General features: G+C 35.4%; 1 protein-coding gene and 1 pseudogene across 1 annotated transcript; both read right to left on the bottom strand.

The window, feature by feature from the left end:
* Positions 1–18,759: 18,759 nt before the first annotated feature.
* Positions 18,760–35,744, bottom strand: LOC114082891 (killer cell lectin-like receptor subfamily I member 1). The gene is made up of 8 exons (XM_027924003.2): positions 35,545–35,744; positions 34,199–34,264; positions 32,813–33,094; positions 29,227–29,319; positions 28,987–29,046; positions 21,130–21,281; positions 20,682–20,785; positions 18,760–18,926 (listed from the first exon to the last, which is right to left on the bottom strand). The coding sequence occupies exons 3-8, from the start codon at positions 33,021–33,023 to the stop codon at positions 18,797–18,799; spliced, it is 750 nt and encodes a 249-aa protein (XP_027779804.2). The 5' UTR covers positions 33,024–33,094; positions 34,199–34,264; positions 35,545–35,744; the 3' UTR covers positions 18,760–18,796.
* A 14,082-nt stretch (positions 35,745–49,826) lies between these two features.
* Positions 49,827–121,658, bottom strand: LOC114082901 (DNA endonuclease RBBP8-like; annotated as a pseudogene).
* Positions 121,659–128,638: the final 6,980 nt, after the last annotated feature.

Raw genomic sequence — 128,638 nt, 5'->3', positions numbered from 1 at the left:
CCCGGGTTCGATCCTCAGCAACACATAAAAATAAAGGCATTGTGTTGTGTCCATCCATACCTAAAAAATAATTTTTTTTAAATGAAGTGATTCTTTAAAAATGATAAATTTGGTCAAACAAAAAAATATAGTTAATGTGATATATAGTCACATATTGAAAGCTCATATAGATTAATAAAAAAAAATAACAACCTTCACAAATGGGTAAAAAGTGTTAACAGACATGTAATAAACTTGAGTGGGAAATAAGGAAAGGAGAAGGGATTTGGCTAACCACAAAGAAATAGTAATATTTAAAAACCCATATGAATTTAATGTGTCTCTTTATTTCAATGAATGAAACAAGAAACAATTGAAAAAATTGACAAAACAAAAAGTTGGTTCTTTGACAAACACTTAGCCATGCTAATGAAGAGAAGGAGAAAACTCAAATTATTAACATACGTGATGAAAAAGGAAATATCAGAAGAGACACTATAGAAATGCAGAAGATTATTCATAATTATTTTTGAAAATTTGTACTCCAAGAAAATATGTTCAAAACACTAGAAAAACTAGGGATGACAGGACCATATATCAACATCATAAAGGTTATCTATGCTAAGCCCCAGGTCAACATCATTCTAAATGGAGAAAAATTGAAAGTATTCCCTCTAAAAACTGGAAAAAGACAGGGATGCTCTCTTTCACCACTTCTATTTAACACAGTTCTTGAAACACTGACCAGAGCAATTAGACAGACAAAAGAAATTAAAGGAATACGGATAGGAAAAGAAGAACTCAAATTGGCACTATTTGCTGAAGATGTGATTTAATACCTAGAAGTCCCAAAAAGTTCCACCAGAAAACTTCTAGAACTAGTAAGTGAATTAAGCAAAGTAGCAGGATACAAAATCAACACCCATAAATCAAAGGTATTTCTGTATATCAGTGACAAATCCTATGAAAGGGAAATGAGGAAAATACCGCATTTACAATAGCCTCAAAAAAACCCAAAAACTCGGGAATCAACTTAATGAAAGAAGTGAAAGACCTCTACAATAAAAACTGCAGAATACTAAAGAAAAAAATCAAAGAAGACCTTAGATGATGGAAAGATAGTTGTTCTTGGATAGGCAGAATTAATATATTCAAAATAACAATACTACCAAAAGCACTATTCAGATTTAATGCAATTTCAATCAAAATTCCAATGACATTCTTCATAGAAATAGAAAAAGCAGTCATGAAATTCATCTGGAAAAATAAGAGACTCAGAATAGCCAAAGCAATCCATAGCAAGAAGAGTGAAGCAGGTGGCATCACTATACCAGACCTTAAATTATATTACAGAGAAATAGTAACAAAAACAGAATGGTATTGGCACCAAAATTGACTAGTAGACCAATGTTATACAATAGAGGACACAGAGACTAATCTACACAATTACAGTTATCTTATATTAGACAAAGGCACCAAAAACATGCATTGGAGAAAGATAACCTCTTCAACAAATGGTGTTGAGAAAACTGGAAATCCATATGCAAAAAAAAAATGAAATTAAACCCCTATCTCTCACCATGCACAAAACTCAACTCAAAGTGGATCAAGGACCTAGGAATTAAACCTAGGTCACAGACACTGCATCTATTAGAAGAAAAAGGAAGCCCAAATTTTCATCATGTTGCATTAGGCTCCAGCTTCCTTAATGAGACTACTTTGGCACAAGAATTAAAATCAAGAATTAATAAATGGGATGGATTCAAACTAAAAAGCTTCTTCTCAGCAAAAGAAACAATCCGTGAGGTGAATAGAAAGCCTACAATTTGGGAACAAATTTTTATCACACGCATATCAGATAGAGCACAAATCTCTAGGATATATATAGAACTCAAAAAACTTAACACCAAAATTTGAATAACCAATGAATAACCAATAAATAAGTGGGCCAAGGACTGAACAGACACTTCTCAGATGATGATATACAATCAATTAACAAATATATGAAAAAATGTTCAACATCTCTAGCAATTAGAGAAATGCAAATCAAAACTTCTCTAAGATTTCATCTCACTGCAGTCAGAATGGCAGCTATTAAGAATGCAAACAACAATAAGTGTTGGTAAGGATGTGGGAAAAAAGGCACACTCATACATTGCTGGAGGGACTGCAATTTAGTGTGGCCATTATGAAAAGCAGTATGGAGATTCCTTGAAAAACTTGGAATGAAAACACCATTTGACCCAGCTATTCCACTCCTTGGTTTATACCCATAGGACTTAAAAACAGCATACTACAGGGACACAGCCACATCAATGTTTATAGCAGCACAATTCATAAAACTAAACTGTGGAATCAACATGTCCTTCAATAGATGAATGGATTAAAAAACTGTGATATATATACACAATGCAATATTATTTAGCAGTAAAAGAGATTAAAATCATGGCATTTGCAGGTAAATGGATAGAGCTGGAGAATATAATGCTAATTGAAGTTAGCTAATCCCAAAATAACAAATGTTGAATGTTTCCCCTGATTTAAGAATGCTGATTCATAATGTGGTTCAGGGGAGGATTATATAAATTCTAGATAGGGCAAAGAGGAGGGAGGGGAATGGAGGGGGCATGGTGGTAGGAAAGTCGGCAGAATAAGATGTACATCATTACTCCAAATACAAGTATGAAGACATGTGACTCTTCTTTGTGTACAACCAGAGATATATGAAAAATTGTGCTCTGTATGTTTATTATGAATTTTAATGCATTCTGCTCTTATATATAAAAAATGAAGTAAAATAAGTTAATAGACTAACTGTATCACAAATGTTTACAGGCACTTTTTTTCCAACAGAACCCTGCATTTTGTATTCTGCATTTTTTATCCTTCACTCTTTGGAAGACATTGCTATTTCTCACATAGGGATTTAACTTACATTTTGCACGTTAGCATATCTGTATGAGCTCTTACTTCAGGCATATGGGGAGAATTAATTGTAAAGCTATTCTTATCTTAGTGACAAGTCTCTTGAACTCTAAATGCAAAAACTGGTTGTGAAAACACTTTGAAATAATTATTCGAAAATACATGCCATAAAGGCTGCATACCTCATTTGCAGGTGACCACTTCTCTCTCTACTGTAGTGAGGAAGGCCCTGTAAAGTCACCATATTGTTTATTCATCTCAGCCACCAAAATCATTAATAAAATAAATCTCATTTCTCTAAACATAACCCAGTGTCAGGCATTTGTTATAGAAACACAAAATGAATTAATACACTTGTTTTTACAGATAAGATTGGAGGAAAGAAGAAAAATATACTAATGGAAGAACAGTTGTATCTAAACCTTGTCTTTCCTCTGAGTGATGTTCACAGAAATTTACTTGGTAACACTTAGGAACTGAAAAGGATCCATTTCTAGATCAATCTATAATCCTATATCTCTAGTTTGGCCATTAATATTTTCATGACATTATCTTGCACTGTTCTACCTGATTTTAGCAATTACTTGAATTAATAAGTCAACATAGAATTATTGACTGATGTCCAGACAGCTGGTCCAGAAAATGACCCCCCAAATTTGTTATATATATAAACCCAAGTACCATGGGGAATTTATGGTGGGCAATGAGCTAGGCAACCCAGTATTTATGGAGTTCTCATTCTGTGTCACACATGATTCTATGCACTGGAATCACAGCAATTACTAAAAAGCACAAATTTGAGGTCATTGTAGACACTGTGATTTATGCATGAATATTGTGATAAACTGTTGAAGGGGGTTTTAGCAAGGGAATTACAAGAGGTAATTTCCTATTTTAAAAGGTCACTCTGAATACTCCATTGACATTAGATTGTGTGTCAGTGGAGGTAGTTTAAATAGGGTTTCTGAGTCTGCCTAAGAGCTCTTTGAGACCGATTTAAGAGCTCTTAGGGACCTTCAGGCAAGAGATAATGGTGGCTTGATCAAGGTTGGTAGAGTTGGTGCTGGCAAAGTGTAGCCAGAATCTGGATATATTTTGAAAACATGTGAAAGAGAAGACAGAGATATTTCCAAAGTTTTGGGTCCAAACAGTTTTGCAAAAATATTGTTGTCATTGACTGATAGGGAATATCAGTTTAGTTTAGTTTCAGATATGTTTTATAAGTTTGTTAAACATTTTTATGTCTATGGGGACATCCCATCAACATTTTGATGTATGATTATGAAGTTCAGATGATGGTTCGAATCAAGTGTATTGATATTATTAAGCAATATTATGAGGTATGTGGCCATAGGAATATCTGAGTTCTCACCCTTTGAGCACCCAAATGGGTAAGGTATTGGGATGATGGCAATAAACACAAAAGGTTTCTGAGAAAAGCATTTAAGAAGATAGGAGGAAAACCATAAAAGCACAGCTTAAGATGAGATGCCTCAAAAAGACTGTAATGAATGGGTGATGGTTGGTGACTTCACCACTGCAATTTTTTGATGGTTGAAATTATTACTTCTTACTTGCTATCAGTTAAATTTATGTTCATTGGAAGGAAAATAAGAATTATGCAACATTTTCTACCACGTATTATAATTTGAGATCCATGATCTCCATTCTCATTGTTCAGATTTACAAAATGTTAACATTTTGTATCATGTGCAAAACATTAGGCTTAGAGAGAAAAAAGTAACTCATGTTGAAAATGCCAACCACCTCTTTCAATACTGGAGGTGAGACTAGTACTGAAGCCTCATGTTCTTTGCACTTTAATGAGTCACAGGAAAATGGAGATATTTTTTTATTTCTAGTTACAATGTGTCATATAATAGATTTTCTGTGTTTAGTCACTTCCTGGGAGTTCCAGAAAACTGAGAAGAAAAAGAATCTAATCTTTATCTATATACCACTTTCAGTACCCTTTCTTCCTAACTTTACTTAATTATCATCAATAATGAATTAGTTTTAGGAACAATTAATTCTTATTATTTAATAGCTTATGCATATGTCACAAATTTTTTTGTTCACTAAATGATTCCACACATATTTTTTTTTGGTTTTTAAAAAAAATTTTAATTACTTTATTTATTTTAATTAGGTATATATGACAGAATGCATTTTGATTCATTGTACACAATTGCAACAAAACTTTTCCTTTCTCTGATTGTGCATAATGTAGCACGGCACCATATGTGCAGTCATACATGTACCTAGGATAATGATGTCCATCTCATTCTACCATCTTTCCTGCCCCCATGTCCCCTCCCCACCCTTCCCTCCCCTTTGCCCAATCAAAGTTCCTCCATTCACACCCCACATATGTGTGTGTGTGTGTGGGGGGGGGTGTTTGTGTTTTAATTGGAGATTGAACCCAGAGTAGTCACCCATGCTAGACAAGTGTTGTAGCACTGAGCTACATGCCAACCCTCATTGCAGCTTTTTCTTGATTAGTGCTATTACGATAAAACTTTATCAACCTTTTTTTTTGATTTTTTATTGTTGGTTGTTCAAAACATTACATAGTTCTTGACAAATCATATTTCACACTTTGATTCAAGTGGGTTATGAACTCCCATTTTTACCCCATATACAGATTGCAGCATCACATCGGTTACACATCCACTGTTTTACATATTGCTATACTAGTGTCTGTTGTATTCGGCTGCCTTTCCTATCCTATACTATCCCCCATCCCCTCCCCTCCCATCTTCTCTCTCTACCCCCTCTACTGTAATTCATTTCTCCCCCTTGTTTTTTTCCCCCTTTCCCCTCACTTCCTCTTGTATGTAATTTTGTATAACCATGAGGGTCTCCTTCCATTTCCATGCAATTTCCCTTCTCTTTCCTTTTCCCTCCCACCTCTCATCCCTGTTTAATGTTAATCTTCTTCTCATGATCTTCCTCCCAACTCTGTTCTTAGTTACTCTCCTTATATCAAAGAAAACATTTGGCATTTGTATTTTAGGGATTGGCTAGCTTCACTTAGCATAATCTGTTCTAATGCCATCCATTTCCCTGCAAATTCTATGATTTTGTCATTTTTTAATGCAGAGTAATATTCCATTGTGTATAACTACCACATTTTTTTTATCCATTCGTCTATTGAAGGGCATCTAGGTTGGTTCCACAGTCTTGCTATTGTGAATTGTGCTGCTATGAACATCGATGTAGCAGTGTCCCTGTAGCATGCTCTTTTTAGGTCTTTAGGGAATAGACCGAGAAGGGGAATAGCTTGGTCAAATGGTGGTTCCATTCCCAGCTTTCCAAAAAATCTCCATACTGCTTTCCAAATTGGCTGCACCAATTTGCAGTCCCACCAGCAGTGTACAAGTGTACCCTTTTCCCCACATCCTCGCCAGCACTTGTTGTTGTTTGACTTCATAATGGCTGCCAATCTTACTGGAGTGAGATGGTATCTTAGGGTGGTTTTGATTTGCATTTCTCTGACTGCTAGAGATGGTGAGCATATTTTCATGTACTTATTGATTGATTGTATGTCCTCCTCTGAGAAGTGTCTGTTCAGGTCCTTGGCCCATTTGTTGATTGGGTTGTTTGTTCTCTTATTGTCTAATTTTTTGAGTTCTTTGTATACTCTGGATATTAGGGCTCTATCTGAAGTGTGAGGAGTAAAGATTTGTTCCCAGGATGTAGGCTCCCTATTTACCTCTCTTATTGTTTCTTTTGCTGAGAAAAAACCTTTTAGTTTGAGTAAGTCCCATTTGTTGATTTTAGTTATTAACTCTTGTGCTATGGGTGTCCTATTGAGGAATTTGGAGCCCGACCCCACAGTATGTAGAACGTAGCCAACTTTTTCTTCTATCAGACACCGTGTCTCTGATTTGATATCAAGCTCCTTGATCCATTTTGAGTTAATTTTTGTGCATGACGAGAGAAGGGGATTCAGTTTCATTTTGTTGCATATGGATTTCCAGTTTTTCCAGCACCATTTGTTGAAGATGCTATCCTTCCTCTATTGCATGCTTTTAGCCCCTTTATCAAATATAAGATAGTTGTAGTTTTGTGGATTGGTTTCTGTGTCCTCTATTCTGTACCATTGGTCCACCCGCCTGTTTTGGTACCAGTACCATGCTGTTTTTGTTACTATTGCTCTGTAGTATAATTTCAGGTCTGGTATCGCTATACCGCCTGATTCACACTTCCTGCTTAGAGTTATTTTTGCTATTCTGGGTCTTTTATTTTTCCATATGAATTTCATAATTGCTTTATCTATTTCTACAAGAAATGCCATTGGGATTTTGATTGGCATTGCATTAAACCTATAGAGAACTTTTGGTAATATCGCCATTTTGATGATGTTAGTTCTGCCTATCCATGAACAGGGTATATTTTTCCATCTTCTAAGATCTTCTTCTATTTCTCTCTTTAGGGTTCTGTAGTTTTCATTGTATAAGTCTTTCACCTCTTTTGTTAGGTTGATTCCCAAGTATTTTATTTTTTTTTTAAGATATTGTGAATGGAGTGGTTGTCCTCATTTCCATTTCAGAGGATTTGTCGCTGATATACAGGAATGCCTTTGATTTATGCGTGTTGATTTTATATCCTGCCACTTTGCTGAATTCATTTATTAGCTCTAATAGTTTCTTTGTAGACCCTTTTGGGTCTGCTAGGTATAGAATCATGTCATCAGCAAATACTGATAATTTAAGTTCTTCTTTTCCTATATTTATGCCTTTAATTTCTTTCGTCTGTCTAATTGCTCTGGCCAGTGTTTCGAGAACTATGTTGAACAGAAGTGGTGAGAGAGGGCATCCCTGTCTTGTTCCAGATTTTAGAGGGAATGCCTTCAATTTTTCTCCATTCAGAATAATGCTAGCCTGAGGCTTAGCATAGATTGCTTTTACAATATTGAGGTATGTTCCTGTTATCCCTAGTTTTTCTAGAGTTTTGAACATAAAGGGATGCTGTACTTTGTCGAATGCTTTTTCCGCATCTATCGAGATGATCATATGGTTCTTATTTTTAAGTCTATTGATGTGGTGAATAACATTTATTGATTTCCGTATATTGAACCAGCCTTGCATCCCAGGGATGAATCCTACTTGATCATGGTGTACAATTTTTTTGATATGTTTTTGTATCCGATTTGCCAGAATTTTATTGAGGATTTTTGCATCTAGGTTCATTAGAGATATCGGTCTGTAGTTTTCTTTCTTTGAAGTGTCTTTGTCTGGTTTAGGTATCAGGGTGATGTTGGCCTCGTAGAATGAATTTGGAAGTTCTCCCTCTTTTTCTATTTCCTGAAGTAGCTTGAAAAGTATTGGTATTAGTTCCTCTTTAAAGGTTTTGTAAAACTCTGCTGTATACCCATCCGGTCCTGGGCTTTTCTTAGTTGGTAGTCTTTTGATGGTTTCTTCTATTTCCTCAATTGATATTGGTCTGTTTAGGTTGTCTATATCTTCCTGACTCAATCTGGGCAGATCATATGACTTAAGAAATTTATCTATGCCTTCACTATCTTCTAATTTATTGGAGTATAAGGATTCAAAATAATTTTTTATTATCTTCTGTATTTCTGAAGTGTCTGTTGTGATATTGCCTTTTTCATCCCGTATGCTAGTAATTTGAGTTCTCTCTCTTCTTCTCTTCGCTAGCACGGCTGAGGGTCTGTCGATTTTGTTTATTTTTTCAAAGAACCAACTTTTAGTTTTGTCAATTTTTTCAATTGTTTCTTTTGTTTCGATTTCCTTAATTTCAGCTCTGATTTTCATTATTTCTTGCCTTCTACTTCTTTTGCTGTTGTTTTGCTCTTCTTTTTCTAGGATTTTGAGATGAAGTATGAGATCATTTATTTGTTGGTTTTTTCTTTTTTTAAGGAATGAACTCCACGCAATGAATTTTCCTCTTAGAACTGCTTTCAATGTGTCCCATAGATTCCGATATGTTGTGTCTGTGTTTTCATTTATCTCTAAGAATTTTTAAATTTCCTCCTTGATGTCTTCTATAACCCATTGATCATTCAGTAACCTATTGTTCATTCTCCAAGTGATGTATGCTTTTTCCTTCCTTCTTTTATCATTGATTTTCAGTTTCATTCCATTATGATCAGATAAGATGCATGGTATTATCTCTACTCCTTTATATTGTCTAAGAGTTGCCCTGTGACATAATATGTGATCTATTTTTGAGAAGGATCCATGTGCTGCTGAGAAAAAAGTGTAACTGCTTGATGTTGGGTAGTATATTCTATATATGTCAATTAAATCTAGGTTATTAATTGTGTTATTGAGTTCTATAGTTTCCTTATTCAACTTTTGTTTGGAAGATCTGTCCATTGGTGAGAGAGGTGTGTTGAAGTCTCCCATGATTATTGTATGGTGGTCTATTAGACTCTTGAACTTGAGAAGAGTTTGTTTGATGAACATAGCTGCACCATTGTTAGGGGCATATATATTTATGATTGTTATGTCTTGTTGGTGTATGGTTCCCTTGAGCAGTATGTAGTGTCCCTCTTTATCCCTTTTGATTAACTTGGGCTTGAAATCTATTTTATTTGATATGAGTATGGACACACCTGCTTGTTTCCGAAGTCCATATGAGTGATATGATTTTTCCCAACCTTTCACCTTCAGCCTGTGTATGTCTTTTCCTATCAAATGCGTCTCCTGTAGGCAGCATATTGTTGGGTCTTGTTTTGTGATCCATTCTACTAGCCTGTGTCTCTTAATTGGTGAGTTTAAGCCATTAACATTTAGGGTTATTATTGAGATATGTGTTGTTCTTCCAGCCATATTTGTTTATTTCTGTTACTAAACATGGTTTGTTTTCCTCTTTGATTATTTTCCCCCCTTTACTGTCCTACCTCCCACTGTTGGTTTTCATTGTTATTTTCCATTTCCTCTTCCTGTAATGTTTTGCCGAGGATGTTTTGAAGAGATGGTTTTCTAGCTGCAAATTCTTTTAACTTTTGTTTATTGTGGAAGGTTTTAATTTCATCTTCCATCCTGAAGCTTAATTTCACTGGATACACAATTCTTGGTTGGAACCCATTTTCTTTCAGTGTTTGAAATATGCTATTCCAGGATCTTCTAGCTTTCAGAGTCTGTGTTGAAAGATCAGCTGTTATCCTGATTGGCTTACCCCTAAATGTAATCTGCTTCCTTTCTCTTGTAGCTTTTAAAATTCTCTCCTTATTCTGTATGTTGGGCATCTTCATTATAATGTGTCTAGGTGTGGATCTCTTATGATTTTGCACATTCGGCATCCTGTAGGCTTCTAGGATTTGGGATTCTGTCTCACTCTTCAAGTCTGGGAAGTTTTCTCATATTATTTCATTGAATAGATTGCTCATTCCTTTGGTTTGAAACTCTGTCCCTTCCTGTATCCCAATGACTCTTAAATTTGGTCTCTTGATGTTATCCCATATTTCTTGGATGTTCTGCTCATGGTTTCTTAACAGTCTTGCTGAGCTGTCTATGTTCTTTTCAAGTTGAAATACTTTATCTTCATTGTCTGATGTTCTATCTTCTCAGTGTTTTACTCTGCTGGTAGTATTCTCAATTGAGTTTTCAAGTTGGTTTTTTGCTTCCTGAATTTCTAGGATTTCTGTTTGTTTGTTTTTTATAACCTCTATCTCCCTGTATAGTTGATCTTTTGCTTCTTGGATTTGTTTATGTAATTCATTGTTGAAGTGATCTTTCATTGTCTGATTTTGCTGTCTGATGTCTTCCTTGAGACTCCAGATCATCTGAAGCATGTATATCCTGAATTCTTTATCTGACATTCCATCTGCTGCAGCTATTACCTCTTCTAACGTTGAGTTGACCTGCAATGCTTGTGGTCCTTTCTTTCCTTGTCTCTTCATACTGTTCGCGTTTCTTTCTGCTTGGTGAAACTTTGTGCTATTGAATGGTCCCCCTATATATTTATATTGGTCTTGTATAGTTGCAAAGTCTCCCTCGCAGGCGCGGGCGGCGGCTCTGCCCCTCCTCCAATTGGGGCAATGTGCCTACCACGCCGGCAGGCCGCTGGGCCTGTTCTGCCGGTCGGTAGCAGATCCGCCTACCTTGCAGGCGCAGGCGGCAGATCTGTCCCTCTGCGGGCCGCTAGGCTTGTTCTGTCTGTGGTCGCAGTTCTGCCTACTTTGCAGGCGCAGGCAGCGGCACTGCCCCTCTGCAGGCCTCTGGGGCTGTTCTGCCGGTGGGTCGCAGGTCCGCCTACCTTGCAGGCACGGGGGGGGGGGGCGGCTCTACCCTTCCGCAGGCCACTGGGCCTGTTCTGTTTGTCGGTTGCAGGTCTGGCCTGTTCTGTTGGTGGTCACAGTTCCGCCTACCTTGCAGGCACGGGGGGGGGGGGGCGGCTCTGCCTCTCAGCCAGCCGCTGGGCCTGTTCTGTGGGTGGTCACAGTTCCGTCTACCTTGCCGGCGCGGGGGGAGGGGGCGGCTCTGCCTCTCAGCAGGCCGCTGCGCCTGTTCTGCCGGTGGGTCGCAGGCCCGCCTACCTTGCAGGAGTGGTTGGCAGCTCTGCCCCTCCGCGGGCCACTGGGCCTTTTCTGACGGTGGTCACAGTTCTGCCTACCTGGCAGGCGCAGGGGTGGGGTAGGGGGCGGCTCTGCCCCTCAGCCAGCCGCTGGGCCTGTTCTGTGGGTGGTCACAGTTCCGTCTACCTTGCCGGCGCGGGGGGAGGGGGGGGCTCTGCCTCTCAGCAGGCCGCTGCGCCTGTTCTGCCGGTGGGTCGCAGGCCCGCCTACCTTGCAGGAGTGGTTGGCAGCTCTGCCCCTCCGTGGGCCACTGGGCCTTTTCCATTGGTGGTCACAGTTCCGCCTACCTGGAAGGCGCGGGGGGTGGGGGGCGGCTCTGCCCCTCAGCAGGCCGCTGGGCCTGTTCTCCTATTTCTCTCTTTAGGGTTCTGTAGTTTTCATTGTATAAGTCTTTCACCTCTTTTGTTAGGTTGATTCCCAAGTATTTTATTTTTTTTTGAGGATATTGTGAATGGAGTGGTTGTCCTCATTTCCATTTCAGAGGATTTGTCGCTGATATACAGGAATGCCTTTGATTTATGCACCACACATATTTTTTAATTATGCTAATAAATATTTGCTTAAGGAATGACATTATGCAATAAATATATTAAATGATAAAATGATTTTCAATGAACAACTACAACTGATATGAAAAGTGGATGTCTCAAGCCAACATATTTTAATAATGCTATATATTTCCATTACATTTGGAAAGAGATTTACCTGTCTTACTAACTCATACAATTGTTAAAATCAAAGTCTTAAGTTTTCATTCTTTAATTACTATTAGAAAAGTAACAACTTAGGGTGTTCACTCATCTCAATCAACCATGAATGATTTACAAAAGATTATTGTCTCTCAAAACATGCCTAAGCAAGGATAAAACAAGAAGTTTTCTATAAGTAAAGTCAAGTAAATCCAAAAATTAATTTATTTTTTGAAATGTCAAGAATCAACAAATGAGAGTATAAACAAATTCATCCTGATTGGGTGAAAGAGTTTACATTTATTTTTTCTTAATTATTCAATTAAATTTATTTGAATAGGTAAATAATACATTCACATTATTTACAATGTAAATAGAAATAAAATTATAAAATGTAAAACAATTCTTCATTCCCATTTCATGTCCTATTCATTTAATCACCTCTCTCAAAAGTGAAAAAAAAATAACTAGGTTCTAAAATTATTATTTCAAAGATAATCTTGGAAAGTGCAAACATGCATGCTACCTGTTAAACCAAATGCTACATGACTACACAATAGGACTGTCTGCTTATTTTTTTATTTGAAAATATATCTTGTAGATAATTCCCTATTAGTACTTAACAAGCCACTTTTTGTAAGCAATTGCAAATGTTACACTACATGGTTGTAACAAAATTTGATTAACCAGTTTTATTTCAAGAAACTTTTTTTTTTGTTTATTCTGGACTTTTGCAATTATAACAAAATACTGCCATGAATAGCACATTATATAATAGCATTTGGAGTAATAATATCTATCTTTGGTTCAGTGGTTAAGTGCCTGGGGTTTAATCCCCCTAACCCAAACAAACAAACAAACAAAAACACCACGAAAAAAATTCTTTAATATTCAAGTGTGACATTTTCCTGCATATTTAATAGTTCTTATTTTTATGCTCACCATTAGGATTTCTCTTATGGTTTTATGAGGCCTCCTTTTTTGTTTTTTGAGGTTTTGTTTTGTTTTGTTTTGTGTACCAGGGATTAAACCCAGGGGTGCTTAACCACTGAGCCACATCCTCAGTCCTTTTATTTTTTATTTTGAGGCAGGGTCTTGCTAAGTTCTTAGGGTCTCATTAAATTGCTGAGGCTGGCTTTGAACTTGTGATCCTCCTGCCTCAACATCCCAGGTTTCTGGGATTACAGGTGTGTGCCACCTTGCCCAGCTTCTTTTTTTGTTTGTTTGTTTTTAAAGTTAGTTTCTATGAGAATTGTCTTGCAAGGGCCATAGTATTAGTGGTGGAGTCATCTCAACCTGCTAGTTCATGGTTTTCACTTTAAGGTCCTTAAGAACCTCGCTTATTTGAAACCAACTCTGTACATTAGTCTCTAGCTAGGAAGTTTTGCTCTTTGGCTGCTCTTAAGTTCTTATCAGAAATTGATGAAATAAAAGTTTCAGAGCTCTGAAGATGGTCTGGGTTTACACCAAATAGAGGTATGAAATATTCTCCTACACCACACAATCCAGCTTGTGTAAGATTTGCAACAAACACAAAGGTAAGTTTGTCTGCCTGACACAAGGAAGAGAAGGATAGTTAAACTCCCACCTAAGAGCAGGCAAATGAATTATGCACAACACCTGAAGCTTGACTCAGAGTGGGACACCACCCAGTCCTTTCCTAACCTACTAAGCACCTAGTGACAGTGATCAGCATTCTATTGTGGTGGGTAAGATCACCAGCACCAAGAGAGCAGCCTCCTGGGAGGGTGGCATGGCTGGTAGACCACAGACACCATCTCCTAGGGGGATTTCTTCTGTGGTAGGCTGAAGGAGAATAAAAACAACTTCAATGCAACTGGAGAACTGTGTTTCTAAATAGCTTTAATTATAATGAATTTAAATTCAAACTTAAATGCTACAGGTGCTCCTAAATCCATTTACCATGTTGCATTTTATTACTATTTAAATATGAGGCAAACTTTAAGCATGTATACAAATTTAAAAGTTGACAATCTGTTTAATTTTACAAATTATTCTCTTTTTTCCAAAGTTAGCCTAGCTAAAGGCTTATTAGTCATTTCATTTATCTTTTTAAAAAGTTGGAGTTATGCTCTTTCTTTCTTTACCTGCTTCTTTCTTTATCATGCTAGGTATTCTCAGAGCTTCCTAGATCTGTGGACTGATACATATATTTAATTTGGAAAACAGTCACTATTACCTCAGAAAACAGTTACTATTACCTCTTTGGTTCCTTTCCCTTCTCTTTCAGGAGTCCCCATTATGCACATATCTTTTGTAATTATGTCACAATTTTCAGATGTTCTCTTTCAACTTTTTCATTCTTCTTTTCTTTCAACATTTTCTTTTCAGAAGTTTCTATTTACCCTTATTGCATCTCACATATTCTTTTCTCAGCCATTTTCAGTCTATTGGACTATTATAGTCATTCTTCTTTTTGGTACAATATTTTTTTTTAAAGAGAGAGAGAGAGAGAGAGAGAATTTTTGATATTTATTTTTTAGTTATCGGCAGACACAACATCTTTGTTTGTATGTGGTGCTCAGGATCGAACCCGTGCCGCACGCATGCCAGGCTAGCGTGCTACCGCTTGAGCCACATCCCCAGCCCCTGGTACAATATTTTTTATTTCCAGAATTTTTTTCTGATTCTTATGGTTTACATCCTCTGTTTACTTTGCCCAATAATTCTTGTATGTTGCCTCTTCTTCTTCTATTTACATAGGATCAGAATTCCTAATCTCAAAATTCCAACATTTCTGCTATTTCTGGTTCCTGAAAGACCAGAGCAGGCTGAATTTTGATCTTACTCCTTCCCCAGGTTGGTTATGTGCTGTTAAAAACACACCATTAGGTTTTGTAAAATAGTTTCTGTTGACAGCAGGACTTGTTACAAAAAAACAGAATGCTCTGAATGCTTCTCAAAATAGTGAATTTTCCCTCTGTGCCAGATGTACCACAAGGTTTATTCGCCAACCTTCACCATAAGAACAAGGATCCTGGAGGTAAAATAATCAAAATGTGGGCAGCCATTGAGACTGAGTCCCCCTGAGTTTTCAGTCTAATGCTTGTCCACATTGAGTGTGTAGCATTACACCAATAACTGTTTTCCTAACCCAGGGACAAAATGCCATAAACCAGGTAGTTTCTCAACAAGCAAAATGTCTTTCTCACAGTTGTGAATGCTCTAAGTCTGAGATTATGATGCCATTTTCTGGCTGGCTACTTGCTAATAAGGGGCCTCCTCTGGGCTGCAGAGGCCAACTTCTTATATCCTGACATACTGGAAAAAGGGTCAGAGAGTTTTCTGGGATCTCTCTTACAAAGGGCATTAATTTCATTAATAAGGTTCCACCCTCATGACCTAATTAATTATCACACTGGGGATTAGGATTTCAACCTGTGAATTTGAGGGGAACATAAACATTCAATCCTACCACTCAGTGATATTCTTCTAGACTTCTACTCCAATAAGATGTGATTTGCAATGTCCATGTCTCTGTCTCTCTAATTGTGGTTAGCTCTGTGAGATCAGTTTTCTGGAGAAACTAAGGAAAGTTGTTGATTGACACTCCATTCAGGATTTTCTTCTCATCAGAATGGTAATGACAAATTCTAACTACCTTACAGGTAGTGCCACAGTCTGGCTGGGCACAATTCACGAGCCACTTGTCAAGCAGGAACGAACTTTATTTTTAGCACGCACGCTGCACCACAGGAGCTCTCCAGGAATTCCCCGAGAGCTCAACCGCCACCAAGGGCACTTCCTGCGAGCACTCTCAACTAGAACCTTTAGGTCATTTTCAATTTTCCCGCTCTTGAGGCAGATTGGCTGGGTCATTGAAACATATATGGAAAATATGCATTTGGATAGAATTGATATAAGTTTGCCTTTATTATTTATTGAACTACCAACAAAAAAATATTCCTACAGGAGTATTTTGGCAAGAAGGTCCATTATTATGGATACATTTATCTTATTCTCCTAACACTGTTCTTACTAGGTATCCTGAGGCTGTAGGACAATTAATACTCAAAGGAATAAAAGCAGCAAAGGGAGTGTTTGGAATTTCTCCCAATAAAATTATTACTCCATACACTATGGATCAAATTGATGAGTTAGCTAATGAGTTAAATATTTGGGCAATAATCATGTGCAAATCTAATGTTTCATTTGATAACCACTTACCATCTAATCCTTTGTTGTCTTTTTGGTCTTCGCATCCTGTAGTTTTTCCAAAAATGACAAGAAAAACACCTATCATTAATGCTCCAAATATATTCACTGATGAGTCAAATAATGGTACAGCAGCAGTAGTTACCCCTGATCAAACTTTTACATTTTTAGTACCCAAATAATCAGCTCAAAATGTAGAGCTTAATGCAGTATTACAAGCTTTTGTGATGTTTAAAGATTCTGTATTTAATTTATTTTCTGATAGTCAGTATATAGTTAATGCTGTAATATCCCTTGAAGATGCTGGTAGGATTTCCCCTTCCTCTACTGTTTTCTCTTTGTTTTCCACTATACAAAGTCTAATCTGGGACAGAAAAGATCCATTCTTTATAGGACATATCAGGGCACATACAGGATTGCCTGGAGCCCTTAGTTTGGGCAATGATTTAGCAGATAAAACTACACATGACATACATATTTTCTCTACACTAGAAAAAGCTCAAATTTTCATAAAAGGTCCCATGTCATTGCTAATACTTTACAAAAGCGTTTTAAAATAACTAAGGAACAAGCTAGACAAATAATAAAACAATGTCAAAATTGTGTGACCTTTTTACCACAAGTTAATCTTGGAGTCAATCCTGGAGGACTGATACCTAAGCATATTTGGCAGATGGACATCACACACTTGCCAGAATTTGGAAAATTAAAATATTTGCATGTTACAGTCGATACTTCTTCCGGATTTTTGATGGGCTCCCTTCATGCTGGAGAAAAAACTAAAGATATTATAGCTCATTGCTTACAAAATTTTGCCACTGTGGGCATTCCAAAACAGTTAAAAACAGATAATGCCCCTGGTTATACTTCTACCTCTTTTAAACAATTTTGCTCCTCAAACTATTAAAATGTACTTATTAAAGCAAAAAAGAGGGAATTGGGAAGGGGTATATATCCCCCAAAGATAAACTTAAAATAACCCTTTTTACTCTAAACTTTTAAAATTTGGATTCATCAGAGCTTGGTGCTGATAACGCCAAGGTCGCAGGTTCGTTCCCAGTAAGGGCCACCAAATGCCACAGTCTGGCTGGGCACAATTCATGACCCACTTGTCAAGCAGGAACGAACTTTATTTTTAGCACACAGGCTGCACCACACAAGCTCTCCAGGAATTCCCGAGAGCTCAACTGCCACCACCGGCACTTCTGGCGAGCACTCTCAACTGGAACCTTTAGGTCATTTTCAATTTTCCCGCTATTGAGGCAGATTGGCTGGGTCGAGTGGGCGGAGCCAAAAGAGGCCCCCAATGAGCAGCTCCGTGGTCTGAAATGGCGGGGGAAATAGCCCAATGAGCATCACCACAGAGGAGCCAATCAGCTGGAAGTTTGCTGGGGCCCCTTCCACTGCAGCTCTCAACAAGGTTGGACCAGAAATCAGAAGGCTTGGTAGGTTTTTGAGACTTTGTTTTTACCTTTAGAGTGTTCTAGTGCCTATCCATCTCCACTGTTTCTGATTTTTAAAAAAGTCAATTTCCTATATCATTATTCCATTGAATATGATTTTTCTATGACAGTATTCAATATATTTTCTTCATTTTTAATTTTTATTACTTTGATGATGATGTCCCCAGTTTTGGTTTTTCATTTTTTAAGTTCCTGAGAATTGCCAAGCATCTTATGTTTCTATGTAAATTATATTCTTTAAACTACAATTTGAAAAATTTAGCCTCTATTTATTTAAATATATAGAATATTTAAAATTTTCATTTTATTTACTAATCTCTTAGTTCTAGCATTTTATTTTGGTTTCTCTCATGGTTTTATTTTCTCTGTAAGATTTACTATTTGCTTTTAAATTTTTGAAGTGATTTATAGTAGCTGCTTTTTAGCAATAGTAATAGCTTACCACTTCAGGTCGTTTGAGTATATTAACTTCTTTAACCTTAAATTGTATTTTTTATTTCTTGTTTTTCAATTATACATGTCCTCAATGCTTTCAGTAGTACCTGATTAAATCTCTTGAACAATCTCAAAAGGTATCCATCTCATGTCAAAAACCTTAAGTTTAGCTGGGCATAGTGGTATGTGCCTATAGTTGTAGCTACTAGGGAAACTGGACCAAGAGGATGGAATGACTAACATAAAAGACCCTGTCTCTTAAAATTAAAAAAAAAAAAAAAAAAAACTAAATGATACAAAAATATTTCTTCTCATCATATCCCTTGGATTTTCAAAGTTGATTAATGTATAGTTGCTATTTGATACTTAATTAATTAGTATCAACATGAATTGTGATAGGATAATTAATACCAAGATGTTTAAATTCTCCTCAACCCCAGTACAATTTAAAAAGCTAAAAATTTAACCAAAATCTTCAGAGTGCATAAAATTAGTCAGCCATAATTTATTTTAAAAATTATAAAGTCAACAAGTAACCAATGTATTTTGTAAATATTTTATTAGGATTTAATAATATTGTGTTAGTAAAGCAGATGTTGCTGTATATTAAACTCACATATGTAAAATTTCCTAGATGAACAGTTTTCAGGATAAATGTACTTTCCACTGATATAAGCACAATTCTTGTTCTTCTTTTTCATCAATTGAACTCTGTAGAAATAACAACAGCTTTTAAAAATCAAGTTGTACAACCACAAGAATGGGAAGTTATACTCCATGTTTGTATGATATGTCAAAATCCATTCTACAGTCATGTATAACTAAAAAGAACAAAGTAAAAGAAAAAGAAAAGAAAAAATATATACTTTTTTACACTGGGCATGGTGATGCAGACTTGTAATATCAGCTACTCTGAAGGCTGGGCAGGAGGATCCCAAGTTCAAGGCCAGCCTGGGAAATTTTAGTGAGATCCTGTCTCAAAATAAAAAGTAGAATAAGGACTGCGGATGTAGCTCAGTGTTGAAACACCTCTGAGTTCATTCCCCCGTTCAAAGAAAGAAAGAAAGGAGGGTCTCCTTTAAATTCAGAAGAACCAATCACACAAACAGGAAAGCCTCAACTCAGGCCAATCTGAATTGACTGGAGGCTTCAGCAGTCTTCTCTTTGTGCCTTATACCTGCTCTGCACCGAGAACTCTGAGTGGGGAAAAGGTGGAACATGCTGAGAATATGGCAGTTTCCCTTGTCCATAGGAGATATTTTGAGAAAGGCTGAGCAGACAATAAACAAATGGAACAAATGAGAGTCCAAGTTATCTGCTGCCTCCTTCAGGAACATTCCCAACTCTGGACCCAAAAGACTCTTTCTGTCCCCTGGGCTCCACTAATGTTTACATACCTGAGACCAAGGCTCTTCACAGTTAGGTCCTTTCCCTGTTTTTTTTTTTTTTTTTTTTTTTTTGGTAGCAAGGATTGATCCTAGGGGAACTTTACCACTGAGCCACATCCCCGGTCCTTTTTATGCTTTATTTTGAAACAGGGTCTTGCTAAGTTGCTTAGGGCCTCACTAAATTGCTGAAGCTGGCTTTGAACTCAGGATCCTCCTGCCTCAGGCTCCCAAGTTGCTGGGATTATAGGCATGCAGCACCATGCCAAACTAACTATTTCAGAAGAAAAAAGGTTTAAGAACATAAAAAGTATACATATTTATGAGGTACTATGTGATGTATACCTTGTACACATCAAAACATATAGGATAAATTAAATGGGTAAAAAAATCAAGGTATGGTGTATACAAATACTAATTTTATCTCAACAAACTTAGCAAAAATAATTACAAACCTAAAAGAATTTTAAAAAGCAAATAAAACAACAAATAAACTGATATAAGAAAAAATAATATTAAATTTTAATAAAATGTGCTACTGCTTTAAAAAAAAATCTATTCCAATTGTTTGAGTAAGCTACCAGAATCTCAGTACCAAAGTCTATCAGTATAACACTCAAAAATGGAAATAAATGGGTTTAATCCATGCATGCCAAAATCTTGAATACAATATTAAGCTGAATCCATATGACTAATAAAATAATAATATATCAAAAAAAGAAAAAACACCCCACTGATTAATAGTCTTCACAAGTCTTACCTAACAGTAAGCCTCATGAAAAATATTGAGCACTATCTAATCCTATCCTGTTTATGTAATTAAAATTATGAATCAAAAACAAATAAAAGAACATGAGATAGGTTTATACATTTCTAAACTTATCTAAAACTATGCGCAAATTTTCTAAATCTAGTAGGTTAACAATGTTCCAAAATGTGACATTACTTAGAAAGGGCTAGCAACTTTTTCCCAATTATCTCCCATATGTTGCAGGTCATAAGTAAACATACACACACACACACACACACACACACACAAACTACTCTCAAACAGTCCAATTTATCCAAACACTATACTTACTGACTTTCATTCATTTTGGTACAATTTTTCATTAACGGGAACCAATCAATTTCACACATTTTATGATCTATCCATCCCGACATTCCAAATGTTGATAAGAGATCCTATTGGAAAAACATTTCATAATCCATAAATGTTCATATATTACCATGTGTTCCTTCCTAACTCAGTAATTAGTGGTAAAAGTTCTCCCAAGAGCTTGCACACATTCACATAGTATTAATAGGCCCCACCTCAAGATAGTACTACTTGATTAGTTTGGTTTTCTTGCAGTGTTACATATTCTAGTGATAGAGTTTCTCTAATTTTTCCTTGAGAAAACAAATTTGAAATAAAATATAATGCATCCTTGAGAACATTCAATTTGCCAAATTATAGTGTTCATCACTAATACTTCAAAACCAAATATGGTTACAATGTGAAAGAAAAGTAAGATTGTCTTCCCTACCAGCAATTCTTGGGTCTGTATCTTCAGAAGACGAGAATTCAGTTCTACACAGGCAGTGTAACTTTTAGGCCAGCTTTTGGTTTCATTGGAAACATGATAGTAACTATTTCCAAACCCAATCCCATTGTGAGAATTAAGATCACAGGAACATTCTAGGAAATATAAGCATATTAAATGGGTAATCAAGTCTATGAGTAACTTTTTATACAACTATAAAGTTCATGTGTTTGTAATACAGATGAATATTAGACTGTGCTGGTATTTTAGTCAGCTTTTTTGCTGCTGTGACTAAAAGATCTGACCAGAACAATTTTAAAGGAGAGAAAGTTTATTTGAGGGCTCACAGTTTCAGAGGTCTCAGTCCATAAGTCTGGCTCTACCCAATGTGACTCAAAGTGAAACTGAACATCATGGCAGGAGAGTGTGGCAGAAAAATTCATCTCACATCAAGATCCGGAAGAAGAAACAGAGAAACTACCCTTGCCAGATACAAATATATACCTGAAAGCCATGCCCAATTTCCACTTCCTCCACAACCTACCACTTCAGTTACCACTCAGTTAATCTCTATCAGGGAATTAATTCACTGATTGGATTAAGACTCTCACAACCCAATCATTTCTCCCCTGAACCTTCTTCTTACATTGTCTCACATGTGAGCTTTTGGAAGACACCTCACATCCAAACCATAACAGGTAGAGATAGAACCCATGGCTTCATCATCAAGGCAAGTGCTCTACCAGGGAGCTGCATCCCCACTGTAAGCACTTTTGTACCATTTTTGAGCAATCTTTGCACAATCCCTAGCTAACCATGATAAATAAATAAGAAATTTTGCTTATTTTGAAATTTCCATATGAAAATAATATAAAATATGGATTATAAGAAAACTACATATCAAATAATATTATAAGCATATTTGACATGATTAAAATGAGGTACACATATTTAAATGGCTAAACAATATATAATGTAAGCATAAAAACCAACTACTTAATGATTCCAATTCTGGTGGAAATTTTTTTATTAATAATCATTTTGGATATACAAAAAAATGCTATAATTTTGAAACTAATGCTCCAATCATTTATAAATAAACTTTTTGCATAGCTTCTTCATTTTGTAATTCTTATAACCATCAAAATACAGTTTAATGGGTTTTTTTGTCTTTTAGAAAGTTGATTGCATTTTCTTCTCTCTCTCTCTGAGGAGAGATGTTGGTCTGTATCCATCTCATCAAGGTTATTTCAATAACAATATATATATATATATATATATATATATATATATATATATATATAGAGAGAGAGAGAGAGAGAGAGAGAGAGAGACATAAATTGTATTATTTTATATTTTTGTCAATTTATTGAGTTAATACTAACATCTTCATATATATATTGTAGATAATATATGTCAGGAAAAGTAGATCAAGTAAATCAACATTAATAAGACTAATATAATAAGGCCACTGTTAACCATTATATAATGAAAACATTCATAATTGCCTATGAACTTAGCATCAATCATATAATAATTTATATTTGTACTTTTTTCTTTTATGGTCATTTCACTCATATCTTTTACCCATATCTTCTTCTGATGAGTTATTATTTTTCCTATTTCCTTTCTCCATCCCTTGGATTACTCAAATGTGCCAGGTACCCTTGCAGGCTTTCCCAGACTTTTTAGTGTGCTGAATAAAAACACTTGCTAAGCCATTTGTTGTGACACTTTGCTGCTATTGTTAGATAATTGGCACCAATACATATTGCTTTATTACTGCTCTTTTCATGCTCTTCCTTCACTCCCCTCCTTGACTGGATATTTATCTCCCAAACATAAAGCTTACTCATGGTATTTATTGCTTTAGGTTCAATTTCTTTCTTTCTTTTTTTTTTTTTTTGGTACCAGGAACTGAACCCAGGGGTGCTTAACCACTGAGCCACAAACCCAGGCCTTTTAAATATTTTATTTAGAGACAGGATCTCACTAAGTTGCTTAGGACCTCACTAGATTGCCAAGGCTGACTTTGAACTTGTGATCCTCCTTCCTCAGCCTCCCAAACCATGGGGATTACAGACATGAGCCATCACAACTAATTGTATGCTCAATTCTTAAAACCTGAGGCAAACACTAGGTTTATGTTTGGTCCTTTCCTAAAAATAGGAAATTTCTCATTCAGTCTTTTGTGTGTCTTTAATTCCACTGTTAATATTTGAAAAATCCGTGGTTATATTCCTTGATTATTACATTAGCTAAATGTATTAGCACTTAATTATTTTGTTTGTTATTTCAGCTCTTGTTTAGCAGCCTGGAATACTACTAAAGCCAGGGTGACAAAAGGCAGTCAGTTTATATAATAAATAATTGGGTCTGATAGGGGATATGGGAACTAGTTCAAAAGGAAAAGAAATCAAAGGCTGATATCTCCAAAGCCCTTCCCCCTCCTCCTTCACCTGTTGCCCAGGTAACTGCCCCCAGAGAATTGTTCCTCCCTATAAGGAGTTGTTGATTAATACCTCCTGGACTGTTCCCTTCCTGCCCAGAATCACTCCATCTTTGGCCCACCTTTTGGTCACGTAAGCAAGATAAAGGGAGAAAGATGGCATGAGAACAAAGGAGATCTAAAAAGTATAAAAGGGGTGAGACATCCCCACATCCTTGAATATCCAGATCTGGGACCCCCATTTCTGTGGAGAAGTCTGTTTCCGTTCTAATCTATAAATAAAAATTGCTTTACATTTGCCTCAGTGTTTCTCAGATATTCAAAATTAACATCTGGAGAAATGAAACTTGACTGTGATTGAATCTCATCATCAGTGGTATCACTACCAATCCAGAATCAGATAGGCAATGTGACTGTAAATTCTAAGACTGCCTAACTGAGAAATGACAGAGAAGTCTTTATTTTCAACTAGAGCCAATACAGAAAAAAAGTTCTTGATATTTCCAAGTATTACACAATAATCTAATTTTCAACTCTCTTGCTGAAATTAAAGCCTCATCCTTTGTCTTGCAGCTGTTTAATGTTGGCAACACCATTGTTAAGATTAAAAATACTTCCAGCTAGTGATAGCTTTGATGTCAGTACACCTCACTGATTTCAAGATATAGCTATTTTGGACCTTGATGACCTTTTTTAAAAACTAGAAATCTAGATAAAAAGCCAAAAAGATATTGGATTTTTAAGAAACTTTGTCTATCTAGACCTTTGAAGCTAGGCAGGAGATAAAGGGAAGCTGGGTTTCATTAAATGTAAATATGGATGCCTGAGCTGGTGAACTGCAGCCCTTAGGAAGAGATTGGAACAGGAGCCCTGGCTCCTAACTCCTCAAAGCAACCTTCACTCTCCTAGGCTCTTAGAGCTTGACTTGTTCTACTATCAAGGTTAGAAGTACAACGAGAGCAGTAAAGGAATAAGAAATGAAAAGAAACATAAAGGTGAGGAAGAAAAAATGAAAGGACAGAATGACTGGAAAGAACATGAGCAGAGAGAAAAGACAAGAAAATGTTTAAATAAATTTCTATAAGAAATAAAATAACTAAGAGAGCATTAATTCATGAGAGAGATGAAAATACAAAGGGTCAGCTATTAAGAAACAAGATTTCTCCAGGTGTAGTAGCACATGCCTGTAATTCTAGCTGCTCAGAGGCTGAGGCAGGAGGATCACAAGTTAGGGAAACCCTGTCTCAAAAAAATATAAAGGGCCAGGTGCGGTGGCTCACGCCTGTAATCTCAGTGATTTAGGAGACTGAAACAGGAGAATCGCAAGTTCAAAGCCAGCCTCAGCAAAAGCGAGGTGCTAAACAACTCAGTGAGACCCTGTCTTTAAATAAAATACAAAATAGGGCTGGGGATGTGACTCAGTGGTTGAATGCCCCTGAGTTCAAACCCCATTAACACCCCCCAAATATATATATAACCTAACCCTACCTCAAAACTTTTCTCTAAAACAACAGCAGATAGAGTTAATAATCTGTAGAGGGAAAAGTAAACTAAAACTCCCCTCTGGGTATTACAATTTTTGGAAAGTAACATGGAGTTCCAGAGTAACCTGAGTTCCCTATTCCTCAAATAGAATGTCACTCAGCTTTTTAATGCTTTCTGTTTCTAAGCAGTAGGTGATAAAAAGATGTCTGATGTTAAGTCTCCAACACAGAAAAAATACATTAAATTGAAAACTGAACCACTTCAAATAAAAATATAAAGGCAAAATAAACACCCAGAACAAAACCTCTATAAATAAAATATTTTGGATCCCTTAACAAAATTAGGCTCTGTTTAAAAAAAAAAAAAAAAAAATATATATATATATATCAGATCTATAAAGATCAAAAAGTGAAAATAGGATAATTTAAATACAGGAGAATTAGAAGTTAATCCATGGAGAAAAGCAAAATAGAGCAAAAACAAACACAGAAAGTAAAACATGGAATAACTGATAACATTTCAGAAAGAGAATCTGAAAATGAAAGTGGAAAAATAAAAAATCCAAATAGCAGGGTATTTAAGAAATATCTGTAATTAACCAGTAAGGTATTTAACAATTATTCCATAAATTTTTAAAAAGTACACAAATCAAATTAATGTCTCAACTCCAAATATTGAAATAATAATTAGAAGTGATAGAATTCCAAATTATAAGAATTAATTGAGTGTCCAGTGAATTAAATACAAAACAATAAATGAACAAATGAATTCCACAAGAAGGCATATAGTTGCACAATTTCAAAAACCCTTTATGAAAAATAAAATAAAGTAATTTTAAAAAGCAATATAAAATTTGTCTCAAGGGATCTGAAATCTAATGATATAATATGGGTCAATACTTGCATTGAAGGAAAAATATGAAATAATACTTTACAAAATATTTTTTGTCTTGTTTTTGGTACTTGGGATTGAACCCAGGGGTGCTTAAACACTGAGCTACATCCTCAGTTCTTTTTATTTTTTTATTTTGTAGCAGGGCCTGGCTAAATTGCTTAGGACCTAACTACATTGCCAAGGCTGGCCTTCAACATGTGATCCTCCTGCCTCAGCCTCAGGAGTTGCTGGGACTACAGGCATGTACCACCACACCCAGCTACAAAATATAGTTTCATCAAATAATTCTCAGTATTAATTAAGTAGAAAGAAAAATAGAAATCATTTAAATTATATTCAAAGCCTGAAATATAAGTTTCATGAAACAATTTTAGGGAGTCATTATGTTTGTCCTCAAGAAGAAAAAAAAAAATAGTTCACTAATCCTTTAAGTAAAATAAATAAATAAATAAATAAATAAAAACTGGAATCTTTGCAGGGTACAAACAGAGTTATAAGGAAATAAATCCCCTATAATTGTGTGCAGTTAATCCTGATGAGACGGAGACAAAAGGAATTTAGGAGGAATGTCATCATATGATTATGATACATGTGGAGGATAAAGTAGAGAGAAGATTGGGGAACTATGTCCACTGTGTTCTTATTGAGATGGCTCCCTGGCTGCCTATCAGCACAGCCAAACCCAATAATCTCCCCAGAGAGGCTTCAGAAAAACTGCAGTGAGGTAGTGGAGAGGCAGTCCAGGCAGGCTGGAATACAGGTGGCACAGCCCCCTAGAGCCTGCCATGCCCCAGAGGGCCTGAGGGCCTGAGGGCCTGAGGGCCTGAGACTGGCAAGCCAGATCTGAGGCAAACTGGGGCACCCCATTCTGTTGCAGCAAGGCTGGCCTTGACCTGGTGCAGAAGCCCACTCCACACAGGCTGCAGACCCTGAAGCATGCACCATCTACTAACCTCAACCTCCTAGAAAGCTGGGGTTGCAGACCTGCAGTAGGAAAGCAGAAGTGGGGCAGACCCAATGGGATTGCAGGGCTAAACAATAGCCTTGGTACTTTTCTAAATTCTGATTAGCATAACTTTGAATCAATAGTACTTTTCTGAATCCTGATTAGCATAAATTTGTACCAATAACTTTGTTACCATATATAAACCTCTAAACTAGCACACTCAGCTATCCCATCCCTTCTCACCCTGTAAGGTTTCATCTCTTCTCTTCACACATGAATAAATTCTTCTCTTACACCCACTCATCCTCATCTATGGATTTCTGGATTTAATTTTTCAACTAGTGAGACAAGAACTCAGAAAGAAGAAACTGGCAGTGAGCTGGGGTTTGCTACAACCCTGGAAGGCATAACCCGTCATTAAGAGGTACAACACTATTCTGCCACAGAGGCCTCAGTTTATGCAGACCCCAGGAGAAGCTGAAAAAGTTCGGTTTCATTATGATCATAATAAGAAAACAATGCTTACCATCTAAAACGCATAACTCAATATGTAGTAGTAAGAGCACATTATTTTGAAATGTGAAAGTAGTAAGGAAAAGCTTGAAGAGTTAATGGCATTTGCCTATTGGGAGCAAGACTAAAGATTAAGAAAGAAGGAAAAATTGGACAGAAAATCATTGTTATTAATTATTTCCTTCTGTGCAGTTTTAAAATTAATATTATAGAGGTATAATTTACATAAAATAAAATGCAGTGATTTAAAGTATGTAGTTTGAAGAGTTTTGACAAATGAATAAGATTTAATAATTTTGAACTATTTAGACCAATTTATTTCACTCAATGTTTTTTCAGATTTTCCATGTTGTATGTAGAAATATTTCATTCTATTTTATTTCTAGGTATTCATCCATTGAAATTGGTTAAGGCCTAGACAGACCCAAACATAACTCATTTAATTAAAAAAGTTCAGTTATTTTATAATTATGTCAAGTGGATTCTACTGTCTTATATAACTGAAAAGAACCAAAATATAAAATAAAACTAAAAAGAAGTTCTTAAATTATCTACAATGAAAAACCACCAACCTTTCCCTTAATGACTCTTAAGAGTTTGAAACTGGCTTTTTAAAAATGGACATCAACAACAACAGCAAACAAACAAACAAAAAAAAAAAAAACCCTAATCTTTCAGTCAGAAATGTCACAAGCTCAAAATCCCTTGTGTAGAACATGAATTCCTCCCCCAAAAAGAAACTTTTGAGCTGTGAAGAGACATGACCTCCAATCAACAAGCAACTTGTCGTCTCTTCCTCCGTGTGAATTCCCCTGACAACCAACTCACCTGAGAGGCCAATCTGAACTTAAGAGCTTCTGGCCTCTTTGCTGGTTGGTTGCACAATAAAATTTTTCTTTTTGCAGAAATCTAGTGCCATAATATTGTTTGCTATGTGCTTTGGGCAGTGGGTCCCTATTTGATAATATCATCATATGATTAAAAACAATTTGTCTATAATGGATATTTTGAATGTTTAGTTTGGAGTTGTTTTGAATAAAATACCTACAAACATTTGTGTACAAGTCTCTTATGTACATAGTTTTCATTTTCTTTATTCAAATGTCTAAGAGTAGAATGCTGGGCATGTGAGCTAGAACTTCATCCTGCATCCTATTTGGTATTGCCAATCTTTTCTGTAGTGATTATAAATTGGGGTTTAATTTATGTTTCCCTATGATTCATTTCTGTTCAATTGATTTCTTTTTATTTTCAAACTAAGTGAATAAAAACAAAAACACAAGTAATATGAATGGTTCATACTTGTTATTCAACATGTACTTAAATTAACCTTTTCTCCTAATAATAAAATCACAGATAATACAACTCATTTTTTATTTATAATACTTTGAGCCTTTCCACATTCTTCTATGTCATTTTCCTTATTTTACCTAGTATTTTGCAAATACAGATGATCATATGATAAATCCAAATTTGTCTATCATGATTCACTGAAGTTAAGTTTTAAGAAGATATAAACTTTGCCCCAATAAAGAAAAATATTGGAAGTGGCCTGGCCAGAGTTAATACTCACCATTGTCTTTAGAAGATGTGGTAGAAACTTTTCTGTTTTGCTCTTCTCTTCTAGAAAGTACTGTGACAAAAAATTATGATAGTAATTAATACTATTTAGAATATAATTATTAAGATAATGTAAAATTAATTCTTAATGGTGAATATATTTATATATGTATATAGATACACACACATATACATACATCATATTGCTGATATTTTAGTTGCAACGAGAACAAATATTTACTTAATTACTTACAGTTTGAAAGCAACACACCCACTGTTGTCAGCAAAACCATACACAAGACCACTAGGATGCCAGCTATCACCAGCCACGCTGTAGATTCAGGGTCTAAAAATAAAAGAAAGGAAAACAATGATTGAGTCTTCTCTTTTCCAAGAGCAGCAAATACAAAAACCAAAGATCATTACTTCTCACTCTTGGAGGGCAGCTTCACATTTTCTAACGCTTCAATGTGGTCATCATGAAATCAACAATTTTTCAACTGCACTAAGAACCCCACCTCCTGGCTCTCCAAATTCCCTCCCTGCTACTGGCTTCTTCTAAAATTCACTTTTCCCTCGTCCAGCCTGAAGTCCAGGGTATTTCACCAATGCCATCCTCACCAGCATCTTTTTTTTTATTGATTTAAAAAAAAATGACAGCAGAATGCATTACAATTCTTATTACATGTATACAGCACAATTTTTCATATCTCTATTTGTATATAAAGTTAGGTTGACAACAATTCATGTCTTCATCCATGTACTTTGGATAATGATGTCCATCACATTCCACATTCCTTGCTAATCACCTATCCCCTCCCTTTCCCTCCCACCCCTCTGCCCTATCTAGAATCCATCTAATCCTCCCAAGTTCCCCATCCCTACCCCACTATGAGTCAGCTTCTTTATATCAGAGAAAACATTCAGCATCTGTTTTTTGGGGATTGGCTAACTTCACTTAGCATCATCTTCTGTAATGTCATCCATTTACCTGCAAATGTCATGATTTTATTCTCTTTTATTGCTGAGTAAAATTCCATTGTGTATATATGCCACATTTTTTAATCCATTTATCCACTGAAGGGCATCTAGGTTGGCTCCACAGTTTAGCTAATGTGAATTGTGCTGCTATAAACATTAATGTTGCTGTGTCCCTGTAGTATGCTGTTTTTAAGTCTTTGGAGTATAAAACAAAGAGAGGTATAGCTGGGTCAAATGGTGGTTCCATTCCCAGTTTTCCAAGGAATCTCCATACCACTTTCCATATTGGCTGTACCACTTTGCAGTCCCACCAGCAACATATGAGTGTAACTTATCCCCCACATCCTCGCCAATAATTATTGCTGTTTGTCTTCATAATAGTAGCCATTCTGACTGTAGTGAGATGATATCTTAGAGTAGTTTTGATTTGCATTTCTCTAATTGCTAGAGATAATGAACATGTTTTCATATATTTGTTGATTGATTGTACATCATCTTCTGAGAAGAGTCTGTTCAGGTCCTTGGCCCATTTGTTGATTGGGTTATTTGTTTTTTTGGTGCTTAGCTTTTTGAGTTCTTTATATACTCTAGAGATTAGTGCTCTATCTGATGAGTGAGGGGTAAAAATTTGCTCCAAGGATGTAGGCTCTCTGTTCATCTCACAGATTATTTCTTTTGCTGAGAAAAAAACTTATATAGAATAGTTCAATCTGCTACAAGGAGATACACTTTCTTCTCAACAGTACATGGATCCTTCTCTAAAATAGACCATATAATATGCCACAAAGCAACTTTTAGCAAATATAAAAAAAGTAGAGATACTATAGCAGCCATTCTGACTGGAGTGAGATGATACCATGCATTTTATCAGATCATAATCGAATGAAATTGGAAATCAATGACAAAATAAAAAATAAAAATTTCTCCATCACCTGGAGACTAAACAATATGCTACTAAATGAACAATGGGTGACAGAAGACATTAAGGAGGAGATTAAAAAATTCTTAGAGGTAAATGAGAACATAGACACAACATATCGAAATCTCTGGGAAACTATGAAAGCAGTACTAAGAGGAAAATTCATTGCATGGAGTTCATTCCTTAAAAGAAGAAAAAGTCAACAAATAAATGACCTCACACTATATCTCAAAGCCCTAGAAAAAGAAGAACAAACCAGCATCTTAAAGCCTCCTTTACCCCTGATGTTCTACAAATTATTAACTCTGGACAATTCCAAAACATGTTTTCTGTGCTAATAAACTCGAAGACAAAGTGCACTTAGAGAAAATACAACTGTCATGCAAATAAAAACGAGCCATGAAAATAAAATGATTTCTAAATCTCATGTGATCTTCAATATTCAACCATTCAACCAATATCTCAGTCAAGGGGAAAGTAATTTAAAAATTACATCTTTTTTGGGAGTGGGGACAACAAATAAATATGGCAAATATGGAAATGTTCATACTAGTTTCACCTAAAAGCAGGAGACCTAGAAATATTATCTGCTGGGGCTGGGGATGTGGCTCAAGCGGTAGCACGCTCGCCTGGCGTGTGTGCGGCCCAGGTTCGATCCTCAGCACCACATACAAACAAAGATGTTGTGTCCGTCGAAAACTAAAAAATAAATATTAAAATTCACTCTCTCAAAAAAAATATATATATATTAAAAAAAAGAAATATTCTCTGATAAAGTGACATTGCATTGCATTTTGGGGAAACATTTTGCAGCATGAGAGTGTTGGGGAATTTCTACCTAGAGAGGCAGTATCTAATGCTCTTGGGCTTTGAGTTTTCATGAAATAAATTACAGTCATTCTGGAATTCAGGAAGCAAAGAGGGCAGTAGAGGAGGAGAACAGGCTAAATTCAAGGAGATAATTTTTCACTTGTGGTTTAATTGATCATTTTTTTTATTTTCGAACACTTTTTTTGTACTTCCCTCTGGTCATGTATTCACATATTTGTCTTGAATTTTCCTATGCTCAAGTCTTACCTATGACATATAAACATCTCTCTGACAGATGTTTCCTTCTTATATTTTTCATCTGCAATCTAACATACTTACATCCCACTCTTCCACACCTGTCCCAGCCTCTGTCTAGAGATCTAGCCTTTACATCCAATTTCTTTTTACACATTTTTCTCTGAAATACCAAGAGAAATTAGAATGTCATATATTATCTGACTTTAACTAGATTAGTCACTAGTGATAGCCTGTTTTTCTAATGATACAGAAAATTACTACCAATCACTTAAACTAAGAACCCTGTTAAAATATTTTGAAACAACTTTTAATTTCTCCCCTTTAACTCCATTATCTCATTAATTATGAAGTCTTTTAAATTTTATTTTCAAAATATTGTTAACATTCACTTTATATAATCTGTCATTCCTGTGACAATAACATGTCATTTTTTTAAATTCTTGTAGTTATTGCTCCTATATCTTTTTAGGTTGCATGTCCAGCCAAGAGCAGGCCAATAGTAAAAGTTCAACAAATATTTATGGTACTGAATTTAGGCTGAATTGAATTAAAAAATAGCATCAATGATAATTTTAATATAGTATAGGAAGAAACAGAATTTCAAAGCTTCCATTCTATTAAGCATATACTTCTTAAAAATAGTACAATTATGTTGGAATCTGGGTCAATGTTTTACAGAAATGAACATATACTATTTAAGAGATAATCTATTCTACAAAGTATTCTGAAAAAGCTCAGGAAGTTGCTTTTTAGATAGATAATTATTGTACAGAAAATGTGAAAATTTGATAATGGTTTTGAGAGGGGGTAATCTTCCAAACCCAAGAATCAAGATATATCTTTTAAACAAAATACTTATATAGCACTTTACCTTTTTTTTCTCTAACAAACAATTTTTTGTGTTTGAGTTGAGAAGTTCTGTTGATTTTCAGTGGCACATAGTTTACAGTCTCTTCATTTGATATTACAGAATCCTGCTTTTCCTTGGGTCTTCTCTTCTGTTGAGATTTGAAAAAATTTATTTCTGTGTAATTTATCTCTTCTTTGTTTAGTATACATTCATTTTGTTTATTCTGAGGCATTTTTTAAAATCTGAAAATGCCTGGATAACTTCAGTTAATCTTGATAACTTGCTTCATTCGTTCTTTAAGATCTATGAAACAAAAATGTAAATAAGAGTAAAGTGCATCATTAAGTCAATGAATAATGTATTCACTCTGATATTAAAGCATTTAGGTCCGATATTATAGGGTAATACAAGAGGAAAGGCAAATCTAAATTTCTCTGTGAACTTCCCATCTTCATTATTCAGAGGAATAATTCTACCTTCATTTAACAAGATCGGGAAAATTAAAAATTTAAATTTGTCACTCTATTTTAAATTTTATATATATATATATATATATATATATATATATATATATATCCTATTATTTAAACATGTATTATTTAATGGATTCTATATTTATTAGGAAAAACGGATTTATCTCAGAAGCTTGAGAAATTAACATTTAAATATAACTGTGTAATTCTGGAGTTGCTTGCCTAATATAGTTTTTTAGCTAAATATATCTGTTATTTAACACACACAGAGGGAAACACAAACCATCTAAATTAATGAGAAAACCTCAATGAATATCAAAAATGAGGGAATTAGGCAGGTACTCACAAAATACAACATAAGCATAAGATTTTCACTGAGAAATATATGCAAATTAAAATAATGGAACAATATTCACCTTTGATAACACTAAATATTTTAATTGACAATTTTTAATTATCAAGTGATTGCAAGTAGAAAATTGTCAATATTTATTAAAAGTAACAGTGATGACTTTTAAATTTGAATTATTCATCCTACAGATATGTCAAATATAGGTTTGAAGATACACAACCCATGGGTTTTTCAATTATTTATTTCTTCTGATAAATATTTCAGAAAAAAAAACAAAGTACAATGATATTTCAACAAAAGTGATCATGATTAAGTGTTGTTGAATAAATTATGGTACATCTATCTACTGAAGCAACATCAATAGCTTAGATAAAAGAATAATCTAGCAGGAGAGGGAGAGGGAAAGTGCTGGGGAGTGCTACTGACCAAATTATATTGCCATATGGTGTGCATATATGAATATATAGCAACAAATCTCATCATTATGTACAACCATAATGTAACAATTTTTAAAAAGTGTGGAAAAAATTAATAATTAAAATTTAAGGGCTGGGGATGTGGCTCAAGCGGTAGTACGCTCACCTGGCATGCGTGTGGCCTGGGTTCGATCCTCAGCACCACATACAAAGATGTTGTGTCCGCCGAAAACTAAAAAATAAAAAAAAATTTTAAAAGAATATTTTTGAGGCACAAAGCAAGACAATAGAGTTGTAATATACTGTGTTTATTGGGTTATGTGTAGGTAGAGTTTTGAAAGGTTTGCATTACTTTGTACCTCATTGAAAACTAAAGTACAAGTTAAAATCTTGTTAAATGTGAAATCTAAAATATTTTAAAATATCAAATAACCACCTTGTACATAACACTTTTTACATCCATGACTATTTCTTAGGACTATTTTTCCTAAAATAAATATATAAATAAAAAAAATTAAGTGTTTTGTTTTGTTTGTTTTGTTTTTTACATTATGTCAAATTGCTTTCCTAAAAGTATTTGTTCAGTTCATATACCCACCAGCAGATATAACAGTTAATTTAATAACAGGATGAGAATGTTGCAATTCAACAATTTGTAATAATTATGTAACTTTTGTACGAGAAGGAATGAATCATTGGTTTGAGAACAGATAATAAGATGGGCATGGGGATAGAATCAGATGGAAAACTGGTTCCAAATGGGAGCATTACATATGTACATTACTAATTTCATATCATATACTTGAACTTAAAAACCAAAATGTTAAAGGTAAGCCAAGACTAAGAGAATAAAAAGAAAAGTACAGATAAATAATTATAAATTTAGTCACACACAGAGAAAGAAGAATTTGAATATAAATACATTCTTTTTATAATACAATTTCATCATAGGTAAGCATCTGAAAAGATATATTTCACTGCTAACCAAAGAAATGAAAATAAAAATATTAATGATGTATCATTTTCAGCTATAATATCAAATATTTACAAACAAAATACAATTTCAAAAGTTGAACAATATGCAGAATAGGAAAGCAGGCATCATTCACATCAGCCTCTAGAAAATGTATATATTGTCAACACCTTTCTGCACAGAAATTTATCAGTAACTAAAAAAGCCAAATAATGTATTCATATGTTGAACAAGCACTTCAAAATAGTGAGAAAATGATGACTTATGCAGTTAACTAATTTGATAAAGAGGCTACGCAGTTGGCAAAATAAAATAAAAAGGAGCTTCCTACATAAAAGAAACACAAAGGAGATCCAGATTCACACCCCACATTATTTTTTTTTATGAAATGAAGACATGCCATAGTTTTACAGAAATTATTTTCTCCCAAAGCTATCATTTAACACATTCTCTGTTGAGACCTGAATTAATTAATACCCAAGAATGACAGATATTAGTAACATGAAAGAAGCAAACAAGTAAAAAACAATGATACTTACCCACTGGCAGACTCAAATTTACTGTTTTATAAAAGACTTTTAGGAATACTTAGTGTAAAATACCTGCAGTGGATTAGTAAAAGTATACAACTGATAATCTGGTGTGAAATGTGTAAACAAAAATTTAAATCAAAAGAAACTTAAAATGGCATATGATATTTGTGAATCAGAGTCTGTAAAAAAAAACAAAGAAGTTCTTGTAGCTCTTGATCTGTAGCTCACCACCGCGACAAAATGAGGGAGAGAAAATGTTGCTAAATCAGAATGTCCTTATCAAGTCTGAGACCTCAAAGGAAAAGAAAAATCAACCAAATTACAAGTTGCATTAGAGAGTACGCGGAACAAGTGACCCACAAAACACGTAGCATGTAAATCTGTCAGTTATTTTTCTAGCTTTTCAGTTAACTTATAATTAATAATTCTCAGTGGAAGCTGATGTCAGAATCCATTCTTAAGTGTTTACATTTTCTTTATTATAGCAAAATATGACACTGCACAATCTGTATGGGATAATTAATAATTATATCAATTAAAATTAAATAATTTGAACAAAGATTTAAAACTTTCAAAATTAAAAGATAGCTACATGCGTATCTGACATTGTTTATCCAACAAAGTCATGTCAGACTTTTATAGAAGCTACTTTCTCCACAAGATACAATTTAATACATTCATTGGTCTCAAGTTTGTGAGTATAAAAGAAATTACAAAATACATTTCTGAGTTTGGCTGTCTTTGGCTGTGTCATCAGACTGATAAACATGATACTCACACCACTCTCCTGAAACCTTTCTATTTCCCTTTTCGTGTTGCCTGTGTCTCACAACTCAATCTTAATTCCTCACTGCCTGTATGCATGATCCTCCTCCACCTTATCCCTTAGTCTCTTCACCTTCTCAACTCCAAATATTTGCTCCTCCATGCAGCCTCAGCCAACTACTTTCATGGGAGTGGTCTTTAACGTAACTTTCAAATCTTTCATCTCAAAAATGGCTTATTAAAGTCTGGATGGGGGCTGGGCATGTAGCTTAAAGGTAGAGTGCTTGTGTGGCATGCACGAGGCCCTGGGTTAGATCACCAGCACCACTAAAAAAAAAAAAAAAATCTTCATTGTGTTTAATTTTTATGCATAGTGTGGTATAACATATTTTGGTATAATACCCTGGTGATATAACCTTTAAATAGCACATTTCAAAAATGGCCTACTAGTGTCTCCCATTTGTACATACAACATCACTTCTTTAACTTGCTGGTTTCCAGTTCTTTCCAACATAAAAAAGCTGTGATTTTATTAGCTCCTCCAGTTTCATCGCCAACTTTATCAATCTGCCCTTCATAACATTTTCCAGAAACAAAGATGTGATGGACAAATGTCTTATAATGAGTTGAAACCCCACACTAACCTGGGGAACAGCAACTTTCTTATCAGCACAGACAAGGGCACACGGGACCAGTATTGAGAAAACGATCAACTAGCACACAGTCTGACCAAGACTGCTTGACTCTGAATATTTATTGTCCTCTTTGTTTATATAATTTGGAAGCACCTATCAGTATCTCCAAAGACAGGGCTGGAAATGATGGTTTGTTTTGTCTTCCCAATATCACCATATTGATGAAAATTCCTTTCATGCTTTTCACCATTACTTTTTCTATTTGTTTTTAAGGTAAGTGGCCAGACTCAGCGTGTTGGGATTCCCAGATTTAGCCCTCTGGCCTAGGAATTCAATAGCAACGTAAATTCATTGTCACCAATATGAACATCTTTGGAAACCATTAGAAATCCTATCACTTTTTTTCTGGTCACCACTTTTCATCTCTGAAATTAATTTTATTACACATTCTCCACCTTAATGAATTTCTGACTGTTCCACATCCTCCCTGATTCTGATGACCTATGCTTACCGAGAAATAATATCAGATTATCAGACTAAAAATCTCTCAGTCACCTATTTCTATTTGATGCTTCCTATCATATGTCTGCCTTCTTAGAAAGTTGTGCTCTTTTTACTCTTTTTAATCCACTTATCTATGTTTGGATCCATTCACTACTTCCACCCACACACTATTTTTACTCGTCTTTCTTTTCATTGTTCAATGTTTCCTTAGTAGTATCCATCTCAATCATCTTAAAATTATCTTCAACTGTGTAGCTCGGTGGTAGCATGTAGCACTTCCATGTAGCATGTAGCATGTAGGTAGTAGCACTTCACAAGCATCTGTGAGGCTATGGACTCAATTGTCAGCACTACAAGGGGAAAAAAAGCAATTTTTAACTTCTTCTGATGTTAAAAATTAAACCTGATCAACTTCAGAACAGTTATTGGAAGATAGATGGCACAAAACTATGTGCTTCTTCTGCAAGTAGCAATTTTCTTTTTTTTTTCTTTTTTTCTTTCTTTTTTTTTTGTAGTTGTAGATGGACAGAATGCTTTTATTTGTTTATTTATATGTGTTGCTTCCACCATCTTGTGATGTAGCAAGAGAAGCCCTTGCAGATATTCTGCCATTTGAACTGTTCATCTACCTTAATCATGAATAAAACAACCTTCATTTCTTTAAACTTACGTAGTGTAAGGTCTTTTGTTATAGTCACACAAAATGGACTAAGACCCTGGTGTTAACAAGTGAAGTTGAAGGAAAGAAGAAAAATATAATGATGAAAGAACAACTATATCTAAACTGAGTCACTCTTAATAAGTAAGGATTATAGGTGTTTACATATGACATAATTTAAGAACTGTTAGTCAACTTTACACTTCACTGTAACAAAAATACATGACAAGAACAATTTAGAAGAGGAAAAGTGTATTTTGGCTCATAGTTTCAGAGGCTTCAGTCTGCTGATTCCATTGTTCTGAGCCCTAGGTGAGGCAGAACATCATGATGGAAGGAAATGGTTAAAGAAAGCTGCTCTGTTGTGGTAGCCAGGAAGCAGAGAAAGAGCACAAGGATCCAGGAACATAATATATAATCCACAATATATGTCCTGAGTGACCCACTTTCTCCAGCTATGGCCCACCTGCCTCTAGTTACTACCCAATAATCCATTCAAATTATTAATCCATTAATCAGATTAACAGACTCACTGGGTTACACTTTCTTTGTTAACACAGGAGATTTTGGGGGAAATCTCATATCCAGACCATCATAAGAACTAAGCAGATAAACTGGCTTGGATTAGCAAAATGACTAAATACAGGCACCTAGCACTCATCTGCCTTTCCAGAAAGAAAAACAAAGCAAGAGGTGTATAACTGCATATTGAGGTGAGTGGTCATGGGTAGAACACTGGAATTCAACAGGGGAAAAACTGATACCTTGTAAAATTCAACGACCTAGGACAGTAGTTTAGGAAGACAAAATAACTCAGTGCCTGCTGCCCTGGCTTTGTAGCCAGGGTGCTGTGCCGTCCACATAGGTACAAGTGAGAGAGAGTACCAGCAAACTGTCAGTACAGATTCTTGCAATCCTAGCTATTAGAAAACTTCTCAATTCTTACAGGCTCACCTCCTACATGGATGAGAAACCTGAATTCTACACAGTAGCCTAGACTTTGGAAAGGAATTCACTTCATCCCCCAGTGAAGACCCACAGTGCTGTAGCTAGGAGCCATCCTGAGAAATACCTGATGCCTGCTTTTGAACTGCTCCAGAGGTTAGAAACCCCAGCACTTACCCCACAGACACTCCACTGCACTGGTTAAGCAGCAGCCATCTCATGAATCAAACATGTGTTAGTAGAGTGAATCTGTCACAAACTCCCTGAGAGCACTACACTGAAGGGTTTTGTTATATGACACAGGAAGGAATAGAGAGCACCTCACTCAAAAATTGGGGAATTGGGGAGCCTTCCCTCTGAGACCAGGGTACAAGCTCTCATGTGTGATTTCACACAGGTGCCAGGACTAAGGGTAGTTATTTACATGCTTCTTGTCACCATTCTTTCAACACTCTTCATAGATACCAGTTACTAATGAGGCAGGGAAAGAACACTGATTGCACTGCTCCCCCACCCAAAGAGACGTGCTGGGGTTGTCTGGAGCAATGCTGCGGCAGTTCCAGCTGTTGCCCAGGCCCCAGGAGTTCAGAGAAGGATGCAGGGAGACTTTGGGCCAGCTGTGTTCCTCTTTAGCTAACTCCTCAAACACCTAAGCTGAGAGGAATTATTCTTGGCTCCAGCTTCAACTCACTCCTCCTGCTCAATCCCTTAGGGAACTACAACTGAAAGAATTGAGAGATTGGGTGGAGGGGAACCCAGCTACTTTTCCATTCCCAGTCATGCACACCTCGGGGGTTTTGAGGTCCTGCTACCAGGCACAGTGACAACAGAAGCAGCAGAGAGGAACAATAGTTTCTGCTGCTACCATACCTAGGTGGATCCCCACCATCCATTGCACCTGCACCTTGTCTGATCACTCACTACTAATGAGACTGGCTTTTGAGTGCCACAGAGATAGTGCCATGATTACTTCCCCCACCCTGCCCCACCCATGATACACCACAACCCACAATAGAATCTAATCAGGAGACAAAGCTTCAGGTCTTTCACCATGACTAGAACAGCAAATACTACAACCTCTCTCAAGTAAAGAGTCAATATCAAAAGTGCCTCCATCATCCAATAAGGACCACCACTCCCATTGCAAAAGTAGCTACACAGGGTGCATATCATACACTCTCTGTATACAGCCCACCTGCCTGAACTGCCAAAATTCAGAATGTCCACACTGTTTTTTTTTTTTTTTATTGTTGTTGTTTTGTTTTTTGATACTGGAGATTTAACCCAGTGGCACTCAACCACTTAGCCACATCCCTAAGCCCTTTTTAATTTTTTTTTTTTTTTTTTTTGGTTTCTGTTATGTTCTGTTTGAGATAGGATCTTGCTAAGTTGCTTAGGGTCTTGCTAAGTTGCTGAGGCTGGCTTTGAACTTGTGATCCTCCTGCCTCAGCCTCCTGAGCTATTGAGATTATAGGCGTGTTCCACTGTGTTCAACAGACTGTCCACACTTTTGAGTGATTTACAGACAGTGGATCTCTCTGACTCTGATATGATAAGCACTGTGCCCAATTCACTAATCATAACTGAAAAAACTGCAGGGAAGTTACACTATGGTTCCTAACTGGAAATAAACTCAATATTGTGCCGCAGTCTGGCTCAGCAATATTGCATAACAAGCTAATATCCCAAGACACATCTTGAGAAAAAAAATCACCTAAAAAGAAAGTCATCCTATAAAAGTGGTAAAGATATCCATTCTGTCAAGTGCACAAATCTCAACATAGGAACATAAGAAACATAAAGAAACAGAGTAATATAACACATCCTAAAGATCATAACTCTAGTAATGATTTGAAACATACCAACATGAATGAAATAATTGATAAAGAATGCAAAGAATGTTTTTTTAAAAAAATGTTGTCAGTACAGTATAACTATACAAAATAGTGGGATTCATTGTTACATATTTGTACATGCTCATAAAATAGTTTGATCAATTTCATTCCCCAGTACCTCTTCCTTCCCTCAACTCCTCCCTTCTATGGCTCATCTACCTCTACTCTGCTGGTCTCCCTTCTATATTCAATAGATTTCCTCCTCTCCCTTGTTCTTTTCTTCTTCCCCATCCCTTAGCTTCTTCAGCTTTCATATAAGAGAAAAAGCATACAACCCTTGACTTTTTCAAATTTTGCTTCACATAATGCTCTCAAGTTTTATCCATTTGCAGGCAAATAATATAATTTTATTATCCTTTGTGACTGAAAAAAAAAAAAAAATATATATATATATATATATATATATATATATATATATATATCTATCTCACACCTAGACTGGCTCCAAAATTTGACTATTGTGAATTTTGTGGCTATGAACATGGGTATGCATATATAGCTATAGTATGCTAACTTTGATTTTCTAGGATAAATGCCAATGAGTAGTATGGCTGAGTCATATGGTTGTTCCATTCCTAGTCTTTTGAGGAATCTCTACACTAATTTACAGTCCTACCAAAAGTGTTCCTTTTCCCACATCATCACCAGCATTTGTTATTACTTTTATTCTGATGACTGCCGTTCTAGCTGGAGTGAGATGAAATCTCAGTGTAGTTTTGATTTGCATTTTCCTGGTTGCTAGAGATGTTGAACTTTTTAAAAAATATATTTATTGGCTATTTGCTTTTATTCTGTTGAGAAATGTCTGTTTGATTCCTTTGCCAAATTATTATTTTTTTTCTTTTTAATGGGAAGTCTTTTGAGCCCTTTACATATCCTGGAAATTAATCTTCTATCAGAAGAGTAGCTGACAAAAATTTTCTCCCATTCGTGTGTTCTCTCTTCATTCTTTTGTTTCATTTGCAGTGAGAAAGCTTTTTAATTTGATGTCATCTTATTTATTAATTCTTGGTATTGTTTCCTGAACCTTTGGAGTCCTACTGAGGAAGTCATTGCCTGTGTGTATATGTTGGAATGACAACCGTACATTTTCTTCTAGAAGTTGCAAGTTTTCTGGTCTAATTCCTAGGTCTTTGATCCACTTTGATTTGATTTTTTTTTCATTCTTCTGCATATAGATATACAGTTGTTCCAGCACCAGCTCTTAAAATTGCTGTCTTTTCTCCAATGTATGTTTTTGATATGTTTGTCAAGAATCAGATGACTGTATCTGTGTGGATTTGTGTCTATGTCTTCTATTCTGTTCCATTAGTCTATGTGTTTGTTTTTTGCTGAGAGCCACAGCCGAGTCTGTATGGCCCCTGGCATTTTGCCAACAGTATTGATTGACAGGCGAGGCATTACTATCCGCCTCTGCCGCAATTTTTGAGTTCTTGCACTATTTTGGAGTTCTCGTGGGGATTTCCGGGGATTCCCCGAGAGTTCCCATTGGTTGGGGAAGTGCAGGAGGAGGGATTTCCGGGAGAGATATTTCCGGCTGGGGGTTCCTGCACGAGCCACGTGGAGTTGGGGAGGATTCCCCGGGAGCTGTGTGAAGTGTTTTCCTGCAGTTCAAAAATAAAGTTTGTTCCTGCTTCAGTGGCTCGTGATTTGTGCCCAGCCAGACTGCGGCAGTTTTTATGCCAATACCATGCAGTTTTTGTTACTATAATTCTGTAGTACAATTTGATGTTCGATATTATGATTTCTCCAGCATTGCTTTATTTCCTTACAATTGATGTGACTATTTGGGGTAATTTATTCTTCCATGTGAATTTCAGTACTATTTTTTCTAGTTCTGTAAAGAATGCCATTGGTATTTTAATAGGGATTGCATTGAATATCTTGATCAATTTTGGTAATATAGCCATTTTAACAATATTAATTCTACCTATGCATATGGCTATCTTTATGGGAAGTTTTTTACATCTTCTAGTTTCTTCTTCAATTTCTTTCTTCATTATTCTATAATTTTCATTGTACAGGTCATTTACCTCCTTTATTTGGTTTATTACCAGCTTTTTAAAAAGACAATTATTAATGGGATTTTTTTCCTGAAAATTTTCCAGTGTATTAATTCATGGTGCATAGGAAAGCTATTGGTCTTTGTATATTGATTTTGTATCCTGCTACTTTGTTGAATTCTTCTTCTTAATACTAGAAGTCTTTTGGTGGAGCTTTTTAAATCTTCTAGGTCTAAGATCACATCATCTGAAAACAAGATGTGAGAATCTGACGTTTTCTTTCCTATTTGTATCACATTTATTTTGTTCTCTTGTCTAGTTATTCTGGCTAAAATTTTAAGTACTATGTTGAATAGGAGTGGTGAAAGTGGATATTTCTGTCTTGTTCCTAATTTTAGAGGAAATACTTTTCCCCATGAAGTATGATATTGGCTTTGGGTTTGTTTTATATAGCCTTGGTTCCTTCTAATTTCTTGAGTTAGTAGACTAGATAAAGCAAAAGAAAGAGTGTCAGAACTTTAAGACAGGTATTTTGAACAAAAAGAATAAATATGCTGACAGTGATGATTTCTTTTTTCTAAGAAAAATTTTTTTTAATCTTGTGTCTATTATTGCCCCTTGAATTAAAAGCATAAAACTTCTATATTCCATCATGAATGTCATATCAACACAAGGTTTTCAAATGGTAATGTATTCATTTATGTTAAGAGCCACAGCCAGGATGGCGGCTAGCATTTTGCCAGAAGGAGTGGTTGAGAGGTGACACCAGAAAGCCATTAAGATGATGATAATTGGTAAAGGAACGAGACCCTCATTGTTATACAAAATTAAATATAAGAGGAAGTGAGGGGAAAGGGGAAAAAACAAGAGAGAGAAATGAATTACAGTAGATGGGATAGAGAGAGAAGATGGGAGGGGAGGGGAGGGGAGGGGAGGGGGGATAGTAGAGGATAGGAAAGGCAGCAGAATACAACATACACTAGTATGGCAGTATGTAAAAAAGTGGATGTGTAACCGATGTGATTCTGCAATCTGTATATGGGGTAACAATGGGAGTTCATAATCTGCTTGAATCAAATGTATGAAATATGATATGTCAAGAGCTTTGTAACATTTTGAACAACTAATAATAATAATAATAAAGATGATGATAATTAAGCTGTGTATAATTGCTGTGACTGGATGACGCTGGATTGAAACAGGCTGTGTATTCAGTTGTAAATAGACCCCTGCTGTCCAGCAATAGGGCGGCCGCTGCTGCCTTGGCCCGCTACTTTTGAGTTCTCGTGGAGTTCCCGTTGAGTTCCCATTGAGTTCTTGCAGAGTTCCCCTTGGAGTTCTCACGGAGCCCCGTTGAGGGCGGAGAGAGTTCCCAGGGAGTGCGCGTGGAGTGCTGGTGGAGATTGGACAAAAAAGGAGTTCTTGGAAGGGCCGCGTGGGTGGCATTCGCATGAGTTCAGAAATAAAGTTTGTTGTTTGACTTCATAATGGCTGCCAATCTTACTGGAGTGAGATGGTATCTTAGGGTGGTTTTGATTTGCATTTCTCTGACTGCTAGAGATGGTGAGCATTTTTTCATGTACTTGTTGATTGATTGTATGTCCTCTGAGAAGTGTCTGTTCAGGTCCTTGGCCCATTTGTTGATTGGGTTATTTGTTATCTTACAACAAGTGCTGGCGAGGATGTGGGGAAAAGGGTACACTTGTACATTGCTGGTGGGACTGCAAATTGGTGCAGCCAATTTGGAAAGCAGTATGGAGATTTCTTGGAAAGCTGGGAATGGAACCACCATTTGACCCAGCTATTCCCCTTCTTGGTCTATTCCCTAAAGACCTAAAAAGAGCATGCTACAGGGACACTGCTACATCGATGTTCATAGCAGCACAATTCACAATAACAAGACTGTGGAACCAACCTAGATGCCCTTCAATAGATGAATGGATAAAAAAAAATGTGGCATTTATACACAATGGAGTATTACTCTGCATTAAAAAATGACAAAATCATAGAATTTGCAGGGAAATGGATGGCATTAGAGCAGATTATGCTAAGTGAAGCTAGCCAATCCCTAAAAAACAAATGCCAAATGTCTTCTTTGATATAAGGAGAGTAACTAAGAACAGAGTAGGGACGAAGAGCATGAGAAGAAGATTAACATTAAACAGGGATGAGAGAGGTGGGAGGGAAGGGGAGAGAGAAGGGAAATTGCATGGAAATGGAAGGAAACCCTCAGGGTTATACAAAATTACATACAAGAGGAAGTGAGGGGAAAGGGAAAAATAATACAAGGGGGAGAAATGAATGACAGTAGAGGGGGTAGAGAGAGAAGAGGGGAGGGGAGGGGAGGGGAGGGGGGATAGTAGAGGATAGGAAAGGCAGCAGAATACAACAGACACTAGTATGGCAATATGTAAATCAATGGATGTGTAACTGATTTGATTCAGCAATCTGTATATGGGGTAAAAATGGGAGTTCATAACCCACTTGAATCAAAGTGTGAAATATGATATATCAAGAACTATGTAATGTTTTGAACAACCAACAATAAAAATTAAAAGAAAAAAATATAAAAATAAAAAAAGAACCTCAAAAATAAATAAATAAATAAATGGGGAAAAAAAAAAGAAATAAGGTTTGTTCCTGCTTGAGTGGCTCGTGATTTGTGCCCAGCCAGACTGCGGCACATTTACATTTATTTTTATAGAGAGAGAGAGAAAAAAAGAAAGAAAGAAAAATAGACCTGGATCCCATACCAGCTAACCTCAGTGTACCACTGACTAGCAATGGTAGTGGCTTCTCACTGTTGCTTCTCTCTGAGTTTCTTAACTTTTCAACCTTAATTTTTATTTGTTGCTGTTTTCTTCATTAAACTTATCCTCACTGCTCTAAGTGGTAACTTTGTTAAATCTTTGGAACAATCTCAAAAGTTATATATTTCATATCAAAATCTTAATTAAGGCTTGCCTAGAGGCACACACTTATAGACCCAGCTATACAGGAGACTGAAACAGGAGGATCTCTTGAGCCTGGGAGCTTGGGTCCTACTTGGGCAACATAGCAAGACCCTGTGTCTTAAGAGGAGGAAGAAAGAAGGGAGATGGGAGAAGGAAGAGAGGAGAAGGGAGAGGGGAGAGAAGAAGAAGGAGAAGGGAGAGGGGAGAAAAAAGAAAAATGAAAGAAAGGAAGGAAGGAAGGAAGGAAGGAAGGAAGGAAGGAAGGAAGGACTTTCAGGCTTTTCCAAACTTTTCAGTGTGCTAAACACACAGACATGAAGGGGAGGGGAGGGGAGAGGAGATTTAACTGATACAAAAACTTTTCTTACCTGTATATCCCTGGAATTCTCCAAAGCTGTTTAGTTCATAGATGGTGTTTGCTAACTCTGTTTAATGAATTAATGTTATATGAAATATAATATGGAGGATAATTACACCCAAGAAATGTATAGGTGATAAGTTTTCCTCATCCTGATACAAATAAAAATTTCAGAAATTTAACTATAATATTATGAATGTGGTAAAAATACTCAGAAATAAATTATTAAAAACATAAATCAATCAATTTTATAAAATATAAAACATAACCAAATATTTTATGAATATTTTATTGGTTAGTATATCAAACAGAAACTGCTATATATTAAAGTCATAAACTTATATTTTCCCAGATGAGCAGTTGTCATATAGTTTCCTATCATACAATCTAGCCACAACTTATTTAAAAATTATAAAATCAACAAATAACCAATGTAGTTGGTGTCTTGTTAGTTAGGGTTTAATAACAACATGTGTGGGTAAAATAGATGTTGCTATATATTAAACTCACAGATATAAATTTTCCTAGAGGAACAGTTATTAGAATAAATATACTTTTCATTCACATAAGAACAGCTTTGCCTCTTCTTTTCCTGCAGTAGTACTCTGTAGAAATAACAATAACAATGACTTTTAAAAATCAAGGTGTGGTACGTGCAAATACTAATTTTATCTCAAACTTAAAATTAGCAAAACCAAATACAAGCCTAAAAGGATAAAAAATAGAATAAAACAAGAACAAAAGAAAATACTATGTTGACTGATAGTCTTTAATTACAAAACAGTAAGCTTAATAGAAAATATTAGGCACTGTGTATTCCTATTTTATTTATGTAAATAGAATTATAAATCAAATAGCAAATACAAGAAAATAATATAGGTTTATAGATTTCTAAACTTACATAAAATTATTCACAAATACCTCCTAGGAGTCCAATAAAGTTAAAAATATAAATGTTCTAAAGGTGAAATTATTTTAAGAGAGCTGGAAATTTTTTCCCAATTATTTTGCACATATTGGTCATCATATAGCATAATTCCCTTTTTCTTAGTTGCTTTTCTGTAACTTAGGTAACACAAATACAACCCCATTACTTTCATAAAAGTATAGTTTATCCAAACACTGTACTTACAGACTTTTCTCCACAGTGGTGCCATCTTCCCATAACCAGGACCCATTGGTTTAATTGATTTTGAGACCTATCCATCCTACCATTCAAAATGTTGATAAGACATCCTGTTGAAAAAAAATTCATAAATCATAAATGTGTGTATATTATGATCTATTCCTTCCTGATTCAAGACTTGATGGTAAAAAAAAAGAGTTGATGGTAAATGATCTCCCAAGGGCTTGCACATACCCCCTTAATACTACTAGACCAAATCTCAGAATATTACTTCATATATTGCTTTGGTTTCTTGAATTATTAAATATTCTAGTGACATAGTATCTCTAATTTATTTCTGAATAAAATAAATCAAATGAGATAATATCATACATCCTTGAGAATATTCAGCTTGTCAAAGCATGGTGTTCATCACCAATGCTTCCAAAACAAATACAGTTTTGACAGAATAGGAATGTCTAACCTAGCTCTTCTTCAGTATCTATCTTCAGAAGTGAGAATTCAAATCCAAGCAGGCAGCCTGGCTTTCTGGCCAGATTTTGGTTTCGTTGAAAGAATGATAATAACTATTTCCAAACCCAATCCAGTTGTGAGCTAAGACCACAGAAACAGTCTAGAAATGTAAATATATTCAATGACTAAACAGTACTATCAGCATTACTTATGCAACTACTAGATTTCTATGTTTAAATAAGGATGAATATTTGCAGGCTATTCCAAACTTTTCAGTGTGCTAAACACACAGACATGCTAAGTGACTTGTTGTGACTTTTTGCTACCCACAGTGAAATAAAGGCCACCATGACACATTGTGTTGTTATTTCAGTTTTAGTGCTCCCCCTTCACTCCTCTCCTTGACCTGTTCATCTCCCAACTATAAAGTTTGCTCAGTGTATTGCTTACTTTAGACCTAATTACTTAAAATACTGAGACAAAGACAGCCTGTTGTGAGATGGAAAATAAAATGAGTAATGCTATAGTCCAAATTATTCTCCCTAGAAAGTTTGTCTGTAAAGTGTGGAAAATATGTAAAATTTTATTTTATTTTGAACTTGAGAGGGCACTAGCTCTTCACCTTGTCAATCACAGAGAAAAGGATTGCCTTTTTATGGACTTATGCTATGTTGAACTAGAGAATGCCCTCATCGTTATTAAGAATTCTATTGTGAAAACAAAGAAACAAAAAACAAGTGGAGAAGTTTGTTATGTAACTTCAAATTTCTTTTAATAAGAGATCTCAGTAACATATGTACAGGCAACACTTCCTACCAACACTTGCTCAGGAGGGGAACTGACCTTTTACTCTTAACCTGGTTGGGCTTTGTCATTAGCTTTTAGAGCAGCATCTGAGAATTATTTTTTCTTTCTTCAAAACCAACTCATTTCATGAAAGAGAAAACTTTATGACACTTGTAAGAAATAAAATGACATTCTTTTAGTGTTTTCGAGGTGACATATATACAAATTATAAAAAGACTTGAGAAATCATCCAATGCCAAAGCCCTGAGAATCCATAAGGAAATTTTTTTAAATATATATTTTTAGTTGTAGATGGACATAATATCTTTATTTTTATTTATTTATTTTTATGTAGTGCTGAGGATTGAACTCAGGGCCTCATGCATGCAAGGCAAGCACTCTACCGTTGAGCTACAACCCCAGCCCATAAGGAACTTTTTATGGTAGGGGAAAGTAACAGTATTTTATACTAAGGATGTGGTCTTAAACTTCAAAATGAATTCCTTCTGAGATGATTTAACTCCACAAAGAGCTTCAGTACATTGGTTAATTGTAGGTAATCTGAGCCTAAATCAAATGATTTGGTGCCTTCTAGCATGAGCCCTACAACAGAATCTTAAGACTGTGAGGAATAGGGTGGATGTTTATGGCAGATAAAGCCTATTTGTCATGCTTGTCCAGAGGGATCCATTTAGCTTGGGTCCTATGCTCCTTTTAACAGCATGGGAATAGCTCCTGGGTTTAGAAGCTATCTGAGATAAAAAGTAAAAGTTGGGGAAAGGATGGGGTGGGGAGAGAAACTAGGCTTATGATCTTTTATTCTTTTATTTTTAAACATTGTGAATACTACCTCCATTAATTCAATGAACAATATAGTTTTCTTAAACATGGTCAACCTCCTACAACCTCTTCCCCACTGCTTAGCCAAACAATGAGGGAGGTACAATAAGTTATTAGAAAAAGAAAAGAAAAAAACCTGATGATTTCCCAAGAGGCATATTATCAACATTATATTTTTAGCATTAGCTTATAAGGATTTGGTTTTTTTCCTTTGGTCATGTGTTTCAAGAGTTGACAAAGTTTCACATAATAGAAGGAAATATATTAAAATTTAAATTTTAACCTAAAGTAATTGATGTTTAATACCAATTTTAACTATAAATAACTAAAAAAGGAAAAACTTTCCTCCATCCTTTAGTTTTCACTTCAAATATATATATCTGTCTTCTGCTCCTTGTGTTTTGGAGAAAACATTGTGTTGTAAGGTTGCCGTCTTTTTGAATGGGGACAAATATCAGATCTTCCTTAATATAACCTATTTCCATACAAGTCTGTGTGGAAGGAAAATCAACTTTCCAGAAATTCTCTGGTGTGCTTGGTGGAATATAGCGAAATTGGTGTGTTGAGCATGAAGCTAACTTCTTTTTTCTTTCTTTTCCTGGCATATCTGCATAATACTACTAACAAAAATATTTCATATTCTTTACATGTGTGCTCAAACAACTTTCTTCTCTCTTCTTTTTTCTGAACTACCTCAATATGAGGAAGTTTTTGGAAATTAGTCTCTCTGACCATCTTTAAAATGTAACTCCAGAAATATTTTCTGCTTGACTTTATATTGTTGATCAACTTGTATGTTTGGTTTCTTTGTGGCAGCAAACCATTCCTCCTCTTCATCTGCCATCTGGGGGAAATTATCTGCCAAACAAGATTCATATTCTTAAAAAAAAAAAAAAAAAGATTCATATTCTTCACGTGTTGTGAAATCAAACATATCTTCCAAACTATAGTTCATTTTTTTTCTCCATTTGGATTTTTCTCTCCTTTTTGCTGTTCTTCATCTTTAGAAGCATAGTTTCACTGAACAGTATACAATTCATGTGTGCTGTCTCTCCTCCTGATCTTGACTGACTGCCATCCTTTGTATCAATTACAGTAACATCCATTTTATACCGAGAAAGGTCTGCTCCTGGATCACTGGATATTTTCAAAGAATGCATCTTGGTTGTTTTGCAGAGACTTTGTTTCAGCAATTCTATAGGGATTTAACTGAATGACTGATGCAAGTTCAAATGATTTTTGGACTGACTGGGTTTTAATTTTTATTGGCTCATGAGACCCAATGCCCTTTATGTCATCAAAAAAAGATTCTTTCTCCAAACTTTCACGTGGACATGGAGGAATTTTGAAGACAGGATTTTCTTCTTTCATTGTTGGGAGCCACGGCCAGGTTGGGATGGCGCCTGGCATTTTGCCAGAGGGAGTGGTTGAGAGGTGACCCGGCGAGCCATTGAGATGATGATAATTGAGTTAAGCTATGTATAATTATTAAGATAATGACTGATTGCTGTAACTGGATGATGTTGGATTGAAACAAGCTGTGTATTCAGTTGTGTGTGTAGACCTCTGCTGTCTGGCAATGGGGCGGCTCCTGCTGCCTCAGGTGTCCGCTACTTTTGAGTTCCTGTTGAGTTCCCAAGGAGTTCCTGTTGAGTTCCCGCGGAGTTCCTGTTGAGTTCCCGTTGGTTCTCCCGGGTTTTCCAGGGAGTTCAAGAGTGTTCCGGTGGGGTTCTGGCAATAAAGTAGTTCTTGTTTGAACCTACAAGTGCCTCGTGGTGGCTCAGTTATTTTTGTGCCCAGCCAGACTGCGGCATTACATCTGTAATGGTGTTTTGTTGTCTGGTGAGTATTTATTAAAGGACTGGAGGATGCAGACCTGTAATCAGGGGCTGCTGAGGAATCTTTGAGTAATATGCCCTCCTGTCCAAGGGCTTATGACCTGAGGAAGAGCCTTCTGGAATAGGCTTAAAAGCCTCATAGAGAGTCACTTGCTTTTTTAATTACTTACAGTTGAAAGCAAGACACTCACTGTTGTCAGCAAAACCATACACAAGACTACTAGGATGCCAGATGTCACATGCCATGCTGTGGGTCTAAACTTCACCCAGGGTCTAAAAATAAAAAAAAAAAAAAAATAGGAAAGAAATAATTGTGTTTTCTCACTTTCCAGAAATCAACAAATATAAAAACTGAGGACCATTACATCTCACAATTAAAGGGCAGCTTTCCATTTTCTAATTCTTCAATGAGATCATCATGAAATTAATAATTTTCAACTGCCTTAAGACCCCCAGTATCTTGCTCTCCAAATTTTTCCCCCTACTATTGCCTCCTTCCAAAATTGTCCAGCTTGAAATCTATGGTAGGTCACCAACATCTTAGACCATCTTTTGCCCAGAGATCTACAAATTATCAACTTTGGACAATCCTGAAACATTTCCTCACTGCTAGTAAATTTAGAGACAAAGTACACTTAGAGAAAATACAACTGTTATGCAAGTAACATGCTATGAAAATAAAATGTTGACTTCTAAAACCCACATGATCTTTAACGTTAATTTATTAACCATTCCATCAATATATATCAGTCAAGGGGAAGTAATAAAATACATTTTTCTCTTCTGAGATTAAAAAAAATGCCATTAATTTTTCCCAAGAAACATTGAATGTTCACACTGGCTTCAGCTAGACACATGAAACCTGGAAATATTTCTCTAAAAATGTGATATTGCATTGATGTTTGGGTGAAAAGTAGGAATTACTTCTTGAAGCATGAAAGTGTTGGGAAACTTCACCCAGTCAGCATTTATAAATGATTTGGAGTTCCATTAAGTTTTGTGTTTTAAAGAAACATATTATGGTGAGACTTGAATTCACAAAGTAAAGTAGGGACTTGGAAGTGTTGTGTACTAAGAAAGACAGGCACCTTTAGGGGCAAATTCCTATATTTAATCACCTTCAAAGTGTCCTTCCCTTTAGTTTCAGCCAAAACTATTTGGAGAAACTTATGAAGAACCAGCCAAGATCACTAAGGTCACAGAACCACTCCCACTTTTTTCTGTTAGGAACATAGAGTAAACTTAGCTCACTATAATATCAAATTGAGCATGCCCAAGAAGTATTTGTGTCCATGATATTTATAACCTGGAACTGGCCATACCTAGAAGCATTTTTGTCCACCATATTAACCCTTTTATTGTGCTCTACAAACTTGAGCTACATGAACTAAAGTCTATGAACTAAATACACACAAAAATGTGTCCACTATTTTTTCTTCCTGCATTAGGATCCTGTACTGAACATGCTCAGAAATGTGCTGCCCCTGAAGATGATCCTATAAGACAATGTATACTCTCCTTGGAAAAAAACTTTATGCTTCCCTTCTTTGGTGAGAACATCAATTTGGAGATAATTTCAGGGCTCTCCTTACTCACTACAGGTAATAAACCTTTCTCCATTAATTTATCTTCTGGTTGTACTCATTGGCTTTGCATTCATCCAAAAGAGAACCCAGTGCATTCAGTTACAGAGGGGAGAAATTAAGGAGATAATTTTTTCCCTTGCACATTACTTGACGATTCTTCTATTGTGGCCTTATATTATTTTCTACTTTTCTATGGTCATGTATTCACATTCATTTGTCTTGAGTCTTCCTCTGCCCAAGTCATATATATTCGCTTCTCTATGATAGATGTTTCCCTCCCATGTCTCTGCAATCTTACCTGCTTATCAGTATTTTTCACTTGTCCCAGCCTCTACCTACAGTCCAGTCTCTTAAATCACATTTCTTTATGAAAATTTTCTTATGAACAACCAAGAGATATCCAAATTCCAGATATCACTTGACTTTTATCAGATTAATAATTAGTGATAGGCTATTGTTCTAATGGTGAGGAAAATTATTAACTGCTTCTAACTACTCAATCATTTAAAGTAAGAATCTCATTCAAATATTTTGTAAAAAATATTTACTGTCTTAATTTTACCTTCACTATCTCATCAATTATGTAATTATGAAGTCTTATAAGTTTTACTTCCAAATATTCTTACAACGTTTTTTCCTATAATCTATCTTATACATATGTGGGACTCAATTAGACTGAACAGAATTGAAAACTAGCATCAATAATGATTAAAAAGCATTGAAAGAAACAGAATTTATACAACCTTCATACACTTAAGTATAATTGTTCTAATAAGTAGTGCAATTCTGTTGAAATCTGGGACAATAATAATATACAAGAAATGAACAGACTACTTTAAGAGATAGCCTATTCCATGTTAGTATCCTGAAAGAACTAAGGAAGGTGATAAAAAGAGAGTGTGTTAGAAATTATTTTAATGGTTTTGAGATGGGTAATCTTCTAAACCTAAACTCAAGGATTAAGATGTATCTTTTATCAAATAATTTATAGCACTATACCTTTTTTTTTTTCTCTAACACAGCATTTTCCTTACCGGACATCAGATGTTCTGTTAAATTTCAGTTCTCTGAGCTGTAAATGCTGTTCTCTCAATATGACAGCATTCTGGTCTGTATTGGGCATTTGCTTCTGTTGAGATTTGGAAAATTTCAGTCCTGTACTAATGCCCTCTTGTTTATTTATTATGCATTCATTTTGCTTATTTTGGGGTATCTTCTCTTTGAAAAGGCTCAAACAGCTTCAGCTCAATCTTGATAACTTGCCTCTTTTGTTTTTTAATGTCTGCAACAGAACGTTAAAAAGAGTTAAGTATTCATTGTACACTAAACCAGTGAACAATACTTAGTTTTGAGGCATAAGTGTTTAAGTATGATGTTAAAGGGATGAAATAAGGAAAAATGCTAATCTAAATCTTTCTCTGAACTTCCTCCATCTTCCTTAGTCAAAAGAATTATATTACTCTCCATTAGTAAAGCTCTAAGATTTCTTTTCCTCTTTGAATTAGTTACAAGGTATGAAGAAGCATCCAGTTTTTTTTCTTCCCTAGTAATGTATACAGAATTAATAAAGATGATACATAGGAATAGAAAAATATATTATTTTAATGAAAAATACAATTAAATAATTCACTTTATTTAAAATCAAGTAGGTAGGAAAGTTATCCTGAAATAATGTATTATTCAGAGGAGTCTACTATTAAAAGAATGACAACTCAGAAACTTGGGAAATTCTGTTTGTAATTCTGTTTGTAACAACTTTTCTGCTGAAACAGGCCATATCTATTTGTACACACTCGCACACACATACACCCCAGAGGCACACACATAGACTATTGAAATTAATAGTATCATTAATGCCATTAATTTTCCCAAGAAACATGGGAAAAATTCACCCAATAAAAAACATGGAAAAATAATACAAGTAATAGGGCCCATACCTATGAGGAAAAGAGTTAGGCCCCATACCTATGAGGTAAAGTTTAAATACATCACTTTTGTTGTTAATGGAAAGAATTGCCTCACAGATAACCAACAACAACAACAAAAAAAAAGAAAGAAAGAAAGAGGAATTCACAAAATCCAATACAAAATGGAAATGTTCCTTTAGAAATACATAAATGCAAATTAAAATAATAGAACAATATTCACCTATAAAACACTATTTTAACAATGAACAATTTTTTTGAATTAGCAAATGATTGTGTCTAGAAAATTATTTATCACTATAATTAAAACAAAATATTCTGACTTTTCACTTTCCCCTTTAAATAATTTTCTGACACAAATAGTAAACACATGTTTGAAGTTGTGTACACATGGTTTTGGTCACTATTACTTTTTTCTAACTAATACATTGGAAAACAAAAAATGTATAAAGACTATCAACAAAAATGATGATCTATAAGGGAGTCATGAAAAAGTTATGGTTCATCTATATCTTGGAAGAAAATCAATTACTTAACATACAATATGTCCTTAAAATGCAAAGCAGAACAAGATTTGTAATACACTGTGTTTATTGGGTGATATGTAGGTTGAGTTTTGAAAGTTTTGCATTACTTTTTATTTCATTAAAAGTTCAGATTCATGTTAAAAGCTGTTTAAAGGTAAAATTTTGAAAATTTTAAAATATTGAACAAGCAAACAACTTTATATAAAACACTTTTCCACACTCATGGTTATTTTTTTTTCCCTAAAATAAAAACCAAACTGAAATTTATAAAAAAAAAAAAACTAAGGATTTTTTTTACATTTTTTGTCAAATTGCTTTCTTCAAAGAGGTTTAAGGAGATTTCACCAACAAATATGGTAGCTATTTTAAGGACAGGGAAGATAAGAATGTTTCGGTTTAAGTATTTGAGATAGTTAAATAAATTTTGTGTGGGGAGAAATGAAAAAAATCCATTATTGTAAGAATAGATTAAAAAGTAAGCATAGTGATAGAATCAGATGAAAAATTTGTTCAAAACATACTTGAACAAACTTTGGAGAAAGCAAAATTTTTAAATCCAAACCAAGACACAATAAAAAGAATGGAAAGATAGTACAAGTAATAGGCCACATGCCTGTGAGGAAAAGAGTTAAGGCAAAGTATAGATACAATACATCACTTTTATTGGTAATGGGAAGAAGTATCTCACAGATAAGTATTGGAAAAGACATATTTCATAGCTAATGAAAGAAATCCAAACAAAAATATCAATGATATGACATTTATCCATAAAATCAGTAAATATTTTAAACCAAATACAATTGTGTAAGTTGTACAATGTGCAGGAAAAGAAACCAGCCATCATTTTCACCTGGGTCTGTATAATATACAAATTATATTATTCGCCATTCTGGAAAGAAACTTGTAAGTTTCAAAGTCTAATAATATGCGCATCTGTTTATCAAACACTTTAAAATAGTGAGAAAATGATGGGTTATTCAAAATTTTAATTTGAGAAAAGAGGCTAGATGCATGGTTAAAAACTAAAAAAAAAAAAAAAAATTCCAGGACAAAAGAAACAAAGAAAAGCATAGCTTGATTCAGACCTTACACTATTGCTTGCCAATGAAAAACTACTTATTTTTACAGAAACTATTTTCTCTCCAATCTATCATTTAACACATTCTGTATTGTGATCTGAATTATTATTGAATAATGACAGATATCTATAATTTAAAAGAAGCAAATAAGTGAAAGCACTTATACTCACCTATTGCAGAATCAATCTGAGTGCTTTGTAAGAGAATCTTATGTATGAAGCAATGTAAAATAGTCGCGCTGAATTTGTAAAATTCTATGACTAATAATCTGATGTAAAAATATCCAGGCAAGATCTTAGATTTTTAAAAAAAAAATAAAAATGACAGAGTAATTGTGAATCATGGTCTGTGAGAAAAAACAAAGGAAGTTCTTATAGCTTCTGATTTGTAGGTCACCTCCCCCACAATGTACATGTTAGGGAATGAAAATTTGACTGCAATAGGTTGCCAACTTTGATACTTTGCAAAATATTTCATAAATCATATATCTTCCCTATTAATAAAAATGAGTGAGAAAATGTAAAAATTCATGGCTGTTAAATAAGAAATACCCTTTTAAGTCAGAGGTCTTAGAAAGAAAATTCAACCAATCTGCATGCTGTATTATGGGTGACATAACAAGAATCCCACAGAATATGCACAGTAGTGTGTAGATTTGTCCAAGTAGAAGTGATTTTTTACCATTTCACTGAACTTATGATTAATAATTCTCAGTGAAAGCTTACCAGAATCCATTCATAAAGTTTGCATTTTCTATATTAGAGCATAATGTAGTATAGTACAATCTGGTATAGAATAATCAATAATTATATCATTTAAAATTTAAAAATTTGAAGGAAAATAATTTAAATAAAAAGTTCAAATTATCAAAATTAAAAAGCTGTAGTCACATAATTATCTCACATTGCTGTTTATCAAAAATGTATAATAGTTTTTTTATTTCTTTAATTTTTTTAATTATACATGACAGTAGGCTCCTTTTTGATGTAATTATAAAAGCATGAAATATATCTTGTTCTAACTCAGTCACCAGTTCCTCTTCTTCCCCTCCTCTCTCCCTCTCCTATTCTCTCCCCTCTATTGATCTTTCTACCATTTACACATAGCATATCATACTTTTATAGAAACTATTTTCTCCCCCAGATGTAATTTAATAAATTCAGTGGTTACAAGCTTGTGAATATGAAAAAAAAAATACCTATCGTACTCTACATTTCCAATTTGACTTTCCTTGTATCTAATGACTCAGAACCATGGTACTCATATAAATCTCCCTAAACCTCTACCCTTATTTATGAGCCCCACAAAAGTTTAATTTTTTCTTTTTCATGTTGCCTGTATCCCCCAAGAATTCTCTCATTTCATCCATGATGACTCACAATCTCTTATTCTTCAGTGCCCCTGTGCACTATCCTTCTTGACCTGGCCCTTAGTCTCTTTGCCCTCCCACCTTCAAATATCTTCTCTTCCATGCCACCCAGTCAACTAATCCTGTGGGAGGGATTTTATCTTAATCTTTGAATCTTTCATCTCTATTAAAGTCTTCATAGTATTGATATTTCAGATATTATAGTATAATGTAGTATAACATGATTATTATGCCTTAGCCCTTGTCATAACTTTTTAAATGTTAAAACCTCAAAATGACCTCTTAAAAGTGTCCCACCTGTAGACACATCACCTCTTTAGTGTATTAATTCATTTCATTCCTACAGAAAAGTGCTATGATTTTAGTAGCTTCTCCAGCTTCTCTCCAAATCTACTCTTTTAATCGACCACTCTGTACTTTTCTTCACAGACTGAAGCATGTCCAAATTGAGTCTATGGTGTTATTTCAAAACACTTCTACTGATACATGAAACTCCCCTGAACTTCTCTTGGTCCCACTTGTTCAGCAAAATTATATTCCTATATGAAGTCATCTTTTCTGTCAGTGCCTGAGGAGCCAAGTGCTTGCAGAATAAGTCAGATTTACTGGGACATAAATTCACTGTCAACAATACAAAATTGTGTTGACACTGAAAGGAATCCTATTACATTTCTCTGGTCATCACTCTTCCACATTCTCTGAAATTAATTTTATTGCATTCTTCACTCCTATCAAATCTATGAGGGTTCCACATCCCCCCCTTAGTCTCAAAAGATGATCTATAACACAAAGAATTAAGAGTCATCAGGTTATCAGACTAAAACTGTCATAGCTACTTCCTCACATGTACGTTCTTCCTAATCCCATTCTGTCCTGTTAGAAAGCTGCTTTCTTCTTACTGTTTGATAAAGTTCATTTCATCTCTGATTCATTTTTTCCTGCCACCCATGAATCATGTACTACTTGTCACATGTGTTCCCTTTGAATATTTTTTCTTAATAGTATTATCCCCATTAACTAAAAATTGCATGGGATTTCTAACCTCATCTGATCTCAAATTTCAATATACCTACTATCCTCATTTTCTAATACTCTGAAGCAGAGAAAATTTCCCAAAATGTCACCTGCATTTGAGCTTACACTCACTTTTCATTCATTCCATTGTAATCTGACTCCTCTCCCTATAACCCCTATAACTCTGAGGCATCTGTACTGTTCTTTGATCCACTTAATGGACCCTCAAACTTCTCTTTTATCTGAGCTCTCAATAGTATTCAATGTTATTCATCACTCTCATCTTAAAAATTTCCCTTATTCTATACTTGTTTAGTATCTTCCTTCATTCTCAATGCTTCCATTGGCCCATGTGAGCAGATGTTTATAAATGTATGTATGCTAAAAATATTTCTCCTTTAGTTTTCAGCTGATAAAGTTCCTTGTCACTTAACATCTCTTAATGCCACAAATATGCACTATTTAAGCTCAATAATTCTGAAATAAAATAGAGGGTTAGAGTGTAGCTTATCTGAGAGCTTGCGTAGCATATTAAGGTCCTAGGTTCAATTTCCAGGACTGGAAAAAAAAACAAGGAGGAGGAGTGAGAAAAGGAGGGAGGGAAATAGGGAGGGAAAAAAACAGAGAAAAAAATGATATTAACCTTTACGTATGTCCCCATATAGGTAAATGTCACCTCACCACTTGAAACTTGTTAATAAAGAACCCTAGAGGTGATCAGTTGGACTTAGTATGTCTCAATGTCTTCACCTAAACACAATCTCCCCCTTTTCTTTTTTTAAATGTCCAAATTCACTATTTACTAAAATATAATTTTGTCTTTTTTTAATTTGTTATATATGACAACAGAATGCATTACAATTCACATTACGCATATAAAGCACAATTTTTCATATCTCTGGTTGTACACAAAGTAGAGTCACACCATTCATATCTTCATAACATGTACTTAGGCTAATGATGACCACCACATTCCACCATCTTTTCTACCCCTATGCCCCCCTCTTCCCTTCCCTCCCCTTTTCTCCTTTGTGCTATCTAGAGTTTACTTATCCTTCCATCACCCCTACTTCCACAGCATATTTTGAATCAGCATACTTAAATCAGAGAAATCATTCGGCATTTGGTTTTTTGGGATTAGCTAATTTCACTTAGCATTATATTCTCCAGCTCTATCCATTTACCTGCAAATGCCATTATTTTATTTTCTTTTAATGCTGAATAATATTCCATTATGTATATATACCACATTTTCTTTATCCACTCATTTACTGAAGGGCATCTAGGTTGGTTCTGAAGTTTAGCTATTGTGAATTGTGCTGCTATAAACACTGATGTGGCTGTGTCCCTGTAATATGCTGTTTTTAAGTCCTTTGGGTACACACCAAGGAGTGGGATGGCTGGGTCAGATAATGGTTCCATTACCAGTTTTCCAAGGATTCTCCATACTGCTTTCCATATTGGCTGCACCAATTTGCAGTTCCACCAGAAATGTATGAGTGTGCCTTTTCCCCCACATCCTCGCCAACACTTGTTGTTTATATTCTTAGTAGCTGCCATTCTGACTAGAGTGAGATGAAATCTTAGAGTAGTTTTTGTTTGCATTTCTCTAATTGCTAGAGATGTTGAACATTATTTTATATATTTTTATTGTATATTTTATCCTGAGAAGTGTCTTTTCAGTTCCTTGGCCCATTTATTGATTGGGTTATTTGGTTTTTTTGGTGTTAAAATTTTTGAGTTCTTTATGTATTCTAGACATTAGTGCTCTATCTGACATGCGTGTGGTTAAGAATTTGTTCCAAATTAGTAGGCTCTATAGTCACCTCACAGATTGTTTCCTCTGTTAAGAAGAAGCTTTTTGGGGCTGGGGTTGTGGCTCAGCGGTAGAGCACTCACCTAGCATGTGTGAGGCCCTGGGTTTGATCCTCAGCATTCCATAAAAATAAATACAATAATTAATTAAATAAAGGTATTTAAAAAAGAAATGCCTTTTCAAAAAAAAAAAAAAGAAGCTTTTATTTTTTTATTTTATTTTTTTACCATACGATTAATTTTTTATTTTTTTTAGTCATACATGACAGCAGAATGTATTTTGACATATAATACATACATGGAATGTACATACCTCAATCATAATGTCTATTCTATTCTGCTGCCCTTCCTATCCTCCCTACTCCTCCCCTCCTCTCCCATCCTTTCTCTCTATCCAATCTAATGTGACACACTTTTTTTTCTTTTTCTCATCACAACATCATACATGTATTCTGTATAACAATGAGGTTCTCCTTCCATCTTCCGTGTAACTCCCCTTCTCCCTCTTTTTCCCTCCCACCTCTCTTCCCTATTTAGTGGTAGTCTTCTTCTCATATCCTTCCTCCTATCCCATTTTGAGTCACCCCCCTTACATCAGAGAAGACATTCGGCATTTGTTTTTTAGGGATTGGCTAACTTCACTTAGCATAATCTGCTCTAATGCCATCCATTTCCCTGCATATGCCATGATCTTGTTATTTTTTAGTGCTGAATAATATTCCATTGTGTATAAGTGCCACATTTTTTTAATCCATTTATCTATTGAAGGGCATCTAGGTTGGTTCCACATTCTAGCTATTGTGAATTGTGCTGCTATAAACATTGATGTGGCTGTGTCCCTGTAGTATGCTCTTTTTAGATCTTTTGGGTATAGTCCAAGAAGGGGAATAGCTGGGTCAAATGGTGGTTCCATTCCCAGCTTTCCAAGGAATCTCTATACTGCTTTCCAAATTGGCTACACCAATTTGCAGTCCCACCAGCAATGTATGAGTGTACCTTTCCCCCGCCCCCCGCATCCTCGCCAGCACTTATTGTTTGACTTCATAATGACTGCCATTCTTATTGGAGTGAGATGGTATCTTAGAGTAGTTTTAATTTGCATTTCTCTGATTGCTAGAGATGGTGAGCATTTTTTCATGTATTTGTTGATTAATTGTATATCCTATTCTGAGAAGTTTCTGTTCAAGTCCTTGGCCCATTTGTTGACTGGGTTATTTGCTTTTTTGTTGTTTAACTTTTTGAGTTCTTTGTATACTCTAGAGATTAGAGTTCTATCTGATGTTTGAGGGGTAAAAATTTGTTCCCAGGTTGTAGGCTCCCTATTCACCTCACATATTATTTCTCTTGCTGAGAAAAAACTTTTTAGTTTGAATTCATCCTATTTGTTTATTCTTGGTTTTAACTCTTGTGCTATAGGTGTCTTATTAAGAAATTTGGGGCCTGCCCCCAAGTGATGATTAGGGCCAACTTTATCTTCTATTAGTTGCAGAGTCTCTGGTCTGATTCCTAGCTCCCTGATCCATTTTGAGTTAACTTTTGTGCATGGTGAGAGAAAGGGATTCAATTTCATTTTGTTGCATATGGATTTCCAGTTCTCACAGTACCATTTGTTGAAGATGCTATCCTTTCTCCATTGCATGTTTTTAGCACCTTTGTCTAATATAAGGTAGTTGTAATTTTGTGTATTTGTCTCTGTGTCCTCTATTCTGTACCATTGGTCTACCAGCCTGTTTTGGTGCCAGTACCATGCTGTTTTTGTTAATATTGCTCTATAGTATAGTTTAAAATCTGGAATTGTAATATCACCAATTTCACTTTTCCTGCTTAGAATTACTTTAGGTATTCTGGGTCTCTTGTTTTTCCAGATGAATTTCATGATTGCTTTTTCTATTTCTGCAAGGAATGTCATTGGGATTTTGATGGGAATTGCATTGAATCTGTAAAGTGCTTTTGGTAATATGACCATCTTAATAATATTAATTCTACCAATCCATGAGCAAGGTAAATCTTTCCATCTTCTAAGGTCTTCTTCTATTTCTTTCTTCAGGGTTCTGTAGTTTTCATTGTATAGATCTTTCACCTCTTTTGTTAGGTTGATTCCCAGGTATTTTAATTTTTTTGAGGATATTATGAATGGAGTAGTTGTCCTCATTTCCATTCAGAGAATTTGTCACTGATATACAGGAATGCCTTTGATTTATTGATATTGATTTTATATCCTGCCACTTTGCTGAATTCATTTACTAGTTCTAGAAGTTTCTTGGTTGAACTTTTTGGGTCTGCTAGGTATAGATCATGTCATCGGCAAATAATGCTGATTTAAGTTCTTCTTTTCCTATATTTATGCCTTTAATTTTTTTCGTCTAATTGCTCTGGCTAGTGTTTCAAGAACGATGTTGAATAGAAGTGGTAAGAAGCTTTTTATTTTGAATCCATCCCATTTATTGATTCTTGATATTAATTCTTGTGCTATAGGAGTCTTATTAAGGAAGTTGGGGCCTGATCAAACACGATAGAGATTTGGGCCTATGTTTTTTATAATAGGTGCAGTGTATCTGGTTTGATTCCTAGGTCTTGATCCACTTTGAGTTTTGTGCATGGTGAGCGATAGGGGTTTAATTTCATTTTGTTGCTTATGGATTTCCAATTATCCCAGCACCATTTCTTCAAGAATCTATCTTTTCTCCAAGGTATGTTTATGGCACCTTTGTCTAATTTAAATGACTGTGATTTTGTGGGTTAGTCTCTGTGTCCTCTATTCTGTACTATTGGTCTACTATATGTATGTTTTGGTGCCAATACCAGGGTGTTTTTGTTACTATTGCTCTGTAGTATAATTTAAGATCTGGTACAGTGATGCCACCTGCTTCACTCTTCTTGCTATGGATTGCTTTGGCTATTCTGAGTTTCTCATTTTTCCAGATAAATTTCATGACTGCTTTTTTTATTTCTATGAGGAATGCCATTGGGATTTTGATTGGAATTGCATTAAATCTGAATAATGCTTTTGGTAGTATGGTCATTTTGACAATATTAATTCTGCCTCTCCAAAAGCAAGGTAGATCTTCCCATCTTCTAAAGTCTTCTTTAATTTCTTTCTTTAGTGTTCTTTAGTTTTCATTGTAGGGGTCTTTCACCTCTTTCATTAAGTTGATTCCCAAGTACTTTATATATTTTGATACTATTGTAAATAGTTTTCCTCATTTCCCTTTCAGAGGATTTGTCACTGATATACAGAAATGCCTTTGATTTATGGGTGCTGATTTTATATCCTGCTACTTTGCTTAATTCATTTACAAGTTCTAGAAGTTTTCTGGTAGAACTTTTTGGGTCTTCTAGGTATAGAATCATACTGTTGGCAAATAGTGCTAATTTAAGTTCTTTACCTATCCATGTCCCTTTAATTTCTTTTGTCTGTCTAGTTGTTCTGGCCAGTCTTTCAAGAACTATGTTAAATAGAAGTGGTGAAAGAGGGCATCCATGTCTTGTTCTAGTTTTTAGAGAGAATATTTTCAATTTTTCCCCATTTATAATGATGTTGACCTGGGGCTTAGCACAGATAGCTTTTACAATGTTGAGATATGTTCCTGTTATCCCTAGTTTTTCTAGCGTTTTGAACATGAAAGGGTGATGTATTTTGTCAAATGTTTTTTCTTCATCTATTGAGATGATCATATGGTTCTTACCTTTAAGTCTATTGATGTGATGAATTACATTTATTGATTTCCATATGTTGAATCAACCTTGCATCCCTGGGATACATCCCACTTGATCATGGTGCATAATCATGGTGCAAGAGGTGTGTTAAAGTCACTCAAAATTATTGTGTTGTGGTCTATTTGACCCTTGAACTTGAGAAGAGTTTGTTTGATTAACATAGATGCTCCATTGCTTGGAGCATCTGTATTTATAATTTTTAAGGCTTGTTGGTGTTTGGTTCCCTTGAGCAGTATGTAGTGTTCTTCTTTATCCCTTTGATTGACTTTAGTTTGAAGTCTACTTTATTTGATATGAGGATGGAAACCCCTGCTTGCTTCCACAGTCAAAGTCAGTGGTATGATTTTTCCCAACCCTTCACCTTCAGTCTATGGATTTCTTTTCCTATGAGATGAGTCTCTTAGAGGCAACATGTTGTTGGGTTTTGTTTTGTTTTGTTTTGTTTTGTTGTTGTTGTTTTTATACAATCTGCTAGTGTTTGTATTTTGATTGGTGAGTTTAGAGTTTAGGCCATTAACATTCAGGGTTATTATTGAGACATGATTTGTATTCCTAGACATTTTTGTTTATTTTTGGTATTTAACGTGACTTGGTTTCTTCTCTGATTAGTTTTTCCTTTAGTGTAATGCCTCTCTCTGCTGATTTTCATCATTGTTTTTCATTTCCTCTTCATGGAATATTTTGCTGAGGATGTTCTGTAGTGCAGGCTTTCTAATTGTAAATTCTTTTAAATTTGTTTATCATGGAAGATTTTTATTTCATCATCAAATCTAAAGCTTAATTTTGCTGGATAGAAGATTAGTGGTTGGCATCCATTTTCTTTTAGAGCTTGGTATGTGTTGTTCCATATGTTCTATTATCTCCTGGTTTTGAGGGTCTGGGTTGAAAAATCTGCTGAGATATGAATTTGTCTCCCCCTACATGTAATCTGATTCCTCTCTCTTGCAGCTTTTAAGATTCTATCCTTATTCTGTATGCTAGGCATTTTAATTATAATGTTCCTTGGTGTAGACCTGTTGTAATTTTGTACATTTGGTGTCCTGTAAGCCTCTTGTATTTGGTTTTCCAATTCATTCTTCATGCTTGGGAATTTTTCTGCTATTATCTCATTGAAGAGACTGTGCATTCCTTTGGTTTGAAACTCTGTGCCTTTCTCTATCCCTTATAAATCTTGGATTTTTGTCTTTTAATGCTGCCCATAATTCTTGGATGTTCTGCTCATGGTTTCTTACCATCTTCACTGTGTGGTCAACTCTATTTTCCAGGTTGTTTACTTTGTCTTCATTATCTGATGTTCTTTCTTCCAAGTGATCTATTCTGTTGGTTAAACTTTCTATTGAGTTTTTTTATTTGGTTTATTGTTTCCTTTATTTCAAGGATTTCTGGTTTGTTTTTTTCCATAGTCTCTGTTTTTTGAAGTAATCTTTTGCTACCTGTATTTGCTCTCTTATCTCTTTGTTGGAGTGACCAATTTTTGCCTATATTTGCTCATTTAGGTCATTCTTTAATGTACAGATCATTTTAATTATAAACCTTCTGAACTCCTCTGACATTTTATCAACTGTGCTGTCCATGGGTTCTGTTATTGTAGTATCCTTGTTTGTTTGGGACACTTTCCTCCCTTGTTTTTTCATGTTGTCTATGTGTCTTCCTTTCTTGCAGTATGGATCTGAGATATGACAGTTTCTTCCCTATATTCTTGTAGTACACATGGAGATTTTCTGTACCTCACCTTGATACTGGGCTTTCAGACCCTGCTGGTGTCCCTCAATATATGCTACTTCAACTAAAGATGGTAGCAGCAAAAGCAGAGGAAACTCGAGATAATATTGGAGGAGCCACAAGATGGATGCAACGTCTTACAGAGATGGGGCTGAAAGGGTGGGCCTTACACTGTCTTTGAAATGCCTGTTCTGAGATTCAGCTGCTTCTAGGCTCTCTCTATTATCAAAAGGAAGGGGTTTCTGCATGGGGACAGCTATGGCAATGTCTGCAGTTTTTCAAGATGAAAGTGGGTTAGGCTTGGGCTCCCAGGTGGCGGGTGGGGGTTGCAAATTCAGACCTACCCTGGGCCTGGGTCTCACTTTTGTCAGTGTGGGCAGATCTGGGGCGGACCTAAGTGATCTGCTTGTTGAAAGAGATGTTCCTGGTTGAAAGAGCCTGAGCTCCAGCGGGTGTCTGTGGGTGGCAGGATAGACCCAGGCCTACTGTGAGCCTAGGTCTCATGCAGGTTAGTGTGGGTGGATCTGCTGGGGCCTGAGCTCCCCTGGTGGTCTGCTCTTTCCCTGTTTTCTTTACCTAATAAAGGACTTCAACACTTTAACGTCTATCTCAATCTGTATTCCTTTAGGAAGACTTCAGGGAACTCTTAAACTAGGTCAATTTCCCCTATTATAATTCTCATAGCACCATATTTATAATTTTTCTTTTTCTGGAATAATCAAAATTATAATTTTAATATAAGTATATACATATTTAAGATAATTTCTGTAGTTATAATATGAGATACACTTTAATAAACTAAATTTCACTCTATTTATTAACTAGTAATTGCTTTCTCCAGCCATTCTAAGTTCCACAAAATTGACTGAAGTGAGTCAATCTGACAATAAACTGTAGAATATTCAACAAATCGTGTGTGAACAACTGGATATTCTTTGGGAAAAAAATTCCTATGTGTAAAAATTTACAGGTAAATGAAATAATGAACATGAATAATACATACAATAGAAGAAAACAGTGAGTGAATTTTAATCCTTTTGAGGGGGGATACTATTGAACTTAGGGGTGTCTAACTATTGAGTCACATCACAAGCTCTTTTTATTTTTTATTTTGAAACAGGGTCTCACTAAGTTGCTTACAGCATTGCCAAGTTGCTGAGGCTGGCTTTGAACTTGTGATCCTCTTGTCTCAGCCTCCAAGCTGCTTGGATTACAGGCATGTGCCAATGTAAATGCCTGAATTTTCAATCTTTGATAAAGACAGGAAAATACAAATGAAGACCAACATTGAAAATAATTGATTTACCCTTACAGAAGAAAAGCAATGTATTTATAATTTATGTAAAAAAAAAATACTGATGTATAGTTCTGTATATTAAGACTACAATAGATCAGTTGTAGGTGTTCTGTGTTAGGAATTGGGGTCTCTGATAAATCATGATTGTGGCATGCTTGGTGACTAGGAAGTTTCTGTGCAAAGGCACAGAATGCCTGGCTGCTAGGAATTTCTGTGCAAAGACGCAGAATGGCTTGCTGCTGGGAAAATTCTATGTAAAGACACAGGATGACTGGCCACTGTAGCAATGTCCTTCACAAGAAAGCTCTGTGTTAGAATCTTATCAGCCTCAACCTTCATCTCAGGCACACAGCTCCTGGGATCAAAGGGACTCTCATGTTAGAAAACCACAATGTTTCACTGAACTTAAATCTGTCCATGTAATAGGAACTTTATACAATGGACATTCTTGAGAGCTGCACAAAGCTCCTAACATCCTTTATTGCAACTGTAGAATGTAACTGCAAAATAAGCAACCTTACTGATACTCTAAACAAAGATGTAGTTGTGGTACTAATGACCTAACGTAACCTGTTTGTATAAATAAACATGTCGCTTAGATAAGGAGCCACTTCTTTTCCTGCCTCTGGATCTTGTCTCTGTGTCTTCTTTTATTTTCCTTACAATCAGTAAGAAGAAATGGGTAAAAAGTATGATGTTTTAATGCACATTGAAAAGTGTATCATCAAAGTGCAAAAGATGCTAATTCTCTTCTTTTATTTTTTTAAAAGTTTTCCCATATTTTTATTAGTGCATTATAGTTGTAGATAATGGTAAAATTTGTTACATATTTGTACATGAACAGAATATAACAATATAATTTGGCCTATATAATTCCAAGTATTTCCCTTTTCCTTTTCCTTGGTCTCTTTGCTGTAGTCTACTGACTACCCTTCCATCTTCCTGAGACTGACCCCCCACCCCCACCTCCCTGCCACATTCAAAGATTCTAATTCTAATTGATAATAAGTGAGGTTTAATTTAAACTAAAGATCATTCTTTTGGTCACCATATTTGCAAAAGTGGTGGAGATATATATATTTATATATATATATATATAATCTCCAGCATCTCGAAATGTTGCCTCTTGCCCTCTTATATATTATTATTCTGTGTGTGTGTGTGTGTGTTTGAGAGTGATAAGTATATGTAACATAAGATCTACACTTGGCAAATGTTTAAGTATACAAATTTGTTATATATATATATATATATATATATATATATATATATATATATATATACACACACACACATATATATCTACATACATATACACACACATATAGTCTTATCAGCTATATATAAGACTATATATATAGTCTTATACACACATACACTCACATATGCTTTATTAACTATGGATTCTATGCTTTAATGCTTTAATATAGATTTCTAGGGTTTCTTCATCTTATATAACTAAAAATATATCCATTGTCCTCCACCCCCACTTTCCACTCTACTTCTATAAATTTGGCTATTTTAGATTTATTATTAAGTATATAGAATATTCTGGAAGTGATATTAGTAAGATGGTGTCACTCAGTGCCTGAAAATCTAGGTTGGTACTTTCTGATGGAGTCTCCTTTCCCATCACATCTCCATTCTCATCCCAGCCTTTTCCAACTCAGGTTTCAGGAGGGCACACACATATTCATAGTCTAGCTCCAGACCAGCCCCACAACTGGTCCCTATTAATTTAGGTCACCCTCTACTCTACCTGTAGGCACCCTCTCATCCTACATTCCAGCTGCTCCGGTATCCAGGCCTGTCCCCAAAGACCCTAGCACTATGCCACCCTCCTTGGAATGAACTTCCAGACAGTATCTCACTAAATTGCTGAGACTGGCCTCAAACTTGCTATCCTTCTACTTCAGACTCCCAAGTCGCTGAATTTGCAGGCATGCACCACCATGCCTGGCTTCCATAAACTTTTTTGAAGAAATGTATATTGATTTGGTTTATAGTTTCCTTCATTTCTAGAATTATTCTTCAATTTTTTTATAATCTCTATCTCCTGATAAAGATGCTTATTTGCTTCTTTTATCTGTTTATGTAATTCATTTTCAATGTGTTCTTTCATTGTCTGAATTTGCTGTCTCATATCCTCTTTAAGATTCCATTCCATCTGTCTAAGGTATTCCTTGAGTTCTTTATTTGACCATTTTTCTGATGCCTCTAGGTCCTCCTGAATATTTAGGCTGTCCTGCATTGTTTGTACTCCTTTTCTTCCTTGCTTTTTCATGCTGCTCATGTTACTTCTTGTTCTGTTTGACTGCTGAGTTACTGTTTACTCCTATAAATTTATTTGATGCTTGGGAGGAAAGGTATTAGAAGGGAAGGGAAGAAGTCACTAAAGAGAATGAGAGTAAGCAGGTAGAATTCAAGGAAGGGGGAATAAGGAAATTGGAAAGAAATGAAAAGACAAAAGAAAAAAATAGAAAAGAAAAAAAATTTAAAAAATAATCAAAAAAATTAAAATAAAAAATAAAAAAAATAATAAATATTTAAAAATAAATAAATAAATTTAAAAATGAAAATGAAAAAAAAACCCAAATAAAAAAAAAATTAATAAATGCAGTCTTAGAGTTTGATTAACTTTTCTTCCAGTAGGTGGAGCTGTGCCCACTGGGCCAAGCTTCTCCTCTCAATATGCGGGAACCAATCACTGTGCAGCAGCTCCTCCTCACAGACTGGGCAGGTCTCCAATCCTGAGTGCCTAGGGCCTTCTCTTGTGTCTAGTCACTTCCCCACTTTTCCTCCAGCCAGGCCCCGCTCACCAGTGACGCTCACCACAATACTGGCTACACGCCAGGTCTGCTACTCCCGGGAGCCCTATTTTCTTGAATGACTGGGCACACTCTCCCTGTTTGCCATTCCCTCAGACCCTAAGTTTGTGGAGCTTGGGGCTGAGAACCCTCAGAAAATTTTGCTTGCCCTCCGGTAGCCACACCCCCAGTAGCTAGTGCAAGAGACCTCAGTTGTCAGCACTGGTGGGAGTGGTAGCCGGAGGTTCTGCGCCGTGGGTCCCCCGCCACTCCTGATTCCCTTGGTCTGACTATCACGCTCACGGGAGAGCTGGGAGGGGCCCTTGAGGTTTCCCCGCTGTGTGGAGAGGGAGGGCTAGGGGGTTACACACCTGTCGCCGCCGGTTTCAATGAAGTTATCTTCTCCGCTGCATTCTGGTGATGTCAGTTCTCTGCCATGGTGGTATCCCATGCAAATGGCGACAGTTCGTTCCCTTTGCTGGGTGACCAATGCAACGGGTGGGTCCTGACTGGCTCTCCCAAGCCCCGTCTCAATCCTGTGGCCACTGCCTATGAAGGCTCAGTTGGTATTAACCTCCGCAGGTTCAGAAAGGCCGACCAGTTTTTTCAGCCGGATCGTTTAGTGCTGAGTCACAGCGGTTTGTCTGCGAGTCGCAGGCGAATGGGAGCTTGAATTCAGCCGATCCGGGCTCGGTGTGTGTTCTGAGAGGCCCAGACTGTTTGCCCCAGATCACGTCAGCTCAGCATTGCCTAGTGATCCTGAGCAAACAGCATTTAGACGGTTTAAGACTCCCTATGCCCGCGCAGCTGAAGAGGTCAGAGACTTGATCTCTCTGCGCCCGCCACCATGTTGGATCCCAAGAAATGTATATTGAGTAACTTTTGCCCCTTATTGCCTTGGGTAATATAAGTTTCTTTGCTGTCTCAGGAGTTCATCATGTATTTGGATGTTAATCATTTATTCAGTATATAGTTTGCAAATATTTTCTACCATTCTGTACATTGCCCTTTCATTTTGTTGTTTCCTGCTATGCAGAAGTTTTTTATTTCAACATAATCCCACTTCTTTATTCTTTTGTTTTCTGTAATTTTACTGCCATGTACAAGAAATCCTTGCTAAGGCCAGAAGGTTTTTCTCTTGGTTTTCTGTTAGTAACTTTATAATTCAGTATTACATTTAAGTCTTTAATCTATTTTGACTCTATCTTTGTGCACAGAAGGATAAAGCTCTATTTTCATTCTGTTGTCTGTAGATACACAGTTTTTATTTATTTTTATTTATTTATTTTTATTTATTTTTTAGTTATCGGCGGACACAACATCTTTGTTTGTATGTGGTGCTGAGGATCGAACCCGGGCCGCACACATGCCAGCCCCGATACACAGTTTTTAACAGAACCATTTACTTAAAAAAAACTATTCTTTACTCATTGTGCCTTCTTGGTAAACTTTTTGAAGATTAGTTGACTGCATATGCATGAATTATGATTCTCTCTGAATTTTAGGATTGTTTTACTTATTTCAATGAAAATGTTCTGAGTACTCTGAACATTTTAACAATGTTAGTCCTTCCAATCGATGAACACAGAACATCTTTACATTTGTTAGCATCTGTGTTTCCATTATTAGTGCATATTGCCATTTTGTTAAATGTTTTTAGTCTCCTTTGAAGTTATTTGTTCCTCTTATCCTCTCTTTTTGTGATTTGATGATTTTTTATAGTTGTATACCTTGAATTTTTTCTTCTTATTTTTTAATATAAGTTTTTTGAAATAATATCAATTATATACAAATCCAATACTTTCATTCTCATCCCCCTATTTATGCTGTTAACATCAGAATTTACTTCTTGTTTTGTGTACATCCATGTATCAGTGTTTTGCATTATAATTCTGTGAATATTTTTGTCTTCTCACATTCATACTAGAGTTAAAAGTGACTTGTATATAACTTTGATAGCATCACATTTTGCTGTATTTTTATCTTTATTTTCACCAGTGAAATTTTTCTTGTGTTTTCTTATGGTTTTGTGTTGTTGTTTAGTATCCTTCTGTTTGAAATACACCTTTCATTAGCATGTTGTAAAAAGTTCAAAGTGGTGACAAAATTCCTCAATGTTTGTTTATCTGGAAAAATCTTTATTTCTCTCTTCCTCGTTTTTTCCCATTTGAAAACAATTTTAATTTTATGTTAATTTCTAATAATTTTCAAAATCATTTTTTACATTTTTTTTATTTTTTTTATTTTTTTTTTTTATTGTTGGCTGTTCAAAACATTACATAGTTCTTGATATATCATATTTCACAATTTGATTCAAGTGGGTTATGAGCTCCCATTTTTACCCCATATACAGATTGCAGAATCACATCAGTTACACATCCATTGATTTACATATTGCCATACTAGTGTCTGTTGTATTCTGCTGTCTTTCCTATCCTCTACTATCCCCCCTCCCCTCCCCTCCCCTCCCCTCCCCTCCCCTCTTCTCTCTCTGCCCCCTTTACTGACATTCGTTTGTCCCCCTTGTATTATTTTTCCCCTTCCCCTCACTTCCTCTTGTATGTACTTTTGTATACCTCTGAGGGTCTCCTTCCATTTCCATGCATTTTCCCTTCTCTCTCCCTTTCCCTCCCACCTCTCATCCCTGTTTAATGTTAATCTTCTTCTCATGCTCTTCGACCCTACTCTGTTCTTAGCTACTCTCCTTATATCAAAGAAGACATTTGACATTTGTTTTTTAGGGATTGGCTAGCTTCACTTAGCATAATCTGCTCTAATGCCATCCATTTCCCTGTAAATTCTATGATTTTGTCATTTTTTAATGCAGAGTAATACTCCATTGTGTATAAATGCCACATTTTTTTTATCCATTCATCCATTGAAGGGCATCTAGGTTGGTTCCACAGTCTAGCTATTGTGAATTGTGCTGCTATGAACATCGATGTAGCAGTGTCCCTGTAGCATGCTCTTTTTAGGTCTTTAGGGAATAGACCGAGAAGGGGAATAGCTGGGTCAAATGGTGGCTCCATTCCCAGCTTTCCAAGAAATCTCCATACTGCTTTCCAAATTGGCTGCACCAATTTGCAGTCCCACCAGCAATGTACAAGTGTACCCTTTTCCCCACATCCTCGCCAGCACTTGTTGTTGTTTGACTTCATAATGGCTGCCAATCTAACTGGAGTGAGATGGTATCTTAGGGTGGTTTTGATTTGCATTTCTCTGACTGCTAGAGATGGTGAGCATTTTTTCATGTACTTGTTGATTGACTGTATGTCCTCCTCTGAGAAGTGTCTGTTCAGGTCCTTGGCCCATTTGTTGATTGGGTTGTTTGTTCTCTTATTGTCTAATTTTTTGAGCTCTTTGTATACTCTGGATATTAGGGCTCTATCTGAAGTGTGAGGAGTAAAGATTTGTTCCCAGGTTGTAGGCTCTCTATTTACCTCTCTTATTGTATCTTTTGCTGAGAAAAAACTTTTTAGTTTGAGTAAGTCCCATTTGTTGATTCTAGTTATTAACTTTTGTGCTATGGGTGTCCTATTGAGGAATTTGGAGCCCGACCCCACCGACTGTAGATCGTAGCCAACTTTTTCTTCTATCAGACGGCGCGTCTCTGATTTGATATCAAGCTCCTTGATCCATTTTGAATTAACTTTTGTGCATGGCGAGAGAAAGGGATTCAGTTTCATTTTGTTGCATATGGATTTCCAGTTTTCCCAGCACCATTTGTTGAAGATGCTATCCTTCCTCCATTGCATGCTTTTAGACCCTTTATCAAATATAAGATAGTTGTAGTTTTGTGGATTGGTTTCTGTGTCCTCTATTCTGTACCATTGGTCCACCCGCCTGTTTTGGTACCAGTACCATGCTGTTTTTGTTACTATTGCTCTGTAGTATAGTTCGAAGTCTGGTATCGCTATACCGCCTGATTCACACTTCCTGCTTAGCATTGTTTTTGCTATTCTGGGTCTTTTATTTTTCCATATGAATTTCATGATTGCTTTCTCTATTTCTACAAGAAATGCCGTTGGGATTTTGATTGGCATTGCATTAAACCTATAGAGAACTTTTGGTAATATCGCCATTTTGATGATGTTAGTTCTGCCTATCCATGAACAGGGTATATTTTTCCATCTTCTAAGATCTTCTTCTATTTCTCTCTTTAGGGTTCTGTAGTTTTCATTGTATAAGTCTTTCACCTCTTTTGTTAGGTTGATTCCCAAGTATTTTATTTTTTTTGAAGATATTGTGAATGGAGTGGTTGTCCTCATTTCCATTTCAGAGGATTTGTCGCTGATATACAGGAATGCCTTTGATTTATGCGTGTTGATTTTATATCCTGCCACTTTGCTGAATTCATTTATTAGCTCTAATAGTTTCTTTGTAGACCCTTTTGGGTCTGCTAGGTATAGAATCATATCATCTGCAAATAGTGATAATTTAAGTTCTTCTTTTCCTATTTTGATGCCTTTAATTTCTTTCGTCTGTCTAATTGCTCTGGCCAGTGTTTCGAGAACTATGTTGAACAGAAGTGGTGAGAGAGGGCATCCCTGTCTTGTTCCAGATTTTAGAGGGAATGCCTTCAATTTTTCTCCATTCAGAATGATGCTAGCCTGAGGCTTAGCATAGATTGCTTTTACAATATTGAGGTATGTTCCTGTTATCCCTAGTTTTTCTAGAGTTTTGAACATAAAGGGATGCTGTACTTTGTCGAATGCTTTTTCCGCATCTATCGAGATGATCATATGGTTCTTATTTTTAAGTCTATTGATGTGGTGAATAACATTTATTGATTTCCTTATATTGAACCAGCCTTGCATCCCAGGGATGAATCCTACTTGATCATGGTGCACAATTTTTTTGATGTGCCTTTGTATCCGAGTGGCCAGAATTTTATTGAGGATTTTTGCATCTAGGTTCATTAGAGATATTGGTCTGTAGTTTTCTTTCTTTGAAGTGTCTTTGTCTGGTTTAGGTATCAGGGTGATGTTGGCCTCGTAGAATGAATTTGGAAGTTCTCCCTCTTTTTCTATTTCCCGAAGTAGCTTGAAAAGTATTGGTATTAGTTCCTCTTTAAAGGTTTTGTAAAACTCTGCTGTATACCCATCCAGTCCTGGGCTTTTCTTAGTTGGTAGTCTTTTGATGGTTTCTTCTATTTCCTCAATTGATATTGGTCTGTTTAGGTTGTCTATATCCTCCTGACTCAATCTGGGCAGATCATATGACTTAAGAAATTTATCTATGCCTTCACTATCTTCTAATTTATTGGAGTATAAGGATTCAAAATAATTTTTGATTATCTTCTGTATTTCTGAAGTGTCTGTTGTGATATTGCCTCTTTCATCCCGTATGTTAGTGATTTGAGTTCTCTCTCTTCTTCTCTTCGCTAGCATGGCTAAGGGTCTGTCGATTTTGTTTATTTTTTCAAAGAACCAACTTTTAGTTTTGTCAATTTTTTCAATTGTTTCTTTTGTTTCGATTTCATTGATTTCAGCTCTGATTTTAATTATTTCTTGCCTTCTACTTCTTTTGCTGTTGTTTTGCTCTTCTTTTTCTAGGATTTTGAGATGAAGTATGAGATCATTTATTTGTTGGTTTTTTCTTTTTTTAAGGAATGAACTCCAAGCAATGAATTTTCCTCTTAGAACTGCTTTCAATGTGTCCCATAGATTCCGATATGTTGTGTCTGTGTTTTCATTAATCTCTAAGAATTTTTTAATTTCCTCCTTGATGTCTTCTATAACCCATTGATCATTCAGTAACCTATTGTTCATTCTCCAAGTGATATATTCTTTTTCCTTCCTTCTTTTATCGTTGATTTTCAGTTCCATTCCATTATGATCAGATAGGATGCATGGTATTATCTCTACTCCTTTGTATTGTCTAAGAGTTTCCCTATGACATAATATATGATCTATTTTTGAGAAGGATCCATGTGCTGCTGAGAAAAAAGTGTAACTGTTTGATGTTGGGTGGTATATTCTATATATGTCAATTAAGTCTAGGTTATTAATTGTGTTATTGAGTTCTATAGTTTCCTTATTCAACTTTTGTTTGGAAGATCTGTCCAGTGGTGAGAGAGGTGTGTTGAAGTCTCCCATGATTATTGTATGGTGGTCTATTAGACTCTTGAACTTGAGAAGAGTTTGTTTGATGAACATAGCTGCACCATTGTTTGGGGCATATATATTTATGATTGTTATGTCTTGTTGGTGTATGGTTCCCTTGAGCAGTATGTAGTGTCCCTCTTTATCCCTTTTGATTAACTTTGGCTTAAAATCTATTTTATTTGATATGAGTATGGATACTCCTGCTTGTTTCCGAAGTCCATATGAGTGATATGATTTTTCCCAACCTTTCACCTTCAGCCTATGTATGTCTTTTCCTATCAAATGCGTCTCCTGTAGGCAGCATATTGTTGGGTCTTGTTTTGTGATCCATTCTACTAGCCTGTGTCTCTTGATTGGTGAGTTTAAGCCATTAACATTTAGGGTTATTATTGAGATATGGGTTGTTCTTCCAGCCATATTTGTTTATTTATGTTACTAAACATGGTTTGTTTTCCACTTTGATTATTTTCCCCCCTTTAGTGTCCTACCTCCCACTGTTGGTTTTCATTGTTATTTTCCATTTCCTCTTCCTGTAATGTTTTGCCAAGGATGTTTTGAAGAGATGGTTTTCTAGCTGCAAATTCTTTTAACTTTTGTTTATCGTGGAAGGTTTTAATTTCATCTTCCATCCTGAAGCTTAATTTCGCTGGAAACACAATTCTTGGTTGGAACCCATTTTCTTTCAGTGTTTGAAATATGTTATTCCAGGATCTTCTAGCTTTCAGAGTCTGTGTTGAAAGATCAGCTGTTATCCTGATTGGCTTACCCCTAAATGTGATCTGCTTCCTTTCTCTTGTAGCTTTTAAAATTCTCTCCTTGTTCTGTATGTTGGGCATCTTCATTATAATGTGTCTAGGTGTGGGTCTCTTATGATTTTGCACATTCGGCGTCCTGTAGGCTTCTAGGATTTGGGGTTCTGTCTCATTCTTCAAGTCTGGGAAGTTTTCTCGAATTATTTCATTGAATAGATTGCTCATTCCTTTGGTTTGAAACTCTGTTCCTTCCTGTATCCCAATGACTCTTAAATTTGGTCTCTTGATGTTATCCCATATTTCTTGGATGTTCTGCTCATGGTTTCTTAACAGTCTTGCTGAGCTGTCTATGTTCTTTTCAAGTTGAAATACTTTATCTTCATTGTCTGATGTTCTGTCTTCTAAGTGTTCTACTCTGCTGGTAGTATTCTCAATTGAGTTTTTAAGTTGGCTTATTGCTTCCTGCATTTCTAGGATTTCTGTTTGTTTGTTTTTCATAACCTCTATTTCCCTGTATAGTTGATCTTTTGCTTCTTGGATTTGTTTATGTAATTCATTGTTGAAGTGATCTTTCATTGTCTGATTTTGCTGTCTGATGTCTTCCTTGAGACTCCAGATCATCTGAAGCATGTATATCCTGAATTCTTTATCTGACATTCCATCAGCTGCAGCTATTACCTCTTCTAAAGTTGAGTTGACCTGCAATGCTTGTGGTCCTTTCTTTCCTTGTCTCTTCATACTGTTCGCGTTCCTTTCTTCTTGGTGAAACTGTTGTGCTATTGAATTTTCCCCCTATATCTTTATACTGGTCTTGTATAATTGCAAAGTCTCCCTCGCAGGCACGGGCGGCGGCTCTGCCCCTCCGCCAATTGGGGCAATGTGCCTACCACGCCGGCAGGCCGCTGGGCCTGCTCTGCCAGTCGGTAGCAGGTCCGCCGTCCTTGCAGGCGCGGGCGGCGGCTCTGTCCCTCTGCGGGCCGCTAGGCTTGTTCTGTCGGTGGTCGCCGTTCTGCCTACTTTGCAGGCGCAGGCAGCGGCACTGCCCCTCTGCAGGCCTCTGGGGCTGTACTGCCAGTGGGTCGCAGGTCCGCCTACTTTGCAGGCGTGGGGGGGGGGCGGCTCTACCCTTCCTCAGGCCACTGGGCCTGTTCTGTCTCTCGGTTGCAGGTCTGACCTGTTCTGATGGTGGTCTCAGTTCCGATTACCTTGCAGGCGCGGGGGGGAGGGGGCGGCTCTGCCTCTCAGCAGGCCGCTGCTCCTCTTCTGCCGGTGGGTCGCAGGCCCGCCTACCTTGCAGGAGTGATTGGAAGCTCTGTCCCGCCGCGGGCCACTGGGCCTTTTCTGTCGGTGGTCACCCTTCCCCTACCTGGCAGGCGAGGGGGGTGGGGGGCGGCTCTGCCCCTCAGCAGGCCGCTGGGCCCGCTCTGTGTTTGGTCCCAGTTCCCTCTACTATGCCGGCGCAGGGGGAGGGGGCGGCTCAGCCTCTCAGCAGGCGGCTGCTCCTCTTCTGCCGGTGGGTCGCAGGCCCGCCTACCTTGCAGGAGTGATTGGAAGCTCTGTCCCGCCGCGGGCCACTGGGCCTTTTCTGTCTGTGGTCACCCTTCCCCTACCTGGCAGGCGAGGGGGGTGGGGGGCGGCTCTGCCCCTCAGCAGGCCGCTGGGCCCGCTCTGTGTTTGGTCCCAGTTCCCTCTACTATGCCGGCGCAGGGGGAGGGGGCGGCTCAGCCTCTCAGCAGGCGGCTGCTCCTCTTCTGCCGGTGGGTCGCAGGCCCGCCTACCTTGCAGGAGTGATTGGAAGCTCTGTCCCGCCGCGGGCCACTGGGCCTTTTCTGTCGGTGGTCACCCTTCCCCTACCTGGCAGGCGAGCCATTTTTTACATTTTAATTAGTGCATTATTGTTATGTCTTGCATAATAGCAAGGCTCACTTTGACATAATCCTACATGCATGGAATATAATTTGTTTTATTTAAATCCCCAGTACTTCTTTTTTCCACCTTTCTTTCCTCCCCCTGTTACCCTACCTCCACTCTTCTGATCTTCCTTCTATTCATTTATTGTTTTTGTAATTGGTGATTTATAGATACATAAAGGTGAAAAATCATTGTAGTAAATTCATGTATGTGAATTACATCATTTGGTCAATTTCATTTCTCAGTTCCTTCTTTTTGTCATTCATCCTCCTTGCTCCTCTTTTCCTTTCTTATACTACTCTAATTCTCCTTCTATTTTTATGAGATCTCCTAATCCCCTTTTTTATCCATATTTTGCTTGAGTTTCTAACTTTTATGTTCCGAGTTTGACTTATTTCACTTAACATGATGTTCTCCAGTTCCATCTATTTACCATCAGATACCATAATTTTACTTTTTATGAATAGGAAAAACTCTATTGTGTTTAAGTGCCATTTTCTTTATCCATTAATTTGATGACAGACACCTGGGCTGGATCCACAAATTGGCTATTGGGAATAGCATTACTATAAGCATTGGTGTGCCTGTATCACTATAGTATGCTGAATTTAGTTTTTTTGGATAAATTCCAAGAAGTGAGAAAGCTGGATCAGATGGTGATTCCATTCCCAGTCTTTGGAGAAAAGTCCACTTTGCTTTACAAAATGATTGCACTATTTTGCAGTCTCACCAACAACTTATAAGTGCACCATTTACACACACACTTGAAAGTAGTTATTATTTGTATCCTTCATGATTTCATTCTAACTGAAGTGAGATGAAATCTCAATGTAAATTTTATTTGCATTTACCTGATAGTAGGGATGTTAAGTATTGTTTCATATGTCTGTTGGATATAGTATTTCTTCTTTTGAAACATGTCTATTTAGTTCTTTTGCTCTTTTACTGATTTGGTTGTTTGTTTTTTCAGTAATAAGAATTTTTATTGGTTTTTTTAAAATAAATGACAGCAGAATGCATTACAATTCTTATTACATTTATACAGTACAATTTTTCATATCTCTGGTTGTATATAAAGTATATTGACAACAATTTGTGTCTTCATACATGTACTTTGAATAATGATGTCTATCACATTCCACCATCCTGTGAATCCCCTGCCCCCTCCTTTTCCCTCCCACCCCTCTGCCTTACCTAGAATTCATCTATTCCTACCATGTTCCACCTCCCTACCCCACTATGACTTAGCCTCTTTATATCAGAGAAAACATTCAGCATTTGATTTTAGGAATGGCTAACTTCACTTAGCATTATCTTCTCTAATGCCATCCATTTACCTGCAAATGCCATGATTTTAATCTCTTTTATTGCTGAATAAAAATTCCATTGTGTATATATGCCACATTTTTTTAGCCATTCATCCACTGAAGGGCATCTAGGTTGGCTCCACAGTTTAGCTAATGTGAATTGTGCTGCTATAAACATTGATGTGGCTGTGTTCTTGTAATATGCTATTTTTAAATCCTTTGGGTATAGACCAAGGAGAGGGATAGCTGGGTCAAATTGTGGTTTCATTCCCAAATTTCCAAGGAATCTCCATACTGCTTTGCATATTGGCTGCACCAATTTGCAGTCCCACCAGCAATGTATGAGTGTGTCTTTTCCCCACATCCTTGCCAACACTTATTGTTTGTCTTCATAATAGCTGCCATTCTGACTGGAGTGAGATGATATCTTAGAGTAGTTTTGATTTGCATTTCTCTAATTGCTAGAGATGATGAAAATTTTTTATGTATTTGTTGATTGATTGTATATCCTCTTCTGAGAAGTGTCTGTTTAGGTCCTTGGCCCATTTGTTGATTGGGTTTTTTGTTGTTGTTGTTTGGTGCTTAGCTTTTTGAGTTCTTTATATACCCCAGAGATTAGTGCTCTATCTGATGTGTGAGGGGTAAAATTTGCTCCCAGGATGTAGGCTCTCTGTTCACCTCACAGATTGTTTCTTTTGCTGAGAAAAAAACTTTTTAATTTGATTCCATCTCATTTATGTATTCTTGGTTTTAATTCTTGCACCATAGGAGTCTTATTAAGGAAGTTGGGGGCCTAATCCCACATAATAAAGATTAGGCCTACTTTTTCTTCTATTAGACGCATGGTCTCTGATTGAATTTCTAGGTCCTTGATCCACTTTGAGTTTAGTTTTGTGCATAGTGAGAGATAGGGGTTTAATTTCATTTTGTTGCATATGGACTTCCAGTTTTCTCAGCACCATTTGTTGAAAATGCTATCTTTTCTCCAATGCATGTTCTTGGCACCTTCGCCTAATATAAGATAATTGTAATTTTGTGGGTTAGTCTATGTGTCTGCTATTCTGTACCATTGGTCTACCAGTCCTTTTTGGTGCCAGTACCATGCTGTTTTTGTTACTATTGCTCTGTAGTACAGTTTAAGGTCTGGTATAGTGATGCCACCAGCTTCACTCTTCCTGCTAAGGATTGCTTTAGCTATTATGGGTTTCTTATTTATCCAGATGAATTCCATGATTGCTTTCTCTATTTCTATGAGGAATGCCACTGGGATTTTGATCAGAATTGCATTATATCTGTATAGTGCTTCTGGTAGTATGGTCATTTTTATAATATTAATTATCCCTATCCAAGAGCAAGGTAGATCCTTCCATCTTCTAAGGTCTTCTGTGACTTCTTTCTTTAGAGTTCTGTAGTTTTCATTGTATAGAGCTTTCACCTCTTTCATTAAGTTGATTCCCAAGTATCTTTTTTTTAGGTTATTGTAAAATCAGTAGTTTTCCTCATTTCTTTCTCAGAGGATTTGTCACTGATACAGAAATGCCTTTGATTTATGTTGATTTTATATCCTGCTACTTTTCTGAATTAATTTACTAGTTCTAGAAGTTTTCTGATGAAGCTTTTGGGGCCTTCTAGTATAGAATCATATTGTCAGCAAATAGTGCTAATTTAAGTTCTTTTTTTCTAAACATATCCCTTTAATTTCTTTCATCTAATTGCTCTGGCCAGTGTTTCAAGAACTATGTTGAATAGAAGTGGTGAAAGAGAGCATCCCTGTCTTGTTCCAGTTTTTAAAGGAAATGTCTTTCATTTTTCTCCATTTAGAATGATGTTGGCCTGAGGCTTAGTATACATAGCCTTTACAATGTTGAGATATGTTCCTGTTATCCTGAGTTTTTCTAGTGTTTTGACATAAAGGGGTGCTTTATTTTGTCAAATGCTTTTTCTGCATCTATTGAGATGATAATATGATTCTTATCTTTAATTTTCTTGATGTGATGAATTACATTTATTGATTTCTGTATGTTGAACCAACCTTGCATCCCTGGGATGAATCCCACTTGATCATGGAGCATTATCTTTTTAATATGTTTTTTATTCAATTTGCCAGAATTGAGAATTTTTGCATTTGTGTTCATTAGAGATATTAGTCTGAAGTTTTCTTTCTTTGGTGTGTCTTTGCCTGCTTTTGGGATCAGGGTGATATTAGCCTCATAAAATGAGTTTGGAAGTGCTGCCTCTTTTTCTATTTCCTGAAATAAATTGTAGTGTATTGATATTAGTTCTTCTTTAAAGGTCTTGTGGAACTTGGCTGTGTATCCATCTGGTTCTGGGCTTTTCTTGGTTGGTAAACTTTTGATGGCATCTTCTATAAGTATTTTTTTTTTAGTTCATTATATATGCTTGAAGTTAATCCATTGTCAGAAGAGTGCCTGGCAAAGATTGCTCCCATTCTTTTAGGTTCTCTCTTTATGTTCCTGTCTCCTGTCCTATACAGAAGCATTTTAATTTTTATGTCATCTTATTAATTCTTGGTGGTATTTCTTGAGCTGCTGGAGTCTTGTTAAGGAATTCAATGCCTGAACCAATTTGTTAAAGTGTTGACCCTATGTTTTCTTCTAGATGTTGCAAAAGGTTTATCCACATTGATCCACGTTGAGTTGACTGTGCACAGTGAAAGATAGAGATCTAGTTTCATTATTCAGTATATTGATATCCAGCTTTATTAGCATCATCTATTAAAAAGAATATCTTTTCTCCAATATATGTTTTTGGCACTTTGAAGTATCCCATGATTGTATCTATTTGAGTTTGTCTCTGTGTCTTCTATTCTATTCCACTGGAATTCGTGTCTGGTTTGACACTAATACCATGTTTTGTTGTTTTGTTTTGTTTTGGTTTTGGTCTGGGGATTGAACCCAGAGGTGTTTAACCACTGAGCCACATGCCCAGCCCTTTTTTATATTTTATTTAGAGGCAAGGTCTCACTAAGTTGCTTAGGGCCACACTAAGTTGCTAAGGCTAGCTTTGTACTCACAATCCTCCTGCTTCAGCCTCCTAGGATTACAGGCATGCATCACTGTGCCCAGCCATTTTTTTTTTTTACTATATCTCTGTAGAAAATTTGATATCATATTGTGATACCTCAGCATCATTATTCTTGCTCAGTATTAATGTGGTTATTTTGGGTCTCTTGTTCTTCCAAATAAATTTTAGAGTGGTTTTTTTCTAGTTCTATAAAGAATGTCATTGGTTGATAATTTTATCAGTATTGCATTGAATTTGTATGATGCTTTGGGTAGTGTGGCCATTTTGAAAATGTGAATTCTTATCCAAGAACACTGAAAGTCTTTCCATATTCTAAGGTCTTTCATCTCCTTGGTTGTATTTATTCCTATGTTCTTTTTGTTTTTGATTTCTGAGGTCATTGTGAATGGGTTAATTTTTCTGATTTCTTTCTCAGCAGAATCACTAGTAGAGTGTGGGAAACCTATTGATTTATGAATGCTAATCTTTTTTCTGATACTTTGCTGAATTTCTGTATCAGCTCTAGAAGTCTTCTAGTGGAGGTTTTGGGTGTTCTAGAGATAAGAGCATATCCTCAGCCAAGAAAGATCATTTGACTTCCTTCTTTTCCTATTTGTGTCTCTTTAATTTCCTTCTCTGGACTGCTTGCTCTGGCTAGAGTTTCAAAAACTTTGTTGAATAGGAGTAGACATCTTGTCTTGTTCCTGATTTTAGAGGAAATGTTTTCAAGTTTTTGTTTTGTTTTGTATTCAGTAAGATGTTGGCCTTGGGTTTGTCGTATATAGCCTTCATATTGTCAAGTTACATTCCCATGCTCCTTGTTTTTACAGTGTTTTAAACATGAATGTATTCTGGATTTTGTCAAAGGCTGTGGGCTGCTATTGAGAAGATTGTGTGATTCTTGTCCTTGTTTCTATCTGTGTGGAGAATTACATTTATTGATTTGCATATGTTGAATGAACCTTGCATCCCTGGAATAAAACCCACTTGATCATGATATACTATCATCTTAATATGATTTTGGATGTGGTTTGCCAATATTTTATTAAGGATTTTTGCATCTGTGTTCACCAGGGACAACAGTCTGAAGTTTTTTGCTGGTTTCATAGAATAAAATTGGGCATGTTCCCTCCTTTTCTATTTCAGAGAATAACTTAAGGATTGTCATTAGTTTTTTAAAGATCTAGAAGAATGTGTCTGAGAAATCATCTCATCCAGAGATTTTCTTTGTTGGAAGGCTGTTAATTGCTGCTTCAATCTCATTGTTTGTTACTGGTCTGCTTAGGTCTTCTATAAGCTTATGGTTCCACTTGGGTAGGTCATATTTGTCTACAAATGTGTCAGTATCTTCTAGATTTTCCAGTTTATTGGAGTATATATTTTCAAAATAGTTTTTAATGACCTTCCAAAATGTAGAAGTATGTGTGGTAATAACTTCTTTTTCATCTCTAATTTTGGTGATTTGAGTCATCTCTCTTTCGGTAAGTTTGGTTAAGGGTTTATCAATGTTGTTTACCTTTTCAAAGAAACAAACTTGTTACACTGATCCTTTGTGGGGTTTTTTGTTTGGTTTGGTTTTTGGTTTTGTTGTTGTTGTTGTTGTTTGTTTGTTTGTTTTGCTTTAATTCATGTATTTCAGCTCTTACCTTATTTCCTGTATTCTACTGATTTCGGAAATAGTTTGTTCTTCCTTTATTAGTACCTTGAGGAGTAACATTAGATTATTTATTTGGGATCTTTCTGCTTTTGATTTTTGTGTATGTGCTCAATGGCATAAACTTTCCTTTTTTTAACTACTTTCATAATGTCCCATAAATTTATCTGTTTTATTTGTTTTTAATATTTTTTAAATTTTTCCTCTCATTTCTTCTATGATCCATTCTTCATTCAAAAATGTGTTATTTAATCTCCAGATTTTAAAATGGATTCTGTTTTTTATCTTATTATTGATTTCTAATTCCATTCCCTCATGATCTGATAGAATACAAGGGATTATCTCTATTACTACTACTACTACTACTACTACTACTACTTCTATTATTATTATTATATCTGCCAAGACTTTCTTGTGTCCTAAAACATGGTTATTTTAGAGAAAAATGTATGTGTCACTAAGAAGAAAGTAAATTTGGTTGTTGATGGATGAAATATTCTATAGATATCTGCAGTTCCATTTGATTAATAGTATAATTTAATTCCAAAGAGTCTTTACTTAGTTTATCTCTGGAAGAGTTATCTATTGGTGACAGGGGTGTGTTGAAATCACTCAGTTGACTGAAAATTGGTGCAGCCACTCTGGAAAGCAAATGGAGATTCCTCAGAAAACTTGGAATGGAACCACCATTTAACCCAGTTATCCCACTCCTTGGCATATACCCAAGGTTAAGCTTAAAATCAGCATACTACAATGATGCAGCCATATCAATGTTCATAGCAGCTTAATTCACAATAGCTAAACTATAGAACCAACTTAGGTGCCCTTCAGCAGATGAATGGATAAAGAAAACGTAATATATGTACACAATGAAATAGTACTCAGCCATAAAGAAGAATAAAATTATAGCATTTGCTTTTAGATGGATGGAAATGGAGACTAGCATGCTAAGTGAAATAAGTCAATCCCCAAAAATCAAAGGCCAAAGTTCTCTCTGATATGTGGATGCTGACTCACAATAGGTGGCAGGATGGGAGGAGTGGAGATTCACCAAATTGTATAGGAGGGAATGGGAAGAATGGAAGGAGGATGAAAATGGGAAAGACAGTAGAATAAATCAGATATAACTTTCCTATGTTCATATATGAATACAAGACCATTGTAACTCCACACCATGTACAACCACAAGAATGGCAAGTTATATACATGTATGTATGACATGTAAAAATACATTCTACTGTCATGTAAAACTAAAAAGAATACATTTTTTAAAAATTGTGTTAAAAAAGAAATCACCTAGTTATAATTTTATTGGGGTCTATTTGATTCTTTTTATTGAGTAGATTTAATTTTATATACATAAGTGTGCTAATATTAGAGGCATAAATACTTACAATAATTATCTTTTTATATACAAAATTATTTTTAAATGGTTTTTTATTTATAAATGAAAATAGCACTGATTTTGACATAATTATAAAAGCACACTGAATGTGCTTTTTCCTAATTCAGTCCCCAGTACTTCCCCTTTCTCTCCCTTACTCCCTCCCCCACTCCCTTTCCTCTACTCTACTGATCTTACTGATATTTATCCAGTTATTTTTTAATTAGTGTCTTGTGGATGCACATGATTGTGGATTCATATGAATATACAAGTACATAAGAATATTATATTCATTCACTGTCTTTCCCTATCCCATTTCTCTCGCCTTCCTTTCATTCCCCTTTGTCTACTCCACTGATCTTTCTTCTATTCTTTGTTTATCCCCACCCCCTCCACCTTATTTGGGATTGCAATCATTATATCTTGCTGTTGGATAGTTTCCTTAACCAGTATGAAGTAACCTTTGTTTCTTTTGATTAATTTTGCCTTAAGTCTACTTTGTCAGATATAAGAGTTGCTACTCCTGCTACATTTTGTTCTCAATTTTCATGACATATCATTCCCTAACCTTTCACCTTCAGCTCATGAAAGTTCTTGCCTATAAGGTGAGTCTCTTGTAAAGAAACATATGGTTGGGTCCTGCTTGTTTTCATTCTGCTGATCTATAAATTTTAATTAGAGAATTTAGACTATTTACATTTCATTTTTTATACAAATGATTTTTATTTCTGCCATTTTGATTTATTTGTGATACAATTCTAGGAGGTCTGTTCTGATCTTTGGTATGTCCAGGTACCTACTAGCTTTCTGCTGGATTGAAGGACATGTTCCTAGTTGCCTGTGAGTTAGCAGCTAGGTTATTCTGTTAGCGGGTAGAGTCTTATGTGCCCTCCTGAAGAAAAGCTTTTTGTATTCACTACTGTCAAGTCCAGTGTGGACTCCCCTGTGTATGTTTCAGAGTGTGTGGAGTTTGGCAGTCTAAAGTACAGATACTGTGTTCTGTTTGATGTAGTGTTGGATGGCCCTTGGTGGGGATGTATGTCTGCGGTTCCCTCTGGAGTGCACAGGTTTCAGGTCAGTGGACTTGTATCTGGGTTCACTGGGTAGTGACTGTTGACTGTATCATGTTCCTCTGTAAGTCTCTTCATGGGATGTACCATCATTGTTTATGCATAAGGTTCTCTGTTGGCTGCTAGGGGTTATCCTCAGAAATTTCCTTTTGTTGGTCCATTCATCTGAATAAGAAATGAATCAACTGGATACCCTGGGATTTGCAGTTGTGGACTCACCTAGAGGTTTTAGGGCACAGGAGATATTTTCCTTCTCTCCAGATGGTGTTTGTTAACCCACAGGACCAAGTCTACATACTTGTAGAATGTTGGGTCTGCTGGCTACTTCTTTTGGGTGCAGGGCACAGAGTGCAGAGCTCAGGACTGTCACTGACTTCTGTGTAATGTGGAGCACCCACTCCCCTCCTCTGCAGAGGCTTCTTCATAGTGGCATAGAGGTTGGTGGCTCTCTGCAGCTGTGGGGTCCAAGAATACAGGCTCTTTGTGGATGGTCTGTAGCACAGAGGTGTTCACCCTCGTTAATGTAGATCCCAGGGTATTGTCTCCATGACTGGCTGGAAATCAATTGGCTTGATTTTATCTGAGCACCTATGGCTGGTGGTTGTGATCCCTGAGTGCCCATACCCTTCCAGTGGGGCTTCTTTATATGTACTATCCAGGTGCTTGATGGCTGTCTGCACTGTGGGCCCTGTGAGTGCAGGCTCTATGTGGACAGTCAGTTGCACAGAAGCCTCTACCTTCTGGAAATCAATAGAATTTTACTCAACATCATGATGAGGGTAGGTTGTCAGTTCATCCATCTTTGCCTGAGCTCTTGCAGATGCTTCAGGGAGCACTGGATTGGGGTCCGAACTCCTTGGGAGAGATTTGCTCCACCCCACTCTTCTTGTCTGTGGTGAGGGGGAAGGTTTTCAGTAGCAACAATCCCTCTACAATTTCCTTCTAGATGGATTACTGAGACACCCTGTTTCAGAGTCATTCCCCCAGTTCATTTGTTAGTATATGTATGTTGGAATATCTGTAGATTCATTTAATTTTTTTCTAGGGAGACTGGATAGCTGCAGACTCTACAAAGTGGCTGCCCTGCCCAACATAGCTTTCAGCCCACACTGTGGGCTAAACTGCACAATATCTTTCACTGTCTTTGATGCTTCTTTACAGTTTTAACTTTGTCTGCTTATCTATCAGTAGTTGTTAAGAAATAAGCCTATGGGCTTTTCCTCTTTCTCCTTCTCTCTTTGTTACCCCTCTTCCCTGACACCACCCTGGTTAGTGATTAAAATCAAGTAATTCTCTAATTTTCTGTTCCAGTAACCAAATTTCAAGTCCCTTAATATCTCAAGCAGTCCAATAATGAGCATTAGAGTGTTTGCTCTGTCACGCACTTCTCTGGTCAGCTGGTCAGCTTGTCAGCTTTTTTTTCACAGCTCCATTTCTGAGCCATGGAGGAGCCAAGAGTTGCTGCCTAGATCTACTCTGCCCTCCTCTCTTTTCCTTTTACTCATTTTTAATTAACAGTTTTGTTAGGAGTATTATTCTTAGTTGGTAGTTGTTGATTTTTTTTTCAGCACTTTAATAATATATATCATCCTGCTTTTTTCTGGTGTGTGAAAATTATGCAGAGAATAATATATCAATAGCTTTACAGGGGTTCCCATGTATGTGATGAATCACTTTTCTCTTGCTGTATGTGAAATGATCTATCTTTGACTTTTAACAATTGTAGTGTATTTCAATGTAGATCTCTTTAGATTCCACACCTTTGGTTCATTTGGATTTCATGTCCATATCCCTCTCCATATTTGGGGAGTTTTAGTGATTATTTCTTTAAATAAACTTTCTGAATTTATCTTCTCCTTCTAGGATTTCCATGATGCACATAAGATTCAGTTGATTTTAACCATATATCTTCTGACACTCTTTTTCATTCATTTTTCTTTTTGTTTCTTTGAGTAATTTCAAATGATCTGTCTTTGAACTTACTAATTTATTTCCTGCTTAATTATGTCTAGTGTATAAGCCCTTTAATGAATGTTTAACTTTAATAGTAGTTTTTTCTGCTCTATTATTTGTTTTCTTCAATTCTGTAGATTTTATTCATGACAAAAACTCCTTATATTTATATTTTTCTGATTTCTTTAGTTCATTTGTAGATGACAAAGCTTTTTAAGAAAATTATTTTGTGTGGTGAGCCGCTTCTGCCGTTTCTGCAGACTATGGTCGCCATTACGAGATGGCGCTGGCTCCGCTGTGGTATGTGACAAACAACTCCTTATCTGAGAGAGTTGGCACATGATTTTTCACCACCCTGTGAGAAAGTTCCACGCGGCAGCTTTGCATTGGGGCTTGGGATGCTTTATTAAGGCTGGGAGGGCATCCGGGAAAGGGAGAAGAAGAAAGAATAATAAATATCAAGGGACCTGAATAAACTACTGAGAGAAGATTCCGGAGTTGCGTCTTCCTTGCGGGCAAGGGGTCGCGACAATTTTGAACCATTTGTCAAGTAGTTTGTAGATCTTTTTATTTAGGAATGGTTATCAGAGCTTTATTATATTCCTTTGGTGTTGTCAGGTTTTCCTGATTCTTCATAATCCTTGCAGTTTGGTATTAGTACCTGGACATTTGAAGAGGCAGTCATTTCTCCCAGTCCTTGCAGACTAGCTTCAGCAGGGGCATTTCACTAGTCAGCCTGAACACAGATTCTGGATAAGTTATCTAGCCTAATCTGAAGGTGCATGGGTATAGTTCCAGAATAATAAATAGATGTGACTGGAGCCAGGGTCTATGAGGATGGGTTTGGAATTGAGTCTACTGAAGCAAGCCTGGTGCCAGAATCACCAGCAAAGCTGGATTTTTACTGCATTCTCCCTTTACTCCATGAGAGAATTCCTGTATCAAAGGAAACTCTTTTTTTCCTGTGTCTTTCCAAATGAAAAAAATTTATTTTATTTATTTTTTATTAATTTTTTATTTATATATGACAGCAGAATGCATTACAATTTTTATTACACATATAGAGCAAAATTTTCATACTTCTGGATGTATACAAAGTATATTTACACAACTTGTGTCTTCATACATATACTTTGGATAATAATGATCACCACATTTCACCATCATTTATAACCCCATACCCCCTCCCTTTCCCTGCAACCCCTCTGCCCTATCTAGAGTTTGTCTATTCCTCCTATGCTCCTTCTCCCTATCCCACTATGAATCAGCCTCCTTATATCAAAGAAAACATTTGGCATTTGGGTTTTTGTAATTGGCTAACTCCACTTAGCATTATCTTCTCTAACTCCATCCATTTACCTGCAAATGCCATGATTTTATTCTCTTTTATTCCTGAGTAATATTCCATTGTGTATATATTCCACATTTTCTTTATCCATTCATCTATTAAAGGGCATCTAGGTTGGTTTAGCTATTGTGAATTGTGCAGCTATAAACATTGATGTGGCTGTGTCCCTGTAGTATGCTGTTTTTAAGTCCTCTGGGTATAAACCAAGGAGTGAGATAGCTGGGTCAAATTCCTAATATAAAGGAAACTCTTTTGGTGCTGCACTGCAATAGATTGGGGGAGAGGTGACATGGGGAAAGTGAAATTGTCCTTCTTACCTTTGTCAAGGCATTTATTCCTTGTTTCTGTGTTCCACTAAGGTGCCATCCCTTCTAACCTGGACTTCAGAGTTCTTGTGACATCCATGAATAATACCAAGTTAGTATTTCTGTGGGGGTTGTGAGGATTGAGACATTTTATTCAATCATCTTCATGTCACTCCACGAATTCAGTTTTTAATTAATAAGTTTACTTTTTTAATTCAGTTGTCTCTAAAATTGAGCTAAAAATATATGAAATGCTGCCCCCCAAACAATGGGGATTAGCAATAGTGAAGGAGACTGAGAGCTACCAGGGAGGTGAAGGCATGTTGCAGGCAGAGGATATAGTTGCTGAGGAAGGAGATTCCACACAAACTGGAGCCTAGGATTGGGAACAATGTTGCCATCTAAGTATATTTTGACCTGCAGCATCAGCAGCTGCCCATCACCATCCATTCCTCTTCTTGGTCAAGAGTTAGGTAAAGGATGACTGACCAGTGGTACTGAACACAAAGAAACCCTGGGATGAGTTGTTCCCCTTGCGGAACATTGTGAGGCAAAGTTAGTGCTGGAGGTATCAGAAGTTATAAATAAAACTGCTTGGACTGAAGAGATAAATACTATTTTCACTAAGACAATAAAATTATCTACCATACAAGTCTTCCTGATCAAACAATATACAAACCTTCCAAAGAAGCCATTTAGTTGATTTTTCAGTTTTTTACATGACCTATGATTTAATCTACAAAGCTTATATTAAACCTTCTAGTGGACTAGCGTTCTGACTCAATATCTCAATTTAGTCTCATGTGCCCTATTCTAATATTCTATTAACTTGAAGCATCTGAAGCTGTTGTATGCAGGTTTATGTTAAATACAAGTTTATGTTACAGAATCAAAACTTGGATTTTGGCTATGCAGATTCTCTTAGGAGGGTACAAGCTACCTTTATAGTGATTGATATTAATTTTTCAAATAATTTTATAATTTCTTGACTATGTCATCACATGATTTCTGTCAACCTGGGTTTGCAATTACAGAACATTTACTTCATGGAAGAGAAAAGAATAAAATCAACAGAGGTGGGACCCTTAATGATTCTATCAACTTATGGCAACCTAGACTTTTGAATACTTATCTTAAATCTAATTATCTGCAATACATATTAATTCGATAGGTAAACTATAGGGCATGTAAAAGTAGCAGTATAGTTGCTTCGATTATTTGGCTATCAAATATGAATTCACAATTATTGGAAATTATTTTTATAGCTCAGGGTCCTCGGGTAATAGCCAACATAACCATCAGAATATTTTAATAGTACTTTAAAAATGAAATCGAATCTAAAACATCATGAAGAAATAATTATTTAAAATTATATTTCTATGATTCTTGAATTTATAGAAGTTTTCTTTGGTCAACAGCCAGACTTTAAACAGAAATCATTTCACTATTTACACATACTAAACCCTCAAATATTGATGACATGATGTACTCTAGTGAAGGCTTATATTTTAGTTAATCCTCACACAGGTCAGGATCACATTATAATCATTGTGCTATTTATAGCCTTTATAATGATATTTAATTTTCACATTTTGCTATGAAATGCAAATATCTAAGATCCACTATCAAACCACCAAAAACTCAAGACACAGAAGATGATAAGAGAGCTCAGCAGAATAGTACTGCTAATGCCTTTTGAATCATCCAATCTTGAATCATTTTGAGCACAGTGAAATTCTTACACATTTCTGAGACAAAGACCTAATTTTTTTTCTCTAAAACTATAGAGAAAGCTCAAGGAACTGGTTTGTCATCAGGCAAAAATTTTCACTGATAATAAGACTTTGTCAAATTGAGGTCAGCACCCATGGTTTTGTGCTTATATTAAATGTCAGTCCACATAACTAATAATGTTTCAGTCTAATTTTACAGGCATTAAAGACAACATAATGAAAGATTTGGTTGTCTAATATCTACAGAAGAGCATGATGGATAATTTTTGACATTCAATATTCAAAGCTTGGATGTTCACAATAACATCTTATTACTGAATTTGACAGGAAGAAGGAATAAGAAAGGCCGCCTTTTCTTATTTTTAAAATCTCTATAGATGAAAAAGGATAAGACCTAAATATCAACTCTTCCTCCTACAAAGTACCAATGGATAAGGTAAGAAATGCAAAATTCTGAGGCATTCTCTTTGTCTCTCCTAAAAATGTGCTCACTTTTTGAAGGCAGTTCCTAGAATCTGAAGGTACAAATGAAAGCAGCACATATGATCTATAAAAATATGCAATGAAGTACCCCAAAGCTTTCTGAATTGTCTTGAACCTACCTTAAGCAATTCCTCTTCTCTGTATTATTTTTGTATTTCCATATATATGGTATGATAATATACTGTTTACTAATTTCTTTTTTGTGGAGGAGTCATATTCATGTATCTGAAAGAATAACTGAAAGAAACAATGTCTTAAAATGAACCATTATTAATTAAATGAGACTATATAGAAAATAACTTACCTTATTTTGTATTTTCTTCTCTTACGTGCTTATGTTCTATAAATACATGCAAACACTGTACAGTGAATTGCAGAAAACATGACGAGCATTCTGCCCATAACTAGCATTATATACTAACATGGGGGACACAATAAGCTTCCATTAAGTTGGCCCAATGTTCTGCAGAAATTGCACACGAGAATATTGGGAAAATAGTTTCAAAGACCACCAGCAGCAGCAATATCTACAATTATTTTTTTCTAATCTAGAACTGATGGTAGTATCATATGTGTTTATAAAACAAAGCTATTTGTATTTAGGACCCCTGGATCTGACCTCATATACTTAATTAAGAAAATTTTTTTTGAGAAAACATCATATCTGAGTGGAATATACATTTAATATTGGCAAGAGATTTGTAAATATACTTTAAGTCATTAACTCACAATCATGGATTTAAATTCTTTTCTAGATAATCCATTTTATAAAAAATTTCACATTTGTGTTGTGCTAGAAGATGTAATTACTGATAATGCCTAAATTCATGATATCAATAGATATTAATATCATTTATAATAAATGAATTTAGTTTTGATATAAGTTATATCAGCCTAATTCCTGAGCATTAGAATGGTCAAATTTTGTGTGCGGGTAAGAGCTCAGCTTTCTTTCTTCCTCTTTTCTAATTTATGTATATCTTTAGATCAATCACATTTTATCTACAGGTGACTTATTCACCTCATTGCCCAGAAAGGTTTCCCATTTCCTCATCTTTTTGTACTTTCTGTTCTAAGAAATATGTTTGCAGAAACAGCTTGATTTGACACCTTTCCATCAAATAGTTCACACATAATTCAGGCCATTATTTCAGCACCTCTGACCATGCTGAGCTTCTAGACTGAACAACACATCCCCTGAAAGTCACAGATTCCACCACAGCTTTAGCAACAGAGTTTTTGCTCTACATCTACAAGTGTGAGAAGAAATGCCCACTACATGCACCCAACCACTCATACAGTTGTTTTTCTATTTACTGTTCTGCTATATATACATTCATTTTTTTATACATTCCAATTTATTGTATTTCACTTACCACTATTTCCTGAGTGTGGGATTCATACCATCTCATTTCTTTGTTCCAGTAGCCTCTAAAAGCCAAAATATATTTTACCTCCTTTTTTATATAGTGCTCTCTGGGGCATATGAAAAACATTGAAACTAAAAATCATATATCCTGAACATGCTGTTTTGTCTGAAATAATATTTTCCCATTTTCATTCACTTCAATATTAAATATATCAGAGAAAAATGTTTCCAAATGTGCAAACTTTCCACAGACTCCTCATTTGGGCAAGGCCCATTTTGTGTCACAGCCAGGCTCACATTTATCATCATGTTATTACTCTGCATTATAATTTCTGTCTTGCTCCTTCATTTATTATAAGTACCTTAATGGACTATGCATACTTATCTTTATAACCCTCACACTACCAAGTAACTGGCCACATGTTAACCCAAGTAAATGTGTGAGTTCCATGAACAAACACATGGTGTACAATTTATATTATTTCCTACAACCACATATAATGATATTTAAGAAACAATTAAGGTAAATTTTCATATCTTTCATTTATAACTTTTAAAGAACACAAAGAAAAAAAGAAAAGTTTTGCGAAAGGCATACAGAATATATAAACAATTAGAATCCAATATTTAAAAAAATAAACCATTTGAAAAACTTAAAGTATTTAATGCATTGGAATTTCTACCTTTTTTACTTTTACTGGCAGCTCTCCTCAATAATAGATTCAGCATTATGCAATTTAAACTTATATTAAATTGTAGTCAAATTAAGGAATGCAGTGAAATGTAATTTAACTGTAGAGTTTACAAACAATCCATTTTTTATTTTTTCAATTAATAATAATTTATCATATTTTAAAACAAATTTAACAAAAATAAAATTCACTTTCACTATATAGATATAACCTTATGATTATCTACACTATCAAAACTTGGAACATTATCAAGATGAGAAACCAGCCTCTACCTCAGAGCAAAGCCTGTCCAAGGAAGGAGGCATGACCCTTGTCCTTGGAAAGACCCACAGAGCACTCCTAGACACATACCCACCCTGCTGAGTTGTTTGTCTACAAATAACAGGAGAGATCTGTGGAGCCAGGTGTCCCTGACTCAGTCAGGCTAGGTGAGGACCCATAGCAACCCCCTAGCAATGACCAATCAGCATGAGACCAGGAAAATCTGGGATGCCAGATAACCCTCCCAGTAGTTTATGGTGGTTGATAACGTGTTGGGAAACCATGTATTTCAGCATGTACTCCCCTCGTGGTTTAAACCAATCAGTTCAAATGAATCCCCCTCTTGTACTAGCCAATCACCCCTACCCAAATTGTTCCTACCTGTGAATGTGCTAATCATGGTTTAGAGTTGTTTTATGATTTTCTCGTGGTGTGTGATGATTTTCTAAGAGATGCTATGATGTATGTGAAGTCCCTTCCTTCCCCAAAGAGTGTATAAAACTGCTGCAAACCCTGGCTTGGGGCCTCTCAGCATCACCAGTTGCTGTGTGCGCACAGAGGACTGAGCTAGCTCACAATAAACACCTCTTTGCTGCTTACATCGATCTTTGTCTCTGGTAGTCTGTTGGAGTCCCAAATTCGAGCATAACAAAGGATACACAGGGACATGCAAAAATGATGAAGATGTCAAGTATCCAAGAAGATATAAAAACTCTTGTTGTGTAACTACTATAAACAGTACATAAAATACATGAGGCAAAACTGATAGAGTTGCATGAAGAAACAAATTATTATAATTTTATATGTCGACATATTTTGTCAGTAATTGACAGATCCAGCAGTCAGAAAATCATTAAGTATATAGTTGACATGACAGATCACATTTGGGGCCATAAGATACACCTTAATAAATTTTAAATGATATAAACATTGAAAATATTTTCTCAAACATTGCAACATATTGTAGAAATCAACAAAAGAGAGTTGGTGTATCTACAAATATTTGGAGATTCAATAATAAATGGGGTCATCAAAAAAGTTCAATGGAGGGCTGGGGTTGTGCCTCAGTTGTAGAATGCTCACCTAGCATGCATGAGGCACTGGGTTTGATCTTCAGCACCACATAAAAATAAAATAAGATATTGTGTCCATATAAAACTAAAAGATAAATGTTAAAAAAAATTCCAGTAGAAAGTTTTATGAAATATAGTAAAATCAATGCTTAGGAAGGAATTTCTGGCTGAACTACATATGATAGAAAAATAGAGCATGAAAAACCTAAACTTCCACCTTGGGAAACTAAAGAAGGAAGAACAATATAAACTAAAGCAATCAGAAAAAAAGAAACTTTTAAACATAAATTTTAAAAAATAGTGAAAGTGGAAAGCAAAAAAAAAAAAAAAATCAAAAGCTGGTTCTTTGAAAAATATCATTAAAATTAATAACAGTACCTAGTTTATGAAAAAAGAGAGAAGATACAAATTACTAATACCAGAAATGAAAAAGAAGACATCATAACATATCCCATGAACAATAAAGTATAATATAAGAATACTATGAATAATAATATACTCACAAATATGAAAATAATTTAGAGGAAATGGACACATTTCTTAAAATAAAGGAAGTACTCAAACTCAAACAAGCATAAATAGAAATTCTCAGAAATCCTATGATTATTAACCAAATTTAATAGACAATTAATAGCCTTCCAAAACAGAAAGCATAAGGCTGTAGTGATAAATCCTACCAAATATATGAGGAGAAATATTACAAATTCTCTAAACAAGCCCTTTGGAGACAACATCACAATGCTATATGCCTCAGATGTGGAGCTACTGGACTTGTTTGCTCAGCTGGATTTTAGTCTTGCTTTGGTCCTCTTACTTCTTACTATGTCCCTTTTTCCTGTCTTTTGGAATGGAAATGTTACTCTGTGCCATTATATATTGGATTTACATAACTCAATTTTGAACTTTATAGGGGCTCACAGTCAAGAGTTTTCCTTGAGGCCCAGATAAGATTTTGACCTTGGACTTTGGCAATGCTAGAACTGTTCAGACTAGAGGGATTTTGGGAAATGAACTAAATGTATTTTGCATTATGAGATGGGCATGAACTTTTGGGGCCCCAGGGAAAAATGTTATGGTTTTGGTTTGAGGTATACCCCCACAACTCATAAATAAGACAATGCAATAATGTCCAGAGATAAAATGATCAGATAATGAAAGTTGTAACCTAATCAGTGGATTAATTCAACTGAATGGATTAACTGGATGGTAATTATAGGCAGGTGAGGTGTGGCTGCAGGAAGTAGGTCACTGGAAGTAGGCCTTTCAGGTTTATATTTTTGTCTCTGTGAAAAAAACTTAGCATCTCTTCAGTGACTATATTCTCTTCAACTACCACAATTTTCTTGGCTCCAGTTGCACACATACTTTCCTGGTCAAATTGCAAGTTTTCAAAATTTCTGCTGGTGATTAAACTTGGCCAGAAGCCACCAGTGATATGCATGCTACTTCCTGAATGCTGTGCTACCTTGAAATTCTCTGCCAAATTAATTAGTCCGTCACCTTTAAATTGGGCCTCACAGAAATGCTCAGGACATGGGCAAAATGTAGACAACTTTTTTTGCTAGAATGTAATGTGAACAGCCTCTAGTCCAAATTCCAATAGAATCCTTCCCTTCTTGAGCCTCATGAACTCAGTTTTTACTCTCTGCAGTTCTATTGGTATTCTGCTATTTTAAGCTCCAACCAGCATTGCCCATTAGGCTCTGATTACAACAGTCTTTTCTAGCCTGCACTTCCAAACTTTACCAAAGTCCTCCCAAAAACCATTTTCAAATGCTTCTCTATCGCATGGTAAGATTAGTCACAGCAATGACCCCACTTCGCAGTACCAAATTCTGCATTTGTCAGTTTTTCTTTCCTGCAACCAGAGGACCTGACAAGAACAACTTAAGAGAAAAAAAGTTTATTTTGATTTACAGTTTCAGAGGATGAGCCTGGCTAAAGTTTCAAGATCTATGCTGAGGATGAGTGGTAAGAGTAGACATCCTTGTTTTGCTCCCGATTTTGGAAGCAATGCTTTTAAACAATTTGTGTGTATGTGTGTGTGTATGTGTGTGTGTGAGAGAGAGAGAGAATGTTTAGTATAATGTTGGCTTTGGGTTATATAGCCTTTATAATGCTAAGATACATTCTTCTACCCCTAGTTTTTCCAGGGCTTTCCACATGAATGTATACTCAATTTTGTCAAAAGTTTTTTCTACAGCTATTGAGAAGATCATTGATTCTTGTCCTTATTTCTATTTATGTGGTGAATTACAACTATTGATTTACATATGTTGAACTAACCAGCACCTTCAGTATGAAAGTCACTTGATCATGGCTTACTACCTTTTTAATGTCTTCTTGAATGTGTTTTGCTAATATTTGACTAAGAAATTTTCATCTATGTTCATCAGGGATGTTGGTCTGAAGTTTCTTTTCTTCATGTGTCCTTTCTTACTTTGGTAAATGGATGATATTGGCTTCCTAGAGTGAAATTGGGATTGTTTTGTTTCAGGAAATAATCTGAGGAGGACGGGCACTAGTTTTTCCTTAAAATATGGTAGAACTTGATTTAGAATCTATCTGGTCCTGATTGTTTTTTTGTTTTGTTTTTGCTTATTTGTTTGTTGTTGAAAGTCTTTTAATTACTGTTTCAATCTCATTGTTTGATATCGGTTTATTTAGATTTTCATGCTTCAAATTTGGTAGGTCATATTTGTCTACAAATGTGTCAATATCTTCTAGATTTTCCATTTTATTGGAGTATAAATTTTCAAAATAGTTTCTAATGATCCTTGGATTGCAGAAATGTCTGTAATTATATCTTCTTTTTCATCTAAACTTCCTGTTAGAATTGCCTTCATATTGTCCCAGAGATTTTGATATATTGTATCTCTGCTCTTATTTGTTTCTAAGAATGTTTTTGTTTCTCCCCTAATTTCTTCAATGATCCATTACTCACTTAAAGGTGTAGTATTTAATTTCCAGGTATTAAAATAGAGTCTGTTTTTTATTTTGTTATTGATTTCTAATTTTATTCTATTATGATCTGATAGGGCTACAAGGAATTATTCTGAATTTTTTTTATCTGCTAAGATTTTCCTGTGTTCTATAGTATGGTTATTTTAAAGAAGGTTACATGAGTTACTGAGAAGAAAGTGAATTTGATTACTGATGGATAAAATATCTATAGATATCTGCAGTTCCATCTGATTAGTAGTATAATTTGAATCCAAAGAGTCTTTACTTAGTTTATCTCTGGAGAAGTTATCCACTGGTGAAAGAGGTGTGTTGAAATCACCCAGTTATTATTGTATTTGAGTCTATTTGATTATTTATATTGAGTAGTGTTTGTTTTATGTACATAGGTGCAACAATATTAGAACCATAGACATTTATAATCATTATAACTTAATTGTTGAATTAACATTTTTGCTTTAGAATATTCTAAAGCAAAAATGTGAAAACTTGGAAGTCCTCAAGATTTAATTGTCATTTGATTAATATTTTGCAATATGAATTTATTTTTGTATTTTAACTGACTTATCTATTTACTTTATTTTCTTTCTTTTTTTCTCTTTGATAGATATTTATTTTAATCACCCTTCTTTAATGATCTGGTAAATTATGTAAAGAACAATGAATTTTATCTCCTCTGACAAAGATCTAAATCTTTCTTAATTGCTGTCTATATAGTGCAGGCAACATTTTTAATGGTGGATGATCTTAAGAATTGTAATGCATTCCACTGTCATTTATTTTTAGAAAAATTAATTTAAAAAATTTTAAAAATGGCCATTAATCTATTTATTTTATTTAAAAGAGTGTTTATCATTGTAAGCTTCTCCATCATATCTCAAAGAAGAAATTCTTCCAAATAATTTTAATTGTCTCAGATTTGGCTTTTTTTCTTTATTTTTTCATATTAAAATATTACAGTTTTACATAGTAGTTAGCATCATTCCTGCAAAATCATACATGCACGGCATTTGATTTCCATTCACATTTCCCACTCCTTTCCCCCTCCCCTCTCCCCTTCCCCCATTCTCCTTCTCTTACTCATTTTTCTTTTGCTCATCTATTCATTTATTGTTTATTAGTTCTTTTTAATTATTCATAAAAATTAAATTCTCTTTGATGTATTTACATATGCACATAGTGTGATTTTTAAAATGCATTCTGCATTTCCTACCCTTTCCCATTCTCCTCCCTTCCTCCCAAGTTACTTATTCTATTTTACTGATCTTCCCTATCTTTATGATATCTAATATTTCTCTCCTTCTTTTTCTTATTTTGCTCTAGCTTCCACATATTAGAGAAAACATTTGACCCTTGATTTCTGAGACTGGCTTATTTCACTTAGCATGACTGTTCTCCATTTCCAACCATTTACTAGCAAATGTCACATTTTAATTCTTCTTTATGGCTGAATAAATTTTCAGTTTGTATATGTATCACAATTTCTTAAGCTATTCATCTATTTATGAGCATCTGGGTTGATTCCATAATTTAACTATTGTGAATTGTTCTCTATAAACATTAATGTGGCTGTATTACTATATGTTATGGTTTAGATTAGGTGTCCCCCAAAAGCTCACGTGAGACAAAGCAAGAAAGTTTAGACATGAAATGATTGGGCTATAAAAGAAATGCTTAACCATGGGCTGGGGATGTGGCTCAAGAGGTAGCGCGCTCGCCTGGCATGTGCAGGGCACTGAGTTCAATCCTCAGCACCACATAAAAATAAAATAAAGATGTTGTGTCCACCAAAAAACTAAAAAATAAATATTAAAAAATTCTCTCTCTCTCTCTCTCTCTCTCTCTCTCTCTCTCTCTCTCTCTCTTTCTCTCTAAAAAAACAAGGAAAAGTAAAGAAAAAAAAAGAAATGCTTAACCTAATCAGTGCATCAATCTCCTTATAGGATTAATTTGGTGTTAAATGTAGGCAGGTAAGGTGTAGCTAAAGGAGGTAGATCCCTGGGAGCATGCCTTTGGGATATATACTTTGTGAGCTGAGTTTAGCTCTCTCTCTCTGCTTCTTGATGGCCACATCATGACCTGCTTTCCTCTGCCACACCCTTCTGCTATGATATTCTGCCTCACCTCAAGCCCCAAGGAATTGAGTCAGCTATCTATAGACTAAGACCTCTGAAACCATGAACCACCAAATAAACTTTTCCTCCTCTGATTGTTATTGTCAGGTCTTTTGGTCGCAGCAATTAAATGCTATAGAATACTGATTTTGATTCTTTTGGATAAATACCAAGAAGTGGAATAGCTTGATGATATGGTGTTTCATACCTAGTTTTTTGAGAAATCTCCATACTGTTTTCCAAAATGGTTATGCTAGTCTATAGTCCCACCAACAATGTATGAGTATACCTTTTTTCCCCACATCCTCATCAGCATGTATTATTTTCATTCATGATAATTGCTATCTTATTGATGATAAGATGAAATCTTAGTGTAGTTTTGATTTGCACTTCCCTGATTTGCTAGATATGTTGAACATTTTTAAAATATATTTATTTACCATTGTATTTCTTTTTTGAGGAAATATCTATTTAGTTCTTTGCCCATTTATTTATTGGGTTATTTACAATTTTGAGTTTTTTGAGTTCTTTATATATTCTGGATATTAATCTTCCACCAGAGAAGCAACTGGCAAAGATTTTTCCCATTGTGTAGGCTCGCACTTTATGCTCGTTTCCTTTGCTGTGCAGAAGTGTTTTAATTTGATGATATCCCGCCTATTGATTCTTGGTTTTATTTTTTTATTTTAGGGGTCTTATTGAGAAGTCTATGCCTGCCCCATGTGATAGAATGTTGACCCTATGTTTTCTTCTAGCAGTTGCAAAGTTTCTGGTCTAATTCATAACTCTTGTGAGTGATAGTGATCTAGTTTCATACTTCTTCATATGGATATCCACTTTTCCCAGCACCACGTGTTTAAAAGGCTATCTCTTCTCCAACATACATTTTTGGCAGTTTTGTCAAGTATCAGATGACTTCAATTTGTGGGTTTGTCTGTGTTTTCTATTCATTTCATTGGTCTTAAAGTCTATTTTGATGCCAATACTATGCTGGTTTTGTTTGTTTGTTTGTTTTACTATGCTTTTGTAGTATAATTTCAGATCAGATATTGTGATGGCTCCTGCATTGCTCTTCTCTCTCAGTATTGCTTTAAGTACTCTGGGTTTCATTCTTTTAAGTGGATTTAAAGATTGCTTTTTCTAATTTTGTGAAGAATGTCATTAGCATTTTTTTAGGATTACATTGATATCAGTTATTTAGATTTTCTATATACACATGCTTCATATTGTATATTGCTTTTGTAGTTTGGGTATTTTGACACTATTAATTCTGTCTATCCAAGAACCTAGGAGATCTTTTTATCTTCTAATGTCTACTTCAAAATCTTTCTTCAGCATTCTATAATTTTCATAGTAGAGATCTTTCACCTCATTGATTAGATTAATTCCCAAGTATTTTTTTTTAATTATTGTGAATGGGATAGTTTTCCTTATTTCCTCCTAGTAGAATAACTGTTGAAGTGCAGGAAAGCTATTGATTTATGGGTATTGATCTTGTATCCTGCTACTTTGCCAAATTCATTTGTCATCTCTAGAAGTCTTCTGGTGGAGTTTTTTGGGGTCTTCTAGAAATAGGATTAAGACATCAGTGAGCAGAAATATTTGACTTATTTTCCCTTTAATTTCCTTCTCTTGCCTGATTCTCTGGCTAATGTTTCAAGAATGTATTGAATCGAAGTGGTGAGAGTGGACATCCTTGTCTTGTTCCTTATTTTAGATAAAATGCTTTCCCTTTTTCTCCATTCAGTATGATGTTGGCTTTGGGTTTGTCATAAATAGTCTTTATAATTTTGAGGTAATTTCCTTATATCCCTAAGTTCTCCCACATTTTTAATATGAGTGGGTGCTAAATTTTTTGAAAGGTGTTTCCTACTTTTATTGAGTTGATCATATGATTTGTGTCCTTAATTCTATTTATGTGATGAATTACAATTATTGATTTGCATATGTTTGACTAACCTGAATGCTTGGGATAAATCCCACTTCATCATGGTATACTATCTTCTTAATGTGTCTTTTAATGTGATTTGCCAATATTTTATTAAGAATTTTTGCATCTATGTTCATCAGAGATATTGGACTGAAGGGTTTTTTTGTTTGTTTTCTTTTTTTTAGAGGAGGAAAAGTTTTGTTTGTTTATTGGTTATTTTTTGTTTAATCATACATGAGAGTAGAATCCATTTTGACATAATTATATTATAAAATCAGGGAATATATCTTGCTCTAAATCAGTCCCCAGTACCTCTCCTTCCCCTTTCCTCCCTGGACTTCTGCTCCCTTGACTCTATTGATCTTTCTTCCATTTTTGCTGTTGTTGTTGTTGTGTGGTACCAGGGATTGAACCTGGGGACGTTTAAATACAAATCCCCACTGCATTTTTTTTTACTTTTTATTTTGAGACGGGATCTCACTAAGTTGCTTGTGGCCTTGCTAAAGTGCTGAGATTATATTTGAATATGAAATCCTCCTGCCTCAGGCTCCCAAGGTGCTGGGATTACAGGTGTGCACTACCATGCCCAGCACCATAGTTTTTTAATTAATATCTTGTGGGCAAACAATGATGAGAGTCACTGCTGTATATTTATATATGTACATAGGACAGTTATGTCAGATTCATCCACTATCTTTCCTTTTACCATCCCTTTACCATCACTCTTCTCTTACCTTCATTCTTATTTGTCTACTCCACTGAACTTCTATTCTCCCTCTGATTGTGAGTAAGCTTCCACATATCAAAAAAAAAAAAATTCTACTTTTGGTTATTGTGGATTGGTTTATTTCACTTAGCATGATAGTCTCCAGATCCATCCATTTTCCAGCAAAAGTCACAAAGTTATTCTTCTTTATGGCTAAGTAATACTCCATTGTGTATATCTACATCACATTTTCTTTTCTTGATGTGTCTTTGGTTTTGATAACTGATTGATACTGGATGAGTGATAATGTATTGGAGAATGTTTTCCCAATTTCATTCAATAATGAGAGACTGGTGTTCATTCTTTTTTAAAGGTCTAGTAGAACTCAGCTGAGAATCCATCAGGTTCTGGGTTTTTCTTTATTGAAAGATTTTAATTGCTTTTTCAGTTTTATTACTTGATATTGGCCCATTTCAGTATTCTATATCTTCCTGGCTCAGTTTGGGCTGATCATATGTGTCTGAAAATTAGTCAGTGTCTTCTAGATTTTCCAGTTTATTGGAGTATAAATATTCAAAATAGTTTCTAATGATTCTCTGAATTTCAGAAGGTTGTTCCTCCTTGAAGCTTGGCTGTTGGTTTAGGGTACTTGAATCCCTAATTCTATGAGTCAAAGTATTATTTGTGTGTGTGCACGTGTGTGTGTGTGTGTGTGTGTGTGTGTGTGTGTGTGATACTGGGGATTGAACACAGGAGTGCTTAACCACTGAGCCATATACTCAGCCCTTTTTATTTTTTATTTTGAGATAGGGTCTCACTAAGTTGCTTTAGATCTTATTCAATTGTTAAGGCTGGCTTTGAACCTGTGATCCTCCTGCCTCAGCCTCCCAAGCCACTGGGATGCACCACTGTGCCCAGCTGAGTCAAAGTATTATTAAGACTCAGGTGGGCCCCAATCATGTGTGAGGTGAGATTCATTGTTGCTTGGCTGAACTGTTAGTATTTATTAGCACCAGCATTTCTACTCTGTGATATCTAAATATCCGATAACTTTCCAGCCCATCTTAGAGAGAGGGGAAGCCAGGAATAGCACTAATGTCAGCAACAGATACACTGACTAACTATAACACTAATTGCCACCTATTTAGCTATGGTGGGGTCAGCATTTAACATTTACCCTCAGTACCAACAATAAAATCTTGTGAACTAGATCAGTCATTTGACAGCAGATGTTTCCTATTTCATCCATTGTATGAATAATCACAACATGAATGGAGTAGGAAATTCATAAGCTGTATAATTATATTATTTATTGTTATTATAATTTCTTGAGTACAGAGAAAATAAGGTAGGAAGGCAAAAGAAAGTTTGACATATTTCAAAAAGTAATAGGATGGCAGGCAGGAGATAGGTAGCAGATGTCAACTGTAAAGAAGAAGGAATGAAAATTAACTGAAAGTAATTTTAAAAGAGGGGGAGAGGGGTACAGAAAAATTTTGCTATTAGTGAGGGAAAAAAGTGAATAATGGCAGAAAAGAGGAACAATAACAATGTATAAGCAAACCAGCAAATGTAAGAGCAAAACAACTCAAACACTCACGTAATCAAATCAAGGCTAAATAATAAACAAGTACAGAGGAAAGCAATTGATGTGAAAGTAAAACTATATAAATATATATTTTTTTTCAAACCTTCAGCACAGTGAGAAACACACACATACACACACACACACTCATGCATGCACACACAATCATGCATAATGGAAAAAGCTAAAAAATAATACAAAATGACAAAAATATTTGATAAATTTTAAGTTAAAATTTATAAAAAGGGGATTAAAAAGTTAAAATGGGACTATGAATGGAAAAGAAGAAATAAGGAAAAAGAAAAAAGGAAGAAAAAGAAAAATCTTTAATGAGAAATAAAGGGCTTGTTTCCACTGTGGTCAAAACAGTTGGCAGGGATGGATTTTCATTCTTTATATTTATTTTTGTATCTGTAACCTTTGGGTCCAGAGCTGGGGAATTTTAAGTCCAATTGCCAGTCGGATATAATAGTCTCAGCTCTAGTCTCCTTGTGTAAGGTGGGATAGAATGGGGAGTACTGATGGATTGTGTAATCCTATAGCAGGGTGGATACAGAGTTCTAAATTGGAAGTTCCAGTAATTTGCATTTAGTTTTGGATGAAGTTTGGAACTGTATTGGTGGGTGTTTTAGATTCTATCCACACCTCCGCTATTGCTGGGGAGATGCTGGTCTCTGCTGGATGGCTGGACTCTGAACCCTCTGGTGAAATCCACTTTTAGGGCATAGGAACTAACCCTCCACTGCTATGAATGTGAATTACCAGGTATCTACCGTGAGTATAGATGCTATTGTGTGGCCACCATACTATCCTTTCAATAACTCTTAAGGGGTGCCTGCAACAAAAGGAGCTTTCTCTCCTTAGTATCCAGAGCCTATGAGCCAGATACAATTTTTTTAGTGCCAGCCAATCTGGTAAGTATTGGGCAAGGGCCGGCAGCATACCAAGTATGTGGTCCCCCACTGAGCTATACCTTTAATCTTAGAAATAATTTTCTACAGAAGAGAGACCAGCAGAACAGAGAGAGAAAAGAGGGAGAGAAAGGGAAGGTGGTAGGAAATAGCAAAGTACTGGGTAATGAAATTGACCAAATTATGCTATGTGCATGTACAAATGTATCACAATGAATCCTACTTTTACATGTAATTATAATAGACTAATAAAAATAAAATCAAAGAGAAAGTATAGAGTAAAGGAAACTGATTAGAGGGAGGGCAGAGGGGAAGGAATAGGAGGTACTGGAGAAAGAAATTGATCAAATTAAGTACATATACAGATATGTCACATGGAACCACACTATTATGTTTAATTATTAAGTACCAAAAATAACCTAAAAAGAAATCGTTGTGATAGAAAACACAGTTTTATATACCTATTACCTTTTTTTATTTGGGTAAACTATATTTAAGACAAAACAATCCTTTTTTTAAAGACAAATTAAAGAATTATATCCAACTAAGGAAAAACAACAAAAATTTCATAATTAGTTATCAAAGCAAACAAAACAGAAACCTTATTACTGAAACTGTATTAAGAATTCTTTCAAAAATTAAAGATAAAAACTTAGTTCCTCAAATCTCAGGACCACAGTCAGTTTCTATCTTTGTTTTCCTGGTTGTATAAAATTTTGATAATCTGATTTTGAGGGTTTTTTTTGTTTCATTGGTCTATTCTTTTTCTGAGTCTTTTTTCTTTTCTCTTTTTTTTTTTTGCCTGTAATTGTCAAAGCAATAGAATTTACAACATTTTAGGAAAGGTTCCCCTATCATAAACTGTGCGATGAAGAATCCAGTTACAAGGAATTTTGTGATCACACATATGCAAAGAGCAAATTAGAAAGAGCTTATAGTTAGAAAGATTCAGAAACATTGCTTCATAGGATAGATATGATTAAAATCTTGAAAGTGAAAATATATTGCCATACTATGGCAATTGTGCTGTTGCATGCTTTTAGAAAAAAAAAAATTGCCTGATGACGAGAATGAATTTAATAAAAATTTATGTGAGGAAAACCTATACTGAAAAGGAAATGAAATACAAAGAGTTACTACTTATTATTTAGATTAAAAAGTTGTAATGGGTGAGTAAAAATGGGGAAAAAAGAATTGTTACCTTTCTTTCTAGTTTATATACTTTTTGGTCCTTGTGAATTTTTGGTTCATGTGTCTAATTTTTATTTGTCTTAGGATATTTAAGTCCGTTTGTAGTGTTGCTTTACATTTTGTGTGTGTTTCATGGTTATTTTTTAATATTTGTTTAGTTGTAGATGAAAACAATACCTTTTTAAAATTTATTTTTATGTGGTTCTGAGGATAAAACCCAATGCCTTACAGGTGCAAGGCAAGCTCTCTACTACTGAGCCAAAACCCCAGGCCTCATGGTTGTTTTTAATGGAGAAATTAAATGTCTTGATTCTTATTTTTTGTGTTCTTCCCATAATATCTTCATTCAAATGAAAAAGGTTTTTTGTGAACTGGGATTATTTGGGGCACTTTGTTGTATTCCTACACAAGAGTGCCCTCTCCTGTCAAGACCGTTCAATGCAGCCTCTCAAGTGGCTGGTCGAAGGTGAAGGAGAGAATCGCGGAGGGGGAAGAGAAAAGGAATATTAAGGGCTCTATGTCCCCAAATACTGTAGAAGGTTAAAAGGGCAAGAGAACTATCAAACCACAGAACTCTGGGAAGTAAAATGACTATCACAAAAAGTAAAGCTCAATTCATAATTTAAGGCAGTAGTATACAAGTTCAAGAAAATAACCAAGTATGTTTACACAGATCATGATATATTTAAATTACATATAAAATGATGTAAATTGTTCAAGTATTAATTTTTAGTATATGATACAAATAATATTAAAATAAATGGTGAAAGAAAAATGAATAATTTAAACCATACTATGGCAATTGATTACTTAATTGCAATGTTCGCATTTACAGAACTCCATCTGTATATGCATTCACATGTACCTAGTTCAGCTTTCTCTCTCACACCCCAAAATAAACTTCAAATGAATTAAGACAATTTTGCTCTACTTAGATGTTAAATATTGGTTCACCTAATAGAAACAATGAACTTAAAAGACAAATTACTAAAGAAAAAATGTCAAGACATGCCTGAAGGAAACGTTACAAGCTTGATACATGCATTTTTAAGGTTAGGCTAAAACATACAAGAGAAAACATATGTAATTTTAATTTTCCTCCAAGAACATATAAATTTGAAAGTAATCTTTTTATGTAACAAAAGTAAAATATTCACAAGAAGTCGTCAACTTTTTAAATTCTTATCTCACTAGTGTTATTTTTTGAAGACATCTTATTATCCTAAATTGGTCTTTCATAGTGTTTCTTCCATCTCCCTAATTTTTGCAGAAACATTTTCTTGTTATCTTGATCATCCTTGTACCATCAGCATTTGGATGTCCAAAGACTTAGATCTCAGAATTCCTGGAGCTCACATATCATCTGTACACTAACACATGCTAGATTTCCATCCTTAGAATATACCTTTCACTTAAATTTTTTAATCTTATCCCAAAATGCCTATGTGTCATCCTCACAGATATCAAAATGTTTAATAAGTTCATCAAACTTGTATTTAAAACTGAAATAATATTCCTTATGAGAACCAATGGCATCACAATTCTTACAATTACCTTGGAATCATCCTTGACTTCTCTGCCATGTTTCACCAGTATTAATCCTACCTAATCTCAACAAGCCATTATCATCTCATACCTGAATGACTCCAATAGATTCAACTATACACACTGCATTCCAATCTCTACCCCTCCACACACAAAATCTAATGTCAAAACAGTACCCAGAGTAACTTTTTAAAATAGGAAGTTTACTCTCATTGTCCTCCTGCTCAAAACCACTTAACAACATTTCATATCATTCATGAAAAAAATCAAAATTTATATTCAGTGCCTTTGGATTCCTATATAATCTCACCCTTATCATCTCTCTAACCTACATCTGTCCCCTTGCTGGTTTTTGCTCCAGTATCACAGACCCTCTGGCTGTTTCCTGAAGCATGATAAACCCATTTCCCCTTGGGGGTCAGTATACCAGCTCATTTGCCTCCTTCAAGTCATTATACAAGTGAACTGTCTCATTAATGTTTTCTCTGACTGCTTTATTTAAAATAGTGAAATCTCTTCTTCTCATGCCCATACACAAACAAGTACTCTTCGCTATAGCAGGAAGTAAGGGACTTCATAGCATTCCACAATATTTATTATATTCCAATATATTATATAACTTCCCTGCCCTATTGGGTCTATCATCACCTACCCAACCAATGTTACTGCTCCTGTACTTGAATGTAAGATCCAAAAGAACAAGATATGTTTGTATCTTCTATTAATCGCTGTAGCTTCCATACCTAAAATAGTGCATAGCACATAGTTGGCACTCAATAAAAACTGTGTTCAAAAGACCATTCCCCTCATATTGTTCCCCATTGATACCTCTAAGAGTTTTTCTTATCATTTCTACATAGCTTTCTTATCATTTTCTACGTAGCTACCAAGAATTATGTCAACTTGTGCAAAATAATGACATGAAAGATAGTATCATATTAAAAGTTCAGATTAGTGGATGATTTACTTGGTAGTAGAACTTTTTCAATTATTAAGCAACACCAAGTAAACAGCTACTAATATCACATACAGGGAGGGATTGTTTAGACACAACTTTTTTTCATCATCATATTTTCCCCTTTTTTCCAAACAGCCAACCCAACTAATATCAAAGAATACACAAAAGATAAACAAAGGCAAAATGTGTTTTACTGTGTTTAGATGAACCCTCCATTAAGTGACCTGGAAGGACATCATGCCTTTTGTGTCTGATTATTTGAGACTCCAAGGTTTGCATTTGGTTGCCTGAGAAGTGAGATCAAATGAAATTTAAGGGCATTATCATGTCCTGAAGTATTTTTCCATTGTTAGCTTATAATCTATGAAGCCGTTACTAAGTAGAAAACTGAGTAAGAGTATGAAATAAAAACTTACAGGATCCAAGAATGTTTTGAGCCATCCTGTCATACCTGCTGACATTTAGCTTCCTTTTTGTATAATCCAATCCAATAACTGTATTTCATTTGTGATCGAATGCAGTGTTGTGAGGAAATTCGAACTTCTAATATGACTCACATTAGCAATGATAGAATTTTATTTACAGAGGACTCTCAAAAAGTATTGAAAATAGATTAATATGGCTGCACTAAATTTAAAACTGCTGTTCTTCAAAACACATTTTAAAAAGCACATTAAAAAAACAAGCCCCAGATTTGGAGATGTAACCAGTAATTTAGTTGAAAAAGCAAATAAAGAGGTTTAATAAGTCAATAAGAAAATTATCCAATAGGAAGAAATGGATAAAATCAAGAAGAGATATTTCACATAAATAAACATATGTGGTCAATAAATATGGAAACAGGACAGTGAACTAGGTAAATGAAAATCAAGACTCGAAGGAGATATTTTAAACCAATTGGCACAAATTAAGAAGACTAGCAACAGAAGTTTTGAGGACAGCTAGCACCAAAAGAATACATTTAAACTTTTTGCTAAAATCATTGAAAAATAACTTGGAATTATTTTTTAAAGTTGAATTTTTACCTACCCTATTACCCAGTGTGTGTGACTGAGTGGAACTGTGTGTGTAAGTAGGTGTTAGTATATGAGAATCTGTGTTTGTGTATGTGATTTGTGATAATGAGAAGAAAGAACATAAAACAATCTTACACAGAAGACATGTTTAAGAATGTTTAATGAAAAACTATTCATATCAGTAAAAACTGGGAAAATTCCCATCATGTAGAGAATGGATAAATAAGATACATTCACATTATGGAATTTCATGTGGCAGTGAAAATTAAGAAACAATAGTTACAAACTTTAAACCAGATTGAGCCAGTTATTCCCTATGTAACAAGTAAATTATCTTGCTTGAGCATTTCCATATCTGTAAAATGTGAATCTATCTGTAAAATGCAAATCTGTCGTGCTCCATGACTAAACACTCAAAGTTACTCCAGGTGAACTGGCCTGCACGAAATAACCAGAAACAGAGAAATACCTTTTTCTTTGGGTCCTGTGACAGCTCCTTTGACCTTAGGGGGTCCATGGAAAGAGAGAAAGAGCATGCGCTGAACCCTTTTATTGGGGAGAAACCATTCAAATGATGCAAGGGATCAGGTTTCAGGGGGGTTGAGTCTAGCTTCATGATATCTGCTGTCAGCAGGTTGACTGACATCTAGCAAGGCCACACCCAAAGGCAGAGCAAGAGAAGGGGATACACAAAGGGAGTTTCCATGGAACTTTCTATCTCAAACAGGGCAAAGGCGTAAGATTACAAAAGAATAGATGAGTGTAGCTCAACTCCAGGGGTATGCCTACTCAGAAGACTGGCCTTGCTATCCGAGTCGGGGGAAAGATGGAGTCACAAGTCATGGCACTACTGCGCCAGGCTACAATGATCTTTCAGATCCTCATGGTGCATCAGGACTGGAAGCCATGGTGACTCAATGTGGCTCCCCTCAGGAATCATAATTTTTTGAAGATTTTGTGCACAAAAAGTATGCTTGCATAAGTCTGAAATATTGTAAACATCAAAATTTTGACAATGATTTGTAATCCTTATTCAAAGTGGCATATCGTATTCATTTCAAATATGTTTATATAGATTAAAATGTGAAGCGATTAATTTTCTTCCCCAAAACAACATATTCATTCTCTCTCTCTCTCTCTCTCTCTCTCTCTCTCTCTCTCTCACACACACACACACACACACATATATATAAATATTTTCCACTGCAGTTAAACTTTAGAAGAGAAACCCTGTAATACCTAGAAAAATGTATGCGTATTATAGAAACGTTAAAAAATATACTTTGTTGGGCTGAGAATGTGGCTTGCCTGGTATGAACAAGGTCCTGGGTTCAATTCTGAGTGCCACGAAAATAAAAAATGAACAGTAAATGCTCTACAATGTACTGTATAGATAAGTATGCAATTCAGTAGTTAGGTATGTTAATTGCATTTAAATGAGTGTGTGTTTGAGTGTGTTAGTGTGGGTGTGCATGTGTTTAAGTGTGTGTGTTTGTGTGTGTATGTGTTTAAGTGCATGTATGTGTGTGAGCAAATGTGTGAGTGTGTATGTGTGTGAATGTAGTGTGTACATGTGTGAGTGGATGTGTGTATGTATGTGAGTCAGTGTGGGGGGTGCTTGTGTGTATGGGTGTATATGTTTCAATGTGTGTATGTTTTTTAGAGTGTGTGTATGTGTGTAGTATTATGTGTGTGACTGTAGTATGTGTGTGTGAGTGAATGTGTGTATATGTGTGTGAGTGTGTATGTGTTTGAGTGTGTATATGTGTGTGAATGCACTGTGTATGTGTGTGAGTGAATGTGTTTATGTGTCTATTTTGTGTGTAAATGTGTTTCAGTATATTTCAGTGTGTTTCAGTGTGACTGTATGTGTATGAGTGTGTTAGTTTATGTACATGTGTGTGTGCATGTGTATGAGTGAGTGTGTGTGTGTTTAAGTGAATGTATGTATATGTCTGAGTGTGTCTGTGTGTGTATTTGTGTAAGGATGTGTGGGTATGTATGTATGAATTAGTGTAGGTATGTGTGTCAGTGTGAGAGTGTGTTTGTATGGTGTGTGTATGTGTATGAGTATGTGACAAGTTCGAGTTTTGTGTGTATGTGTGTTTGAGTGTATTATTATGTGTGTGTTTTATGTGTGTGAGTGTGTCTGTGTGTTGGGGTGTGAGTGTGTATGAGTGTGTATAGGTGTGAGTGTAGATTTGCTTGTGTGTATTTGTATGTGTGTGTTAGTGTATATATGTGCATGTGTGAGTGTGTGTGAAAGTGTATTTGTGTTTGAGTGTGTTTGAGTGTGTGTTAGTTTATGCATGTTTGAGTGTGAGTGTGTATGTGTGTAGGTGTATGTATGTGTGTGTATGTATGTTAGTGTGTGTGAATGTATGAGTGGAAGTGTATGTATGTTTGTGAGTGTAGGTGTGCATGTGAGTAGGTGTTAGTATGTGAGAGTGTGTTTAAGTGTGTATGTGAGTGTGTGTGTATGTGCGAGTACATGTATTTGTGTAAGTGTGGTGGGTGAGTTGAGTGTGTGAGGGTGTGAGATAGTGTTTGAATGTGCATTTGTGTGAGGGTGTGTGTGAGTGCGGGTGCATGGGTGTGTATGTGTGTGTGAGTGTATATGTTTGTGTTATGTGAGTGTGCCTGAGTGTATTTATGTATATGACTGTGTGTGAAAATGTGTTAGTATATGTATGTGTGAATGTGTTTGTGTGTATGTGTGTGTTAGTGTATGTATGTGTATTATTGTATGTGCTTGTGTGAATGGATATGTGTGAGTGTAAGTATATGAGTAAGCATGTGAGTGTGAATAAATGTGTATGAGTGTGTGTATGAAAGAGTGTTGAGTCTCAAATGCCCATTAATTCATATTTTTGCTGGGTATTAGTAGTATACAATACTAATGTTTTGTAAACTAGCAAACATAAGGGTTTTTTATTCATCCTTCATAGTACACTATTAGAAATAACATTATTAAGACTAAATTTTATAAATGGAATTCAATGCCTAAATGGAATCATTGGAAATAAATCTACAGAATCAGTTGGATTGACTTTATATACCAAAACTTTATAAATGATGACAAATGTGATAGACCAAGAACAGAAAAGCTTCTGTCATTCTGGGTTACAAGTAAACCAAAATTTATTTGTGAAGAACCATTCCACCCATATTTATTTTATTTCTTTAATTCTTTATTTTTCATCTGATATTTCCCCATGGCCAATGATAGTAAGATATTAATCCTCCCTCCAAAAGTGTGATCTTTCCCAAACATGGATGGTGGAAGAATGGAACTCAGTAAGTCAGCTGCTTTAGACTACTCATTTCATCAAAGACAATTTTCCTTTTGTAAGTTTACATCAATACTGAGAAGCTAAATCCTGAGCAATTTATGATACACTAAAATGTGAAGATGCAACATATGTAATTTTAAAAAAAAAGACTGTAAATCACTCCATGGCACCCATATCAAGGTTACTTTTCTTGGCTTAAAAAATGCTTCTTCCAGGTTTCTTTTATGCCTGTGTCTCCTCCTTTACAAATAAGCATTATGTACAAATGCCTCCACCAAATGGGGATAAGAGTAGAAAAAAGTATAAATAATTATACTAACTCAAGCCATCTGGACTTGAGTGCTTCTCGTGAAGCACTTACTCTGATTTAACACAGTGAGCATACTGCTCCTCCTTGTTCTCAGACTTAATGAGAGGAGAACCCAGGTTTTGGCATAACTTGTCACTCTTGTCCTATGTACTCTCTTTTTCTGAAAAATAGTAACTGTTCTCTCTGCAGCAGCAGAGAACATTTTCCTTGACATGTACCAGACTTATTTTTTTTTTAAATTGAAAATAAACTTTATTTTTTAAAACAGCTCTAGATTTACAGAATATTGCAAAGCTAGTACAGAGAGTTCCCATAAACCTCACACCCAATTTCCCCTGTTATTAAAATCTTCCATTAGCATGGTACATTTGTCAAAATTAATGAACCAATATTCACACATTATTATTAACTTAAGTCCATACTTCATTCAGACTGCCTTGGTTTTTACCTAACAGCTTCCTATTGTCCCAGGATCCTATCCAGGACACTGTATTACATTTGGTCATCATGTCTCTTTAGGCTCCTCTTGGCTATGACAGTTTCTTTTTTTTTTTTTTTTTTTTTTTTTAATTTTTTATTGTTGGCTGTTCAAAACATTACATAGTTCTTGATATATCATATTTCACATTTTGATTCAAGTGGGTTATGAGCTCCCATTTTTACCCCATATACAGATTGCAGAATCACATCAGTTGCACATCCATTAATTTACATATTGCCATACTAGTGTCTGTTGTATTCTGCTGCCTTTCCTATCCTCTACTATCCCCCCTCCCCTCCCCTCCCCTCCCCTCTTCTCTCTCTGCCCCCTCTACTGACATTCGTTTGTCCCCCTTGTATTATTTTTCCCCTTCCCCTCACTTCCTCTTGTATGTACTTTTGTATAACTCTGAGGGTCTCCTTCCATTTCCATGCATTTTCCCTTCTCTCTCCCTTTCCCTTCCACCTCTCATCCCTGTTTAATGTTAATCTTCTTCTCATGCTCTTCGACCCTACTCTGTTCTTAGTTACTCTCCTTATATCAAAGAAGACATTTGGCATTTGTTTTTTAGGGATTGGCTAGCTTCACTTAGCATAATCTGCTCTAATGCCATCCATTTCCCTGTAAATTCTATGATTTTGTCATTTTTTAATGCAGAGTAATACTCCATTGTGTATAGATGCCACATTTTTTTTATCCATTCATCCATTGAAGGGCATCTAGGTTGGTTCCACAGTCTAGCTATTGTGAATTGTGCTGCTATGAACATCGATGTAGCAGTGTCCCTGTAGCATGCTCTTTTTAGGTCTTTAGGGAATAGACCGAGAAGGGGAATAGCTGGGTCAAATGGTGGCTCCATTCCCAGCTTTCCAAGAAATCTCCATACTGCTTTCCAAATTGGCTGCACCAATTTGCAGTCCCACCAGCAATGTACAAGTGTACCCTTTTCCCCACATCCTCGCCAGCACTTGTTGTTGTTTGACTTCATAATGGCTGCCAATCTAACTGGAGTGAGATGGTATCTTAGGGTGGTTTTGATTTGCATTTCTCTGACAGCTAGAGATGGTGAGCATTTTTTCATGTACTTGTTGATTGATTGTATGTCCTCCTCTGAGAAGTGTCTGTTCAGGTCCTTGGGCCATTTGTTGATTGGGTTGTTTGTTCTCTTATTGTCTAATTTTTTGAGTTCTTTGTATACTCTGGATATTAGGGCTCTATCTGAAGTGTGAGGAGTAAAGATTTGTTCCCAGGATGTAGGCTCTCTATTTACCTCTCTTATTGTATCTTTTGCTGAGAAAAAACTTTTTAGTTTGAGTAAGTACCAGACTTATTTTTGAGAACAAAAAACACCTTTATCCCCAGCCCCATTTTAAGACATATAATATATAGGTCTTAAATAATTTCATTTATTTAATAATTTATAATTTCATTTATTAATAATTTAATTTATTTCCTCAGATTAAATGACCAGAGAAAAATTGTTTCCTTGTATCTTGAAAGTCTATATGTTGAGAAGAGCTCTTCTGCCAAATTCCTAGAAATGAATACATGGAAATAGACTATTTCTGCCAGACCCAAGAGTATTGTTAAGACAGCACTGATAAATCTTGTTGTCTCAAGTATAAACAAACTGCTCCAAGTTTAAGCAGTAGTACATACCCACAAAAAGAAACCCATCGAAATGGATATGGGAAGCACATTAATCTCCAGGGTTCACTATTGAAGAAAATAAATCCACAAGCATATAATATTCCCATCAATATAACAATATTATAGAGGCTTCCTAAGTGAAACTCATGTGTTAACTATAATAAAGAAACGGTAACCATGAGGAGAAGTGGAAAAAAACTAAAAGCCCCACTAAAGCTCAATGTAAAGTTTTAAAGTTACAATTTGAAATAGGAGAGGAGATAAAGTTCATTTAAAAAAATCAGTCCTATAAGTATTCACTGCATACCTATAGTAGCTGGTAAAACTGAATGATCTTCAACTCCTGGTGAGGAGATATTATTTTCTTTTGAATCTTCCCCATATTGCCTTTAGCATTCAGAAGTACACCAATAAACTTTAGTTAATATTATAAAATTAAGATCACAAACAGCTTTAATAGATCACTCTATCATGATCATTTATTGTAATTCTAAGTAATAAAGTAAGTGATGCTAAATAAATGAAAGTACATAAGAGAAATACCAGGTTAAAATATTTTGAAGTGCTAGAACATAAAAGGGATTTTTAAACACAAATGTTTATAATTTGTAACATACTCTTTTAAAAGTACATAAAATAGCAATCCACATTTATAAAACAGAAAATATGAAATGAAAAGAAGAAAATATTCACTGGTTTTATACCTTCTAACCTCAAATAATGATTTCAAAGTGTTTGATTCCTGTAATGTTTCCCTTTAAAGAGATTTTCCTCTATATTTACTTCAAGGTTATAATGGGTTCATTGAATATGCACAGTGAAAGAGGTCATACAGCCACTTCTAATAAATTTGTGCAAAAGGAAAGCTAAAATTCCTTGCAAGAAATAGCAATCTATTCCAAAATCAAAGCATAAAAATATGAAAACACCAAGTGTATAACTATTTTTAAATCCATCAAGAATTTATTATACAACAAAGTCTCTTTAATTCCAATTCTGCTCCTAGTCACCATTATTCAAATTTATGGTCTACTTAATGAAAAGCTAACATCAATTGCCATAGTTACAATCTTTGCAATTACAATAAATGTAACCATTGCCAGGATTCATCAATCTACTCCCATGGCGATGTTCTGGTTCTGAATGTAAAACACACATCAGTGACCTCTCATTTCCTAATAGTACCATTTTTTGTAACCAACTCCCTTCTCCTTTCCTAATTGCCTACCCAAATCCAAATACTGCAGCATATCAACCCTAATTTCAGAAGATCATCTAATAATCTTGTATCATACTCCATGCACTTAACTCTAAAATCAACCATCTCTGTAATATTTTATACTCATCATCGCATCTTTATCACCCAAGTTTCTAAAACCAAGATGACAGTTTCAAAGCTGCACAGATGCAACTAATGTTGCTGAAAATTTACAGCTCTCATTGTCAGTCAGTTCCTTAGCACATACAGCATACTTGCTGGCTCATACCCTTTTCTTAATTCAACAGTTATTTCCAGTAACTAATGTTTAGAATTTCTAAGTTACTTTCTACACCTCTCAGAAGATGGCCTCACCTGCTACTTCACATTGAAATATTGACCATGAGTCACTAAATCCTCTTGCTTTCTTGCTTGTCCTTCTAAAAATACACACAGGATTTAACATGCAGATGACCCAGTTCTCAAAAGCCTTATCAATTGGGATAGAAAAAATACTTAAAAACTGCAGATTATTAAATATATAGCATAGATGGAGTTCAAAATTATATCTGAAATAAAAAACAAAAGCAATTCATAGTATACCACTAAAAGTAACTAAGGCTCCAATATCACACTCTAAAAAGTGACAATGTAAAAGTATTAAGTATTTATCTTTCCTTTCCTATAATGCCTATATTTCAAAGTAATCTAAATTGATCAGACACAAACCTGTAATCCCAGTGACTCAACTCGGGACGCTGAGGCAGGAGGATCACAAATTTAAGGACAACTTAAAGAAACCATGTATCAAAAAAAAATTAAAAGGCTAGGAATGCAAATAAGTGGTAGAGTGCTTGCCTAATATGTGTGAGGTCCCAGGTTCAATCCCCAGTAACACACACACACACACACACACACACACAAATGCAGATAACCATAAAAAGAATGACTGGATTAGAGATTCATCAAAGAACCCATAATGAAATACTAATCAAAATCAAATTTATGATAAAAAGATTAAGTAGTGACCACCTGAAACCACTAGCCAATCTTAATATGACTAAAATTTGAAGAACAGATTTTCTATACTACTTAGTGTAAAGCAATAGGAAATACACACTGTTATCTATAAAATTGCCATGCCAAAAAAAAAAAAATTGAAATTGAGGAAGGTTAAAAGAGATACAAGACAAAGAAGACAACAAAGTGATATCTCATTGTGACTTTATTGTATTTCCCTGATGTTTAGCAATGTGGGCTTCCTGATGGTTAGTAATCTGTTCATCATTTGTAAGTCTTATTTTGAGAAATGTCTATTTGAGTCCTTTGACCATTTTTAATGTATGTTATTGAGCATTTTTAATTCCTTGTATATTTGGGATATCATCCACTTAACAGATGCATAATTGACAAATATTTTCTCCCAGTTTGTGGGCTGTCTTTTCACTCTGTTAACTTATTTAGTTCTCTGTGCATAAACTTTTGGGTTTGATGCAATCCCAGTTGTCTATCTTTGCTTTCATTGTCTGTCCTTTTGGGATCATACCCAAGAAATCACTGCCCAGACCAATATCATGGAGTTTTTCCCCATGATTTTTCTAGTAATTTTACAGTGTCAGGTATTTTGTCTACATCTTTAATCCATTTTGAGTTGATTCTTACAGATGGGGTGAGATAAGGATCCACAATGAGATATCATTTAACAGCTGCTAGAATTATTATTATTTAAAAAGATAGACACAGTGTCAGCAAATACATGGAGAAAACAGAAACTTTGGTGGGAATATAAATTACTATAGCATTTAAGGCTGGGAATATAGCTCAGTTGGTAAAGTGCTTGCCTCACATGCACAAGGCCCTGTGTTCAATCTCCAGTACCATCATAAAAAAAGTTGTGACAAAAATTAATATAGCATTTTGGAAAGCAATACAGAGGTTGCTCAAAAAGGGTAAAAACAGAATTAAATAATACACACTCTCATTTCTTGGCATCAATCCAAAGGAAGTGAAAGAGGTACCTGTGCTCCAATGTTCATTGCAGCAGCATCCATGATAGTGAAGACATGGAAGCCACCTAAGTTTTCATCAAGAGATGAAAGGACAAAGAAAATGTGCTATATATTTGCAGTGGAATATTATTCAGCTAGAAGAATGAAATGCTACCATTTGAGACAACATGGATGAACATGATGACACTATGCTAAGTGAAATAAGCACAGAAAGACAAATACCATATGATCTCACTCATAGGCAGAATCTAAAAAAGCTAAACTCAGAAGCAAAACATAAAATAGTGATGACCAGAGGCTGGGAAAAAGAAGAAGCAAGGTGGGAGATAAGAAAGGGAAATGTAAGTAAAAGGCACAAAATTTCAGTAAGGAAAATAAGTTCTATGGACCTACTGCACAGCATGATGACAATAATTAATAGCAATACACTGCATATTTCAAACTCTGTAAGAGTAGGGTTTTTTTCACTATAAAAAAGTGATAAACACATAAGGTGATGAACATATTGATTAGCCTGATTTAATCATCTCCAAATGTATTGTACTATCCCATCAACTCCATAAATATCTACAATTATTAAAAATAGTTAAATTTTTAACATGCATGCCTAGACCTGCATTGATATAATGTAGATGAGGAAATTAGGGAGACTGGAATATTAGAACCGGTTAGTCTTTTAAGACACACACACTCAATCTTTCCCATCCTAGACAGAGTTACCTGTCCTGGAGCACACAGCCACCATAGGATCAAAGTAATCCAGATTCGGGGAATGGCACCAGAAGATCTCAGAAATTACTTTCTCCCAAATTAACAAATGTATTACAACTCCAACAGAGAACACGTGGAATGCAGCCTTTGAATTCCTCTTTAAAAGCCCACTGTTCCTGCTGATGGGCAGAATCACAGCCTCTGGGACAGGAGTCCCCTGTGTTTCTCCTTTGCTAGCAAATAAATAAACCTTTTTTCCCTTTTCTCAAAAAAAAAATTTAAAAAAGACACACTCAACCACACTAGGAGGATCCAGGATCCAGGCTTTCACTGTTAATGTGAGAAATAAGTTTTTGAGTAGATCCCAATCATTCTTATAAAGCTCTCCCACTTACCTGTAGCCCAAACTTTGCAATGAGAACTGCTGGTACTGAATTGGGAAACCCAAATGCAATGGGAAGAGGAGCCAAGTGCCACACGCTTGATCACCACAGGTAAGGTGGACATGGTACCAGAATGACAGCAGAGTCAAAGCAGCAATCATGATGGCTTGTGCAGACCTGTGGCATGGGCTGATGGATCATCGTGTTTCCAAAATGGAAATGAGATAGATGAGAAGTTCACCAAACTCTCACTTGATCCGTAGAAGCTGAAATTTTCTAGGTCAAGTGAAGAAAAGTCTAAGCTGATTCATAAAAACAGAATCACAGCTCATTAATAAATTTCCAGCATTAATTGAAATGAATTAAGGGGAAGACTGAATCCCCTTGAAGCCCAGCACACTGCCAAAAATCTGTACTGTCATTACCATTGGGCTTCTGACTTTTACCAAAGTAGCTACATTGGAGATAAGGAATGATCCATCTCTTGGGGGCACTAATGTATCCTTGCTCTGACCTGACACTAATCCCAGGGGATCAAAAACATCACTGTGGTCCATCAGTCAGAGTAGCACATTGTAGTAATCCGCAGAGTTTTAAAGCTCGGTCTCACAGCCCTTTCCCATCCTGTGGTTATTTCTCTAGCTCTTTAATGGATAATTCAAAAAAATACACTCATGAGAATCATCACTTTGGTTTCCTGGCCTGTGGTATAAAGGAAAGGCCAAGCAGAAGCTTCTAGAACTGATTTTACCTAGGAACATACTAAAACAAAAGCAATACCAGATTTCCGAAGGAATTGAAGAGACCATCCACCATCAAGGTAAAAATTTTGTTCAAACCACACTGCTCCCTCTATATTGCTTGAGAGCTAAGCAATAACCACCCCCCGAAATCCCTCAGTAAATAAAATTATATATATATGTATATATATGATAAAAATAATTTAATATATGGGTTTATGATTGCATTTGGGTCTTTACATTCATCCATTTAATCTAATTTCTGGTAGCTAACATTTTCTGTCACATCATCATTTTTAGGCTGATCAGTGACTGTCTATTTCATTCAGGTTAATAATAATAAATACTAACTATGGACCAGACACTATTCCAAGTATTTATCTAAATTAGTTTGTTTAATTCTCACAACAACTCCTAGTGATAGAAACTATAAAATTATGCATTCTAATTTCATAGAAAACTCAGGGGAGAAAAAGCGTAGGAAAAAAGCATAGGAAATCTACCTAACTATATATTCTGATAAGGAATTGCAAATGCATATAATAAGAATATTGCACAAGATATATACATACATTTGTGTGGTTTTGGTAGAAAATTTATGATTAATGAAAATAAAGGGGATTGTTTCAAAAAGTTCCTGTTCATTGTTTGTCTCTAGCATGTGTGAGTGTATGCATATAAATAAGTTTGTGAACAAATTTCATTAAACTTCAAAAAGACAAATCCCAAACATTCCTCCATTACTATCAACTTCACCCTTGCCCCAGGATGTGTCTGTTCTTTACAGAACTCAAAATTTACTACCAGATACAATGAAGCAATTTTCAAGAGCATAGAATAAATTAGTAGATTGTATTTATAGCCAGTTATCTTAAGATCTTCTCACCTCTGCATGGTTTATGTCTCATGGGTTGATATCAAGTCCTGGGGAAGAAGTCTGTCTCACCAACCAACAGCTAGCAAAGAAGCATAAAAACAGAGAAAGTAGAATCCAATTGCAGCTAACCCCTTACACAGGAAGTCTCTCAGACTCACAGGGTGCTCTCCTTCACACAATAGGTAAAATAATGAAAACCTATAAAGTCAGATAATACAATCCTGTGTTCCACCAGCACATTTGAATCTATGACCCATTGTTGCTGAGCTATGAAAGTAGATATAACAAGTTAAGGTGAAAATTTTTACATTTTTCTCAGAATTTTGGCTAATTATGAGAATAGAGATATAGATTTTTAAGTGACTTGTAACATAAAATGAAAAATTCTTGCAGGTAGATTTTTTTCTTTTTTAATGAATGTAACATATTCATTCATTCATTTAATGTGTGTTTATGGATTGCATGACTATATACCAACCTATGTTCTAGAAGCTAGAGATATAATAGTCATCATATATAACAAGTAAATACCTCTATGCTTATGAAGATTATATTACAGGAGGATAGAAGACAATAAACAAGTCAAACACGAACTATGTTAAATTGTAATAAAAGCTAAGAGGAGATATATATTGGGGGTAAAAAGTGATAGGGAGTATGCAAGTAGTAACAGAAGACCTTACCTGGGAAGGAAACATTTCAATAGTCTTAAAAGATCTGAGAGGAGATCACAAGTCCAAATATAGATCCTAGCAGAAGCCATGCTTTACTATTCAATACATAAGTAACAATTGAATCGATACATTTAGACAATGCCCATGTGTTTAGGATTTAGATAGAAAATAAAACTTTGAGTCAGACATGGTGGTGCACACCTGTAATCCCAGTACTTGGAAGGCTGAAGCAGGAGGATGATGAATTCAAGGCCAGGCTGGACAATTTAGTGAGACCCTGTCTCAAAAGAAAGAAAACCGATTGGAGATGTGGCTTAGTTAGTGGTAGAGCAGTTCCCTAGCATGTGTGAGGGCTTGAATTCAATCCCTGGTAAACAATAGAATAAAATAAAACTGATACACAAGAAAAAAAATCAAAATCACAGAGAAATAGATCAAAATATACATGGATAGTCTGGTTTATAACAAAGCATTTCAAGTCTGTGGGTTAGATATCATTTTGTAAGTTATTTGTTAGGTCCCTATTTACAACTGTAGCTATCCTAGGCTCTTTTTTTCTAGTTTAATACTCTAATTGCATTCGTTTTTATCAAATCCACCATTGTGGATTAAGTTCAAGCTTCTGTCCCATTTACCACCCTTTATCTCTTCTTTCTTCTCTCTTCATAAACAACTGGTTCATTTTTTTCAAGTTATAGCTAAAAAAAATTCAATCACTTATTTAAAAAAAAAATTTATTGGTTCTTAACCAGGTTGCACTCTTGAGCTATATGTCCCTGTTATTCCACATATTTCCTAACATGAAAATATTATGCACCAGGGCTACTATTAACTGTGCCTATTAAATTGTATGATCCATGAGATTTAAGAACTATCTGATTTGCTCATTACTTGATCCCTACCAGTCATAGTATCAGGAACATTTTAAACACTAAATAAATAGATGTTGAGCTGTCTAATAAATAAATAAGTAGTAAATCAATTTGGTTTTATAAAGACTGTGAAGTAGGTAAAGAATTTTGTATTTGAGCTCAGAGAAATTAAAAAGCTTACTCGACATCACAGCAAAATGTGGACAGGGCAACAAGGTATTTGGTTCTTCATATTGAAATAGATCTCTTGTCAAACTTAGATTTTTGCTTATTTCAGATCAAAGTTATAAAGATTTTAAAGGCTGAAGGATCTCCCTATGTGAAATATTTAATTGATCTATAATTTACATACAATAATTTTACCCATTTTGAGAGCAGTTTGATGAGTTTTAACAAATATACTCCATACTTACATGCATAATTAAGATACAGAATACTATCTCCCAGGAAGATATCTCATGCCCCTTTATAGATGGTTTCCTTTCACCAACTTTGCCTCTAGCAACTACTGCCAACTACTTACCTCTCTATAAATTTGCCTTCCCTATAAGGTCATATTTATGAATTCATATGGCATATAGGTTTCTGATTATGAATTCTTCTGCTTAATGCTATTGAAATTGATTGTGTGTCAGTAGTTCACTCCCTTGGAGCTGAGAATTATTCCACTGCATGAATCACTATTCACTCACTGGTTAGAGAACTTTGGGTTGCTTATTCCTGTTGGTGGTTATGAATAAAGAAGCCATAACATTCATATTATAAGTATTTGTGTGGATGTTTTTATTTCTCTTTCATGAATACATGTGATTTGTGTCATAAAGAAGGTATATGTTGGGGCTGGGGATGTGGCTCAAGCGGTAGCGCGCTCGCCTAGCATGTGTGCAGCCTGGGTTCGATCCTCAGCACCACATACAAACAAAGATGTTATGTCTGCCGAAAACTAAAAAATAAATATTAAAAAAAATCAATCAATCAGTCTCTCTCTCTCTCTCTCTCTCTCAAAAAAAAAAAGAAGGTATATGTTGAACTTCTTAAGAAATTTCCAGTGATTTCATAAAGTGGTTATACAATTTCACATTCACGTGAGGGTTTTCATATATTCCATCTTCCCACCAGCACTTGGTACTGTTTGTTTGTTTTTTAATCTTAGCCATTCTACTGGGTGTATTCGAACTCATTGTGGTTCTAATTTGCATTTCTCTAATAATCCATGATGTTTTATGATCATTTTGCCATCCTTGTTAAGTGACTCTTCAAATCATTTATTTTAAAGTGAGATTTATGTAAATATATGATCAACTTCTTCTTCCCACATGTGCCTCTTCCCAGGGACAGCTCACACATGGCATCTGGCTTTTCTCAGAGCAAGTTAAAATGAGTATCAAAAATGAAAGCCAGACATTTTTTGAAACCTAATCACAGAAGTGAAATACCATTACTTTGACTATATGTTATCCTTAGAGAAATTAACTCTAAACAATACTTAAGGTTGGAGAATTTACCCAGATAAGAACAAGAGGAAGCTGTTTCAAAGGCTGCCTACTGCACTCATAGAAATATCATTTTATTTGATGTGTGTTCTTTTAGATGTGTGAGGCCCTGAGTTCAATCCCCAGTGCAAAAAAAAAAAAAAAAAATACATTTCATCTTTTCTAAACTCTATGTGTTCTCTTATTTCTGATTAACTATACTGGCTCACACACTCAGTATAATTTTGAAAAAAAATGGTATATTCTTGCCTTGTTCCAAGTTTTAGGTGTAAAGCACCTGTCTTTCACCTTTAAGAAGGTTTTTTTAATATGCCCTTTAGTGGGCTCAGGAAAGTTATATTTTATTCTTGGATTTGAGGAGCTTTTATCAAGAGGGTATGTCAAATAATGCCACAAATTTTTTCTGCATATTTTGCATTGAAGATAGGGATTTGTTATTGTGCCGAAATAGTGAATTAGTTTTCAAGTGTTAAAACAAATGAGGATTTCTAGGAAAAAGCTCAAATGGTCATAAAGCATTTAAGCTTATTTATATTGAAAAATTTGATTTGTTAAAATTTTGTTAAAGATTGTATTTAGGGGCATATGGGTCTATAGTATTTATTTTAAAAAACGTGTGTCTAATTTTGTATCAGAGTAATACTGGCCTCATAAAATGATTTGGGAAGTGTTTCTCAACTAATTTCTGATAGAACTGGTGTTATGTTTTCCTTAAATATTTGTCAGAATTTACCAGTGAAGTGTGGAGTTTTCTTTGTGGGAAGGTTTTATAATTACAAACTGAATCACTTTAATAGATATGGAGCTAATTAGGTTAACAGTGGTTCGTAAGGGGATTTAGAAAGTGTGTATTTCAAGAATTTGTATAGTTTTATGTTGTTGTGTTTATTAGCAGGAAGTTGTTAATAATGTTCACTTGTTCTTTAAATGTCTGTAGCACTCACATCACTACTTTCAATTCTGATTTTGATAATTTGTGTCTTCTCATTTCTTCTAGAATAATCAACTTTGTTGTTATATTAAAAGAACCAGCTTTTGTTACTTTTATTTACTGTTTTTTCTGTTCATAATTTTTTGATTTCTGCTCTTGTCTTTATTATTTCTTTTCTTCTGCTGTCTTTGGGGCTAATTTGTTATTTTTCTAGTTCTAATGATAGATTCTCAGATCATTGATTTCTGACCTCTCTTCTAAGAAAAGCATTTTATAACTTCCCTCTAAACACAAGCTCAGCAAGTGCCCCTCTACCAGAGTGGCACAAATTCTGCCATGTTGCTCTTCAACTTCCATTTAGTTTAAAATCTTTTTATGTCTCCATTATGATTTATTCCCTAACCTATATGTCATTCATAAATATATTACTTAATTTCTGTGTATGGGAGGGTTTAGACATATTCTGCTGTTAATTGTTTTATTAATTCAATATGGTCAGAGAATATGCATCTCTGATTTAAATTATTTTAAATTTGTGTGCTTTTTATTTGCCCTAATTAAGTTCTAGCCTAGTGAATATTCCATGTGCATTTGAACAGAATGTTTTATTTCATTGAGTGATATCCTCTATGTACATCACTTATATCAATTTGATCTATATCCTTATTGATTTTTGTCTAAGCATTCTGGTAATGTTGAGAAAGGCATGTAGGAGTGTACTACCATAACTAAGGATTTGATTAGTTCTTCTTTCAATTCATCAGTTTGGGATTTATATGTCATCAGATTCTGTTATTAGGTATACAAACATTTGAAATGTCATGCTACTTAATTGCATTGATCCTTTCATTATGATATGATATTTTTATTTGTTTATGTAGTAATAGTTGGTACAGTTTTCTTTTGGTACAGCAAAAATGTCACCTTATCATCTTCTGATTTGCAGAGTTAACAGATGAAGATAATTCTTATTATTGCAAAGCTCCTCCATGGCCTATTGCTTTTCACTCTTTTTAAATTCATTGTGGTATAGTGGGCATAATTTTTGTTAATCTCTTTAAATTCACTGGGAGTTTTTCCCCCAGCCTTTGTCCAGTCTTCTAATAAGCCCATAGAAAGAAATATTTATTTCTAATATCATAGTTTCAGCTCCACTATTTCCATTTGAGATATATATATATATGTCTCTCTGAAAATGTTCTCCTTATGTTCATGTCCATTTTTAGATTTTTTTCCTGAGTTTTTTTTAAATATTAAAAAAGCTATTTTTAAAAACTTTGACAATGGGTCATTTTCTTGCTTTTTGTGTTTCTAATAACATTTTATTGAACGGCAAACATTGTATGTCAAGTCAGAGTACAGACACCTCTTCTGTAAGTCTGCACTTACTCAGTGGAGGCTTGAGCTGGTCTATGCTTTCTTGCTTCTGTGGTCACCATCAGTACACAGCAGACTTCAAATTCTTCCAGTGATGTGCTGATGCTCCCTTGCACTCAGTACAGGGTCTGGAGAGCTGG

This window comes from Marmota flaviventris, chromosome 3 (assembly GCF_047511675.1).
Source record: "Marmota flaviventris isolate mMarFla1 chromosome 3, mMarFla1.hap1, whole genome shotgun sequence".
Lineage (NCBI taxonomy): Eukaryota > Metazoa > Chordata > Mammalia > Rodentia > Sciuridae > Marmota > Marmota flaviventris.
Note: the sequence above shows the minus strand (reverse complement) of the source record. Positions and strands in the feature narration are given on the sequence as shown.

Bases quoted from the DNA above. Each gene is read 5' to 3' on its own strand.
- LOC114082891 (XM_027924003.2), bottom strand. From the start codon at position 33,023: ATGCCTCAGAATAAACAAAATGAATGTATACTAAACAAAGAAGAGATA. The intron at 29,320-32,812 runs GTAAAGTGCTAT...TTTTATTTTTAG, and splicing joins GTTTGTTAGAGAAAAAAAAG to ACCCTGAATCTACAGCGTGG. The intron at 20,786-21,129 runs GTAGGGAAGACA...TTTTTCCAATAG, and splicing joins TACAGACCCAAGAATTGCTG to GATCTCTTATCAACATTTGG.